This window comes from Lutjanus erythropterus, chromosome 12, assembly GCF_056507025.1.
Source record: "Lutjanus erythropterus isolate fLutEry1 chromosome 12, fLutEry1.hap2, whole genome shotgun sequence".
NCBI classification, from domain to species: Eukaryota; Metazoa; Chordata; class Actinopteri; order Lutjaniformes; family Lutjanidae; genus Lutjanus; species Lutjanus erythropterus.
In genome coordinates, this window is record NC_139328.1 from 19,890,658 (window position 1) to 20,034,836 (window position 144,179).

At 37.7% G+C, this 144,179-nt stretch overlaps 8 protein-coding genes across 12 annotated transcripts; 4 read left to right on the forward strand and 4 right to left on the reverse strand.

Annotated features, from left to right (window-relative positions):
• Positions 1 to 14,589: 14,589 nt before the first annotated feature.
• Positions 14,590 to 21,469, reverse strand: LOC146317895 (serine/threonine-protein kinase NIM1-like). 2 transcript variants are annotated; one of them, XM_084733132.1, is made up of 4 exons: positions 21,293 to 21,469; positions 18,434 to 18,709; positions 16,545 to 16,813; positions 14,590 to 15,646 (listed from the first exon to the last, which is right to left on the reverse strand). In XM_084733132.1, exons 1-4 carry the CDS (start codon positions 21,309 to 21,311, stop codon positions 14,891 to 14,893), a joined length of 1,320 nt encoding a protein of 439 aa, XP_084589258.1. In that variant the 5' UTR covers positions 21,312 to 21,469; the 3' UTR covers positions 14,590 to 14,890. The 2 variants fall into 2 exon arrangements, with proteins under 2 accessions (XP_084589258.1, XP_084589257.1); XM_084733131.1 differs by lacking the exon at positions 21,293 to 21,469 and adding an exon at positions 19,414 to 19,965.
• Positions 21,470 to 23,105: 1,636 nt separating this feature from the next.
• Positions 23,106 to 30,484, forward strand: pnhd (pinhead). The gene is made up of 7 exons (XM_084732169.1): positions 23,106 to 23,431; positions 24,999 to 25,094; positions 25,432 to 25,574; positions 25,875 to 26,151; positions 27,498 to 27,679; positions 28,817 to 28,875; positions 30,296 to 30,484. Exons 1-7 carry the CDS (start codon positions 23,380 to 23,382, stop codon positions 30,444 to 30,446), a joined length of 960 nt encoding a protein of 319 aa, XP_084588295.1. The 5' UTR covers positions 23,106 to 23,379; the 3' UTR covers positions 30,447 to 30,484.
• Positions 30,485 to 33,015: 2,531 nt separating this feature from the next.
• Positions 33,016 to 36,361, forward strand: admp (anti-dorsalizing morphogenic protein). Its single transcript, XM_084732217.1, has 5 exons — positions 33,016 to 33,404; positions 33,502 to 33,638; positions 34,696 to 34,818; positions 34,916 to 35,105; positions 35,683 to 36,361. Exons 1-5 carry the CDS (start codon positions 33,080 to 33,082, stop codon positions 36,105 to 36,107), a joined length of 1,200 nt encoding a protein of 399 aa, XP_084588343.1. The 5' UTR covers positions 33,016 to 33,079; the 3' UTR covers positions 36,108 to 36,361.
• Positions 36,362 to 38,894: 2,533 nt separating this feature from the next.
• LOC146317898 (excitatory amino acid transporter 1-like) lies at positions 38,895 to 45,645 on the reverse strand. Its single transcript, XM_084731544.1, has 10 exons — positions 45,429 to 45,645; positions 44,446 to 44,583; positions 43,296 to 43,506; positions 43,162 to 43,204; positions 43,002 to 43,059; positions 41,349 to 41,523; positions 41,002 to 41,235; positions 40,489 to 40,683; positions 39,903 to 40,037; positions 38,895 to 39,636 (listed from the first exon to the last, which is right to left on the reverse strand). Exons 1-10 carry the CDS (start codon positions 45,622 to 45,624, stop codon positions 39,492 to 39,494), a joined length of 1,530 nt encoding a protein of 509 aa, XP_084587670.1. The 5' UTR covers positions 45,625 to 45,645; the 3' UTR covers positions 38,895 to 39,491.
• A 1,807-nt stretch (positions 45,646 to 47,452) lies between these two features.
• On the forward strand, positions 47,453 to 53,434 carry cib3 (calcium and integrin binding family member 3). Its single transcript, XM_084731771.1, has 6 exons — positions 47,453 to 47,503; positions 49,130 to 49,164; positions 49,528 to 49,639; positions 50,148 to 50,295; positions 51,649 to 51,844; positions 52,249 to 53,434. Exons 1-6 carry the CDS (start codon positions 47,453 to 47,455, stop codon positions 52,268 to 52,270), a joined length of 564 nt encoding a protein of 187 aa, XP_084587897.1. The 3' UTR covers positions 52,271 to 53,434.
• On the reverse strand, positions 52,902 to 60,003 carry LOC146317900 (ras-related protein Rab-8A). Its single transcript, XM_084731769.1, has 8 exons — positions 59,838 to 60,003; positions 59,176 to 59,236; positions 57,790 to 57,850; positions 57,598 to 57,675; positions 57,399 to 57,488; positions 57,202 to 57,267; positions 57,062 to 57,112; positions 52,902 to 56,145 (listed from the first exon to the last, which is right to left on the reverse strand). Exons 1-8 carry the CDS (start codon positions 59,959 to 59,961, stop codon positions 56,056 to 56,058), a joined length of 621 nt encoding a protein of 206 aa, XP_084587895.1. The 5' UTR covers positions 59,962 to 60,003; the 3' UTR covers positions 52,902 to 56,055.
• A 1,094-nt stretch (positions 60,004 to 61,097) lies between these two features.
• Positions 61,098 to 74,431, reverse strand: LOC146317901 (tropomyosin alpha-1 chain-like). Of its 3 annotated transcripts, none has more exons than XM_084731766.1 (9): positions 74,085 to 74,423; positions 70,056 to 70,181; positions 65,170 to 65,303; positions 64,215 to 64,332; positions 64,037 to 64,107; positions 63,838 to 63,913; positions 62,124 to 62,186; positions 61,971 to 62,040; positions 61,098 to 61,356 (listed from the first exon to the last, which is right to left on the reverse strand). In XM_084731766.1, the coding sequence occupies exons 1-9, from the start codon at positions 74,196 to 74,198 to the stop codon at positions 61,274 to 61,276; spliced, it is 855 nt and encodes a 284-aa protein (XP_084587892.1). In that variant the 5' UTR covers positions 74,199 to 74,423; the 3' UTR covers positions 61,098 to 61,273. The 3 variants fall into 3 exon arrangements, with proteins under 3 accessions (XP_084587892.1, XP_084587894.1, XP_084587893.1); XM_084731767.1 differs by lacking the exon at positions 61,098 to 61,356 and adding an exon at positions 61,559 to 61,799 and having other exon boundaries at positions 74,085 to 74,431; XM_084731768.1 differs by lacking the exons at positions 70,056 to 70,181; positions 74,085 to 74,423 and adding an exon at positions 66,710 to 67,005.
• A 9,028-nt stretch (positions 74,432 to 83,459) lies between these two features.
• ap1m1 (adaptor related protein complex 1 subunit mu 1) lies at positions 83,460 to 102,246 on the forward strand. 2 transcript variants are annotated; one of them, XM_084732475.1, is made up of 12 exons: positions 83,460 to 83,663; positions 84,960 to 85,116; positions 85,248 to 85,315; positions 85,438 to 85,568; positions 87,350 to 87,497; positions 87,684 to 87,810; positions 88,041 to 88,183; positions 90,103 to 90,174; positions 90,720 to 90,878; positions 91,132 to 91,257; positions 100,922 to 100,997; positions 101,408 to 102,246. In XM_084732475.1, exons 1-12 carry the CDS (start codon positions 83,622 to 83,624, stop codon positions 101,428 to 101,430), a joined length of 1,272 nt encoding a protein of 423 aa, XP_084588601.1. In that variant the 5' UTR covers positions 83,460 to 83,621; the 3' UTR covers positions 101,431 to 102,246. The 2 variants fall into 2 exon arrangements, with proteins under 2 accessions (XP_084588601.1, XP_084588602.1); XM_084732476.1 differs by lacking the exons at positions 83,460 to 83,663; positions 84,960 to 85,116 and having other exon boundaries at positions 85,248 to 85,317; positions 85,439 to 85,568.
• Positions 102,247 to 144,179: the final 41,933 nt, after the last annotated feature.

A 144,179-nucleotide genomic window follows, 5' to 3' on the forward strand; every position in this document is an offset into this window, starting at 1 on the left:
TGTTTGTTGATTAAAGGAAGGGTGTGAACACATCTTCTCAGCTAACGCTCAAGTGACTGAGAGGTGTGAGTGGCATGAATGTTGTTATTAGATGGTTTTAAAGTAGGGCAATCAACATTCAAAAACACAGAATCCTTCATGCACACAGGTGAAGTATGTGTTTGAAAAGGCTGCCAACTTTGCCCAAAGGCGAAGGTGATACATAACTTGACAAATACATAATAATTACCAAGACATTAATGGCCTAATATATAATTGATGGACATCTAATATGGCACTGAGTATAACTAATGGATTCACCACCTTGAGAGGTCAAAGAATTAGGTTGCAGTTTAAAAAGGATTTTGGTGCTGAGGTCTCGTTTCCTTTTGTTTATATCACAACAACGCTGACAAATGTGCTGCACTCTTTGCTTTTGCGTGCTGAGGCAGAAAGAAATAGCTGACTGGCATCGTGAGCAGAAATTTTAGCCTTCTATTATCAAGGGGAAAAACCATGAAAGGAAAGAATGCAACACTATGTGGTAAAATGACTTATACTGAAACAAATGTGATGAATTACAGGAAATTGGATGATTGAACATATGCAGTGCATAGATAGAGAAAGTGAGGTTCTCAAGTGTTGCAGGTGCCCTCAAAAAACAAAAATGAAAGCAGCACAGACTTGTTTGAAATTGTTGTATCTCTGCCACCTTCATAATTTAAAAAAAATGAAATCATGTTCACAGAAGTCTGTGCAAGTTTGGTGCGAACAGTTGACACACAGATTGATGTGTTGGAAATAATAAATCATGACTTCAATGAAAGAAAGGCAGAAAGTGCTACAAACAAAAAGGAGTCATAAAACATTGCACACCACAAAGTTATGTGAAAATGACATTATATTTATGAACATAATATTTTGTACTGTTTAATCTAACCCCCAAAAATTTCCTAACAGCTTTTTTTCGCCATGAACAGCGAGCTAAAGTTGCAGGATCGTAAATCACTCAACCCTTTTATCCTGATATGTGACAGGAATATTTTAGTAGTTTGTTATTCTAAAAGGTCAGTAAAGATCGAGGTTTAATTAAATTTACTACATTTAAGTTTCAGGAAATCTCTTGAGATCAAAATTTAAATTTTTATATTCACATAAAGTACATACATATCTTTTGACTATTCTAATAAAATTTAAAAATATGAACACAGGAAATATACAAGTTGGTCCTGACCAATACAAGATTTTTGGATCTGATACTGATATTAAGGGGTTAAAAATTCTTTACAGGATATACAGAATATAGAATATGCACAGAAACACACATTTTTGCTATGATGAAAGTGGTCTCAAACCTAATTTAATCACTTTCAGATATAAACTCCTGTGAGACTCCTTTTCATATGTTTGTGGAACGATGCATTATGTCTGCAATAAATATATAAATGAATAAATAAAGATTAATGTCAATCTCCTCAGTTTCCCGACAGACATATGAAGAAGTATATGGTTACACTGTGGGTGAATGAATATAAGTTAGAATGAGGTCAATTCACTTTCTGTGATGCTTCTATGAGCAGAACCTGAAAAAGATAGGTTGATGTGATGCTTACATTTGTTATACAATTTATGTATCATGTTTATATGTTCATTTTAACATGATTGCATGATAATTCAGTAGAATTTACTCAATTCTATAAAAACATAATAGCTAACATAAAAATAAACAACCTCTTGCCGTGCAAATGTAATTTATTTGTTTCCTGAAAGGTTTTTGTATTATTAAGTGTTTTTCACATTTCTTCTCGAGGTGTTTGACACACTAAACAGTATCAAAACATTCCCAGCTCCCTATTTGTCAGTGCTACTGCTTACTTTTCTTTAACTGACATTTCATGCATGTATAAAAACTACCCTCATATGGTTTCCATATTTCTCCATACCTGTTGCCTTACTGTAAGAGGGATACCAGGGTCATTGTGATCCGTCTTGTGAAATGTCTTTCATGCTCAGTTGGTCATTGTGTTCACGCTGTAAAAATTTGTTATCTTAGTGGACAAAACAGTGCCAAGTATGGTCGCGGAATATGTCAAAGGGTCCACTCTCATAGACAGTGACTTGCAATAGCGTGATGTGGAAGTAAATTTTTCATTGTCAGTGCACTTCCATTGCATGAGGACCTCTATTCAAAATCAGACACAAATCTGAAACCGCTTCCTGCCCTTTTAACTTTGCTCAAACCACAGGGCAGCTATTAAAGGAATAGTTCAACATTTTTGGGAAACAGGCTTATTCGCCCTCTTAACATGAAATGAATCGTATCTATCTCATGTCTGAGTGTTACATATGAAGCCGCAGCCAGGAGCTGATTAGATTAGCTTAGCGTAAAGACTGAGAGAAGGGGGAAAGCTTAAACATACACCCACCAGCAGATGTGTCATGTCCATTCAAGCATGAGTTTGCATGTGTTCCACCAGATTTGTTGTGTGTGGATTTCTTATCTGTACTTCATTTCAATCAGGAGAGAAAATATAGTTTATTGACACATGCACAACAGAATGAAGAATGAATAGTATTTGGCAGTTAGACCCTACTGTGGTGAATATACATATGCAGATATATATTAATAGGGGGTGATGAAGCTGTAGTAGAAAAGTGAACCCCCCAGGGTGTTGGTGATGGCATGAGACGACGCTTAAGACTGGGTACGTAGGGGAGTGGACTTCGAGCTTCTGGCTTGTCTGGATCTGATGAACTGGAGGTGGATGGGGTGGAGGAGGGTTGCAAGCTGACAGTTCAGAGAAAGAACCGATTTGAAGTCTGACAGTGGAAAAATGATTAGCAGAGAACATGGCAAAATCTGATTGGATTAGTAGAGAGGAAAGTGAATTCTCACAATCAGCTGATTAAGTGGGAGAAGGAGAGTGAGATGGAAGATTGTGAATGAATGAAGCATAAAGGTGGTCACCCTGATTGAATTTAGGCTGAGCTTCATTTTTATCTTATTTTATTACTATTATTCTTTATAATATGTTGTTAGGATTATTTTAGCAATTTTTTTATTATTATGTGTCAAATGGATTCTTCTGATTATGTCATAGATTATACCTCAAAAAAGTCCGAGTCACCCTGTCCTTGCTTGCTTATAGCATTTCTTCCAGAAGTTGCAGGATGAAATTTGTTTGCAATGACAGGAGTGCACACATACAGCAGGGTGTGCTGCTGAAGTGGTTGGTACAGCATCAGTCCCCTTTTTAATGTCTGATAATGAAATGCAATTACATTGCTTAGCTTCTGTGCTGGTACTCCTGCTGCTTCTCCAAACTGGGGGCATATACATACACTGACTACTGATAAGTACCTCAAACAACCCCACATCAAAAAATCTGAACTATCCCTTTAACATAGTTGGCTGCTATTTGTCTCTTTTACAATGTTTTTTTTAGATTAAGCAAACAAGATATAAGGTGTTAATTAGTGAACTTCAGAGATGCTGGATTTTGTTATATTTGGACAGAGTGACGCTACTTGTTTACCTGTTTCCAGTCTTCATGCTAAGCTAACTGTAGCTACATATTCAGCCTACAGACCTGAGAGTGGTATCAATCTTCTCATCTAACTGTCAGCAGGAAAGTGATTCAGTGTATTTTCCAGGATGTTGAACTTTTCCTTTAATATGCAGCTTGCTTACTTAGTAACTTAGTGCACAGGAAACCACTGCTCTCCAGTCAGTCGTCCTTCTCGTCCTGTCAGGAAGAAACATTTCTTCTTTGTTGTCAAGGAAACACGGGATGTACTGCAGGAGTCTCTGTAAAAATATGAAGTATGTAAATAAGACAAATAATTACTTTTGTAGTCAGAAGCTCCTTCCTGATTTTCATCCAGTAAACAGCAGCAGCTCTGGTGGTAGAATAAAAAAGATAAATAGTTGTTTTTAAGTTTTTTTTTTTTTTTTTTTTTAATATTTGTTGAATACTGTAAATTGTGATATTTACATAAAAAGAGGAAGCATACAACAAGTAGCTTTTCGACACAATCACAGCTGTTACATTCTTTATGAAACCGCTTGTTGGTAACTTTCTGTGTAAGTCAGAATCTCACACTCAGCTTCTACATCTCCAGTGAACAGCAGCAGCTCAGGTGGTGGAGGAACAGAGGAGGAGAGAAAGATATAAAAGGGTTAGTAAAACATGTCATCTTTGAAGTACAACATATGTAATGTTATATGGATTAGCAGGCGCAGCTCACAGCATGTACGTCTGTGAGCGTCTTTATATTGTACAGTAGTGTATTCAAAGTCAGTTTTGGTCTAAGAAATGTATAATAATTCATATTAAAGCATGTTCTCTGCCACTTTGTGAGTCAGAATCTTACACTCACCTTCTTCACCCTTAGTGAACAGCAGCAGCTCTGATGATGGAGGAAGAGAGGAGGAGAGAAATAGAAACAATGGTTAGTAAGACATACAGTATGTGGCTAAGTGACACAATGACAGATGTTACTTTTTCTTGTTTTAATGTCATAGTCTGTTCTAAGTCACTTTCTTCACAAGTCAGAAAATCATACTTTTTTCGTCCTCAGTGAACAGCAGCAGCTCAGGTGGTGGAGGAATAAAAGAAGAGAGAAAGAAATAACAGTAAGACGAGTCATCTTGGAATTATATAAATGGAAATTATATGGTGCTGCATCAAGTATGTAGGTAGCTTATACAATGACAGAATATTTTTTATATGACAGTCTATTCTAAGTCAATTATTTTACAAGTCAGAAACTCATACTTACTTTTTTCATCCTTAGGGAACAGCAGCAGCTCAGGTGATGGAGGGAGAGGAGAGAAGGATAAAAAGTTTAGTAAAACATGTCATCTTTCAATTATTGTCTACGTGATATTTTATGGATAAAAAGACACTTGTACTTACTTTTTTTGTCCTTTGTCAACAGCAGCAGCTCCGGTGATGGAGGGAGAGAAGAGGAGAGAAGGATAAAAAAGTTAGTAAAACATGTCATCTTTCAATTATTGTCTACGTGATATTTTATGGATAAAAAGATACTTGTATTTATTGTTTTTTGTCCTCAGGGAACAGCAGCAGCTCCGGTGATGGAGGGAGAGAAGAGGAGAGAAGGATAAAAAAGTTAGTAAAACATGTCATCTTTCAATTCTTGGTTATGTGATATTTTATGGATAAAAAGACACTTGTACTTACTTTTTTCGTTTGTAAAGAGAGAGAAAAGGTTAGTAAAACAAGTCATCTTTCAATTATTGTCTAAGTGATATTTTATGGATAAAAAGATACTTGTATTTATTGTTTTTTGTCCTCAGGGAACAGCAGCAGCTCCGGTGATGGAGGGAGAGAAGAGGAGAGAAGGATAAAAAAGTTAGTAAAACATATCATCTTTCAATTATTGTCTAAGTGATATTTTATGGATAAAAAGATACTTGTATTTATTTATTTTTTGTCCTCAGGGAACAGCAGCAGCTCCGGTGATGGAGGGAGAGAAGAGCAGAGAAGGATAAAAAAGTTAGTAAAACATGTCATCTTTCAATTATTGTCTAAGTGATATTTGATTGATTAAAAGATACTTGTATTTATTTTTTTGTCCTCAGGGAACAGCAGCAGCTCCGGTGATGGAGGGAGAGAAGAGGAGAGAAGGATAAAAAAGTTAGTAAAACATGTCATCTCTCAATTCTTGGTTATGTGATATTTTATGGATAAAAAGACACTTGTACTTACTTTTTTCGTCTGTAAAGACAGAGAAAAGGTTAGTAAAACAAGTCATCTTTCAATTCTTGGTTATGTGATATTTTATGGGTAAAAAGACACTTGTACTTACTTTTTTCGTCTGTAAAGAGAGAGAAAAGGTTAGTAAAACAAGTCATCTTTCAATTATTGTCTACGTGATATTTTATGGATAAAAAGATACTTGTATTTATGTTTTTTGTCCTCAGGGAACAGCAGCAGCTCCGGTGACGGAGGGAGAGAAGAGGAGAGAAGGATAAAAAAGTTAGTAAAACATGTCATCTTTCAATTATTGTCTACGTGATATTTTATGGATAAAAAGATACTTGTATTGATTTTTTTTGTCCTCAGGGAACAGCAGCAGCTCCGGTGATGGAGGAAGAGAAGAGCAGAGAAGGATAAAAAAGTTAGTAAAACATGTCATCTTTCAATTATTGTCTAGGTGATATTTTATGGATAAAAAGATACTTGTATTTATTGTTTTTTGTCCTCAGGGAACAGCAGCAGCTCCGGTGATGGAGGGAGAGAAGAGCAGAGAAGGATAAAAAAGTTAGTAAAACATGTCATCTTTCAATTATTGTCTACGTGATATTTTATGGATAAAAAGATACTTGTATTTATTGTTTTTTGTCCTCAGGGAACAGCAGCAGCTCCGGTGATGGAGGGAGAGAAGAGGAGAGACGGATAAAAAAGTTAGTAAAACATGTCATCTTTCAATTATTGTCTAAGTGATATTTTATGGATAAAAAGATACTTGTATTGATTTTTTTTTGTCCTTAGGGAACAGCAGCAGCTCCGGTGATGGAGGGAGAGAAGAGCAGAGAAGGATAAAAAAAGTTAGTAAAACATGTCATCTTTCAATTATTGTCTAAGTGATATTTTATGGATAAAAAGATACTTGTATTTATTGTTTTTTGTCCTCAGGGAACAGCAGCAGCTCCGGTGATGGAGGGAGAGAAGAGCAGAGAAGGATAAAAAAGTTAGTAAAACATGTCATCTTTCAATTCTTGGTTATGTGATATTTTATGGATAAAAAGACACTTGTACTTACTTTTTTCATCTGTAAAGACAGAGAAAAGGTTAGTAAAACAAGTCATCTTTCAATTCTTGATTATGTGATATTTTATGGATAAAAAGACACTTGTACTTACTTTTTTCATCTGTAAAGACAGAGAAAAGGTTAGTAAAACAAGTCATCTTTCAATTCTTGGTTATGTGATATTTTATGGATAAAAAGACACTTGTACTTACTTTTTTCATCTGTAAAGACAGAGAAAAGGTTAGTAAAACAAGTCATCTTTCAATTCTTGGTTATGTGATATTTTATGGGTAAAAAGACACTTGTACTTACTTTTTTCGTCTGTAAAGAGAGAGAAAAAGTTAGTAAAACAAGTCATCTTTCAATTATTGTCTACGTGATATTTTATGGATAAAAAGATACTTGTATTTATGTTTTTTGTCCTCAGGGAACAGCAGCAGCTCCGGTGATGGAGGGAGAGAAGAGGAGAGAAGGATAAAAAAGTTAGTAAAACATGTCATCTTTCAATTATTGTCTAAGTGATATTTTATGGATAAAAAGATACTTGTATTTATTTTTTTTTTGTCCTCAGGGAACAGCAGCAGCTCCGGTGATGGAGGGAGAGAAGAGGAGAGAAGGATAAAAAAGTTAGTAAAACATGTCATCTTTCAATTATTGTCTACGTGATATTTTATGGATAAAAAGATACTTGTATTTATTGTTTTTTGTCCTCAGGGAACAGCAGCAGCTCCGGTGATGGAGGGAGAGAAGAGGAGAGAAGGATAAAAAAGTTAGTAAAACATGTCATCTTTCAATTATTGTCTAAGTGATATTTTATGGATAAAAAGATACTTGTATTTATTGTTTTTTGTCCTTAGGGAACAGCAGCAGCTCCGGTGATGGAGGGAGAGAAGAGCAGAGAAGGATAAAAAAAGTTAGTAAAACATGTCATCTTTCAATTATTGTCTAAGTGATATTTTATGGATTAAAAGATACTTGTATTTATTGTTTTTTGTCCTCAGGGAACAGCAGCAGCTCCGGTGATGGAGGGAGAGAAGAGCAGAGAAGGATAAAAAAGTTAGTAAAACATGTCATCTTTCAATTCTTGGTTATGTGATATTTTATGGATAAAAAGACACTTGTACTTACTTTTTTCATCTGTAAAGACAGAGAAAAGGTTAGTAAAACAAGTCATCTTTCAATTCTTGGTTATGTGATATTTTATGGGTAAAAAGACACTCGTACTTACTTTTTTCGTCTGTAAAGAGAGAGAAAAGGTTAGTAAAACAAGTCATCTTTCAATTATTGTCTACGTGATATTTTATGGATAAAAAGATACTTGTATTTATTTATTTTTTGTCCTCAGGGAACAGCAGCAGCTCCGGTGATGGAGGGAGAGAAGAGCAGAGAAGGATAAAAAAAGTTAGTAAAACATGTCATCTTTCAATTATTGTCTAAGTGATATTTTATGGATAAAAAGATACTTGTATTTATTGTTTTTTGTCCTCAGGGAACAGCAGCAGCTCCGGTGATGGAGGGAGAGAAGAGGAGAGAAGGATAAAAAAGTTAGTAAAACATGTCATCTTTCAATTATTGTCTAAGTGATATTTTATGGATTAAAAGATACTTGTATTTATTTTTTTGTCCTCAGGGAACAGCAGCAGCTCCGGTGATGGAGGGAGAGAAGAGGAGAGAAGGATAAAAAAGTTAGTAAAACATGTCATCTTTCAATTATTGTCTACGTGATATTTTATGGATTAAAAGATACTTGTATGTATTGTTTTTTGTCCTCAGGGAACAGCAGCAGCTCCGGTGATGGAGGGAGAGAAGAGCAGAGAAGGATAAAAAAGTTAGTAAAACATGTCATCTTTCAATTATTGTCTAAGTGATATTTTATGGATTAAAAGATACTTGTATTTATTGTTTTTTGTCCTCAGGGAACAGCAGCAGCTCCGGTGATGGAGGGAGAGAAGAGCAGAGAAGGATAAAAAAGTTAGTAAAACATGTCATCTTTCAATTATTGTCTACGTGATATTTTATGGATTAAAAGATACTTGTATGTATTGTTTTTTGTCCTCAGGGAACAGCAGCAGCTCCGGTGATGGAGGGAGAGAAGAGGAGAGAAGGATAAAAAAGTTAGTAAAACATGTCATCTTTCAATTATTGTCTACGTGATATTTTATGGATAAAAAGATACTTGTATTTATTGTTTTTGTCCTCAGGGAACAGCAGCAGCTCCGGTGATGGAGGGAGAGAAGAGGAGAGAAGGATAAAAAAAAGTTAGTAAAACATGTCATCTTTCAATTTTTGTCTAAGTGATATTTTATGGATTAAAAGATACTTGTATTGATTTTTTTTTTGTCCTCAGGGAACAGCAGCAGCTCCGGTGATGGAGGGAGAGAAGAGCAGAGAAGGATAAAAACAACCAACAACGTCCTCGTAATCAGGGAGGAGTGGAGAATCGTTGATGATCCGGTTGTCTTCAGGACTTTCAGCAACACGGCGAGCAATGCTGCTGTTTAAAAGCTGGAGGAAGGCACCTGAGGGGGGAGAAAGTATAAAAAACTCACATTCTGGACATTTTTAGGCAAAATTAAGCTTAAAAGTTTAATTAATAATATTTTAATATAATATACTTTCTGAAAATTAATCCTCAGTCATCTCTTAAACGTTGACTTTAAACGACCTATAAGAGTTTCTGATACATCTGAAGCAAAACTTAAACATTCACAACAAGCAAACTCAACTGTGCACACAGAAGAACAGGTCCTCTGTTCTGTTTACACCTGCTAACGTTCTAACATCATGATGTCATAATGTTAGAACGTTCTAACGTTCTAACATTATGACGTTAACTCCTCAAAGTTCCATCGTTTCCATGGTGCCATCATTCGAAAAATGGGCCAGTCGCCATCTTTTTTCTCAAATAGTCGACGACAAATTAGTAAAAAACAATGCCCTTAAACCAAAATAAAAGTGTTTTCATATTACTATTCCATTGTTTACACAGTCTAAACTTTTCGCGGGACATTCCGATCGTCAAAACCGAGAAAACGATGAGTCTTTTTCCATTAAATAATGTACTTTTTCCACACATTACCACTAAATATCCATATTTTAAAAACAGTAAACAGTCAATTTGTACTGAAATAATATTTTAACCATTTCAGGCAGGTGAATGAATAAATGAGGTGTGATATTAAAAGCTGTCTTACCTGCATAGTAGTTAAACCAGCGGCTGACTCTGCCCAGCAGGTGCTCCTCCACAGGGGGTCCATTAACAGCCATTTATCCAGCAGCGGAAGTCACTTTTTAAAAACATAAAAGTTTTCTTCTCGCTTTTCCTTTCGTGTTTTTTCTCGACGGATATTATTCCAACAGATTTCACTCTCCAGTAGACAAGCTCTGCATCGGGTCAACTCCTGTCAAGTCCAAGTTCAAATGAGAATTTTAAGGCCTTCAGCTTCTTATATAGCATCTGCTGAACACGTCACCATTCTGTTGCCATGGACGCACGTACACGTACACGTACGTGTGCGTGAGATGATTTACAGTAATTGATGACTTACAGATTTTAGAATAATTAAAAATTAATTATTGGTTTTCTGTCTGATTATGATCTCTGTCAGCACCTGAATGTGTCTATAGAATAATAAACACGCTTTTACAACTTGTTTATTAATTCTTGACAAACGCAAATAAACATGCTTCATATTGTCAATAGATGGTCATCTTTTATGTATATTACAATGGATACCATATCCTTTTTATATGTATACCAGTCTCTCTTATTTAAATGCTTATTTTACATAAACATACAATAAATCATTCATGTCTCTAACGTGCAATTATTCAGTGCAATATACTGTATATTTATATTTACACAGTGCAATCATACCATTCAATAATATCTATTCATACTCTGAAACCATCATGTGAATTTGTTGCTTGTATCTCTGAAATGATCCATTTCACAAGGCAAGTTATTTTTCTTAGCATTATACTACACACTATTCGTGTATGACAACATGTGCAAATATCCTGTACAATTATCCATATATATGTAAAACTGAAAGGTGTATATAGTTTTTGTATAGAGCCCAACCTATACATCAGTATTTTCTTTTAAATAGAACATAGTGCAGATTGTTTTCATTTGTTAGCTTTATATGCAGCTTTCTGTGCATATTTAATCATTTTCTTTATTCAGTATTAATGTATAGATATAATTTACTCTATTTGTGTTTTTTAATGTATAGTTATTTGTAATTATTAAAAATACCAGTGAAAGTTTACTGTTTCAGTGCCATGACAACATTTTGGACAATAAATCTTTGCAGGAAGTGTTGCAAAAAATGTGTGTTTATGTACATATTCTTTATTCAGTAGGCTATATCATGTTGCGCATAAAGAATTAGTTGGTAGAAATTGGTAGAATTTTTTCTGCCTGTACTTTTGAATCCTTGAGCTGCTGCAGCAAGTGACTTTCCTCAGCGTGGGATCAATAAACTGTCTAACTAACTGTTTTTTTGAAGATACGGTACTAATGTTTAAAATTACCTTGTGCGCATCATGTTCACGCACCAACAGAAGTTTCAGTCTCAACATTATTCCAAGTAATTTCATTAATTGTAATATAAATGCTGAGCTACTGTATATTCTTTCTCCCAGAATAGAAAAAATTCTCCTGCCGGATTCGTTGTAATTTTAAACTGTCAGCTGCTTTTAAAGGAGAGAGGAGCTGATGTCATATGGTGGTAATGATGATGATATTGCCGTTAGTCACTCCAACTCCAACTGCTAGTGGAAACAAACTAAACATGCAACGTAGATTCAGAAGAAACTTTTTCTTTCATGATGTAAATACACATCTTTCTTTACATTAATTTTGTGTACAGCAACCACTAGCACACAGTGACATAACTAACAATCAGGAAAAAAACATGACTGGACTGAGCAAAGATCAAGTGCAAGACTCCTTACTGAGAGAAGCTGATCAAGGAAGCAAAAGAGCGCTGAGCAGAGCAAATAAAGGTAATTAATGTGCTCGCCAGTGGTCAGAAAGGTTAAATTATAGTAGTTGATAATACAGTAAGCGTTCACCATTTCACTGTGCTGGATAAGACAGTGGTTCTCATGTCACTGTCACTGTCCAAATTGCATCCGAATTACATGCATATAGTCAAAAAGACAGCAATATATGGATTCATAGTTAAATACATCTAATAGCTGTCAAGACAGTTAAATAAAAAGAAAATATGTCAACCTGTTGGTGGCACTTGAAGAAAAGCCAAATCACCAGAGTTGTTCAGGTGTTTCAGTACAGACCAAAGTGGTGGACTGGCATCCATTATTTGTTATTCGTGACATCTGTCATTTTCAAACGTCCTGAAGAAAGAAGAAATTAGAGGATCAGGACTTCAAATGTAAATTTATTGACACATGGGACACACACTGTATACATGCATCGACAACCCCAGTCATTCCTGAAATTTAAAATCAGTGACAGTTACAAATGACACCCAGACAGTAGGTGGTGGCTGGAGTTGTAACACTGTCATAAAGGATTAATTCATGAAATTGGACAGAGATTAATAATAACTATCTCTGTGTGATGTCTGCACACATTTTATCAGTTGCCAGTCTGTCTTCATGTAATCCCTTGTTTCACATTGCACTTATAGATATCTTGTGAGTCATGTTTTTTCAGCTGTATTTGGAAATTGGCCAGTGAACAACTCCACCCATTTTCTGAGTGCATTGGCCTTCAGATTAAAGTATTTTCTTTGAGCAACAATTATTGATAGATCAACAAATCCAGCTGCACGTGAGAGGTGGAACATGGCATTTACCCATTCTACTTTTGCAACCTACCAGGGACAGGGCCACTACCCCCACACCACCAAGAGGGACTCTGCCCTCCCTGTCAAAAGCAGCCCTTAGTCCTATTATATTGGAGAGAAGGCAGACATCTCTGCTGTTGATATTTCCAAAACTCACACCAAAAACTCTAGATGGATAAATAGTGTAAGATGAGATTTATTTTGTGAGGATATATTCAGCAGATTGTCTTATTTTACACTGTTCATTATTTTGTGTCCACATAATTTGATTAAGGGTAATACAGTTGTATTCTGCTGTTAAAGTTTAATCTGGACCTATATCATGTGGCGCACCTTATGTGTTAATTCTGCAGAACTGTGAGAGATAATTAGACTGGAAATAGTTTGTTGATTTATCAGTTTGGTGATCAAGAGAGAATTATTGTATTGTCCTCGTACCACTTTCACACTTGAGAGTGTTTTCTTATTTTGAACACGTCACCTTGGGCACTGGGAAATTTAACTTGGAAAGTAATGGTGAAGAATAAGTACTAATGGATGAGTTTCCATGAGATCAGTTATTGTATATTTACAAGTTCCTGAATAAAAGCAAGAGCTACTGATTATTTTGGTTAGTGGACACTAGGATTCTGGGTGACATGTGATAATACCTAAATGTGATCCCACTGTCTGAGTAACAGTATCTTATTTAATATCATTTCCCACATGTACTTTTGTTAGCTTTTATTTGGATTGTTCTATCTATTTCCCTTCATCTTGCTTCGTGTTTATACCTTTATGACAATTTAAAAGAAACAGTCTTCTTTGTGCTAATGGACAGTCAGAGTACAGAGGAAGCAGAAGTACACAGTATGTATACATACATACTTATATATACATACATATATACATATGTAATAAAATATATAATATAGAGTGTTTTAACAAGATAGTTGCCTAGTACCAACTAAAGTTAGCAATGAGGTTATTTAAGGCTGTTTTTAAGGTTGGCTAATCTGATCGTCACTGGAGTTGAGGCAGAGTGGACCCAGGAAAACTCTTTTGATGTCTTGCAAATACACATCTGTCTCTCTCTTTGTGCGGAGGCGTGACAGGATACATGTACTTAGGATGGTGGTGATGATGGATCTTTGAAGGAAGCTGAGCAGTTTGGAAAATAGGTTATTGCTCAGTCTAAGCTTTCATTGGCAGTTGAACAATATGGTGTCAGCACAGTCTCATCTGTACTCATGCGGCTTCTGTCATGTTTGATAATACAGCTTTTGCCATGTTGGCAAGTTCCTTTGGCTTTGGCTTTATTATCTGTGTTCTCTAGAATAGCCTAGTCATTTTCTGTGAATCTATGCTTCTTAAAATATTTGTGTGAAGCAGACAAGATTTTGCTGATTTTCAAAAAGAGGAGCAGTGTAGAGGTGCGTGAATAAGTGAGTGTTATTTTCTATAACAGTACAAGTAACTGACATGAAAATCTCTAAATAAATATGTAGCATTTAGACTAATTTAATGTGGGAGATTTCTGAACTACAAAAAACGATTTAGTGAAGTTTTAAAATTATTCCCCCAAATTCTTTGAATATATGTGTCAAATTGCAGAAACTGGTGTCATTAGTTTCTTTTTTTCTGGGGAAAGATCTCCACTCTAAATGTGCTCCTCATAATTTTAGTTTGCATGATTCCCCTGCAACCAATGCATTGTATTTGGACTTAATGAACAACAGTTCATGCATCCGACCAGTACTTCCATACAGTGTCAAGTCATTGCACCTACCTGTTGTTCGTCAACAACCTGTTACAGAGAGGAACTTCCCCTTAAAACAACACATTTTGTTTTAATATTAACTGTTTGTGTATGTATCAAACATTACTGAGCCTTAAAAGTGCTGGTGGACATATATTTGTTTGGACTAATGCACATAAGGCATAAAGATAGTGTAAACATCATCATAAAACCAATTAGATAGCTAAAAAATGTAAAATAGATTTTAAAAAATTAAGAAAAGATAAAAGAATATGATAACTGAGTTCATTTATTTATTTGAAAAGGGACAATGTACATTAATCATCATCATTCAAACAAATGTAAATGCACCCAAGCTAAAGGCTAGTTTTCATCAGCATTGCCTTTGCCAGATGTTATTAGGCACCCTAATAAAACCATTAAGAGAAAATATTTTAAAGCATGAATACAATAAGCTCACTTTATACTTAGCACACTGACATGAGAGTGATATCAATCTTCTCATCAAACTTTTAGAAAGAAAGAAAATAAGCAGATTTCCTGAATTTTTACACTATTCCTTTTAGAAACTAAATTACATGACGCTGCAGACCACAGAGTGGCGCTTGTATAGCAGGTCTTCTGATCCTGCTCTCCATGTCAGTCTGTTCTGGGACTCTCTGGTGCACATGTGGCTGTAGCCCACAGCCTCCACAGACCTCCTCTTCTGGATGCGATGCAGTAAAATCCGGTAAGCTCCGGTTATGGGACTTCTCATGTCCAGACTGTTGTTGAAGAGCTGGAGCTTAGTGATGCCGAGATCCTCCAACGCCGCCTTCACACTCAGTTCATCTGAGCTAAGGATAGAGGAAGGGTCAACCAGGTGCTGGGGTGTCGGGCTACAGGCTGGGTAGGCCTGGGGGAATTCAACACCTCTCATCCAGTCACTGCCCATGATCTGAGCCATAGTGAGACGATCCACAGGGACTGGCCTCAGGAGGCCCTTAATAATCTCCTGACATGATCTGGATACATACGGGGGGATGGTGTAGGAACCCTGCAGGATACAACACTTGAGCCTGCCCGTGCTGGTAGCTTTGAATGGCATTGTGGCAGTCACCATGAAGTAAAGCAAGATACCCAGCGCCCAGAGATCTGCATACTGACCGATGTAACATTTGTCTTTGAAGAGCTCCGGGGCTGCATATGGTGGAGAGCCACAGAACGTGTGGAGGACGTCGATCGGGCAGCAGGATGTGCTGAAACCAAAGTCTCCCACTTTGATGCAGTAGGTGTTGGTGTAGAAGATGTTCTCAGCCTTCAGGTCTCTGTGCACGATATTATTATCATGCTAGGAAAAGAGGAAAATGTGAGATTTGGTTTTCTTTCAGCAGCACCAAATAGTTGAACAGCTCTCCTGCAAAGTTGAATGAAAGGGATAGTTCTGATTATTTGATTGTGTCTGTTATTGTGTGACTTTGGTGAATCTGAACTAGTCACCCAATAAAACAAACTGACTAGCAGATCCAGGCAGCAGTAGATCAATGACTACCATTTTCTGCATGGTACAATCACTATTTTTTCCTATGGAGTTTGGTTGGTTTAGAGAGAGCAATATTTGGCTTAACAGACTGACTGACAAAATAAAAAAGTGAAAGTTTTCTAAATATAACACACATTTAAAGTGATATTGATTTTTAAGGTGGAGCTTTTTTAGGTGGCTAAAATTGCTTTTGTTACTGACCCTGTCCACAGCAGTACATTGCTTAGCTTCCAGCTGAGACTCTTCTCTGCTTCTCCACACTGGGGGCATTTTGAACGATAAATACCTCACACAAGCACTTTTCAATAATCCAAACTATGCCTTAAAGCTAGCCTAGGAGAACCTTTAAATGCAAACTCTCAGCAATAAACTGCATTTTTGAGTGTCATCGTTGCCTTTTATTCATCAACAGCTCAATGGTGTAATAGATGCCATCATTAAAAACAAGCCTCCTCCACACTCAGCTCTGTATTGTGGAGACATTATATGGGCACACCCAGTTTTTCTGATGCGTACCTACAGATGTTTTTTCAGTTGACACCAGTGCTCTAAGATAGTAGATATCTTCTATACTGGTACTTTAAAATGATGTGCTGGTCTTTAAAAACATGCTGTTGTTTTAATATTCTTCACTGAGTATCTTTTCTCTCTTTTACAACAATATTTCCTGCTCACAATGTTCATTTCAAGGCTGCTGGTGACTCACCATGTATTTGACTGCAGACAGGATCTGAGAAAACACAAGCTTGCTCTCCAGGTCTGACAGACGCCCCCTGGTGCTGATACGGGAGAACAGCTCTCCTCCATTGGCATACTCCATCACCAGGTAGAGCTGCTTGAACGTCTCCACCACCTCATAAAGGCGCACTATGTTGGGGTGAGCCAGCTTCTCCATGCAGGAGATTTCAGAAGCAAAAAGTGCTTGAGATCGCTTGTCCAGGCGCACCTTGTCCAGGACTTTTACTGCTACTCTTTCTATCAGTGGAAGATAAGCATGAGAAAAGGCAGTGAGGCAACATGGAATAAACCAATAACAAATTCACTGCATTTAAGTGCACACCTGAGGCCTTCTCATGCCTCTTTCTGCTTCTACTCCACTGCAGTTCAGGGGAAATTATAGTACTTTTTACCCCACTGCATTTATCTAGCCATTGTTACTAGTTAATTTTCAAATTAAGATTTTTGCACACAAAACATATGAAAATGTCCAGGTACAGCTGAAAAACAACAGCTGATTAATCTAGTAACAGAAAATCAGTTTGCAACTATTTTGATAATTGGATAAAGAACGTGAGGATTTGCTGCTTTTCCTTTTAATTTTTTTTAGTAATTTTTATTTATTTTTCCTAAATTTGAAGTTTGGACTATTGCTGGACAAACAAAGCATTGTGAAGGTCTGAGTAAAGGGCTCTGGGTAATTGTGATGACATTTGTTACTATTTCCAAAATTTTTACAAACCCAACAATCAATCAATTAATGGAGAAGCTGATCAGCACATTAATCCATAATGAAGATAGTCATAAATTATAGTCCAGCATATTCAAACTGCACATTTAATTGAAATACTGATAATAATTAATATGATGTATCAAAATCTCAATATGGCCAAGTGCAATATCCAAATAACAGAAGATGCAATTTCATGATGAAGACTGTTACAGTCTTTGTTAGCATCACCTCTATGTAGCATACAGAAGCTGCTGTCTGTGAAGTCTGAAGACAGTGCAGATTAGTGGATGGCTGGTTGATGAGATTAGTTATGTCTTCTGACATCTGGACTGACCCTGACTGGATTTACATTGTGTACATTGTGTTGAGCTGACTGAAGCGTCTTCCATGATATTAATCTGGATGTCTGGTCATTTTGAAACAATTCATTGTGTATCAGGTAGCAAGTCATTTGCTTTCAGAAAGAAGCCTCTGAGTCTACTACAGTATGAGCTACAGGGGGATATGCAGAAGAAAGTCAGAGAAAAATGTGTTTCAGGTTTGTAAAAAGATTATTCATATTTAAAAAAGGTAAATTAAAAAGAACATCCACTGTCAAGACTGCATACAAAATGCTTACAAAACACAGAAATGCAATATAGTCTAAATGTCTCACAACATAACACTTAATGAAAAAAGTATTTAAACTTGAACTGATAGATTAGAGCAACATCAATCTCAAATATATGACAGTTATATTCAGTGAGACGAGTTAACACGACCCACTTTTATTGGCTCTGTTTGTAGTGGTGATTCAAATGTTTTCGCTGGAGGACATATGAGAGGTGTGGCTTTTTCTGACCTATTTATCATTACTGACAGATTTATTGCAATAACTCTGGTACATGTGCAGGTTAAATGCATCAGCAACAGATAAAGGCCTTTAAACCAACTGAACTCATATAGTACATTCATGTTAGTTAATATGCATCATTTATCTTGAAGTATCAACAGAAAATACGACAATGTGAAAAGCTTGAACACTGTTCTTGTGGCTAAAACAGATCGTGTTAAGGTGTCAGTCTACCACCACATATCCCACCTGATGATCACTGAAGCTGTGAAAAAAAGGGGGTTTAAAAAGGGCAAAGTATCCATCATCTCACCTCTGGTTAGGTCATGTATACCCAGTCTAACCTGGGAAAAGTTTCCGGAGCCGATCTCTCCCCTGAGCTCGTAAAACCCCACCCGCCGTCCAAACGTCAGATCATTCATCACCCTCTCTGAGTGGGTTAGATCATAAAAGGCCTTCCCAAACACAGTGCGCTGCATCACCTCCTGCTCCTCCATCACATTCGCCTTTGTCTCCTCCTTTTTCCCCATCTTTGGGGAAGTCAGGGTGAAGATGTCCTCCTTAGGTGTAGCTGACTTCAAGTGAACCCCTGAAAAAGAGTAAGGGTAGGTGTTCAACATGCTGTATTTTGCATATTTGTGAGTGATGGTCCTTATGTTGAATGTCCTAAAAGGGATAGTTCCCCTCAAAATGAAAATTGAGCCATTATCTACTTAGCCTCATGCTGATTGAAGGTCAGGTTTACGTTTTTCAATACACAAAACACTGCTCTCATTATTTGGGTTAATTATACATTAAGTACGTTAGTTAATTATCTGTTCATCATTTATGCTGTATTATTGTACTCAGACAATTTTAATTCAGTGATGTGCAGGGCCGTAAGCCTCGGTGGGGTTGGGGTTGGTCAATGAAGTTGCATAAAATTGTTAAAATATCTTTAATTAAATAGTACATAATATGCCCTTTAAAATAAGAAATAAAATACTGGAAATAATTATTTTTGCCACTCTTGTCAATCTAAAATGTTTAATCAGATCTATAGACCCAGAAGAGACTGACATCATACATGCAAGCTTACTTATTTTAGGATATTAGCAACTTTACTTTCACTTAACATTTTATAATTTTCTAAATAGATAGATAGATAGATAGATAGATAGATAGATAGATAGATAGATAGATAGATAGATAGATAGATAGATAGATAGATAGATAGATAGATAGAGATAGTGTCCTCCGTGTCCTCAGTGGTAGCTACAGGCCTGGTGATGGTGATATGGTCTGTATACTCACATGCTTTTCCTTTTATATTCTTCTTACTCCTCTCTGTGTTGATGGCATTACTTCTGTTGTTCAAATACATGATTTCTGTCCCAGACACCAGAAGGTGCACTGTTCTCCTATGTAATCTGACTTCTTGAAGATTTTAGAAAACAGCAAGGTGGTAAATTACCAAGAAAACAAACATCCACAAACCAAGAACTGCAGGAAAAAAGTGGTTGGAGATGATGTGAGCTGCATGGTGTGAATCCAAAACTAACTGCATGCATCAGGAAAAATGCTCCAAGATGATGCTTCTTTGGTAACGGACTGCCTGGTCCAGATGCTGACTGCTCTTTTTCACCTGCTGTCTCCCCACAGTATGCTGCAGGATTGTCTCCTGCTGTATAATCCAGTGCGACTGCATGACACTCTGTAATCTCAGTGCTGGACTCCTCCCACGCAGACAGACAATAGACAGGCTTTACAGAGGCTTCTTTAACCCCTAGACATGAACCTATTGTACTGTAATGCAGGTGCTTGAACAGGACAGTGATAGGATTATGTCTACAGTATATAACCATTGTTACTGTTAGGGGTCAAGCAGCTGAGCGGAGGCTATAACTGCAGTGAAAGTGACTGAAACATTTAATTAAGAACAAACTGAGACTGCATTTATAAATGTTTATAATTAGGTTATTAATCAGGTTATAAATTGTTATAAAATATTAATAAACAAATATTACTCCCTCCAGAAAATTCAACCAATGTGAATTCTGCACGACCTTGCAATTTTGTCCACTCACTGCAACTTTTATGCAAATTTGACCAATCATCGTAGCATCCCGTGAGTTCCACCAATCACAGCAGTCATGGCAAACATCATACATGTACATCTCAATGAATTGACTCAGTGTTTTATTATTTACTGTTTTTTGTATTTTTATTTTTTCATTTTGTCACAGGTGCTGAAAAGAACCCAAGGGTTGTCATCATTATTGACCTTTATCAATGCTCTGTGCAGTTTTATATTTTAGAATTTTGTGCTTGCAATTTTGAGTATCCCCAGATGCACTACTGTATTTAGAAAAAAAAAAAGCATATTTTGTCAGAATTTTTGCAGTTGTGAGCCTTTTTGGTAAGGTTACTCAGAACACTCAGAACAGAGTGTGATTTTATTCTTAATGTAATTACTTGCCTTTGATTTTTCAAGAATTATACAAAAAAAGAAAACTGCAACTTTTTTTTTTGCAATTTTCAATTTGGCATTTTATGCTGCAACAATCCGCCCAAAAAAGCATGCAAAATCCTGGAGGGAAAACAAGAATTGCTACTTTACCCTCGCAACTTCAACCAAAAGCTAAAGAAAGTGAACACAGAGAGTGTGTAGTGTGGCCTCCTGACCGAGCTTCACAGTCACACAGTGACCCAGACACTGACCATGACACCAAACAGACACGAGGCCAGAACGTCTGCACAGACACACCGATGGACAGTCTGTTACTCATCAACCTCTGCTGCCCAGACTGGACGCGACGCAGGGATTGTCTGACAGTCATCACACATAAGCTTCATGGTTATGTCGGGGGTGACTCACTGTAATCCAATCATCACCGCGTGTGATCATCTCAGCACGTGCAGTGTTGAATTAATGTTGGGAAGTGTGGCTGCATTCAAACAGGTGTGTTTGATGAAAGAGGGTGTACTTTCAGTACTTTCAAGACAAAAAATATGAAATTCGCTGCTCAGTTGTGAAACGAATTGGGGATGATGGGGGGCGTGGCCTTGGGGTGGGGGGGTGGCATCCAAATTATTTCTTGAATGAAAAGAAAAAAGGGCAGAGCACCCACATTCACATTAAGTGCTCCAGAAAATATTCTGCTGATAGTTTAATTATTCAATTTTCACTTACTAGTTGATGTCTGGCCCATCTGATCAGCGATGACAGATTTCAGGATCGTTACCACACATCTTTATAATACAGAGTTAAATCATCAGACTCATGTCCCATCAGTGTTGTTTCCATTTGTGGTTCAGTCTGATGAGCTGACTGCTTTCCATGACTTTCATAGCTCATTTGGCTCACAGTCATCCTGTTCTGATCTGCAGGGAGAGAAAAGAAAATAGAAAACTGCTCCAGGTCACTCTGTGTGGTTTTAGAGTGCTAATTACACATTTGTGTGGTAAATTTGTCATAATTAGTGTATGAATTCTTGAGTTAAGGCCAAAAACATGTTTTGTGTGGCACAGTCACTCAGACAGGTTACAGTTTGCGTCTATGAATATATCAATGAATAGATCTATATGTGTGTATATACACATATACATACATATATATATATACATATATGAAACTGCTGTGTTTTTTCGGTTACGTTACATGTCAGGGAATTGTAGATATTTAATAACAGTCATATTGTACATATTGTTTCTATAATATATATTGTTTTCATATTACTATTGACTTTCTATTTTCCATTTATGCATCTTGACTTACAGTACTTACTTTCATCTTTCCTATATTTTCTCCTTGTTGTTGTAATGCATCAATATACCAAAGCAAATTCTTTATGTGAATAACTTTTAAGCCAACATGAGGCGTGTTTATGACACAATCTTGTGACAACTGGGCAAAATTATCTACTGAGGAACATCATGTGATCAACCAAAACCTCCAGAACAGCTACCAATGCAGCCTATTGTGAGATTTTTTTTAAACAGCACAGAATTTAATTTAATTTGAGTTATGAAATCAAACTCACTAAGTCTGTTTCTGATTGTGAGAGTCAAATTTAATAGCCTCTGACCCCTGATGAAATTAGTAAATTCTTAGGATTCAACAGAAATAAATCTATTTCACAATTTACAAAACAAAAAACAACACAGTTGAAGTAATACAGTCATTATAACCCCCCCTCCCTCCAACAAATTGGTCTTTATAGAAATTTACAGAGTTTTTTAACAACATATCTCATGATCCACATAATTAAATCAAGGAATTAACAACTAATCTGTGTTTTACCAGGATTATGACAGAGTTTCAATAAGATTTGTTGCATCTTCATGAAAGGAATCAACAATTGAAACTGTTGTAGGCGTCACCTTAATCAAGGTGTCTGGGTGCTGACGGCTCTCTGAACGATGATCCGTTGATCCCAGAGAAAATGAGGGGATCACATCAACACTTCAAAGAAGGACTAATACCTGATTAATATACCAGTAAAATACCAGCTTTGTAAAATAGATTAATCTTATTTTTTCCTGTGATTAAAATGAGGATGCTTAGGCTGAGAGAAGGACCAAAAGTATTAAGATTTCACCTGTACATGAGGTGTATTCTGGGCCTTTTGCCTGTAAATCTTTGTAAATCCATTAAGTTTCAACTTTACCTCAGAAATATTATATATAAACAGGGTTTGACATGTTCGAAAACATAATAAAGTTTTTATTATTCTTGTCCTCTCTCCTCTGTAAAGAAGCTGAGGTTTGAAGGGCAGTTCTGAGGGGTCTGACCATTTGGCATCATGTTGAATAAACACAAAGGTGCTGGAGTTTTCTGGAGGGGAGGCTCTCAGGCCCCCACGCTGATCCTGTTTATGTGTTTGGGCCGGGTTTTGTTTTAAGTTGGAGGTGCTAAACACCTTCCCCCTGAGATAAAAGATGATTAATGCCTTTGAATGAGCGACGCTTTAATGGCTCAAGGCTACTTAAGCACTTCATTAGGGTGAGCTCGGGCCTGTCGATACACTCGAGCCAGCGGGCCCCTCGCAGCAGAAACAGAAAAGCTGCAGTGATTCCCTTTGAAGTGGCCCCTGATTGTAAGAACTCATGGAAATTAGATTAGCTCTCACTTTTTTTTTTTGACTCCACACCACTCTGAGAGCTGGTTTTCAAGTCACATTTGGGGCTGAAGCTTGATCTCGTATAAATATCAGAGGGATCGGTGAGCAGAGGGACACTCAGGATCTGGCAGCTGAGGAGCAGATTGGGAGTAAAGCCATGGATGTACCCCGACCATTCCTTCTCCTCTTGTGTGCCCTCCACCTGACCTGTAAGTACTGTTTGCTCTGTTATATTCTACTGTATAGACACAGCTTTTCACTCACTGGACTGACATCAATCTGCTCAGATATCCTTTGCGGTTTGCCTGGAAGCATGAGTTGTAGAAGGTGTGATACTGGGAACTGTGTGTATGAGTTATATTTACATGCATTATTTTAACTGTGCAGAAAGTTTTTTTTTTTCCATGCCGATCTAAAAGTAATATTTACAGATGAACATAGTGGAGCATGAGACAAATATTCTCTTAAAACAAGGTAACTGAAACTGATTTGTTTTCACAGACAGCTATTTCTAAATGTTCATATACCTGCCTGTGCCTAAATAACTGCTAACTAATGCCTTTCATGAACAAATGACATTGAATACACTCGACTCCTGCACTATTGTGTCTTATGTTTGACTTGTATGTAGACAGAGATTGGCAGTATTTCAATTAAATCTATATACAATATGTGTTTCATTAGAGTATTCTGTAAGTTTGCAGGGCAGAAAAAGCTGTTAGTTTGTATCAAATTACTTACAAGCTCATTTTTCACATTTTACACTATTTCATGTGCCACTTTATTCTAATACTGAGCACAGCCTCCTAAACTAATGGAGGCCAGTTTGATGACAAAAACATCATTGACATGATGTCAAAATTATTATTTTTCACATATTATTGATGATTTTAGTTAAGTTGAATGTTTTAAACTAAAATTCTTACCTAGGCCTATTTGTCCTTTCAAGTCAGACCCGTATTTAGACATGTTTTTTTTTTTTTTTTATAGAATTTACTTTTGTATTTTCAAATGACAAATTACTAATATTTTCATTAAATATTTTCCATACCAGTATTTTGCTTTAATTTTGATGTTTGATGAGAAAGTATTTGTTTTTTGTAACAAGATACTTTTTATGTGTTTGAGCCCACCTCTGTATGTGGATAAATAGATCTGAATCTGCTCATTTTAGAAAATACAATGGTTCTCAAAGAATCATTCTCAAAGAAAATATAAGCTTACTAGAGTATGTTCTCCATGGGGGTGAGGAGGTTGTGTGGCTCAGGGTCCTCCTGGATTCATATTCTCCATCTGCATTTTATAATCTGCATGAATCAGAAATGTTCTCATCAAAATTTATTCTTGATGTGATTTTGTTGCTCTGCACATGCGACCACTGTTGCATGTCTGTCCACCCTGGGAGAGAACTCCCTCCTCTGTGGCTCTTCATGAAGTTTCTTCCAATTTTTTTATGTTTTGGGGAAGTTTTTCCTTACATGAATCAAGGGTGGACAGAGGGTGTTGTACTTGGCTGCTAGAGATGATCTTAGACTATTGTTGTTTTTGTCTGATGTGCTTTTAAATATGTCTATTTGTTCTGTGCTGTACTACAAATTGCCTCTCAGAGGACATTATAAGTCTTAGTCTAAAGTTCACTGTACTCATTATAAAGGCACCTGCATGGGACAAATTGTGATTTTAGGCTATATCAAAAATTGACTTGACTTAACTCCCCTTTCATCAAGAAAAATTCTAACAGTGTTAACTGACTGATGTTTGTTGTTGTTTTTCTAGTGACCGGAGTGCTGAGCAAACACATAGATCACAGAAACCTGTTCACACAGAGAGTGTGCTGCAAGAGACAGAGCCACTTTGTCTACATTGGACAAGGTAAAGCACCACATTTACATCACATGTTCAGTGAAGCCGTTCCTCCACCAATAAAAGTATGTTTAGTATTAAAATAGCGAATAGTATGAAGAAAACATGACGAGTGCTGAGTTGAAAAGTCGGCTAGTGTTGAAAAACCAGGTGCACTTCAAGGATAGAGCCAGTAGTTAAATAAAATTTTAAAAATAAATCAAAAATGTGATTTGTCAAAACGGGTTGAGTAATTTAAAAGCAACTGAGATGAATAAAAACAAAAATAATAATCACTGTAGTAATAATTCCCTGACTGTCTGGCATCAAATTGATTTTGTTTGTATGTCTCTCTGTCTGTCCACAGACATATCTGGCAGTCCTGTCAGTGTGGACGTGGGGATGTGCAGGTCTCACTGTGGGGGGACATCTAGACCTTCATCACAAGAAGCAGGACAGCAGGAATACTCCAAACATTCCTCAATGCTGGAATTTCTCAGGAGCAAAAAAGTAAGAGAAGCTTCCACATCTGGCCACACGGGGGCGCTGTGACTGTATGATTATTTGTAAAGTTGGGCAATTACTCCTATAGTTGGAAATAAAGATATATAATTAAGTAGTTTTGTGTCATTAGTCACATTTTTTGCAAGATTAACACGTTTTAGGTGGCAACTCTGCCTAAACTAAACAGTAAAACTTAATTATATTTTACAAGAAAAACACCTGTGTCCAAATAATTTGCACCACTCACAGTGAAGCCCGGAGAAACATGTTTGGACATGTCTATAATGTCTCTTGCCTTTATAATAGATGAGGAGCCGCGGACCTGCAGCAGCAGAGAGCCCGGAGCCGCTGAACCAGCTGCCCTCCTGCGGGATGAACCAGGTGTGTGAGCCGACAGGGATGCGCGTGGAGCGGGTGCTGCTGTTCGAGGGGCCCCGGGAGGTGGAGGTGATCGAGGAGTGTCACTGTGAGGTCAAACTGACCCAGTGCATCCGAGTCCCCGCACTGAGGACTTACTACTCTGAGACACCGTATGAGACGGTCATCGACGTGGGAGGATGCTCCAGGTCCAAGGGTTCACCAGGTGTGTGTGTACCTGTAGTAAAAAAAAACAGGAAGAGGGGCTCAACTGAACAGCGATCAATTACAAAAAAAACAAAACTCAGATTGCAAAAATATGCAGTTAATGAACAGAGAGATGGAAATCAAAAAGTACCTCAAAGTGTTTCAAATTACAAATACTTGCTCAACAAATGTATCCAGATAAAATACAAACCAGTGGTATGGAAAATGTATTTAATACAAGAAGGCTAATTTGTAATTTGAAATTACAAAAATACATAAACAAATATGATCACATTTTAGGCATTTAGCAGCCCCAGTATGGGTCCAATAAAGTACCAACATGTAAGAATTTTAGTTTGAAACATTAAAAACTGAAAAAACAAAAGAAAAACTGAAAAAAACAAAACATTGTGATATTATGTCAAAGACATCAATGTCTTCAAACTGGCCTCCAAAATGACACATTAAATAGTGTATTTTTAATATTTCAAGTACACAAATACAAGCTCTTAAAGCATTTTGGTACAAATTATATCTTATTTTTTCTCCCCATCAAAATACAAGTGAAAAAAATAATCAAAAGCATTTAAATTTGTATTTTAAATACATTTAAATGGAGCACTGCTCATCTCTAGGTGAATTAAATGGTTAGTCAACTCTGTTGTATTTGGACAGTTTCAACAATGCAAGAAGCCTTTAAATCTACCCTTTTAAAAAGGCTACAGTCCCACAGTGTTACTTTATTTAGTAAAACATTATGAGAACATAAACTTTGGTTATGTTGATATCTACTGGAGGCACTGCATTGTTAGCACTGGATTCACCTACATTCTCTGTATTGATAAATATAAAGCCCTAATCCTTACTTTTCTACAATTTCAAGATTCTAGCTAAATGTACATATAACTGAAGCATTTGATGTAGTGCACAATTCTCACACAATTATTTAACAGCAGCATAAAAACCTATGAAGTTGTTGTCTGTTTTTTCATGTCAAGGACCACCACAATTTGTGGGGATTGTGTCTGAAGGAATCCCTCCCTGAGCATTTTTCAGGTTTGAAGATGATAAAGTCTTCATAGTCAATCAATAATTAAATTAGGATGACTTTTTACAATCCATCAGAACAGCCAGTCTTACTTATTTCCTTGTTCCAACTTCCAAAACATGGATCATAATACATCTTAAAATAGTTTATTCTTCCTGTTGCTCCCAGACCCCTGTTTGGAAACCACTGATCTAGTGTACTAAAATACACGTCAGTGAATTTGAGAGTAATCCCAAAGCTAATCCTGTGTTTTAAAGTTCAGTTTGTTTACATTTGGATCACGGATTATAATCCTCTTTTCTTTCAATCCTTCGCAGAGGGGTTCTCCTGCGTTCCCACTAAGTTTGACTCAGCCTTGGTGGAAACCCCCAACAAAGCTGACCTCATCCAGACGGTGACGGCCTGTGAGCTGAAGGAGAGCTGCTATCGGGTCCCGTATGTGGAGTATTACTATGAAATAGTCCACCACGAAGATGGAGTCAAAGAGGAGAAACTTAAAGTAGGTGTAATCTCCAAACTATCAATAAAAACTGGAATCCAAACTCTTGAATCTAACTTTGTCTTTGAATCGGGCCTTTCAAAATAGGCTTCATTTCTTCTTAGCATGGCAAACTTAACACTTGAACAGTGATTCATTTGTGATGCCAGTTTCACACTCTCTTTTGTGATGAAGTTGAGAGGAAATGGGAGTGGGTGCCAGACAGTAATGAAGTATCTTTATTCATCAGACACATGTGTGGAAGACGGCACTTAATCAAGCTAATCCACTGACTGGCCACCGGCTGGCACCGCACGTCCTGGTGTGAAGGACTCCAGAGTTGCATGCTCATTCATGTGCAGCCTGGAGCAATACACATTATAGACTGGCAGATCTGAGTGTCCCAGCTCATTTTTTATTCAGGAAAACACAATTAAAACCTGATTTAAACTGTTTTATTGGCCAGAACATGAGGATTTAGACTCATTATTCTCACTGAAACTTTATGTCTCTCAACAAGGTTCAAAGTTCATCCACAACCATCCTAAATATCAATGTAATTATCTGTGATTTTAACATCAAACTTTATGTGAAAAATAATGTATTAGATTTGAGTTGTGAAAGCTACTACAAGGAGTTTTTGACTGGTTAAGTACGAGAACTATCAGCAAGAAGCTTGGCTATTTCTATATAGTGATACTTAATGGCTGCCACTGGGTTGGATTCTCCATGAAATCAGATAAAACAAGCCTGTGTTTACATTTTCTCAGCCAAAGTTATAGTGAATCATACATTAGCCAGTTAAAAAGGAGAGCAGAAGGAGAATTTCATGTGGATAATTTTATTTTTGGTGTTGTATTTTATGGTCTGTAGAGCGGAAGCGCTACCACTTTGGTCCACAGGGGCCTTGAAAGTTCCTTGTAGTAGCTTTGAGATACGATTTAAGCTGAATTCTTGGACACAGCTGGTCGTCTGCTGAGTCTTAACTCAGCACCAAAGGTGCGAGCACAGCTCAAACACAAATGGCCCCCACAGGTGTCGAATCAAAGCAGTTAAGATGCTAAACAGCAGCTGCCCCCGACTCAAGCGGGTCAATATTTGCGAGCAGCTGTGAGCTGATTGCCCTCTCTTTCTCTCTGTGTTGCTAATTCTTGACAGGAAATAGATGTGGGCAGATGTTTGGGAGGCTGCACAACAGGAAACCGATGCCTTCTCAGGTACGTATGAACACAGCTGCCACACACACACACACACACCTCCTCTGCCCCACTCATAACAATTGCCTGTGAGCTCTAACACTTTCTGCACTCAGCATGTGTCCCTCTGATACCTTCTGCTTTAATTTGACTGTGACAGACTTCTAACACTAATTTCAGTTTCTATTAAATAAATGACAAGAATGTGAGGTTCACCCTCTTAAATTTGCCTTATAGTTCCTTCATCATATTGTTAAACTTTTTTTGGCTGAAGGAGGAAATTGCTGCACAAACAAATACCAAAATAGTGATTTTTGAATTCAGTGAATCCATTGCCATACAGTTCCCCCTTTTTATTTGCCCTGGAGTGGCTTAAAATCATTAAAATAGTATTTTTCCACACTGTTTGACAGTAAAACATAAATATTCTACATCAACCTTTCCCCACACTTCACTGAGGCTGTGGTGTTAACATTAAGTGAAATTGATTTTATGGTTGCACCATTCTGTCAAATGCAAATATTGTACATGTATGGTGCCTTATTTTAGACACTCAAATCAGCTTATTCATGTAGCACCTTTCTTACACACATGCAGCCAAAAGTCCTTCATGTAGCAAAATTGAAACAACACAGACAAGGCTGAAAAGTAAACAAAAATAAAAAACATTTTGTATTTTACTTGCCTTCATAATGCAAAAGCCTGATGTGTTGCACAGTTGTAATACCCTTAAATCAGTATATTCTTAATCAGAATCATAGTACCATCATCATTCATCATAAATACTTCTAAAAAGAAAAAAAGAAGAAAAAAAAATCATTTTCATTTTCTTGTGTACTTGCATATGTAAAAAACTACGCTGTTCCTCCCACCTCATGGCAGTGTTAACACCAGATGGTACGAGGTTTGAATTAGTCGACCTTGTGGTATTAGAGCAACAGTTTCAACAGTGCAAGAAAATCTTAAACCAAGTTTCATTCAGGACTCAATTTAGATCTTCTGCCCAAATAAATTCTACTTTTATGTTTTAGTACAAATTCACCCTTGAAACTACCACAATATAAAGGGTGCAGTGACACTGTTAATTGTGAGTGGAGATTAAATTGGTTAAAGCTTGCATAGTTGCAAAACATTTTTATCAGCAGATCTTTATTAGAAACATGTTACCTTTATCAAAAAGTTTATGCAGGAGTTATCCTGGTTGAAATTGACAATTAAAAAAGTTCCAAAACTGGACAGACAGCTAATTGATACAATGTAAAACAACATTACATAATAAAGTGTAGCAGTAGGTTAGATACTGTAATCTAAATTTAATTGAAATTTTTCTGTGTAAGTGTACATTTTGGGTGAAACACACAGCATATTAAATGGGTATTTGATGTAGGGCACACATTTAATTTAATGGGGTTTTTTTTTTCGTTCATTTTTTCCATCGCAGGAGTCCATCTGATCCAGAAATCTGCCACTTATGGTCTGAAAAACAGTCAAGCTCTTGCGTTCCTCAGGGCTATGAGAGCCACAGCTTCCTTAACCAGCATGGACAGATGCGCACTGTCCTCTCCATCACTTCCTGCCTCTGCCAGAACTGAAGACTGCGCCCCCTACTGGAAAACTACTTCCAATCCCCTCTCAGGAGCATTGACTGACACTGACACATTGTTGACCCATCAAAACTGTTTATGAATTTGCTACCCTAAAGTATTATTGTATTATATGTAATATATGTAAAAATGATAATTTTGTAAATAAATTTAATACAGCAAACTCTGAAGACTTGTCATTGGAGCACGGTATAATACATTTTTCCCAAACTGCAAGTAAAACCTAAGTCTTTTGGAAAGGTATCACAGGTACACGACCATGAAACTAAACTTTAAATGACACGACAGACATTCTAATACAGAGCAAAAAGTGTGTGTTGCCCTCTTTTAAATTATTCTATAAATCTCATTAAAATAATAAGGGGAGAGTGGGGCATGTTGTCACAGAAAAAGATCAATTATTTTATATAATTTGGACTCAAATACACAGGGGAGTACATGATAAGCCTTTAATTGTTAAGAAGGTTTTTAATAATAAAATATATTTTTGTAGGGATATGCAAACAGAAAGAAGGAAGCACAAATGGGAAGCTGTGAAAATGGTTTGAAATTAAAAAAATGAAAGACCAACAATGGCAGCACACCATCTGACATAATGAAAAGAGCAGTGAGACAGGTAAATCTGGATAATATTGATAATATACAAAACATCTGCCTAAATAATAAGCCTGTTTTTATACATGCTCTTATTTGTTGACAAAATATATAGCAATTTACCCTGTGTAAGACTACATTAACATGAAAACTAAAAATCTAAAGATTACACATTTGTGCACAATGATGTATTACTTAATTTAAAGCTACTGCAAGAAATGTTCATCTTTTGCAGATTTTGGAGGCACCTTTGGACAAATGTGGTAGTGTAATAAACACAAAGCATAATATCAAAAACAAACGTAACTAAATAAAAATCTCCTGCTTCTTTTTAACTTGCCAACAAACTACCTATTATAACTTTGCCTGGGACAATGTAAACACAGGCTTGTTTCATTTGATTTCAAAGAGAATCTGAGTCGGTAACAGCATTAAGAATGACTTTGTAGAAATACTCGGTATTCTAGCTGATGTTCTTGTTTACTCATATAGATCATACAGAGGATCAGTAATAAACGGAGACTGTTTTTTATTAACAGTTAAAAACTTCTTGTAGTAGCTTTAAAGTAAAAATCAAAAGATTATACATTTGTGCACAATCTTTTATTAATTTAGTTTAGGAAATGAGTGACTGTGATGTTCTGAGATCAAGAAATTAAAGTGGAAGCAAAAAGTGTGACAAGATGACCTGGTCTCCCCTACATGAAGAGAAAAGAAGAAATAAGAGACAGTATTTGCAGACATGACTAATTGTCTTTTAGACTTTGTCTTTACAAACTGCAGATCAATAAATTGTGAAGTAAATTTGAATCAGTCTCAGTCAAAATGAAGCTTTGAAGGAGCACATGAAAAGAAAAAAAAAAAACAATTTTTCAAATGTCCCTTTGAAAAAACACACGTGCAGTTAATAGCTCCTTATTTTGATATGAACGTGTGAAACAACACTGTTGTGTTTTTTTCTGTCATCCGAAGAGTGGAGAAAAGGTTTTATGGCTTGCTTTCAAGGTGTCATGTAGAAAAAACTTTGATCTCTTAAGTGTTTATTACAGTGGGGGAAACAAACTTTTTTCAGGGCCAATCTGCGTTTTCGCCTGCGCGTAAAGATAAAAGTAACCAAATGGCACAGGGAGTCATTTCTAAGTTTTCAAGGAATAAAGTGAGTTTGCTTTGAGAAATAAATGAAAAATAAAGTTTCAAGATTGAGTTATGTTGGTGTTTTTGTGCTCAGAATGAATTACAATTATCTAATTTGTGGGTATTTCTTAATGCAAAGTGGTGAATGGAACGAGAAACCCAAAATTGATACCATTGCTTGATACCAAACTGCTGTAAAATATATGAAGAAATGCCGAGAAAATGATGGCACGGTAATCTTTTTAGCACCACATCAGCTTTGCAGGAGGTCCTGTTGGAGCTCTTCTAAAAAAATCCAACAGCAAATTTGCTGATTATCCAGCTGTAACTGGATAAGCAGTTATGTAAATCTGGCGACGTGTAGACGCCGACACCCGTCTTTTTATCGAAGTAATTGGTTTCCACCTAAGACACTGTCCCCATTATTCTAATTTAATGGATTCATTTAGGCGCAGTTAACCTCCTGCGGTGAGTGCACTTCCTCGGGAGATCAGCTCCAAGTCTATTCTGCTTATATTATTCACATTTTTTCTCATATAAAATGATAAATGAGATGAAAAACATATTCAACAGCAGCGCAATCACTCGTGGATGAGTACAAAGCTGTTTCAAAGGCTGGATTTAGTTTATTTGAGGCTTTATTGCCAGACGTGGGGACAATGGGGATGAATCAAATCTTCACACCTTGTTAACACCGCCATTAGTCTCCCTTTACATTCGCTGATTGGTGATTTACATTTGCGACCAAATAGCATCTTTACTGCTGTTTACTGAGGCTTCGGGGGCCCTGAAGAGTGAACGGCAGCGTTTGATATAAAAAGTGGAGCTTCCAGGACTCTGCAGTCACTTCACCTCCAAGCTGAAGACAGGTTGTGTGGATCGAGGACACACATATGAAGCAGGAATCTACTCAAGCTTCAGACATGTTGATATTTGTGCTCAGCCTCGCCACGTTGGTGTGCGCAACAGCCGCACGGCCTTCACTCAACTACCTGGAGAACCACTTCACCGCCGAGAACGAGTCAGAGGAGGTCCGTTCAGCTGCCATCAAGAGGCTTCTGGAGGTTTTTGGGATGGAGGACCCCCCTGCTATCCATGGACACAAGCAGCCGCCACAGTACATGCTCGACTTGTACAACACGGTGGCTGATGTGGACGGTGTGACCAAAGACCCCAATCTGCTGGAGGGGAATACTGTGCGCAGCTTCTTTGACAAATGTAAGAGCAGATTTGGTGCTTTTGGTTTGTGCAGGGAACGGATTATAGTTAAAATATAGCTATTTTCTGATGTCTAATGATGTGGTTTCCGTTGCAGTGCGCAGTGAGCAGGTGGAGTACAGGTTCAATCTGTCCACGGTGGCCAGAACTGAGAAGATTCTCACCGCAGAGCTCCATCTCTTCAAGCTGAGACCTCAGGCATCACTGACATTCCACAGACACCATTTCTGCCAGGTGTGTAGCATTAAATACTATATTCTAGATGTACTATTATATTAGAAATATTTTCCACAAATTCAGCCTGACATACTTGCTTTTATGAAAACTGGCTCTCAACGACAATTTTAAGTCAAGAAATCAAGTTTTGTGCTCTTGTTTTTGGCTGTACAGCATGAATTGCCGAGTTGTCCCTGGCGGTGCTTTAACCTCATAGGTTTAACCTCATAGGTTAAAGCACGGGGTTCAATTTACTTGTCTTTAATAATGAAAAAAGCTGATGTATTGCACAGTTGTAATACAATGATATCAGCAGATTCTTGATCAGAAAACCTTCATAAAAATTCATCCAAAATCCAAAATTCCAGCTATCCCAGAGTTAAATTCAAATAACTGAATAGTTTAATTCCAGGTGAAAAAAAGTGGAATGCTTTAGTGTATTAAGTAAACTTGTACTTTTTTGACTTTTTGAATGTAGCTTTAAAAGTGTATTTCAAAATAGATGTTGCCAACTTCAGTTTCAATGTACTGAAAATAAATAGTCGTTTCCTTTTGAAAAGTATATTTTCAAGTCATTTGTAATACACTATTAGTGTGCTTTATTAAAGTGTACTATAATTTCACCTCATAGAAGTGTATTTAAGTATGCTTACAGAAATTGCACTCCAAATATGTTTATTTCAAGCTGTACTTCAATGTACTTTGAAAACGTAGCACAAACAAGGTGAACTTAAATTTCTGTGATAAAGTATATACTCAGTCTTGTACTTTAAGTGTATTATATATATATGAGTTGTTCCACTTTAGCACATAAAAGTATAAGATACACTTAAAATTGTGCTTTTCTACAATTGCAACTTAAATGTAAGTTATTAGTTGTTCCAAAACAGCAAAACTCAACATAACTAATCATCAACATACTTGAAGTATACTGATGATTAGTCTAACTGCAAGTATACTCAAGTATGCTAAAATTTAATATTCTCAGCATATTTATGTTTCACTAGTTATGAAATGCAGCAAATCCAAACAACAAAACTCCTTCCTGATCCTTCATCTCTTCTGTTTCACTCAGGTTAGTGTTTATCAGCTGCTGGACACCAGCAGAAACAACAACACACAGGGGAAGAAGCTGCTGTCTTCTCGACTCATCCCAGTCCACTCCACTGGCTGGGAGGTGTTCACCATCACACAAGCAGTACGTGTCTTCCTCTCTTTATGGCCTGTAGTTGGATTCTGAACATATCTGCCAAAATTATGTGTTCTAATCATTTAATGTGAACCTCTTCCTGAAGGTCCGCTCCTGGATGGTAGATGAAGGAAGTAACTTGGGGCTCCACGTGGTGGTTCAGACTCTGGGAGGAAGTCAGATGGACATGAAGATGATCCGCTTTGCTTCAGGACGCCACCATCACCAGAGCAAACAGCCCATGTTGGTGCTCTTTACTGATGACGGACGCCGCTCTACTACTATTGAAAGTACAGGTGAGACTTAAGCTTCAGTGTCATTTGATTGAGACAGTGATAGTAAAAATACAAGTAAATGTAAATTTTAAAAAATGGTGCTTATTGTAATAACAATAGAAGTAGGATAATTCAGTAAAAAAGTAAAGTATAAATTTAAAAAAAGTAGTACTGGTAGTGAAACAAAGTAAAAGAAAGGTGTATTGCACCAAATAATAAAATATAAAATTGCATGATTTAAACAGAATATTGTACATGATAATGATTATGAATACACAAAACATATGAAGGGTTTATAAAATCTGATCTAATCTGCAGATGAATCCATGATGAAAATAAAGATCATTGAATCTCATTCCCAGGTTGTCAAGCACTGATGTTTTAAAGGTTAATACAAAACGTTTGCCCAGCAATGTCAAAAATAAACTGTCTGCCACAGCTTTAAGGACCCCAAATGGTTCTTTCACTTTAGTGGACGTGCGTACACCATTTAACACACAACATAGCTTAACTTTGCATTCTGGGAACCTGCTATGACTCATACAACATACTGTATAAATTCCTGTGTGTAACAAAATCCTCTTCTTTCCTTCACCAGACCCAAACGACACTGCTGCCATTTCCAGCCTGCCGCAGGCCCCCATGTCCGGCCCACCCTCCCGCAGTGCCCGCTCTCTGGACTACAGTGAGGAGGAAGGCACGTCCTCGTCCTGTCAGCGTCTGCCCCTCTACGTCGACTTCGAGGAGATCGGCTGGTCTGGCTGGATCGTGTCTCCCCGGGGCTACAACGCGTACCACTGCAAAGGCTCCTGCCCCTTCCCTCTGGGTCAGAACATGAGGCCGACCAACCACGCCACTGTCCAGTCCATCATCAACGCCCTTAAGCTCATGAAAGGCATCGAGACGCCGTGCTGCGTGCCTGATAAGCTCTTTTCCATCAACCTACTCTACTTTGATGATGACGAGAATGTGGTGCTGAAGCAGTATAATGACATGGTGGCTGGAAGCTGCGGCTGCCACTGACATCAACTAGTCACTGGTGTTGGACTGCACAGATATTCATGAAAATAAAATGTAAATCAGGGTTTTGGTACTTTAAAAGCCCTTTAAAACCCAAATAATGTGCAGAGCCCCATATGTGGCATTGTAATATTTGTAAATATCCATAAATTATAATATATGGCAGTGATGGAAGTGATATCCTGTGAGAGATGTAAATGTGTATATTTTATGTTGCTGTTGTGAATTCCTAGACAGAATAAATTGTCTAAACGAAAGATTATTGAGTGACTTTATTTTATTTTTTTTAACAATATTTTAAGAAGATCTAAATTGGAGTGTTATTGATAATGACAGAACAACAAAATAGTTAGCTATTGAAATGGTCAGTATTTGGGTGAAATTGTCTTTCTTCTGTTTACAACCCTGTAATGGCAAAAATGAACCAACCCTGTCTACCCTGTGTTTCCCAGACATAAATGAGCTCAACTTTGACCATTTTCTCATACCGCTTAAATTCAGCTCCTGACAGCTTAAAGAAGATCTTAAAATGCTCTCTCTCTTTTTTTTTTTTTTTTGTCTCTCTGCACTAGATCTTAAATTTGTCTTAAATAATCAGTGGGAACAGTGAGATCTAAAAGAAAACTCAGTTAACTTAAATGAGAACTTAAAATTGTCTCAGTGGTCAAACTAAAGTCTTATTGTTCTATATGGTTGTCAAGCAGAAACAAATGAGACTCCATTAAGCTCAAAAAATGAGTTTAATGGAAAACATTTCTACAAAAAATGGTTAACTTGGAAGAATGCTTGCAATCCTCTTTAATTACTATGGATAATAATAATAAGGATATGTTCTCAAATATTTTGGTGATGTTTAATGAAATATTGAGCGATAAAATGTGCATACATTACAAATTGCAGCAAGATATTAAATATCACTGCAGTTTCACCATTCGACCGATCTGAACACAATTTGAAACACTTGATATCTGCAAAATGACTGCTGATTTTAATCGCATTTCAATTAAGACTTGTGGAGATACAGAAGTTTATGAAGTTAAACGATTTTTCATATTTCTAAAAAATATGGAGTGATGGACTTCTGAATTGACCACCAGTTGCAGTGAGACAACTTTAGTCCCAGTTCAGCAGATGTGCTGAAGAAATTTCAGCTCTGCTGGATGTATGGCTGATTGTTAGAAGTTTGGATTGTGATATGTGAAACTTTTTGAATTAATTCATGCAGCCAATTAGGAGATATAAACTTTTCACATCCACTGGAATTGAAATTCAATGCACATTTAATAAGTTAACTTCGTAAATACTCTTGAACACAGTTTTTAGGTTGATATATCAATGCATCCATTTGTAACTTTAGCTCAGCAAAGTCTGTAGATGATGCCGACTCATTTTCAGGATAATTGGCCCAACAGGGAGGAGTTTTCAAAAACAGAATTTTGATAAAATTGAGAAAAAGTTAGAAAAGTTTACATTTTGAAAGTAGAAGACTAACCGAGAAAATATGCAGATGAATTGAGCAATTAAAAAGGTGAAAGAATTTTTAGTATATAAGAAGCTGTTGTGAAGATAACTGGCACCACCTTGAGGTCAGTGAGTGCTTGTTTGTTGCCTAAGTAGTGGATGGAATTTGCAGCCCTCCTGCCAATTTTGGTGAGTTTTTGTCTTACAGTTTTTGCTGCACAAACACTTCTAGCAGAGGAAAATAAAAAGAAAAAAAGAAGAAAAGAAAGAGAATAATCAGAACAAAAACAATAGGGGTCTGCAGCGAGCAATGCTGCTTGGACCCCTAACAATAATAATTAAGTGTTTTCAAAACACAAAATGCTGTACAATAAAAACAGAACTCATTTAAAACAAAATAAAAGGATCTGAAAGATCAAGATAAAAATTAAAGACATTATCAACACAAGGAGAGTAAAATCAATAAAAATAAACATTTACAAAAATGGGTTTTTAAAAGTGATTTAAAATATGTGACAGAGTTTGCAGCCCTGGTCTTCTCAGACAACTCATTCATCTGTCTCGGAGCTCTAATAATAAAGGTTCCATCACCCCTAGGTACAAATCTGGATCTTGGAAGAAGCAGCAACAACGCATTTGAGGATGTCAGGGAGCAGGAAGGAACACAGGGAATGGAAAGCTCGGCTTAGTAACTTGGAATTAGGCCTCTCAGAGCTTTGTGAGCAATATCTTGAAATCATAAGCAACAGGTAACCAGCGAAGGGAAGCCTGGGTGGGTGAGATGTAGTCATTTGCAGATGGTTCAGTTCCACTTTATCATGTCCGCGACTGATTCTGCAGTGCAGCCCCTTACCATTCTCAGCTTGTCAAATACTGACATTCTGTCTCTGCTGCTCAGCCAGTCACACAGATGTGTACGGTGCCCATTAGCAGCTGTATGAGACAAACCAGGCTTTCAGCTTAGTATAAAGAGCAAGAAAGTCTGTGTGTGGAGGAACACAGGTGGATGAATGGCTCAAACATGACTTGTGTCATGTGACTTTCAGCTTGGAAGTCGCTTCAGTGACATCATGAGACAGATAGTTGTTTGGACCCCAAACATGGTCTTATCCCAAAGTCGCCCAAGTAGTTCTTGTGCCTAAAATTAACCAAACTGACAATTTCACAACGTTAAAAAGGCTTTCTGGCAGTGTCTAATGCAGCCACTGAAAGGTACCTTGTGCATCAGTATGAGATGCTGAGGGTCGGTGACAAAACAACAGTATGTGACGAGTAGGAATGAGAGCAAATATCATCCTTTTCTAAGCTCTTAATAATACATTTTAAAAAACATCCTGTTGTCTGAAACACATATGAACATTGTTTATTACCAACAATAATTTCAATCTGAAGAAATGTTACCAGCCCATTTCAAACAAAATCAACCCTCAATCTAAAAAATCTATCTTCCTTGAGGTTATTTTATCACTTATACTTCATGTTGTTACAGGGATACACAGAGTATCTTTTCCCGATTAAAAAAAAAAATCAGCTAAACAATTAAATTGGTCCCTGAGGTCCCACAAAACTCAGACTCAGATCAAACCGTGAAACTAGGCAGTGCTGATCAAATATGGATCAAGATCCTGTTACTGCATAGCCCATACCTCACTTAAAATGTTTTCAGAAACCTATTTTAGTGATGGATTAGCTGGAATATTAGAAAGTTGAAGGAGTAAGAGGGAGTGTGACTTCATTCTCTGCTCACGACGCCATTACTCCACTATATCTTTATGTAGCGAATGTCTAGTGAGGCTGAATGTTGTACATTGCACTTTTGGGATTAATATGGCCACACCTTTCCTCATCATTAATTGTGCTTGAAAAGAAAAAAGAAACTCTATAATGGCTGAAGAATATTAAGCAATGGAGCACTGTTGCCTCTCATCAGTCAGAGGATGTGGCTCTGTTTTCTTCAACTAAACATTCATCTGCAGGACTGGAGCTCTGCAGCTCATGTCTGGACAGATGATGCACTACGCCCACACCGATACAGTCACCCAGCACGTTGGTGGTCGTCCTCAAACGATCTCTGTCAACAAATGTACAGGAAGTTGCGAAGTTAGGAACTAAAGTTAAGAAGTAAGTGTGACTTGGCCACAACTACTCACAAGTTTAGTTAGTCTGATGTGTTGCAGAATATCTGGAACTATAAATAGTAAATAATATGCAAATATCTGTAACATATACACAATAGTGGCGGCACATTTTCAGTTTGCTATAATCACATAAATATGACTGGTTACTCCTCAAATTGTGGCTGCACATATGCACACAAACAAGCAGACACACACTTACAGCATCCAATCAACTGCAATGATAAATGAAAGGCCTTCAACGGGAAGTCCAACTGATGTCAATACTATCGTCATGGATACCATGCCGCCCTGTGGGATACCTGTGGCGCCAATCGCTGCGGCAGTGGCAGTGATACTGGAATGACATCATTTTTAAATTATGAACAAGTCCCTGCAAGAGGACCCACATATTTTGTAGATGTAAACAGCTTGTTCTAAGGCAACAAAAACAATAATTCTCACTCTCTCTCTCAAAGTATTTTTGGACCCCAGACAAAGAATCTCCAAAATTTGGGATGATAATGCACTAATGAAAACATACTTGTGAATATTATATACTATTTCTGCCACATTCTGCCAATAAATCTACTCTATAATAAAAAATCTAGCCTATACGACATATTTAAATACCTTTAACAATATTCATATTTTTTCAAACTAATTGTATTAAACTTACATTTACATATTAACATTTTTAATCACACACTAACTTGATTTGATTAATGCTGAACAATGTATTCAGAAATAATTTCAAAAGTAAATGTTAGATTTATTAGAACATGTTTACAGTCTGCATTGACTCGTACCTGATGATGATGATGTGACCCATATCGAGTTCCATATCATGAACTTGGGCGATGAATATGGTGGCTACGGCCTCATAAAGTGCTGTGCCATCCATGGTCAATGAGGCTGCTATAGGCAGCATGAAGCGTGTCACTCGTTTGTCCATGCTGAGATTGTCCTCCAGACAGCGGATGGTGATGGGCAGGGTCACAGAACTGGAGAAAAAAAATCTTATTTCTAAAATATACGGTATGTTCAGTATGCTCAAGCCAGATCAATCTTTACTTAAATGGAAGTGCTGTAGCCCATGGGTTCCCAAACGTTTGCCCACGTCTGATGAAAAATCTATCCAATTTGTGTTTGAGGGAATGTTGGCTAGTTAACAGTCTTGTCTATCCCTATGATGCACCAGTAACAGTGCCTTCAAGGCCCACTGGATGGCGCTCTGAGGACCACCAGTGGGCTGTGGCCTTGTGGTTGAGAAAAACTGCTGCAGCCAGCAAACAGCAAGGCAGACTGGAAATCCAACTCACCTGGATGAAGTCCCAAAGGCGGTGGTGAGAGCCTGGAGCAGACCGACCATAAACCTGAAGGGATTCTTACGTGTGATGACAACATAGATGAAGGGCAGGGTGAAGAAGCTGTGGATTAGCAGGCCTGTGATCACTGTGAGAGTGTACATGGTGAGCTGCAGACCTATTACTGCAATGTCTGTCAGTTTCAAAACCTCCCCTGCAACCAAGAAAAGGATTCCCACTGGTGAGTACCTGTGGGAGAAAGGTGGGGAAGTCACTGCGGGGTGCAAAAGAAAGCATATATTTCAAAGGATGATGCCTTTTGAGACTGTGCTGTCTTCATTTTAGCAGTTTCTCATTCTTACCAGATGACTATGCTGATCAAATGCATGGTGGCTTTATTCAGGCAGTCAAAAAAGTCCTTCATGGGTTTTGCCTCATTCTCCATATTGCCCAAGATGAGGCCAAAGGCAATACAGAGGACCAGTATACCCAAAATATTGACCCCGTCTGCAGTGCCTGGCATCGGCACTGTGTTATCTACAGGAGTCCCAGAAATACATTTACAAGTCATGATAATAATAATTCATATTAAAGGTCCAGTGTGTACAATTTACTGGGATCTATGGGCAGAAGATGGCAGAAATGATATTTCACAAGTATGTTTTCATGAGTGTATAATGATCTGATAATAAGAGTAGCTGTGTTTTTATTACCTTAGAGTCAGGCATTTATATCTACAGAAGATCACCAAGTTGAACCACCATGTTTTTATAGTAGTCCAGAACAGACAAACCAAACACAGGGTCTAGATTTGGTCCTTAGGGGTTAAGTTTGACAGCAAATTTTTGATTTACTTTTAGTGATAGTTTGTTGACTAAAATGCCATTTCATTTAAGTCATATTTGTTGTTTAGGTTTGTTTTAGTTTAGGCCTAGTTTCAGGCAATTGCATTTGAGCAGGTTTAGTTAGTGTTAAGTGTAATGTGTTATTTAAATGCGTCTCTTGAATTTCCAAACTCATTACACTGTACACTCCTGAGGGAAACATTTATTAACCTTCTGTTAATTATTAAGTATTTCTTTAAGTATATAACACTTCCTTTCTCCAATAATATGTCTGACATTAAGAAAACTTTACCCAGTGTTGGGAAAGTTACTGAAATTTAGTAATTAGTCACAGCTACTGTCTAAAAGGTTATTGAATTACTTTACCCATGTCTGTATCTTTTTGATACATGCATAGCTATATTATTATTATTATTTTGGTGACAGCTGTCAAGTTTTTATTTATCTACTACTTATGGTTTAGACAGTAGGATTTAACAGAAGCACACAGACAATGTTAATATGCATATTAACAAAGCATTTCTACAGAGTTAACAAATAATTACATGATAAACATTTTATATTATACTATGATGAAAAACAAGCTCATACTGCCTGAACTGTCTTGTGCCACCATAACGTCGGGTGATTTTAGATCATAGATCAGGCGCTGCATTTGTCTGCCATGTCTGCTGTCTTCTGCAGTTTTCCACTTTTATCAGGTAAGACAAAAGTAAGTAGTAGAAAGTAAGCAGTGAGTGCATGCTAGTTGACTTCCCGGGTAGATCAGTGCGCACCTAACCTCTCTACCACACAAAGGGACTGTATGTCACTCCAGCTCATCCCTCCCTAATATTTCTTATTTGTTTTTATTTGCTGAAGAAAGTGTCAATAGATTTAATCATAAATTACTTTTTATTTAGTTATTGCCTTGTTTTTGTCACTGAAAAAATGTTGATGAAAATGATAAAAATTATTAGTCAATGAAATTAACACTGCTTTTGTGTTTTTCATGAGTTTTGCAGCCACTGTAGGCTCTCTTAGATGTTTGGAAAGCAGAGAGAGAGAGGGAGGTGACATTTTTGCCATCTGCACGATCACCACTAGATGCCACTAAATCCTACACACTAGTCCTTTAAATAAAATCATTTGCTCACAGTTACATGAAGGAAACACTCTTACTCTACTCACTTGTTTGAGTCAGATTGGCAACCCCAAGACTTTTGCTTTTTGAATAAACTGTTTTATACTGAAGAAAAGAAGAAGAAAATAATGAACCATAATGAAAATTGACCAATAAATAAATAAATAAATAAATAAATAAATAAATCATGACAGCATTAGATCTTACCTTTCTGAAAAAAGCAGCCACCACATTCGAGGGAAACATGTTTCTGCAAAGAAAAAAAAAAACAGAATATCAGTTAGTTTCGACTGAATTCTGTTACCTGATTGACTAGATTGATCCTTTTTTTTTACAGACACCTGATCAGATCAAGAAAAGCATCTACAGTCTGCACAGCCTCTGTTTCACCACCAGAGGGTGATGTGTATGTGATGCTGGGTGATTTCCCGGGCTGGATGAGAACAACCAGGATGATGCCTGTGAACACAGCCATGACAGTGGTCGTAGCGTAATAGCAGAGAACCTGGAGCCCAATTTTTCCATAAGCCTTCCTGTCCACAGACGACATGCCTGAAATGAATGAATATTGAATTATTTTGAAAATCCATTATTTTCATAATTTAAAATAGTCATTTCAGACATATTTTGATTTATTAACACATCCATACAATCTAATTAATCTAATACGCCTGGCAATAAATCCAATCTCTGTGAAGTTTATAAGGTTATGTTTAGACTGTAATTAGTGGTGGCATTGCAGTTTTGGATTGAAGATATTTCTAATATTCAGTCACCAGTCAGCAAACAGGGTGAAAGAAAGGGCAGAAATTATGTCAAACTGAGCATCTGCAGATATAGAAGCCCCCGAGAGGCAAGTGAGAAAAAAACATTCTGGTGATCCCTTTTTCAAGTCTGATACAAATAGTTTTCTCTGCTGTGTTTATGATGAATGAATGAGTGAAAAAATTGGGATAAACTTTTTCCAAGATCAAAAAAGTTTTCATTCATCAGTCATTTTGTTGATTTTGGAGGTCCCTGTGGACAAAAGTGGTAGTGTTTCTACAGCCATAATTATAGTCAAAAATAAAATTATCTAAACAAAAATCTCCTCTTGCCTCCTTTAACTGGCTGCTGTACTACTCACTGTAATTTTGCCTGGAACTCAGTGATAGATATCAAGAATAACTATATGGAAACAGCCAATCTTCAGATGGTCTTGTTCACACACAGGCATCAGCATTAAAATGAAACTGCTTCACAGCCAGAGAAAATGTTCTTATAGTAGATTTAAGTCATAGATACAGGAGTGTAATTTACTATGTGTAGTGTGATTAGAAAAATACTAAAAAATAGGTTAAAAGTACAGTGATTTGGGGCCTCCTTGCAAACACAGCAAACCATGCAGAGAATATTTTCACTCACACTTGTGTATGACACATTACAATAAATAAACATAGCCACTCTGTAAGACATGTGAGGCATTGTGGATACAACATCTGACGATCTAACCTGTGATCACACTGGAGGTGATGAGAGGAAGCACCAACATCTGCAGCATTCGCATCATCAGCTCTCCGGGAAAGGTGAAGTATTTTATATCTCTGGCTGACATGTTGATGGGCTGCAGAGCAATGCCCAAGCCAATCCCTCAGAAAAACACACACAAAGTCACAAATGATTGGTTCATTCAGAGAAAAGAGATGAATATAATAGTCAGTAATGTTAAAAACAACATTATTCTAGGTGAAATCTCTCATCATTACTGTGTCTGCAATGTAAGGCAGTATGCAGAATTATATATCCACCAGTGTATGTTGGAAAAATATTTCTGTCATCTTGATTGTTGGCATGGCAATTAAAGTTGTAAGGGGACTGTTCAATGACAAAGACTTGAATATAATGGAAGTAGATGGTGGCTTGTGGTGCTTAATGTGGTAAAAAAGAAACATTTGAAAAATCCAACACCAATGTCTCATTTGAGAAACCATGACTCATTTGTTCAAGATAATCCACAGAGCTTCCTGTGGTAAGTTTCATGTAGAAACTATTTTCTCTCTTAGCTAAAATCTACTGGAAATAGTTTCTCTCTACAAGAAATATGTATGAAACAGCTCACAAGGTCTGTGGATTATCTTGAGTAAACCATTTGCTCAGAAATAAACAGAAAGACAACAGCATAAACATTTGTCCTGATGGATTTATGTGACCAGTAAACTCTTCAAACATTTTTTTCCAGATTTGCATGAGTGCAAAGTATGACCACTCAAACTGACTGAAAGTTATGAGTCAGTGCTAAAGTTAGAACTCATCTTAAGATGTTTGATCATATAAAGTCATTTGAAGAAATATACTTGCTGATTACATACAGATAAGCTTAAAAAGCTCCTAATCATTGATTTTGTAATACTTCCTTTTAACACTGACATTAAACAAATGTATTACTTCACAGCTATGTTGAACTTCAGCTGACAATATTTCATGAAGAAACTTACCTATTATAATAGCAGCTGTAGTGAGAAGAACATAAGCATGTCTCCTGAGAAAACCGTTAATATTACATTTATTCCGAGGTGAAGAATCCAAACTGCAGGTCTTCGAAGTCTCCTGGCATGTCTCGACATCGTGGACATGTATGTCCACTGCGCTCAACTTAGATAGACCAGTAGAGCTGGGCGGCATCTCTATCATACTCTGCCCTTACACCCAATATAAACTACAGAAAAAAACAGGAAATTTAACATTTCAACATGTCATTATAATATATGCATACCTGTATATGACAGCTATCCTATGTAGTGTAAAAAATAAAAAGGGAGGAAAAGAATAGAATTGACTGTATTTTAAACAAAGAAGATACAAACACAACATAGTTAGAAAGTCACAAAATAAAAACAAGTAATTTCATTTTCTATCAGCTTCAGTAAAAAAAATAATTGAGTCAAACCTTTAGGAGCTCAAGATAAAGTTCCAGATACTTCCCTATTGCCATATGAACTAGTTTGGGTGTAAGTTCAAAAGGTGTATTCTTTGTTTAACTGGTTTTCTACTCCTCCCATCGCCTCAAACCATCTTCATTGCCTTCAGTTATCTCATAGTTTACCTTTCTATGCAACTTTGACTGACATGAATACAAGGTGTCAGAGAACAATGAAACATTTTTTTTGTTTAAACCATCAAATGGACAAGTTTCACTTGTCAGTTTCTAAACTCGGCCAAGCAGCAACATTTCAGGACGTGCTGCAAGTCACATCCTTGTAAGAAAATGAAGTCAGGAATATAAACCCTCCAGACAGGGAGCAAACAAACAGAACTGCCTCTGAAAGGTGGAGGTTGGTGGAGGAGAAGCATCTTCCAAAACAGCAGCAAAGTACATATCAATTAACTGACTGAATATATTTTAAATATAAAAGCCTTTAAATTTACTGTCTTATCAGTGAGATGTGACTGTTATTACATCACAGTTTTTGTCAGTACTTCCAAGCAGGTTATAAATGTAATTTTACAATTAATTAATTATTAACTTGGACCTGGATAAGATGGGGAAAGATTGTGGATATATCAAATAAAATGTAGTTAGGGTTTTGTCATGGTGAGGCAACTAAAACATTTTTGTTAAGCCAGGGGAACGATTGACATTGTGGTCAATATAAATGCGAACATTTGTTGCAGATCATTAACCAGGCATTAATGCTGGACATAATTTGTGCCCCATATATGGATGTAATTCTCAGGGACACTGGGAAAAAAGCAAAATCTGAATATTATTTCTTGTCACAGGAGTATTTGGTGACATAGATCCATAATCTATGTTGGATTGTACATAAGAATCTTTCTTTGTGTCACCTAAACCACTTGTTCTACCTAATGTTCTCCTTATTATTCATGCTAAGTGCAATATAGCAAGGCGCAGGTGGAAAATATGCATTAGTCAAAGTGTGCATCTGTTTTTCTGTAGTAAATTTGCAGAATAAAGGGTAAAAGATTTCAGTGCCTCAAGTCATGCTTTCCACTCAAATATTCTTGCACATAGTGAACACATTTTCAGGTTTAGTGTTGCTCGGCTTTGTAATACCTGACCTATATAATACTTGACCTAAAACTGAAAGTGAAAATGTCCTCAATAATTGGATAAATATCCAATAATCAAGTTCTCATCTGAAACAAAACTTGTCTCACATCAAAAAGTCTATTTGCCCACAACAAAACCCTGTCTCTACAGAGTGTAACCTGAGCGGTGACCGAGGCGTTGGCCATAGAGTGGCACTAAAGGGGGTTGATACCACTTGGCATGATGCTGGACGACAGCCCTTATTCATTGTCAAAGGGGCTGCTATTCACAATGGAGAAAACGATGAAATGCTGCCATTATAATGGGGACCAAAGGGCCCTGTGGCAGCCCGACACCTGATCTCCTCGTTGGCTCTGGCTTCCTTTTGTCCCAGTATTTCATATCTGACATATCCACACACTGTAAAACAGCCCTTGATGCTGGAGCAGCAATGGACCTGAGGCAGACATGGGGAATAAACAGACCATCTTCACAGCACAGCAGCTAGATGCATATCAGGTTGGTGTCAGTCCTGTTTCCATTCGCCTCATTCACACTCATGGTGCTTCTCTCTATATATACTACTGTTGTAGCTACCGGCATCTGTAAACAACATTAACACACTTGTCAGACTTATTTGTACTTTTTTTTGTTTGTTTACAAATAAGAGAAGGTCCAGAGTCATGTAGTCCATTCCTTCAGGGCAGTGTTGAACTAAGGCAAAGCTCTCCTGATGGTGTTTGTTGATTTACTGTTTTGTTTGTACCAACCTGCAACTTCGGTGCTCAAAAAGTTTGTCTTTGAACATTTTAGAGTCAAGACTTCAGAGGTAATTTGTCATCCAAAGTCAGTGACAGGGTGCATAGAGTTAATAGCATATTGTTAATCAAGTGTTAAAAAAAACAACAACAAACAGAACAAGCTAAATTGTATATTGTTATAACAAGTTCTAACATGAAAAGTTTCTTGTTACAATGTGATAATTTTATATGCTGTAATTAACATGTTAATAACATGAAATATCTTGTCATAATGTGAAAGACACTGTCACAACAATAAACTTTTCATATTATAACATTATACTAATCAATTTTTCTTTTTCTGGCATGGCAGCAATCTGCTTCTGTAGATTGCTATTGTTTCTAATTTCTTTTTAGATTAAGATTTTACACAAAAAACATACTTATCTTAGAATATATGAAGCATTGTTATAGATCAAGTATATAAAGAAGTTAGCGAACTGCTTACATGTTGATGTACCTATAACATAACTCTGACACGGGCCATTCTCATAATCACTTTTATTTATATAAGCAGTTTATTTCTCATGGACAGTGTATATTAATAAAAATGTACTCCAAATATGCCAGAATTATCCAAGACGCTATTTTCTTCATGGGTTGTTTTCATCCGTATCCCCGAAATTGTACATTTTATTGCCAATACTTTTGTGCTTTTACTTGATTAAAATTTGAAATGCATGACTTTTACGTGAAAATTATTGGAATGAAAATCTCCCTCTGCTTCTTTTTAACTGGCTAACCTATGACTCACTGTAACTTTGTCTGGGAAAATGTAAACAGACTCATCTCATTTGAATTTCATGGAGAATCCAACGTGGTGGCAGGCATTAAGAATAACTATGCTATTCTATACTGTAACAATACACTTTTTTTTTTTCTTATGTAGGTCATATAGAGGCATTGGTATTAAACTGAGACTGTTTCATAGCCAGTTAAAATCTCCTTGTGGTAGCTTTAACTAACCGCTTGCTTGTGAATGCACCTATATGTAGCATCACAATGACACAGTGCCAATATTTCAGCACTTTTATTTAGGTAAAATGTTAAATGCATGACTTTTACGTGAAAATTATTGGAATGAAAATCTCCCTCTGCTTCTTTTTAACTGGCTAACCTATGACTCACTGACTCAGTGCCAATATTTCAGCACTTTTATTTAGGTAAAATGTTAAATGCATGACTTTTACTTGTGCTGGAGCATTTTTATAGGTTGATATTGCTACTATCACTGAAGTAAATATCTGAATAACATCCTCCACCACTGTACAAAACAAGTAATTTAGTACAGCTGCCTCCTTTGTAATAACTTCACTTTCTTGAAATGATCTGATTGTATTTGCAGGACTGTACATATTTTACAAGAAAAGAAATTCTCAGGTGAGCAAATTATTTCACTAATATAAAAAACCTTAATATATTTGAGTTAACTGCAGGTGTAACACAGCTGAATTATTGTTCTGTTGTGCACAATACTACACTGTAACTCTAAACTATTGTACAGTATCAGGAGACCTGTCCTACTGTGGGGTGGGCTGGAGATCATGGTGTTTAAAATCTTGCTTGCAGAACATAATTGTCCTGAAACTTTATTTTTCAGTGTTTTCAGTGTTCAGTATGAGAAAAATAGACTCACGCTCGCTTTTCTTAACCACCATGTGCCCCTCTATAATACACAACTACATAACATAGAAGATATCTTGCAATTTAATATTGAAAGTAAATTTTTTAAACCTTTCCTAGACTGTTCTACCGCTATCGGGATTTGGCACCGCAGCTCGTTCCTCTTGACTACACCAACCAGCCAGATGTGAAGTTACCATATGAGCTGATTGGCAGCATGCCAGAGCTGAAGGTAGACCCGCCACTCCACACACCCACACACACTCCGCAGACCCGCTCTCTCCCTCTGTTTCCAATCCATAATTAATGGCCAACTAATCGACAGAATTCTTTGAAAGGTTATATGTTACCCGACTCCTTTAAACTTGAAGAATGCCGGTAGGTCCCTCAGGGCATACTTGTTGGAAATGGGTCAATTATATGCCCCTTTACACAATGGCAGCGAGGTAAACAGGTGTGTGAACACGCTGGTCACTGACATGTCCGGAGAAAGGGAGAGTAAGACTGTCAAGATTTGACCTTCCCTTATTTATTAGTCCAAATTCTGACATTTTTGCAGTATACTTAAATTCTAATTATATATATTTAAAAAATCAGACAAGAAAATGAGTTATAAAGCACAGGAAAGCCATCAAAACCAACAAGCACCAGTTTATAGCTGTGGATGATTCGCTGCACTGATCTGTTTAGAGAAGCTTTTATGAGACTGTCACAGAAGGACTGGTGTCCCCTCTGTCCAGGACAACCCGTTTCGTCAGAGGATCGCTGAGGTTTTCTCTGAGGACGGAGAGGGGAACATGACACTGGACGACTTCTTGGACATGTTTTCAGTCCTGAGTGAGATGGCTCCACGTGACCTCAAGGCCTACTACGCCTTCAAAATATACGGTAAAAACACTCAGAGATATCAAGCAGTTCCAGTTTTCATTGTGTTTTGTAGATATTGGTTTCATTTCTTTACAGTTTGAGGTCCCACAGATCCTACTGCTGCATGTGTTAAAATATTAGCACTTTTATTGAAATGAATCGCATTTTCCCTTTAAAAACCCTCTTGCTTTCATTTGATCTTATTAAAACCCAACATGTAGAAAAGAAAAAGTAAGTGGTAACCCTCCTCTACTCTCCTTGAACTCTCCTTGAAATCAGATTAAACTAGTATGTGTTTCCTTGTAGTAGTTTTAAGCACATCCTGCTAATAATACTTACATACTTTTACTTAAGTAAGGATCTGAACCAGGCAGAACTTTTACTTGTAGTTGAGTATTTTCAGTATGGTGTTACAGTTCTAGTACTTTTACTTCAGTAAAGGATCCAAGCACTTCTTCCACCACTGAACACCCTTCACAGACACAGAGCATATGGATTTCCACTGTATGTAACTAGGTGGCATCAAACAGTAAAAACGAATCATTTTTAAATCATTTTTTAAATAAAGGAATCAGATCAATATCATGTTTATGAGTAAATCTCAAGCTCAAGAAGTATTATGGTGATGGAAAAATGTTAAGTGTTGTTTTTAGGACCCCAAGCAGAGGAATGGGGTAATTAACATGTAACTACAGAGCACACAAACATCAAAATAGGCCACATGCTTGTGCAACACAATCATTCAATCCCTAAAAGATGAAACATCTTATGGTATAAGCATAAAAAAGGAGGCCATAGTGAAGGTCTTTGGAGCTGTAAGCATGGTGGATGGTGCGTGGGATGTTATAAATGATTAACCAGTCCATTATAGAGGCAAAGAGCTTGTCAAAGCGCAGTTTGTGCTCAGCATGAGGGTCCCCCCTAATTAACAAACGCTGACAGATGAAGAAGTTACATACACATGGCCCGGTCATGGGTCAAGGAATCCTTTCATTCATTATTCAGGCAGAATAGAGGAGAAGAAGGTGACGTACTGTAAAAACATAGCTGTGTTATGATGAGCAAGACTGATGAGGAGGAAAAGGCTCATATACCTGAAGTGACCTCTTAGTGATAGACTGGTTGTACTGGGTGAGTATCAAATGATCAGTGCAATAAGTTATATCAAAAAATTAGTTTAACATGATACTAACATAACAATAACACTAACAATTTCAGAAAAAAACAGCAAACATTCACATTTAAAAAGCTGGAAGCAAGGAATTTTATGCATTTTTGCTTTAAAAGTGACTTTAACGATAAATTGGTTATCAAAGTAATTGCTTGACAGATCAATTAATCGATCATTTCTCCATCTTTTCCATTTTCTGTAAGATTTTAACAATGATGACTTCATCTGCAAGTCAGACCTGGAGAAGACGCTGAACAAACTGACCCGTAACGAGCTGACAGAAGACGAGGTGAGGATGGTGTGTGAGAAGGTGATAGACGAGGCTGACCTGGACAATGATGGACGTCTGTCACTGGAGGACTTCCAGCACATGATTGTTCGAGCTCCAGACTTCCTCAGGTGGGTCAATGGTTACCAGAGGTGTGGACGCAAGTCACCTGACTTGGACTTGTGTCTGATTTGAGTCACTAATATGATGACTTTAGATTCGACTTGACAAAATCTAAAAAGATTTGCAACTCGACTTGAACTTCAACACCAATGACTTGTGACTTCACTTGGACTTGAGCCTTTTGAGTTGAAAATACTTGATACCTTCACCCTGAACGCAAAGATTTAAAATTAAGTTGTTGAAAAAGTGTGAATCCCAAACTCAGGTTACATTACTGAGTGCCTGTGTTCTGTTGTGTCCGGATTGTAATCTCATGTGCATTTACCTACTTAGCCTATCCTTGACTATTTGTTTTTAACTCTGACTTCTAATGAGGAAATCAAACCTAAACTATTCTTGTTTCTGTTCACAGCACCTTCCACATAAGGATATAAGAAGATGCAATTAAGTGGATTTCTAACTTTGAATAGCACATAAGGATGGACTGAAAACACTGCAGTGAGGAAATCCTGACATCTCAACTAAAAACTGCAGATCATCTTGTCACTGCCTACATTTTTGCTTTTTGTTTTATTTTGTAAAAAAAAAAAAAAAAAAATACTCCAAAAACATCTTGAACTTCATCAGATATCAGACTGACTTTAACATCCAAATATGAGTAACTGAATTGTCTGTCATGGGAACATTACTGTAAATAGGGTAGATTTGTTTGACTTGCACCAACATACCGAATCCACATCCGATTTTTATTTTATCATTGCAAATGCAGAAATAACACCAGTCATGGTGTGACTGCAGGTCTGTCATCAGGTGGTGCCATCAACCCATCCATCAAGACAAGGCTCATTAGTTATGACCATCAACAGTAGATTTGTGTTTTGTATCTGAGGGGATCAGTTACACCCGACTATAAAAGAAACACATGCCAGAATATTCCAGTGGGTCACAGTGGGCCAATAAAAGGAGAGCCATTTGTCATGAAAGCAGTCAAGCTCTATTGTAGGAGTACGGGGTCAACTGACAGTGTAATTTCCTCTGACGATGAGCCAATAAAGACAGTCAATGTGAAGTTTTATAATCTTATTTTATTAAATCAAAAGTACACATATCTACAAATTGTAGATACATTTTCATACGGGTTTAGAAAGTACAGTACAATTTAAGTAGATCTCTTTTTTTCAATGTGATATTTACAATGTTTTCACTTGTTTTTTTTTTCTTCAAAATGTATTTTTATTATTCTCCCTGTGTACTTCACAATCGATGGAATGAAAATATGGCTGTAAAAAGGGATGTACAGTATACTATGACATGTGATAGGAGTCTTTAAGAAAAAAAGATATGATTTAAAAACAAAAATCAAACAGGGAGTATCATTTTAGCTGAAAATGATACAGCTCGAGTCCCACAAACATCTTGTTCCCTATGTTTCTGTTTACGACTTAAAGCTACAGTATCACTCGAATGAGACAACAGCGTCCAGACTCTTCCTACATAATCCCTCTCATCGGTGTAGCAAACGCCATTTCTACAAAACAGAGCGTATCCTGTTTTTGGCTCAGTGAATGACGCAAAACAAAAAACAAAAAAAACAAAAATGCCCATACATTCAACTGTACAGGCCTACAAGTATGTCTGAAAATTACATTACACACATATGCACAGGTCCAAGATTCACAATGCATAGCTCACCTATAACAGAACTGAGTATTCGCGGTTAAGACAAATGGCCATGGTAGTCATGAGGTCCCAAATTATTTGATATTAAGAACAAAAAAAAAAAAAAAAAAAAAGGTGCAGGCAAGCAAAAGCAAATCCTCCCTTGATATTGTGCATATAGGAGTTTTTGATTTTCAGACTAGTAACAAATGTAGGAGGGGAAACATGAGGAACAGTGGAAAGAGACTTAACATCAATGTTAAACAGTGGATCGCACAAGTCTAATTTACTGTGGCTCGCATTCTTATTAAAATACTGGTTAGAATTTGAGTTATAATGTATACTGTGCCTCTGGTACCACCTAGCTGTCAGGCTAAAGGGCCACAATCAAACACAAATGAGAAAATGTACAATAATACTAATGAGACCACCTTTCAGCTGAGGTTAAGCCAGCATTCATGTACTAAGCCAAGAAAACATCACTTTGGAACTACAGTTTGGCAGGGCAGTAGCATAGAAACAGGCTTGCAAATTCTTTTTTCTTTTTATAAATATATATATGTAGCTGTAGGGCGATTATTTCAGTGAACTTAAACCAGGACAGTGGATCACTAGCAGTGAAATAGCAAAGAGGAGATCAAGTCATTTATAAGTAGGTGTAGTAAAATTTAGGAATTATTATGCCCATAATACTACCAAGACTCAATAGTTCAAAACGTTTTAACTAAGTAACCGTATTGCAAAACTATCACTTGGCACAGACTACACACAAAACACGAGTTACTGGTAAAGTGCAAGGAGAGCTGTGTGGATAGCAGGAGGAGAGGGGGCTCATTACAGTGCGAAACTTTCAGGAAAGTGATTCAAATTGGTCAAATAACCGGAGACGTCATTTAGCTTCACTGTGAATCAGAGCTGCTACAAAACCTTCAAGTCAAATTAAAAGGCAACACTTTAAAGCAGTGGTATTAAAACTGGGGTCCAGGGACTAAAAGGTATCCTTGATAGGTTGTAAGGGGTCCCCAGCAAAAGGAATCACATGTAGAGTTGCAAATATTAATTTATTATGAATTAATTATTAAATTAATTGCCAAAAATAACAAACAACTATTCAATTAATCAAGAACATATTCAACAGATTAATCGACAATTAGAATAATTATCAGTTGCATTGCATCTATTGTGGGGGTCCTTGATATAAAAAGGTTTGGGAACTCCGGTTTTAAAGACATTTCATTTAGATCTGAATCAAATAGTCAACTGAGAAAATCAATGGCCAACTATTTAGATAATCGATGAATAATTTTAAGTCACTTTTAAAGCTAAAGTGCCAAACATCTGCTGGTTCACAGCTTCTCAAATGTGAAGATTTACTTTTCTGATTTTCGGGTTTTGGTCTGTTGATCAGACAAAACAAGATGTCACCTTTTAACAGACATTTTTTTCCTAAATTAATCAAGAAAATAAGAATAATCAAGAAGATCAATCAAGAAGAACCATTACTGCAGCCCTAATCTTATTACACTGTACTTAACTGTGGTGGATTATTTAAATTACACAGCGTGCACATCTGTATATTTTCCTAAATGGTGTACTTACAATGCAGTGTTAGCACATTTTCACTTTTGCATCACAATGCACTCAAACATTCTGTATGTACAATACTTTCTTGCAGGTTACTACACCAGAGAAAGCCTAAGCAGAAACATGTCAGCTCACAAATATTGTGCTGAAATTAGACAGCAGAACTTTATCTTCCGAGGCAGAAATCTGGATTCCATTCTTAGATTTTGTGTTGCCAAACTGCTTTACAGCACCTGAAAGCTATTTGCAGAGAGGTTAAAAAGATTTGGAGCCAGTGTGTAATGATCTGGGCGAGATGAAACGCTCATTTTTAGTCACATGAAATGATTGTCAAGGACTACACGCAAACCAAAGAGCAGAACAGAACGGAAAACCTTTCAATCCAGTTCCTCTCCTTGACTGCCTCATGCTTGAGATGATTCTCAAAAGCTGAAATGAAAATGAGAGCATGTGCAACTCTGTTTCAAGAGAGTTTAAGCCTTTCAGTCTCTGGTTGACAGTTATAACTTAAAAGGGGAAAGAGCACTAATAAAAATAGATCTAAATATCACATTTGTATTTGCAATCCCAAAACCTTGACATTAATTTAATGATTTCTCATCCTCGGTTGTGCTACCAGCTGTGTGAAGTATATAAGTGCGTTGTACAAAGAGACTAACATCAGAAGTAAGAGCCTGTCTTTTGTGTGATAAGGAACATCTGGACAATGCTCCTGGTTGAGTCCTCGACCAGTCAAGCACTCTGACCCATGAAAACAACAGATTTCCTTAAAATGGAAGAGATGCACCACTGGAAGCTTTCAGAAGAGGAAGAGAGGAGGAGAAGTCCTCCGCTTACTGGGAATATAATGGTTTGTATTGACTGGGAGGACAGGCCATGGATGGGTAGAAAGAAGGAAGGGGGAAGGAAGTGCTAAGAGCGAGCACAGTCCATTTATGTCCAGCCAGCTGGCAGCCAGAGTCGAAGGCCTCGGTCCTCAGAGGAGGCTACAGCGGAAGAAGCTGGTCTTTTTCTGAGGCTCGGAGATCTTCACTCCGTGACTGCTCCCCTGCGGCGTGTTGCCCTCCTGCAAATGTGACAATAAAACAGATCACTGCTCTGTCATATACAACTGTTGATTCAGTGGCTGCTATCGTATGGTTCAGCAACAACCGAAATCCTCATGTACTCAAGCTTTTAGCACTTTTTTTGCTCAGTCAACAACATGTTAATTAACATTCAGAAAATACATTTTTGACATTTCATCAAATCAATTCAGAATCTTCCACATCCACATCATGATGCACTAAAGAGTCTCCTCTGACATTGAGTATTAACAGTCTGAACTAATTTAAGGCTCCCTGTACTCTCCAGGGCAAATATTATTATATTATATAATATATAGGTCAGCAAAGAGCATACACAAGAAAAAGGCATCATATGTCAACAGTCAAGAGAGAGCACCCAGAAAAACTGCCCTTCGTCTGATTTTTTCATGTCTGTGACATATTGCACAGATGTACACACTGAAACTACATTGAGAGGGGTCACGTTGCAGGCATGATGTGGATATGGCTATCAACAGATCATTTTCACTGTCTATTTTTTACTGAGAACTAAGCGTGTTACGTAGTAGGTGAGACTCTGAATCTCTAAATGAAGCACTGCTGCAGCCGTGCCTGAGCCACGCTGCTCACATGAGCTGTGTGGTTGTTCTAACCTGATAATATGGGTGAGAGGTGATGCGATGCACATGTGCTGCACAGTTAGGCAGTGCATCCTGGGGGCGACAAAATCTGCTTCTTTCTTTTAAGGGCACAACAGCCAGTTCAAAACAGGGCATGCAAAACTGGTTGTGTGGGTGTGTGAGTAGGAGCAGCATTACTGCCACACTCTGGGGTGTCCATGGCACTGGCCATGTGGCTGCTATCGATGGAAATAAGTTTGAAACCATTTCTCATAAACCAAAATACTAAGTTGTAATATCACACAGTTCTTCTTACCAATTTTGTGTCCATTTTTGATTTGATGTCTCTGGCAAGTGTCAAAAATGCCTGTGAACCAGAGCAAAAACACATGTTGTAATATGGATGACATGTGATCTATTAAGCATATTCTAATTCAAAGAAGAATGGCTACATACATTTTCCACATTGATGTTGGCCTTTGCACTGGTCTCCATGAACTTTATCCCATACTCTAACGCAAGCTGAGGGAAAATAGGAGAAAATTACTGACACATTTTCTTCATTATATACCAGTATAATCATGAACCAATGTTATTATCAGATAAAACCCCTATGGCAAATTATTATTTTTAGCTTCAGCAAAATGTCTCACCTTCTCCCCCCTGTCTTTGGACACCTGCCGCTTGTCGTTGATGTCACACTTGTTGCCAAGGACCATCTTTTCAACATCGGCCGATGCATGCTGGGTCAAGAGAAAAGACAGTTAACAAAAATGTGCAACATGGTGGCATTTGGATATTTTAAGAGGCAGCAGGCATATAGAGGAAGGTCTGTTTGGGGCCTGTGAATACCTCCTCTATGTTCCTTATCCAGTTCTTGATATTTTCAAAAGACTTCTCATTGGTGATGTCATAGACAAGCATGATGCCCTGTAAAGAAAAGTAAATTAAATGTGGTAACAGTATAAACTGAGCCACAAAGCTGTGGCTTACTGGGAATTGGATTTATATTACATTTATTTGTAAAGATGTAAAGACACACACCATTGCTCCTCTGTAGTAGGCTGTTGTGATTGTTCGGAAGCGCTCCTGGCCAGCCGTATCCCTGAAAAACACCAGAACCGCGACATCGTAAACACAGTTCAACATTAATGTTTTCTTTCACTTGCCCAGTCAAGCAAATGGGTAAGAAATCTACCTGCTTGAAGTTGGTGTTTTCTTGCCCCAATAAAATTACTGCCATGTTGTCATGCTTTAATTAAGTGAACGAATCAGAACGAAGACACAGTATGTCATAAATGCAAAGAAACAAATGTTCTTGTATATCCAAGATGTTACGAATATCCCCCCTTCTTCCTATCAGGGCCCCGGATTACAGAATCAGTATTGTCTTTAAATCACTTCTTTAAACCACGTTTTTATGAGATGTTGTCTTTTTGTTATTTTTAATCTTTGATTCTATTTATATCTACTGACATTATGCAATGTTGTCATTTTATCCTATTTCTTTTGTATTTTGAAATAAAAGAATAGTTTTAAAGCTCTTATCTCTTATATTGTTCTGTGTTTTCAATTCTGTGTAGTACTACTAGTGTTACAATTTTACCTCATTTTTAGCTTAATTCTGTTCTGCTTTTGTTTGGCCTTATTGTTAAGGTTCTCTGTTTTTATAGGTATACTGCTCTTGCTTTGTAAACTCTGTTTTTAAAGTGTGCTACATAAATAAAAGTATTACTATTATTATTCTCCCAAGAACTGGACACATTAAATGTAAAATAATATGTTTAATTTTTTTTTTTAAACCCCCTGCTAGATTTACTAGCCTGATGTGGCATTGTACTTGCCCTGGGCAAGTGTGCAATCCATAAGCCCTGTAAGGTGTTTTAAGTACTGATCAAGTACTCAAGTACTGATATTTTGGGTTGGTAGAGATTCCAGAGCACAGCAAAAATAAGAACAAAATAAGAAAGTACAGGTGGGGGCAGCCACACACTTCTGATGGGTCATGGGTGAAAAAGGGATTTTTTATGAGCCATTGTTTGCCTTTAAAGAGGTAGGAGAGGATAATATATCATTGACTTTTTCCAAACAAGCTAGAGAAACAGGGAGGTAATGCAGCTTTGGTATATTAGAGGCAAGCATTACATTGATAAATTTTATAAGCTGCAAAACCTGTGATTCTGTTGCTAAAGACATAAACTATAACTGTGAAACCAAATCTGCAATTGATGCATGCAATTTTACAACGATTATAACTTGTAGACTGAGAATTCATAGTAGGACCTGTAGTCACCCTACATTTGTAAGGAACCTGAACCTTACCTTCAGTCAAGTCTGTGCCATCCCCTGCGTTACTTTATTAGCAAGATATTGATAAAACATTTCCATCATATCACAAGTCCTTCATGGAAGGCACTGAGAAAAACTCACCATATCTGTAACTTTATCTTCTTGCCGTCGAGCTCTATTGTCCTAATCTTGAAATCAATGCCTGGAGGATAAAGAAGGATCATACATGTCAATCATAACGTTAGCTTGTTAGCTTACTTTAACTACCTGTCAAAACTAGCTGACACTGCTCTAACAGACTTAGACTAATGACACTAGAAGACTGTAAATAAGAAGCAACTCGGCTTCTAGTCACAACAAACTGTAATACTATGTGTATGAAAAAACGACAGAGCTGCCAAAATTAATAAGTTGTAGCATGTTATATTTCACGTTTTCCGGTGTCTTACCAGGATGTAGACGGGGCCCTATGTCTAACAGTCGAGCTATTTAGCTAACCGCTAACGTTAGCTACCAGAACCACCCGGCATGACTTCATTATAGACACAAACAGTTCTATTCATACATTAGCATCATGATAAACACAGGAGTAACAGTGTCCACCCTTACCATCTATTATTAACGACTTAATTATATTGGTGCCATCTGAATGAATTTCTGTTTAACAATGACAAAGAGAAACTAGCGGTACTTCCATCCGTCAACGCAGAATACATTCCCAGCAAGTAGCCGGAGCCTGCACACAAACCATTGGCGTATTGTAAACAGACAGAAAAGCACCGTTTAAATAATTAAAAACGTACCTATGGTAGAGATAAAGGTTGAGTTGAAGGCGTCTTCTGAAAACCTGAACAGAACACAGGTCTTCCCGACACCAGAGTCTCCGATTAACAGTAATTTAAACAAATAGTCGTATGTCTTCGCCATACTGAATATTATTGCGGAAATCCCGCCCGGCGAAGCAGTGATGTGAAAGCACAGAAATGACGCCCCCTGCTGGCCCGGAATTTACCTACAGTTTATATTATGTGACCAGGACCAGTGGGCGTTTTCACACTCGACTGTCTGCAGTCTGCGGTGTTGGGAGGTTAAGTATCCAAGTACATTTACTCAAGTGTCCAAGTCTGATTAACCTTAAGTTGTTTTTTTTTGCTGGTATGTTACTTTTTTGTATTATACTTTGTTACAATTTCGTATCACATGTACATTGACAATTTGATCTCCCTCTCTCTCTTTTTTTAAAAAACAAAATAGTTTGAACTATGTTTTCTAAGTGGCTTTAGTTAACCAAACTACAGTTATCCCTTGGATAGCTTTGCTGTAGTTCATCTTCCGGTTTAAAGTCACTGGTAGTTTGCAAAGTTATGCTTTAAAACTACCTTCCCACACTGGCTTTCAACCACATCACATGGCTTTCCTCAACAGATGGATTTACTCAGTTGTCATGGAGATGGTTTAGAAATTAATACTCCTTGATGCCTTTTCATGTTGATTAATATTATAATGTCACATTTAGCTAACTTACACTAAGAGCCCATTAAAAGTCTCAACTGATGGCCAAGCGGACAATATAATCTTTACATTAACTTTATGTGGTAATATGTTTGACTGCAGCAGTTAATACTGAAATCAAAATGTTAGTCACATGCAGTATATGTTTACTGGAATAAAGAAAGTGAGATCCCTGTTGATGGAGCAAAGGGCCAGCAGCTAGGCAACATCTCTACTTTTATGTTGGAGGAATTCAGAGTCTTAGCAGAGCAGAACGAAAACACTGAGCATGTTGGCACATGTAAATTGAAGGGTGGGCTCTTTCTGCTTCTTCTCCTGTTAGTTTATGACTGTGTTGAAATACCCTTAAGCACATACACACACAAACACATATGCAGAACTGTGCATACTTACATAGAGAAGAAAAAAAAAATCCCACACACACTCAACGTAACACAGAACCCACAAAATCATCAGCATCATTGTCAGTTTTATTTGTGCTCAGAGTTTGGTCAATGCAACGCAATTTCCAGCACCAAAACATATCATATCATATCATATGGACCCAAAACCATTTTTTTTTTTTAAAAAAAGGAAATGAAACAAAAGAACCATAAATATATAAAAAGGGGTACATTTGTTCTAACAACCAGAAATAAGAATGGAATTATAGAAAATGGATGGCATGTAGAAAATATCTTTTACAAAAACTGCTTGTTTTTTATTGTTTGATGTTCTTCTTGGCATTTTACAAGCTACTGAGCTCCTGCAGTGTTTGGTCGAGGACTTGGTGCATCCCTAGGTTTTCCTCTTTCGCGGTCGATAGGTTCTCTGCAATAAAAAGTAGCAGTAGATAAAAAATGCATTGATCACGAGTGCAATGGGTAAGATAATAAAATATGGGTCACTCCAGAGCAGACAGAGTGAAACAAACAAGTGTATACCTACAAATCTGGACTCTACATAGTGGCCAATAAATATGTAAACTGTTACATCTTCAGAGCAGTGAAAAGTGAAATGATAGAAGACAAGGTAAAAGAGAAAAATATCTTTATTGAGATTTAATTGAAATGCAAAAGGAGCAGGGAGCAGTGAGAGCAAAAAGAAGGGAGAAAAGAAGAGACAAAGTGCTTCTAATCAGGTGAGACAAAGATAAAGAGAAAGTGAAAACATCCTGAGTCAAATGCGGGTTTACAAGGTGTTCATATCATTGAGGGCATGATCCAGCTCCTCACTGATAGCCTTGTATTTCAGCTTCTGAGTGTACAGTTCGTCTGCAGGTCAGAGGGCAGAGAGAGAGCAGGTGGAGGAAAATGCAGATTTGCAGGAGGAAGAAAGAGAGAAGTCAGGTCAAAAGTTAAGAAAAGGAAAATTAAGACTCATAAAGAACTGAACAAAGTAAAGAAAAATGTAGGATTGAAAAGAAGGATTAGAATGAAGCATACCTTCTAAGTCATCTATGGTCTTTTCCAGCTTAGCCACTGTCCTTTCTGCGAATTCTGCACGGGTCTCCGCCTTTGAAAAGATAATAAACATATTAATCATCTAGACACAAAAACTTCTCTCAGAGAATATAGCTGAAGCAGACATGAACTTACCTCCTTAAGTCTGTCATTCAGGACTTTAATCTCCTCCTCATATTTGTCCTCTTTCTCAGAGTACTATAGAGACAGAGAAATAGAAGAAGAAAATGTTTTAATTGCCAAAACTACAGATATAACAATGTTTTTATTCCACATTTTAATGCTTAATATCTATGTTGTAAACGTTACTGACAGACATGTTACTTTTTTTTGTTCTAGTTAGATCAGGGAGCTTGTTTCCACACGTCTTGAGTCATCAGATCACAAGTGGACAGCTCTAAGTACAGGTGTGACTGCACCCACAACACGCTGAGGACATATTGAGATCAAAGTCGGAGGTGGTTTCAGTGTGTACATTAACATGTCCTGGGCCACATACTCAGCTGGCGCCCTGAAAGGACATCATTTGGTTCATCGTAATGCAAATCACGTGTTTGGGCTCTCTTATCTGCCAAGATGAGCAGCAGATGATTCGAAACACTGGGGCTTCTCCCCGACTCAAGATTTTCCTGGTCAACCGACAATCGCCAGTTTAAGTCATTAGTCACCTAGTCATTGCACATTTATGATAATTATCTAAATATGTATGTTAGGGGCACAAAGTGAGTCACCTGTTAAGGGACAGTTCACACCAAAATTAAAAATACACATGTCCCCCAGCTTGTAGTGATATTTATCCATCTAGATTGTTTTGGTGTGATTTGCAGAGTTTTGGACATATCAGCCATACAGATGTTTGTCTTCTCTCCAGTATAATGGGACTAAATGGACCAAGTCCTGTGTTGCTCCAACCACCAAAAAAATACATCTGAATCATGACCCAGTTGCTCAAAATAATCCAAATTCTGTTTTTTGTTGCGAGTAGTTTCATTTAGGAACTGGTAGATTCTACTGCAGAAAGAAAGTAGTTCCTACATGAAACTTCTCTCACTAAGGTGTGTTGATTATTAAGAGACACTGGTTTAGAATTTATCAAATGTACTTTTTTGGTACTTTGAACACCACAAGTCGAGTGCCATTTAGTCCATTATACTGGACTGATGGCAGTCATCTCTATGGCAAATAAAACTCTACAACTCACCCCAAAAAAGTCTAGATGGATAAATAACACTACAGGCCAGAGGGGAAATATGGATTTTTGATTTGAGGATGATCTGTCTCTTTAAATGCTAACGGCAATAGGGGTAATTATTCCGAACGTGTTGGAACAAACAGCAAGGAGACTGAATATTTTTGTTAATGTATTTCAACACAGCATAACACCCAGTCGGAGCCACTGTAACGTTGAATCTCCGCAGGTTCTGTATGCCCCGTCAATCAGCCTCCACTGACTGCAGAGGATATATCTGACAGACTGCTAACCAAGCTCACTAGCTGACGGCAGCTACAGCAGAGTAAGCAGCGGTGCACTGGCGACTACAGTGTTACAAGAGAATAAACAAACACTCACAAAACAGTCACTGCATTGCTGTACTAGTGGTTACTCCTGTCTAAAGTGCGTCTTACCTGCTAACATTTAGCAGCTGTTTGAATACACCTTTTAAACTGTACTGTAAATGTACTAAGCCGTCCACTTCTGATCAGATCACCCACGTCATGTCAAAACAAGATGTAAGCAGGGTCAGAGTTTTACAGTTCCAGAGCTCATTCTGGGCAGAATATGGATGCACAGGCAGGTGAACTGAAGGTGTAACACTTCAAATCTCCAGGACAAATTCACAGCACTTACCTTATCAGACTGAGCCTCTAGTGACTTGAGGTTGTTGGTGACGTTCTTCAGCTCTTCTTCCAGGTCACCACACTTACTGTGTTAATAGAGAAATACATTTAAATTATCTGAATGTGTCTGACACTGACCTGTTATCTGAGTAACACCTGAACGATGACTGCAAGCATGCAGAAAACTGATTCAACGTAGTTGTGCTTACAGCTCTGCGATCTCTGCCCTCTCTTCTGCTCTCTCCAGCTCACCCTCAAGGATTACCAGTTTACGGGCAACCTGAGACGAAAAAGAGATAAAATCACGGTTCAGCAAAAACAGAAATGAGTCATTCGGATTCACATGAAAACCGAAAGTCAGCTGAAATGTGATCTCCGTGCGCACACCTCCTCGTATTTGCGGTCCGCCTCCTCAGCGATGTGTTTGGCCTCTTTGAGCTGCATCTCCTGGATCTCCATCTTCTCTTCATCTTTCATGGCTCTGTTCTCAATCACCTTCATGCCTCTGATGATCAGAAACACACAGTTCAACAAGACCACAAAGACACCACACATTTGGGTGGCATTTCCATTTCAAGGATTCACTTCTGACTGTTTATCTGTATTTGTTTAAAATTTAGACTAATAGTTGTAGATCAGACATGACCTGTGTTGGACATAGTGCACTGTTCAGTGTTTTTGACTATTAGTACCTGTATTGTCAGTGATTTCTTTGTATATTTCAGTAATAGGCTTTGTATATTTAAAGCTACTACAAGGAGTTTTTAACTGGTTAAGAGGCAGTCTCACTTTAATACTGATCTCTATAGGACCTACATAAGCAAACAAGACCATCCATTTGACCACAGTTATTCTTCATGCCTCCCACCGGGTTGGACTCTCCTTGAAATCAGATGATGAGATTTTATTTAGATAATTTTATTTTTGACACTATATTTTGTTGTTATTACAATGGAAAAAAATGTCACTTTTGTCCACAGGGGCCTCAAAAGTCGACTCAATATGAAACTTCATTGAAGCAGCTTTAAGTTATTTTTTAGGTCACATCTCTCCAGAGCAATTTTTGTTAACAAAGCCTACAAGCCAAACAGAAATGTATTAGGCCTATATTTTTGTTGTGGTATAAAATGGGCAGAAAAAGACAATGAAAATGTTATTCTCAATCATTTGTTTGACAATTACTAGTGAACTAAAATTTCATGACTGTAACAGCCTGAGCTGCACACGGATACTAACTCACATTATCTCATAAGGTTATCATTTGTTCATTTTGTAGCTGATGGCATGTCTACCATATGTGGTTGACACATTCTGACTTCGGTCCGTCCATGTTTATTCTCACCTTTCACTCTCATCTGCAGCCTTCTCAGCCTCCTCCAGTTTCTGCAGGGCTGTGGCCAGTCTCTCCTGAGCGCGGTCCAACTCCTCCTCCACCAGCTGGATCCTGCGGTTCAAAGATGCCACATCGCCTTCAGCCTACAGCAACACAAAGTGGAAGAGGAGAGAGGTCAAAGGTCAGAGGTCAGACAGGAAACACACTGCTGCCACAAGAGGATGGATACAGTTTCAGACTGGCTAAAGTTGCCCATTGGAAACCAGCCATATAATATCAAATCAGTGATTTTTAAATGTGCATTTTGGCTCTTGCTTTTGACGGTGCTTCTAAAAGTCATATATCTATTTAGTCTCTGGGAACCATTGCAATACTGTCTGATAGACCTGGAATGATTAATCACTCCAAAGAAAATTAGTTTAGTTCATTTCCTTAATTTTTCAAGCAAAGATATCAAACATTTCCTGGGTCCATCTCCTAAAATTTAACAATGAAAGAGAAGAGAACGCGAAGTCTTTGAGTTTGGGACTGCTGGCTGGACAAAAGAAGCAATGTGATGATGTCACTTTGGGCTCTGGGAAAGCATTTTCACATTTTTTTTTATATTTTATAGACGAAACAATTAACCATTAAAATAGTCAGCGAGGAAAATATTCGTTAGTCGCAGCCCTAGTCTTTGGGCATACACATATTCCTGTTTTCTTTTTTTCTCCCATCTAATATGTAGTCAGTTTCACGACCATGATGAGTCCTGGACTTTGAATCCTGACAAGACACTTTGAAAACTGCTGATGCAGGACAGCAGATTTAACCCCGACATATCTGAAGTAGTACAGCTGGTGCTTGGCCTGACTTCAATAATTTAAACCCATGTATGTTTGGGGGACAACAGATTGCTTCTCCTCGGCCTGTTTCCTGTGAGACTGATATGACAGATAACCAGTCTACTCTCGTCTTCCTGTGTGGAGGGAGGATGAGGAGGAAGAGGAAGGATTAAAGCTCCGAATTTGAGATAATGTGCCAAATGTTATTCATTCAAAGGGCGAGCATAGACAAAGCCCACTGGATGCTTGACATAACAGGAAGAAGAAACAATTTTCCAAGTGCTGTAAACTGGGAAAATCCAAGCTTTCAAACTCTTAAAAAGCCTGCCAACACTTAATGCTTAAGTAGCCGTGATGACAGTTAACGTTTAACTGGGGGCGTCCGGTGCATTTCTAGGTGTTAGAGAAGATCTAGGGCGGATTTCAGTTAGATAACACAGCCGAACAAAAGTATACCAAGGAGTGCCGCTATAAATGATGACCTGTTTTTCCATTAGACACTAAATCCACTATTTACACGGATTACAATATAAAAATAACAATTTTTTAAATGGGATTCGCAGCAAAAGTTTTAAATTCTTATAGAAGCGTAATGGGAGGGCCATTATCGCTACCTGTCGTATCAATCCCTTTCAGCCCACAGTAACAGTGATCGACAGGTATGTGAGCATAACATAAATTAAAAAAATACAACTTAAGGTTGATGAATTATTAAGTCATCTCACTTTTTCGCGCAGTTCTCGTTCAGTGTCCAACTCCCTTTGTACTGCCAGTTCACGCTCCTCTGCCTCATCAACTTGTTGCTGCAGGGTCTGGATTTTCTTCTTAACCACCTCCATGATTTCGGTTACTTTGTGTCCTCAAAAAGCAAAGAAAAATGTAGCTGTCTAGATCGACCGGTTGTATCCGTAAAAAAGTTACCGATTTGCGTCAAAGTTTCAGCTCCGAGGACGACTTTTTTTCTCGGGCAGGCAGGAAGTCAGCGTTGGGATGGGAAGGGGGAAAAAAGGGCTGGGAGTTTTCAGGAAATTTATGGCGAGATCCTCCAATCCTGTGGAGAAGCCTGGCCTCAGATGACATCACAGGATTTAGGAGGGGAAGGCACTGCTCTTTTCCTCCACAAAAGAGGTGTGTGAAGTCAGTTTCTATTGTGGACTTATAAGGCAAATGTAAGGTGTTGCTTAGGCTGCATTTTTCTCCTGTGATTAGATCACAGGGAGCAGGAAGGAGAGGAAGAGTACAGTTACCTCATCTGATTCACCGAACTGATTCATATAAATTCATGTGAATCATAAATGGATGTGTTTCCAAAGAAAAGACGAGTAGAAATACGACTGGGAAGGAAAGAAAGGAAGTTGAATAGCAATCAAAGGTCCAAAGATTTACTCCTATTAAGAGGAGGAGTGAGGCTCAGTGGTGGGGTGGGGCGGTAATAATCCTCTTCAGCAGGGGTTGATGACCTGCAGCGGCCTCTGGAATGTAAATTGATTTGGTTGCAGACGTGACCCGCAGCCATCGGGTGGCGACACATTCCTACAGCGCCCTTCTCTGCCTCCTGCTCCTCTTTTTCTTTTCAGAGCATTCATTTTCTGTCCCTGAATCACAGTAATATTTATCAGCGTCCTGCACAAGTAGTGTTAAACACAGTGGAAGAAGTAGTGGTGGACAGACCAGCAAAAAGCACATCTGTGGGCATCTGGCAGGTCATCTGAGACAGACATGTGTAATCTGACCTTTGAACTTTAGGGGGGGTTATCTCATTTGCTTTCACTGTTTTTCTTTTCTTTCTTTCTTTCTTTTCTTTCTTTCTTTCTTTCTTTCTTTCTTTCTTTTTTTTCTTTCTTTCTTTTCTTTTTCTTTTTTTTTGTTTTTTAGAAATAAGTTGTACTTTGATTCAAAAAAACAAAAAGAAATAATCTGCTCCTATTTTGATTATTGTGGGAATTTGCCTTTTTTGTAAATTGTGACTGCAATATATGGATTTTTTTCAGCTGACATCATAACCAATGATTACCTGCTTGTTGTGGCTTCTATCAATGAGATTACCAATAATATCACATTATTGCATTTTAAAAATTAGGTTAATATAACCTGACGCTAACTTTACGCACACCTGAAGGTAAGAAAGGCTAAAGTTGTGATTATTCAAATGTTCCCTTGTTTTGTTTGTTTGTTTGTTTTTGTTTTTCTAGTGCATCAAAAAACTTTCACTTTTATAGAGCTTTTTGCCTAAATATTCAAATGAAATGCTTTGGTTTAATCTGTCAAATCATATATTTTTAAAGCTGATATTTATTGGCTCTGATTTTGTTTTATCAGTTCCTAATTATCAACTGATAATTTGTCAGCCCATATGCATATTTATTTTTAATTTTACACAATAGTAACCAGAATGCTTTGAGGTTTTGGACTGCTGGTCAGACTGAAGATGTCACGCTGTTAATCAAGAAATCAATCAGTACATTGGTTGATAATGAAAATAATTGTAATTAATATAATTAGTAATCACCCAAAATACCCAAATACCCAAGATCTTCCTCTTTGTCTTTGTTTTGGTTTATTTTGTAAAAAGGAAAAAAGATAAGTTTAATGATATCTCAAGTAAAACATTAGAAAAGTACTCCTGATGTCATAAAAATAATATTGTTCATGCTGCTAACAAAACAAACTAAGTCAGGTCTTATTACCCATTTTTCTTATTACTGCAGCAGTAGACAATATTATTTAATTATATCTTTGGTTGAAATAGCTAATTGTGACATTTGTATGTCTCTAACAATATTTAATTGAAGGGCAAAATAAGGTACAAATATTAAATTTTTACCCATATCTAGTGTACCTTAACCTTGACATTCAAATGCAATATTTGGTGGGTGGGACTTAGCAGAGTGAGATGTGGAGGGTTTTCATTGTGAATGTTCAAATTACCTACTGCAGCTTTAACATTTTCCCTTAGATAAAAGATAAAACTTAATCAGTTATCATCTTTTCCAGGTAACTGAGATATTACTGTGAGAGAAAGAACTAAAATGACACAGATGCTCTTAAAAATGAACGGTCATTCATTCGGTCATGCTGTTTCCGATGTACTGTAAGTCCAGACAGAGCAGAGAATAATATCTCCGCCCCAAAAAAGGTCAGAGCATTGATTTCATTAGACACTGCAGTATGGGGTTCTCTGTTTGCTTAAGCTGCATTCCTGGGATTCCTGGTCGGCTACAGGCTGGCCAAGTTTTGTCTGTGCTTGAGAAATAGCTCAGTTACAGGCCTCACAAAGACACTAATAAGAGTTTGAAGATACAAGTCATTTCAGGATTCATTTCAGGATTCATTTCAGGATTCATTTCAGGATTCATTTCAAGGTCGTAATTTTTACATTGTGGTTGATCCGCAGGTGCTGCACAGCAGATTGGAAGTAGAAGTTTGGTGTAATTAGTTTCTGAAATATATGCACAGTACCAGTTTGTGTTTAATACACAAAATGGGATTTTCAAATTTAGTCTCATGGCAAAACTTTGGAATGAATGTCCTCTTGAGGCCTTATTTTATTACTTTGTTTTGTTAAAATCATAGAAACCAAGAGACTTTTAAAGTTTGTGGCCTTAGTTTCCATGATTACAACTGGGCAAATAACTTTCAAAACTGTTTTTAGTGATTATTCTGAATGTCAGCGTTCTCTTTTATTATTCAGTATTTTCACTCTGCTGTTATGTTCAATCACTGTAGAAACAACCAAACACTACCGTTAACTCTTAAGGCGAGTCCAGACATGGCTTTTTTTTTGGGAGTGTAAAAAGGAGAAGCAACACTCAGTCTGAGTGTTATAAGCTCTCAATAGTCAATAAAAAAAGTAAAAAAAAAAAAACAAAAACTAATACTGATAGAAAATAACTTCCTGAATGTGTCTCTTTAACTGGTCTTTTTTAAATCATGGACTGATATGTAGGTCAGTCCATCTGAAAGAGTGGTCATCATCAGAACTTTACAAAACTGAAACTTAGAAGTTGTGGTGTTCCACTGTATAATGTGGATAATGTGTTTCAGATGGTGTCTTTTTTGTGGTTGACTCACATCTGCGGCCTTCTTCTCTGACAGTTCCAGTTTCTCCTGAGCATCCTTCAGGGCCTCCGAGTACTTGTCAAGCTCATCCTCTGTTCCCTTCAGTTTCTTCTGCAGAGCAAGCAGCTCGTCCTCCAGCTGAAAGACGCCCAATATGACAGAGAGTCAGGGATGAAAACCAAACCAAGCTTCTGCTTTTTCAAAGTACGTATGACTGAAAAGCTGCATGGAACATTTTAGTATTATTTTTGTACACAATATGATATCTAAAGGTTTAAAATACATACATACATATATATATGTATATATATATATATATATATATATATATATATATATATATATATATATATATATATATATATATATATATATATATATACACCAGTGGTACAGCAACGCTTTGAGCTAAATGCCCAGGTCAGCATGCTAACCTACTCATAAGGATGATATTAAAACCTAGGCATTTTCCAAGTTTGACTCTTGATCTTTCCCCATGTTTTTGTTTCTAAGTGACGAAAGGAAGCAACAATTTTAAATGGGTCTGGTATTGAGGGAGAGAGCTACAGCCAGCAAAAGTGAAACTGAGCTGCCAGGCAACTGTGCCGTTATAGTAAGTCCACTTGAAGTGCTTATTTTTGCCACTGACAGGCTCAAATTGTTATTCTAAGTGACTTACCACATTATGGAGAGGATTGTGACAGAGACGGATCTATTTTAAGAGTAAAATCCTTTTTTATTTAACCAGAAACAGTCACTATATGCCTCTGTTGAAAGCGACCAGACTCCATTGAGAAAAACAGCCATTTTACCTCTCTGTTCTACTGATGCCTTGATCAGTTTTTGACCCTTGAAAACACCAAAAGTCACACAATGACACAAAATTACTGTTTTTGTCAGTGGAGACTGATCATTTATGGAGTCTAGTCGCTTTGAACAAAGTAATACAGTGGCTGCTTCTGGTTACACAAAACAATCCTATTCTTTAAGGAAGGTAGCAATCCTTTCCATAATGTCAGACACTTATAATAACTATCTAAGCCTGTCAGTAGGGAAAACAAGAACTTTTAGTGGATGTACTTGGATGACACCCATTGCAGCTCAGTTGTGCTTCTGCTGACCGCAGCACAAAACTGGACCAATTTGCAACAATGATGTCCTAATACTCAATGCAGAGATATGCTTTATACTTTTTCTTAAAGCTACAGCAAGGAGTTATGGCAGAGTCTCAATTTAATTCTGAGGCCTCCATATGGCCTACATAAGCACACAAGACCATCAGTGAGAGTATCTGCTATTTTGTTTATTCTTCATGCATGCCACTGGATTCTCTCTGAAATCAGATGAAACGAGCCTGTGTTTACATTTTCCCTGGCAAAGTCACAATGATTAGTATGTTAGCCAGTTAAAAAGAATCAGGAAGCGATTTTTATTTACCACATTTTATTTCTGATGTGATATTTTGGGTTTATTACGATGGAAACACTACTGCGCTGTGCAGGAACCCCTAAAATCAACATAATATGAAAGTTTATTGGAGTAGCTTTAAAGATTACGGTCCTTGTTGTTTAACCAAAAATAGTCACTATATCTTTCTGTTCAAAGAAACTGGACTACATTGACAAAAACAGTAATTTTGTCTGTCTGACAGACTGCTGCCTTGATTGGTTAGTTTGTTTGTCTGTTGTGTAGTTTTGGTGTTTTTGTTTATTTGTGTTATTGTGTGACTTTTGATATTTTAAAGGATTAAAAATGGCAGATATGTCATCATTAGTCACTTAGACACAAAAACAATGTGTCCAGGTTAAAAAAAATACCAAAGTTACCCTTACCCTAGACATAGTGATGTCAAGCAGGTATGATGCTTACTGTGTTCACCATTTTATTTCAGCATGTTAGCATGCTATAATTTGCTTATTAGCACTAAACACTAAGTACTGCTGAGGCTGAAGGGAATGTCACTTTTAGTTCAAAGAAACCAAAGAATTTGACAAATTGAAATTTGGTGTCTGAATTTTGTGTTTTCCTTTACATAAATAAAAACATTCCAACTCTAATTTGATGCAGAAAAGGCACAAATTGGTATATAAAGATTCACCAGAATGCAAAAAATGAAATGTTTGATGCTCAAAATTTTCTAGAAGAGTACCCCCATCCAGAAACAAATTTATGCCCCTGCATGGTAATAATCGATCATAAATTTCACCCTGGACCAAAGTGGTGGAACGACTGACAATGCCATCCCTTGAACCATTCTGTTACCATGGCTAAAAATTCAAATTGCTCTTGATTATCCACAGAACTTGCTGTTAAAAGTTTTCATCATTTCGTCAGTAGAAAGTAGTTCCAATGTAAACCCTTTATGATGACGTCTGTGGATCATCAAGAAGAACTAGGACATTGTTTCTGAAAGGAGACGTTGCTGCTGAATTTTTAAAATTCCTTTTTAATTTGGGTGAACGGATCCTTTAATTGCTGTTGGAATCTGTTGTGTGTAATGTATGTTAATACTGAGCATTAGTTTTGTGTATTTTCAGTGCCCTCCATAAGCCTAACTGCACGCTGATGTTCATCCCATCGTGCCAAGAATAGCAAAGAAAGCATCTCTCAGCGCTGCGTGTATCACTACCATCCAAACAAACTGAAGAGCTCTGTGTAATCTTCTAGGATTTCATGCTGACTGCTCCTTGATGTGCATGGTAGACAAACTTGGGGTCCATATGTGCGGTGCGAGTGACAACTGTCACTCCTTGTGCCCTCTGAGGGTTTGATTAGGGCATCAGCCAACAGACCGAGGATTCTTTCCACTTGCTTTACTCCCGTAGCTCCTGGCTTTGTCCAACTCCCTGCTCTCTAGCATTCCTCTCGTACCACCATGATGACGAGACCACCTCCCACTGAGCAATAATTGCCTCTATTTTGAAACCTCAAATATCCTGTTACATCTCCAGATTCTACTTTGCTTGTATCAAGTGGTACAAGTGTGCTATCATTAAGCTACTCCTTGAAATATCAAGCTGTCTGCAGCACCAAATATGGACGTGCAGATGTTTGGAATTTGTGAGGTTTTGTTTGATATGGAGCAGGATTAGAGTTCAGATAAGGATGCTGGGTAACGTAGTACTCTCCAGCTCAAGGGTCAGAGCAGCAGCTGCTATAGATGGGCTGTTTTAACTGCTGCACCACCACTTCTGGTAGCTTGAAGTAATCCCTCTGCTTCCCTGTGGACAGTAATATGTCCAGCAGTCATCACTCTGCTGTTCTGTCTCTATGTCCCTGTGGATGTCCTCACCGTTCTCCTGCTCACCAAAAGACATGGCCCAGGGGCTCAGCATCAGCTGCTCTCTGTAATTCAGCATTTGGTGCTTTGGGAAATACCTGGCAATTTGTGTTCAGCCCTTCTGCAATCTGCACAAGTGGTTGGTATTAATTAATTTTTTTTAAATTATTTTATATATAAAAATGCTGTCTATAAAGCTGACAAATAAAATCAACCTGCATTATGTTTACCAGGGCCTGTTCTCTACCCAACATATTGTTGGAAAGCCTGTCCTCTCTGTGCCCCCCCAAACCTTGGGCCCCAGTTTAGCAGGACTACTGCACTGTCTAGAGTTACACCCCTGCTAAGTGCCAAATAAATGTAGTGGAGTGAAAAGTGCAAAATTTCCCTTTGAAATATATAGGAGTATAAGTATAAAGTAGCATAGAATAGAACTATGTAAGTAAAGTATGTCAAAATTGTACTAAAGTACAGAACTTGAGTAATTAATTAATTAACTGATAATTTATTTATTGGTATATAGTGTCAGTGCTTCATTTGTATATTGTGCACACTCAAATCTTTTTTAAGCTTATCTACACTATATGTCTTGTACCTTTTATCTGCTGTGACACTCAATTTTTCAAGTGTGGGATCAAATTTTCTTATATGGACAGTATATGAAATCCTTTATATGATAATATTCAATCATTACCCAGCTGACTCTACATTCTGTGAAATTAGCGTCTCTCAGTCCATCACATCCATCAATCTTGTCTCACCTGCTTGCATTTATCCTCCGCTGCCTTCTTGTCGGACTCAGCTTGCTCTGCCCTGTCGATGGCATTCTCCTTGTCCAACTTCAGCATCTGCATCTTCTTCTTGATGGCCTCCATGGTGACAGTTGTGCCTCAGTGTTTCACAGGCGTCGGAAAAATAAAGTTTTAGTTGCAGAGGTTTGGAGGAAGATGCCTTAAAAGAGCGTTCGCGAGGTTGACGAGGAGATCAACCAGCAGATGCAGGCACAGAGAGGAGAGGAGGAGGAGAGACAGAGCGAGTGAGCAGAGGAGAGGAGAGGAGGATGCAAACTGAGAGTCGGTGGAGCTCTATGTGATTTAAACTTGACTGGAGGTTTGGAGACAGCCCCAGTCTCTAGTGACAGCCCTTTCCCACCGTTTACCCCTTCCGCCACTCCCCGTCTTGGCTACTCTGGAACTTACTGTGCCCCCCTCCCTAATCCAAACTTCACCTCTTGAAGCCTCTTTGGGGGAACAGAGTGGTGTGGATGTGTTGGCAGTATCCAGCCTATGTCCTTATTTGGATCACAGCCTTTTTGTTTTGAACAGACCAGGAGTGAAAAAGCAGATAAGACGAAGCAAACTCAGACATCAAAAGGACATTGTTCACATTAGTAATATGAGTTACTGGAGCTTCATTTCTCCCCCCGTTGGGCTGCATATCTATATGCCTGTGTTCTTACTTAGGAATGCTCAAATTGATGTTAATACCAGAGTTGGTTAGACAAGGACATAGTTTTCATTCTACCGCTGAATGAAAAAGGGCTGTATGGAAAATGATCCAGCCAAAGAAAATTTGGGGAAAGAGCCGTCTGCATGTGATCTACACCAGGCAGCTGGAGCGTTACAGTTGAGCTGCACAGACATAAACCATAAGTCTACTGCAATTAAGATCCTTTTAATTACTATTGGTCTGACAGGCCTTTATTTAGATCTGTTTTCTGTAATTTGTAGGGCACACAATATGAAAAGCATTGTTGACTGCAGCATACAACTGAGATACTGAGATAGTTTCCAGGAATATGAATTTATGCACTCATGAGATGTTTTGAAAATGGGTCATACATGGTATTAACTAATATTATTTATTTGCAGATTGATTTTTGTATTATTAATCAAATTAAAACGTAAGCTAATATAAGATAGAATAGATTTTGATGTTGGTGTTCTTGGTGCAAACAGTAGTAAATCTGAAACTGTTGTAGTGTGTACTGTGTGTGTGTGTGTGTGTGTGTGTGTGTGTGTGTGTGTGCACTGATGACATCAGCACTAATGGACCTGTCTGCTTGCTTTCAACTGTCGTGTGCCAGCTGCCTAGGCTAAAAATAAAGATTACAAGGAAAGTCAAAGAACAGTGAAGTGCACAGTGGACATTTCAGTTATGTCTGAAGATGAACTTGGATAAATGCATCTCCTCTTTTGCATGTTGCATCGCTACTGTTGCAGGGTGCATCTTCTTGTTTGTTGTCATTTCTGATAGACATTTTCCTCAGTGTGCTTTGGCATAGAGGAAACTGTCCAAGAAGACTGAACTGAAACCAAACCTGAGAATCTGTTTTCTGCAGGCACTTTGAGTTTTCAGTAACATATTGTTGCTGTCCAGTGAAAACCTTCAGGACTGTCAAAATGACATGGAAAATTTATGTCCACTTGACACAAACACTCATACCTTGTGACATTGACATCAACAAGGTTTGATTTCAAGTTCATTTGACTAAAATTTGTAAAGCTGATAAAATCTTAATTCCTCACAGACCAATTAACTACAAATATACTGTGCACTTAGTATATATTTTGACAGTTGAATTAACTAAAAATGGTTTGTACTCAATATTTGTGACTTCATATGACATGTAGTCCATTTCTTGTTCAATAAAATGAATCATTTGTGTTAATTTAACATAAAAACATTTTTACAACAAGAGTTGCAATATTAGCAGGTAATTTCCTATGTTTATATGGACATTTTATTTTCTTGTACATACAATTTAGTGAAAATGAGTCAAAACAACTTTTATCTTTAGAGTGCAGGTGCAGTATAGCGCAGTATTAGCAGATTTCCCAGCATGCATTGTGTGAGTCAAAGCTCTCTTAAGACCCTTTATTTTAAGAGTTTTAAGAAAGCATATGAGGGAAACTTGCTGGGTGTCTCTTATATATTTTAAGACGTGTCATTGTCCTTTGTTTTCACAGTCATGAAAACATGGTGGAGAATGATGAAGGTCAGTCCCTACCCCCTGCACCTAAAATGAATAACTTCACCTTCACTTTCATAAAATAGCTTTAACAGCAGCTCCAAAAGATCTTTGTGTGAAATGAAGAACTGACTCTTCTAATCAAGAAAATGTCAACAGAAATAATATTTGTATGTAATGTTTGTCAGTGTGACTGAAGAGTAGTTGACTCAACTTAATATCTTAAACTTGTTGAATATGTTTTCTCTTAACTCATAACTCTCTTAACACAGTTGGTTTTACAAATAAGACTTAAATCTCATTTTTGACCTCGTTTCAGTGAACTTACATTTTAAATTGTACCAGCAAAAAATTATCTACTGTGTACATTAAAGGTTTGGTGTGCAAGGTGAACAGTATGGTGAGAGAGAAATAATTTTTTGTTCTTGTTTGAATTGTGCCATGAATTACACTTGTGATGTTTGTTAATTTAAAAAGATAATTTTACAGGACAAGAATGTCATAGTTTGTGGTAGTTTAGTTTTATGTGTGTAAGCATTTTAACAGTCTTATACTTAAATACTTTTATGACAAATGGCGATTTTCTTGAGTTGAAAATTAAATGTTTAAATTGACAACCATCTTGTGTGTAATTCATGACACAGCTCAAATGATTTGTCTCTTGCCGTTGACTACCATTCATATTTTTTCATGGTCCAAAAGAAGGGCTGTGACTTCACCTCTCTGTAAACTTTTAAATTGAATGAGTGAAATGGCATTCACAGTGGTGGATACTTTTCATTTTTCCATGTAAACTCTTGTCAGATTGGTTAAGATAATTTCAGTCATGTAATTTTTATGGCATGAGGTTAATGCCAGATCTGCCTCATAACACACACTGGTATGTAAAAAAAAAAACAAAAAAAAAAACTGTTACACAATGTGTAACTTAGTCTTTTCAGAAGTCAGATCATTGCCAAATTAACAGCCAGCTGATACATAGATCCACATAATCCTCTCTTTAAGAGTTAAAGACCAATAGTTTCATAAAAAAAAAAAGTGGATTTATAGAATTCTTTTTATGATTGGAGGGGAACTGCAGCCTTTTTTGGCACAAGTTTGTGAAACTGGTGGTAGTTTGATATCTTCAAAATCCTGAGGTTAACACAAACTGACATCATGACCTGCAATAATAAAGAGTGGTGACTGTGCGCCTTATTTGGCTGGTCAGAATGCTGGTGGCTGCACACAGTGTTATATTAATGGATTGCTTTAATACAAATATTGATTTTGGAAGTGTTTTGGTGATGTTTTCTTTTAATAAAATTCTTTGACTTGTTTTCGGGTTGTGTGGTGAGCAGACAGGTCTGGAGCAGAACCAGGACAGGGAGGAAGATAGAGGAGGTAAGGGAGAGAGAAATAGAGACAGAGTGAATCAGATGCAGAGTGAGAGAAATTAGAACCCTCCCACAGGAAACCGAGCTAAACTCCTCTTCTCCTTGTATGGTAAAAACTCCCCCAAAAGCCACAGGATCGCCTTGGGAGTAGAGTCAAAGTCCTGCTAAGTATAAATCACAAAGCCATGGGAATGGTGGAACAGATTAGAGTGTGTATGAATGCTACCATGAAGAACACAAACTAGTTTTAGTCTTAAGTACAAGATGTCATGCAAGCAAAATGTGGACACTGGTGTTAAAGTTCTGTTCTAAATATTTCTTCTTTATGATCAATGTTGCACACAGAAAACACAATATTTAATCAGTCTGCACTCTTAGAAATATGGGTGCTAACCTGAACCATAAAGGGTTCTTTGGCTTATCCTCATAGGAGAACCCTTGTAGAAACTTTTAGAAAGGTTCCACCTGGAATCATTTCATTCATCTGTGTTCATTCATATTCTCTTATATCTGTTTTAGAAATAAAGATGCTAAATAGAACCATAAAGGGTTCTTCAGCTTGTCCCCATAAGAGAACCCCTTTTGGTTCCTGGTAGAGCCTTGGAGCCCTTTCTGAAAGTTCTATCAAGAACCCAATGTAAAGGGCTATACCTAGAACCAACTGAGAAAGGTTCCACCCAGAACCCCCCTACAGGTAGTTCTACAGAGAACCCTCCTATGGTGCAGTGGTGCCAACCAGAATCCTCTCTGGGGGTTCTATCCAGAACCTTTCCACTTTCTAATAATGCTAACAAGAACCCAGGGGGTTATATTAAGAACCATTTTATACTCCAAGGGTTTTATCTAGAATCCACCCAGGAGGTTCTATCTATAACCCCTCTTATATTACAACAGTTTCATCTAGAACTCACCCAGGGGGTTCAACCGAGAACCCTATAATACTCCAGGGTTATTATCTAGGATTTCAACAATCCTCTTTCTTCCAAAAAAGTTTCTTTGAATGAAAAGGGTTCTTACTGGAACCCATAGTCTTACAAAGAACGTTTGATGAACCCTTTCTTCAAAGATGTGTCCTTCAAAAGCAAATGCTTCTGAGTAGAACCCCAGCCCTTCAGGAGGATCCCACTTGGAACCCTTCTTATAATAATAAAGATCTAATATTCCAACAGTGTGCTGTTGCGACACCTGCTCGTCTGACTAATCCAGTATGTAACACCGATGTGATGCACTGACTCACAGTGAACTCAGACAAGCCCGATCTGCAATGAAAGTCCACACACGTCACATCAGTCCTGTTCAGCTCTGAGGCTCCTGTACAAACATGTCCGTTAAATACGCAACTACATCTCCATCTACAGCCCCAGACACACAGACACACACTTACGCATACACACACACTTACACACACTTAGACACACACACACACACACACACACACATGCGCACACACACTGTGTATAGGGTATGGAAGTGGCTGAGGGAAGTGGCAGCCTGTTATATTTGGCTCTGTAATTCAGTCCACTTGTATCCGTGACTTCTGACAATGTCTAGACTTCATCTTACCAGCCAAAGGGATCAGAGATCTGTCACTGTGATGAGATACAGTTGTCTTGCAGAAGCCCAGTGTTGAAAGGTTGCTCATGCCAAAAGGAGGGGTGATGTTCTGGGAGAAAAAAAAAACCTCACATGGTAGTCAGTTTTCATTCATAAACCACAATTCTTCTGTTCCTGCTTCATTTAGCTCAATGTACAACTTTATCAAATGTAAATGCAGAATTTTCACACTGTACCCCCAAACTACCAGCTGTTTATTCACGTTATCTTATATCTGTTTTCTGTGCTCATAGAAACGAGGATAATGGATTCGTCAGCTTGTGCCGATTGGAGAGCCCTTTTTGGTTCCTGGTACAGCCATGGAACTTGTTATACCTAGGACCATCTGTAAAATGTTTCACCCAGAACCCCCTATGAGGTTCCACAGTAAATCCTTCTATGGTGTAATGTTTCAACCCACAACCCTCTCTAGGGGTTCTATCCAGAACCTTTCCAACTTCTGGGTGCTAACCAGAACACCCTGAAAACCCCTGAAGAGGTCCTTCTTCCGAAGAGTGTTCTTTGGATGAAAATGGTTCTTTACTGAACCCTTAGTCTGAAAAAGAACCCTTGACAAGCCCTTTATTCAAAAATGTTTTTTCAGAAGCAAATGGTCATTGGTAGAACCTCATCCCGCCAGGAAAAACCCTTATGGAACCCTTATTGCTAAGAGTATGTCCTTCATCACTTCACATGATGGTGTTGTCCACAATGCACAGAAGTGAACAGTACCAGCTGTTTCAGTGTTAGTGTACTTGAGCATTAAGTTATTTTAATGATAAGCCTGTAAAACCTCAATAATTACTCCAGTAGCTCTATGGAATATAATACACTGACATCTTAATAACTGGTATATTTTTAGATATATGAAGCTACGAAGCTTCTGCTTATGTTTCAGGAGTCTTTTCACCTCTGATGGAGTCAGTATCTGTTGCTTGGCTGCCATTTAAGATTTGCACATCAACAGTTGTAATCAGTGAGATGATCAAGTCAATGAAGTTTGAACACGTATGTGACAGGGGTCACACCTGCACTTATGACAGTGAAGATTTAATAACAGTAATAAATAAAAGAATAAGAAACTTTACACTTTACAGCATATTTCACACACAAAATGCAGCTCAAAGTACTTTACAGGAGAGGAAAAAAATAAAAAAATAGACAGTAATAAATCAAATAATAGACAGTAATAAAAAATAAAGTTGGTGATGATAAAAACAACTGGAAAGTGTCAAATAGAAACCCGAAATCTGCAAAAATTTGGTGCAGATGAATGAAAATATGACGTTAGACACATATTACAATGGAAATACACAATCATAACCGTTTACACGTGATATTAAAATGTGATCTGTATTTGGTTACGTTATCCACATAAGGAAAAATACTTGTTAATATAAGGTGTAAATGCTTCATAACAGGAATGTGATCAGATCCACCTGACCACATCTGGAGGTAGTCTGGCTTGCATTGTGCTCAGATCTTAGGTCTTAGATCTTAGTTCTTGTTGAATATATTTATTGGTTTATGTCGATTCTACAATAAATGACACAGAAAGCAAAACAAAACATATATAAAGACACACAAATAGAAAACATTAAGGAAAAACAAAACTAAGCAAACAACAACAACAAAACATGATAAATAGTTAGGTACCTCTGTATTTATCTAGAAACTAGATAGGACTAGAAAATAGATAATAAATAAGACATGGTTAGGTAATGCAACAGAGAAATAATAACAGTACAAATATGAGATCTGTGTGCACCAATAAAATATGACATATATAAAGCAGTGCCATCAGTGTCCACATGTATAAGTGGTACAGTTTAGTACAGTCTATGAGCGATGACCATTCTGCTGTCGGCCCTCAGAAATCACCATGTCGGCTGAGACTGGAGTCATTACAGCAGACAGCACTTAGCAGTTGGATGGACTTCAGTACAAAAAAAGCACTTGAAGCTCTCCTTTGAACAACTTGTTGGGATGACACTGAGGGTACTTATTACATACATTCATCTCCTCATGGCTTCTACAGTATGTCACCTCCCCAGTCTGTCAAGATGCACTCCTACAGCAGAGCTCACCCTCCTGACCAGTTTATTGAGTCTATTTGCAACACCACCAATAATGAAATATTAATAAGATGCATAATGATAATAATAAGCTACATTTCTTCATCAGAAAATACAGAGATGATTGGGTAACTTGGTTTCCACATAGTGCATAGTGTTCCCATTTTATTTGGACTGTCTGTTTGTGATCTTTAGTAGAATACGTCAGTTTTTCCATTGCCAGGCAGCTTGAGCGTCGATTCAGGCATTGATTAATAGTTGGTGCTTCAAATTTTTTCCATTCAAGAGTAATACAATATTTTGTCTGTAAGAGACAAAAACTGACAAGTTAGGTGGTTTCAAATCATCAGGAAAGAGAGCCGAGAATAACAGTCTGTATTATTTTTACCCAGAAAACTTTCATCTCCAGACACTACCACATACAGTGTGCTAACATCCCCTCCTCTGAGCCACATTTTACACAAGTGTCTGGATTATTGTCAATAAAAAGAAAAGACTTGTGTTACTGTGGTATGAGGCAGTTTTTCGTGGCCTGGGTTGTAATTTTGTTGCAATTAATAGAAATTTTAATGCTACAGCATACAAAATTTGGCACAATAATGTGCCTCCAGTTCTTGTGACAAGTATGCTCTTGTGCTCTGTGCAAGCGAAATCCATAAAGAAATGTTTTCTGAATTTGGTGTGGAAGAACTGCACAACAAACTGGAATATGGACTGCAGACAAGACCTTACTGCCCATCATCAGTGGCTGACCTCACTGAAGCTCACAAATTCCTGCACACAGATTCCAAAATCTTGTAGACAACCTCGAGTTTTGTTGTAACTTTATTCTTTAGCAGCTGACCGTGTTTAGAGTATGTGAATGACTGAGGGGCAGGAAGACTTATGTTGGTGAAGTGGCATTAAGGTCCACAGAGAAAAAAATACCTGTAGTACCTGTATTATTAGAGTTTAAAGAGTTAAAGTAGTTTATAGAGTGATGAGTTATTTCATAATTAATTGTTATATATATGTATATATATTTAATGGGGCCCTGGCCCAGCAACAGACTGATGGCAGCCCCCTCAAATAAAAATCCCTGATGGTAAGGCCTGGTTGACCACCAGGCTTGCAGTGCCCTGGGGGAAACTGACCATATTTATTTTTGGCTCACACGATATTCCATCTGAAACTTAGGAGGCTGCAATACAGTTTAAGCCCAACAGTTTTAACAAGAAAATGAAAATTGTAGAAGTTTTCTAGTGCATGTCAACGCTTCATCCAGTAGGGGGAGCTACAAGATTAAAAACAGGGTTGATGACCTGTAGGAGTAGGTTATTATAACACAACTCATCTTGATCTATTTGAATCTCTCTCTGATCTGTGCAGTGTGTTCCACTACTGTCATAAGAAATTATGCAGATCGTCCATACCTCAAAATATATTAACCATCAAAATTTTCTGTCACTTTAGTATTACACAAGATTGAATTTGGACAAATTAAAAGAAACAATACCATTGTTTATTTCAATTACAGCAGTATACATGTGAAACTTAATAAAGGAATTAAGAATCTTATTCCATGTCTACAGAAACTGAGTGAGACAAAAACATGTTAAAAACATGACAAGACAACAATGACAACAGGTAACGTGTTGCATCCATCAGTCACCAATTTGCACATGTTTACACTCAGCCAGACAGATGAGAGAAAGTACTGTAAGGCAGCAAGGTGAACAACACATCTGATAATATTACATGTCATTCAGCATACTGGTATAAATGTCATTTTAAAAGACTGTAACACTTAGCATCTTTTTGTCTGCTGCTTTGTTTGCATAGCAAAACATAAGCCATTTACTATGAAGGACTGAAACACCTAAAATAATGAATAAATAAATAAATTCATTCATTCATGCATTCATTAATATGCCCCATTTATTTATTTTGCCCATTTATTTCCCCATTTTATATTTTATTTTTTTATTTATGTAAATCCCCCCCCCCACACACACACACACTGAAATCGTGGTCAAATTTGCCTTTATTGTGAGGGCCCCTTCCATCAGAAAGTTTGAGACCCCTGATGTCATACTTCTCTTTGCAGTACACCCTCCCGGTCGATAGAGGGGGCGCTGGTTAGATGTCCGGATGGTGTCACAAATAGGGAAGGGTGGCTTTCCTCTTTTCGGTATTATGAATGAAAGTCTGTTGTTTGATTTTATCCCTGAACTGGTTGTTATCAAACATTATCAATAAGGTGCTGATCAAACGCTTAACTAAGCTCGCATTAATCAGTTCAAGATGTCTGCCAGTGCGGTGTATGTCTTGGATTTAAAAGGAAAGGTAAGATAACGGAACTGTTGCTACGATGCTAAGCTAACGTTAGCCTAGCTAACACATTCCTCACTGACAGATTATGATGTGGCTCAATCTGCAGTGGGGTAGCTAACGTATCGGCATGGGTTTATATGTTGTGTTAAGATTTTGACTTGTAACTTAAGCCAGTATTTAACCCACCTAATCAAGCAGGTCGGTTTCATATGATGAGTAAAACCGAAAAATGTTAGGCCACGTAATGATGTGAAGAATAACGACAGATACGCTGACTAACAAGCAGGTGACCAGCTGTTAGCATCAGTAGGGGATGTAAAGAGGTGACCAAAACTCCCCTTTAAATTAATCAGTTTCACTTCGCTTTGCGTCTATGCAAAGCATTACAAACATATAATATGATATGACTACAACCTATTTTCAACCATAAGCATCTTCTTGTAAATTCGGTGTAAACGTTATTCACTGATATACATGATATTAAAGATGTATTAAGTTTAATATTTGGTTGTTGGTACTGGCTACTCTGTCTCAGTGGTGTGAAATAGTTTAAGTAACATCTGCATCATGGACTAGAAAACTACTTGTGTACTAGTAATGCACGATATGTATTTTTTCAGCTGATACAGATAACCAATAATTACCTGCTTTCACGACCAGTATCAATAAAATGATCAATAATTTCACCTTTTTGGATTTTAAAAAGAAGTTCATATAGTTTTGACCTAACTAAATCTGACTGACATCATTGTTGCAACAAAATCCAAGAACATCTCTCACTCTTCATATATTATTTTGTATTTTTGTAGTATGTTTCAAAACTGCACAAACACACTGTAGGTTTTATGGAGTATTTTGCCTGAGAATCCAGATTAAATGCTCTGACATAAACTGTAAAATCAGATGTGATTGTATATATTTTATCCATAATGTCATTATTGAATTAATAAATAATAATATAAGTTTCCCATTATGAGACCCAATATTTATTGTGCTGAAGCGATGTATAAAGGTGTTCAGAATTTAAATGTCAGATTTTTTCATCCAGTCCATTTTGTTTGTGCACAAAATGTCAGCCCAAAACTTATCTGATGATGGATTTTTTAAAGATTGTATAGATAAATGAACACATGTGATGTACACACATACAATTGATTTTTGCTATATTGACAACTTTACCACTATTTAATAATTAACAACAGTTTCATTATTATATAATCGTGACAGTTTTTACACTACCACCAGCACTATGCCTGCTTCATAACACTGAGATTGCAAGTTGCACAAATACTTTTCTGTTCCTTTCAGGTCCTGGTGTGCCGAAATTACCGGGGAGATGTGGACATGTCAGAGATTGAGCACTTCATGACACTCCTGATGGACAAAGAGGAGGAGGGGACACTCTCTCCAATCCTAGCTCATGGAGGAGTCCGTTTCATGTGGATCAAACACAACAACCTCTACTGTATCCTTATTTTTCCCTGCATGATATTATTTGAACCTAAAGCAACTCGTCAAAACTTGGTATTATATTTGTCTATGCTGTTTGGATTTTCAACTCTTGTGTGCAGAAATTCTTAACACACATCACATCAGTGGTTGCGACATCCAAGAAAAATGCTAGTGTCTCGCTGGTCTTCTCCTTTTTGTACAAAATTGTGCAGGTAGGACTGTATTCTTTTACCTGCTTTTATCTAGAGCAGGTTTAGATAATTAACAAAGCCATATGCTCTATATTTACAGTGAGGGACCAGCATCATTTTAAAACAGCATTTGTGTTCTTTAGGTTTTTTCAGAGTACTTCAAAGAATTGGAGGAAGAGAGCATCAGAGATAACTTTGTCATCATATATGAGCTGATGGATGAGCTGATGGACTTTGGCTACCCTCAGACCACAGACAGCAAAATTCTGCAAGAGTGAGTATCCTCTTAGCCACAGTCTCACTGTTATTAACTTTCTGTGCATTCATTAGAGATGCAACTAATGAATACTGCCGTTACTGGTTAATCTATGGGTATTATCTGATTGTTATTCAGTCTATAAAATGCCAAAATGAAAACATGACCAATTTTTCTCTTTCCTAGAGTCCAAGTTTATTTTAAACAAGCAATCAAAAACTCAAATTTACTGTATTAACATTGCATTATATACATGTAGCTGACTGCTTTTATCCAAACTGACTTACAGTAAGTGCATTTAACGATGTGGATATGAATAAGGGTGAGCTATCTGGCTAGAAAATAATATCACAGTCTATTTAATTGCAATCACAATCCACAATCTAAATTGCAGTCTTTTATCTCTATTTGGGAAAGCCCTGTCGATTATAGCCAGACTTGAAATAGCCTATGGCTGTCTCAGTTTCCAAGATTAAAACACAATGTTACATTAAAGGTACTACACTGGTTTCAAAATGTTGATTAAAACCTGGATTTAATTTGAAGTTGTGAATAGAAGCCAAAAGATAATCATAAAATAACATATTCGAAGTACTCCAGGGCTTCATCTGGCAATTTTATTTACAGGGGATGTATTTTGGAATATTTTCACATCCCCAGTTAGCCTTTACCACTACTTAGTGTAGGGCCATATGAAAACTGCATTGTGGCTTTTTTAAATTCTCGATTCTGCAATTGTGGCCATGATTACACTATCACAGATGCCAAAGGACCCTAACTTACTGTATTGCTGCCATTAGTCTGTTGCTAGCCCACACAGGCACTGAGCCCCTGTCAAAAGTTACATGTCAACTGGCCAAACAACTTCGCTGGGGGAAACCCTGTGTTCACAGCTCTGTTGCATCGATTTCAGAACATCACCGAAGGAAGTAACTTGTGCAATCAGCGTAGCCATTTAGTTGGCAACATCACTCTGTTTATTTGTTCACATAGAGTGGATCTGCTCGTCAATGAGAATATGTTTGGAAACAGAAATAAGAGGCCATTAAATGCAGCCATTTCTATGATTCACCTGAAAAGTTGATTCTGGAAGCCTTAGACTAGGATCTAAATCTAAACTCGTCATATCGTCAAACCATTTAAACAAACCGTAATAAAACAATAAGACTCTTGCTGGAAATAGCTGCTCTTGTCCGCCTTTTCTTATTCAACAAATGTCTTCACCAAAAACAATGTCAGATGGGGTGCAGGTACTGCCATTTCTAGACTAACAAGGCAGAGCAAACCAAACCATGTGAGAAAACCTGTGAGTTCCAGAGAAATGGTCCCAAATACATAAATTATCAGTTAATACGTTTTAGTCTGTTAAATTCTGAATGATGATTAGTCCTTAACATCCTTATTACAAGTGCTACTTTTTAAAAAGTAGCAAATCACCGTAACTATAATATTAGTTACAGAGTAGCACACAGTGTTTAACTATCATTTTGACTGGTGTAAAGGTTTTGTTTTGATTGATTGATGTGTGGCCGTTAAATCAGGGTTGCTGATTCCTTTTTTCAGCATTGTGATACTAATTGACCGTTTCAACTTGGAGTATTGTGGTTGACACAGACATGTAGTAAACTAACTCTGGATTTCCCCCAGTGTTCTGACTACAGCAATAAGTCAGACAATCCTCCCTGAGTAACCATGAGACTCTCTGTTCTCCTTTGATGCTTTCTGGGAACTCATGGCTGCAGACAGTTGATTTCCTCTTTTCTGTGTTTTGCTTCAATGTTTACATTTTTGTCTCTTAGATACATAACCCAGGAGGGGCACAAGCTGGACACTGGTGCCCCACGACCCCCTGCCACAGTCACCAACGCCGTCTCCTGGAGGTCAGAGGGCATCAAGTACAGGAAGAATGAGGTCTTCCTGGACGTCATTGAGTCAGTCAACCTCCTGGTAGGAACTCCTTCTTTTAGAAGCACTGTGTTGCTTAAGGAATGCTAGTCAGAGTGTATGTAAACTTCCTCCCTGTGTGCGTCACAACATTAGCAGCTGATCTTGCTGTAGTTTCTCTGGATTGCTGTGAGTGATTTCTCTATCCCTCTGTGACCCGCTGACACTTGTAACACCTCTGTTTTTCAGGTCAGTGCAAACGGTAACGTTCTACGTAGTGAGATCGTTGGCTCCATTAAGATGCGCGTCTTCCTGTCCGGAATGCCTGAGTTACGTTTGGGCCTTAATGACAAGGTTCTGTTTGAAAACACTGGACGTGAGTTCTCTCCCATAACAGACTTTGGTCATATTGGGGTAACAAATAATTTGAGTTGGGTGAGGAGCACACAAAGTATTTAAAACAAGGACAGCAGAACGTAAAACATAATACAAAGCATGCTTCAGGCCAATGATTGTAAGTTATAGTGTTTAGACACACTTGATTGTCTTTTAACCATGATTTTAGAATAGATTTTTTTAAATCTCCTCTTGTCTTTTTTCATGTAGGGGGGAAGAGTAAATCAGTTGAGTTGGAGGATGTCAAGTTTCACCAGTGTGTCCGTCTGTCTCGTTTTGAGAATGACCGCACCATCTCCTTCATTCCTCCTGATGGAGAGTTTGAGCTCATGTCCTACCGCCTCAACACTCATGTGAGTACTGTGGTTCGGATACCTGTGTATTCTACCAACAGAGTCTGATAGTTCAATAGGTTGACCCCAGAAAAAGGTGTAAAATGAACAAATTCTGCCACACTTGCTGGTTATTTTCTGAGCTGATACCAGTTTAGTTCCTTGGGTGCTAGCCTTTTTAGATGCCGATTTAGATTTAGGCTTTAGAGGCCATGATATCAACCAGCGACTCAGCTGTGGGAAAACCAGGCTTTAGTGTGTTTGGAATCAAAATCAAAGTACCCAAAGTTCAGCAGAGTACCTCCTATTAGAACCAAATCCTACAGCCCTTCTTAATGCCATATTCTAATAACTCCTGTAAATATCTTAATGGCTCTCCAGTTGGGTATTTTTATTCCTGTGGACCCCAGGAAGTAGCTAATGGGGATCCAAATAAACAAAAGAAATCTGGCAGGGCTAGTGGGATGTGAATGAAAAATAGCAATATGAAGAACTTCATGTAACTTTTTTTCTAAAACAGCAAGTGATTTATAATAAATAATGACACTGAACACTTGACTCAGAACAGCAAATAACACAAATACTGTTGCAACATGGAAAGTTCCCTCTACTGATAGAAGAAGATCTCTGTGCAGTCATAAGGGTGCTACTTTCTGTTTGTTTTTCGGTGAGATAATACCTTTCCCTGATATATTTTACCTGTGAGTGCTTGTTTCCCCAAATCTCTACAACAGCAGTGGCGAGTGAGAGTTGGCTCAGCCCATTAGAGTCAAAAAGGCCACATTAATGGGAAACACACAAGATTGAAACATACCCGAATGTTCCTTTTAAATTCAGTGTGGTAAAAGCAGGTGAATCATGACCCTACACTATAGTAGATTAACTACCTACTGACTTGAACATCTGTAGGATTCCATGTGTCATTTCTTTTCTCTTCAATGTCTCGATGTTGGGGATATCAATTTTGACATGGCAAAATGACATGAAATACAAGAGGCACCTGTTGTCCCCACATGTCCACCGTGCTAGGCAGCGTCTCATAGAGGTTGTCTGATATGTGGCAGACGGAGAGGCTCTGAGTGAGGAGCCCACTGAACTGCATCTCTCAGTCAGCACTGATTTTGTTCCTCAACCTGCTGGCTAGTGAAGCTGTTAGAAGCTGAATGTGTGTGTATATACAAATTAACCTCAAGGCCGACATGCGTAACTGGCCAACAACATTCTCAGTGGTTAACCGATTAACGGTTATAGTTTACACCCCTGTTCAAAATGTAAAGCAGCCCACCAGAACCAAACAGCTAGTTTCACTCTGATTTGTGGTAAATATTTGCAAAAATATTGAGAAAAGATGTTTACAGCAACTTTTTTTGGAAGGCAAAGTCAGTACGCCAGGTAAATATCTATACAGAAAACTGCTGTAAATAATGGAAGAGATGGCTCTCAGCCAAACCAGCCTTTGCTTGAATGAGGATAAACTTTTTCATCATCAAACATCCCACAAGCATTTCAGATACTAAAAGCATGGTCATGAGATGAAATGGAAAATCAAGTGTAATGAGTAATACAGGAGGCCATAGACAAGCAAGCTAGGCATCACATTCTCAATAAAAGTTTCCTAATAGTTTCCAGTCAGCTTGTGGAAAGGGAAGTAGTACAGTAGAGCAGAGGTCTTTTCAGTTATAGCTACGACTTCTTTACAACACTGATAGCACACAACCTGCAAATTTGAGTCTATGACTGTTGGTTGTTTTTGTTGGTAGCTGTAGAAATGCAGCAAATTTATTAATTTAGGCTTTTGTTGCAGTAATACGCGCTTTCCACTAGGTGGTGACTGTGTCATGTGTTGTTTAAACCGTCCTGCATGTTAAATGTAATAGAGCCTGTTGTTTAAAATGAATTAGAGTGTGGGTAAAATATGTGTGTGTTTCTGAATATCTTAGGTGAAGCCCTTGATCTGGATTGAATCTGTAATTGAGAAGCACTCCCACAGTCGGATCGAGTACATGATCAAGGTTTGTCACTTTTTTCCAGTTGATGCATCATTTGTATTGCATGGCTTTGTTAAATACCCGAGTCTGATTGGTCAATCACAGCAAGTTAAGGGCTATGATTTTTGCATGGCAGACTGGTTGCTATGTAAACAGACCATTGCTATGAAGTACAGACTGTTGCTTTAGTCACAGTTCTAACCATAGACTCTGGAGGAGCAATACAATAATTGTTAAATCACTAAAATCATTTATATTTACATAACTGTGTAACAAGCAAGATAATGTACAATGAGCAGGTTATTATTGTGAAATCCCTTTGCCTTGGGACCCTGCATTATCAATTATCCAATAACGAACTGCCCAGACATGATCCCTTACATAACAGCATTGTTGTTATCAAACTTCCACTTATTCAAACTTATTCAGAAAAGAAGATGCAAAACAGAGTTCATCAAAGTGTATTGTAATAATTTTCTAGGCCTTTAAAACTGTAATGAAGCTCTGGTTTATTACCTTGTTTAGGTGTGACATCGTGTTAAACTTGACCTGCTTGTTTCTCATCTCAGGCGAAGAGTCAGTTCAAGAGGCGTTCCACGGCCAACAACGTGGAGATCCACATTCCTGTGCCTACGGATGCTGACTCACCCAAATTCAAGACCACAGTGGGCAGCGTGAAGTGGGTGCCAGAGAACAGCGAGATCGTCTGGTCAATCAAGTCCTTCCCTGTGAGCAGAAAGCATGACTCACGAGTATCATACAGATGGTTATAAAATGACTATGCTTGTGTTGTTAAGTAATGCCAGAATTAGACTTTGGGTTTCATTTTGCTTGTTTTCACCTTCATCTCTTGTCATTGTGGTAAAATGTCAGTTTCTGCATTTGTCCTGTTGGTTTAAGCTCATGATAACTTGATTTATCTTGATTGTACACCGGATGTCTCTAGAGTTTTATAGAGATTTTTGTTGTGACGTGACGCAGGGTGGAAAGGAGTACTTGATGCGAGCCCATTTCGGCCTGCCGAGTGTAGAGGCTGAAGACAAGGAGGGGAAACCACCAATCAGTGTCAAGTTTGAGATTCCATACTTCACCACCTCAGGCATCCAGGTATGTCCAGCACACATGCACACACACATGACCTTTGTCAGCCAATAACTTCTCAAGCATTTCTTTAACCTACGTGCAGAAGCATGTGGTGGTAGAGCTAAAATAAGATGAAATGTAATGGAGAGAGAGAGAGAGAGAGATAATAGCAAGATTCTTCCAGCTGCTGAAAATTCTTAAACATGTGACTTTTAATGTAATTTGTAAAAATTGATTGATTTATTATTTAATATCAGCTCAGCCAGGTTATGTAAGGTGTTAAGTCTACTTACAGACAGATGACACATTTTGAAACACGAAACTTTGTTTTGTTTTCCTTTAATTTGTCATCCTTTCCTAGAATGCTATCACAAACATACATTTGGTGGTTTATAGCATGATAACATCTGATTTAATGTGATGAAAAATGAAATAGGGCCCAATGATTTTGGGAATACCAAAAGTGCATATGAATATGTCATTACCACAGCTGTAAATGGCTTGAAAAGTTTGAAAATATATCTTGAAAATGGTTGAAAAGTGCTTGAATTTGAATTTGGAAAAGGTGCAAGAATCCAACGTATGAATTAGGACAAAACGTCATTTTACTAAATCTGTTTACAGTCTGTCAAACTGTATTTATCATTCCTATACGGTAAACCATCTGGGAGCAGATTCAAGCAAATGGTGCACCTGCTTGCGCAGTCCAAATATCTTGTGGTTTTCTGTTGTTTCTCTGTCATCCTGTATTTAGAATTTATGGCACGTAGCAGCGTCTCTCAGATGTACTCCCTCTGCAGAACAGGAATTCAAACAATTCATATTTGTCCTGTTTTTGACCAGAGAGGGCAGTAAGGGAGCACTGTTGAGCTGTGAGTTTGTGGTAGAGAAAATTTCTACTGTTGAACAAACCAGAAAGCAGCTGCTCATCAACATGGCCTTGGCCCTCTGAGATTACTTTAATCACAGTGATATAAAATGTCTTTTTTAGTTACAGGTAAGTAGATTCATTGGGTTTTGATTGTGATTCCCATGAGACTGGGAGGAGAAAATAATGTTTTTCCTTCATGTTTGAATGAAAACTCATGCTGACCACAGACTTACACAGATGTGCTGCACTTACTGTATAATCACAGTTGTCCTGTGATTATATGTGCAGCACCACAGTAACACAAAATTAAGTTTTCCCATGTCTTGATGTGAGGAAACAGTGGCAACTTGACAAACTTCATTTGAAAATATCATATGACGGCCTGAAAAGAAAAAATAGTGTCCTGTACAGGTACATTTACATAATTACAGCTCAGCACTACATTAAAACTATCTAATTTGACTTTGTGCTTTATTATATAAACTAGAATATTCCCAAGTGATGTTTAAACTAGAAGTTTTAAAATTCTGGCTCATTCATTTAAATGTTAGTTTTCTATGAACATCAGACAGATCATCAATGCCACTGCTTTAAATAACGAGGACAGTTTAAATGAAAAGACGTTGAAATTATGGCTTATGGAGTTTAATGCATAGAGCAGAGTTAAAATGAAAATCACAGGAAAAATATTTTTTTTTTATTCCTTCCCTGTAGATTTTATGTATACACTTGAACATAAACTTTATTTAAACTTTTTTTTTTGATTCTCAGTTCACAAATCTGTAGAGCTGCAATGATTAGTTGATTAATTGGGTCCTTGTCAGTAATCTGCAGTTATTTTGATTATTGATCGGTTTGAGTCATATTTTAAGAAACTGTTCAGATTTTGTGATTTCTGCTTCTCACATGTGAATACTTTCTGGTTTCTTTAGTCATCTTAGACACTAAACTGAATATCTTTGAGTTGTGGATAAGACATTTGAGAACAGTGATAGACATTTTTCACTATTTATAGATCAAACAACTAGTTAATGAATTGAAAAAATAATCGACAGATTAATGAATAATGGGAATAATTGTTAGTTGCAGTCCTACTCCACATACAGTCAACCTCTCCACCGACAGTGCTCTTATATTTTCAATCTAGTTATTGCAGATAATGAGTTTTTATGAGTATGTGGTGAACTGTAATCACACTGTAATTACAAAACGTGCCTTAAAAAGCAGGTGCGTACATCTTTGTCTTTTGTAAACAATAGTTCATTCCTAAAACCAAACATTCAAGATGGATTATGAATCATTGCTCAAGCACTGTTTATAAGTCTGCTTGTTAAAGAATATAGGCAGTAGATCCCTACAACAGCTGAACTGAGCACTAATGAATAAAGGGGTATGAGCATTCATATTGTGTACAGACTTTGTATTTCACTACCTACTTTAAAAAAAAACAGCACATTTTTAACAATGAGCTCATCTTCTCCACCGATGAGGGCCCAAATCTCTCCTTCTAAGACTCTTTTATTTACTTCTTAAGTTCTAATACTGCTTTCTGCATAACTGTCATTAAAAGAGCTACAAGGTCATATTTTCCAGCTTCTCCACATTTCCTATGATAGTCAATAAAACATTATTAAGTTGTTCAGACATTATGCAGCCCACTCGGAAACAAGACGCTCAAACCCACGTTAATTGAAATATATAATATTTTTAATTGGGGCGGTTTTGGCAGCATAAGAATGCTTGTCATTTTCCAAAGGTAATTTGGCAGCTGAAACAAATAATCTGCTTTTCCTTCCTTCCTTTCAAATCTTTACCAATCCATAAATGAACAGATGCTCAAATAAAAGCAAAGTGCATTAACTCATATGTCTTTCAAACACATATAAACAAGTCCAGTTGCCCTCGATTTAATTTTTTCTTGAGATTGACCTGGTCGAATGAGAACATTCACAGATATTAAGTCAAAGTTCAGCAACAAAGTCAGGTGTGCAGGCGCTTTGCATTTCCATGAGCTACACTCCTATCTTATGTTATGTTAGAGGTAGAAAAATGGTTTTAACTTTTAATACTATTTCTAAAAATGTTTTCATGGGTATTTCTAACTCTTTTATGGTCACACCCAGAAAAACAATCCTTTCCATTAAAGTAATTTTCTTTTACACATTCTCTTCTTACGGAGCAGAGCAGTGTATAAAATCTGAGAAATAAAACATTCTACATACAAGATAAACATTTTTTAAGATGATAATTAATTTAAGGTCATATAAAAACAACACAAAGTCATGTGATACATAGTGCACTCTTACACTAGAACTAGATCAGACTTGCTCATCTGTTTGGTTAATGGTTCCTCTTTTTGTGGTTTTCTACAAACCATTGCTGACTTGTGTTTAAACACAAGAAAAACTTTAGTATGTTCCCTTCACTTCAATCTGGACACACCCTTTGGGCAAAAGTGTCCAGTGATCACAGTGAAGTGGTCAAATGCTACAACTGTTACTGTGCTTAAATATGACTTTTAGTCCAAAAAAAAAAAAAGTTAATTAATTAAAAAAATTAAAAAAATGTTCAACAACAAATTATTTCAACAAGTATACAATGGAATAACTTTTAATTCACCATATTGATAACAGTTTCTGATCAGAAAATGTTGTATTCCAAGGCAATATTAAGTGTTTGAAAAGAAGTCTTAACCATACTACCATTACCATTAATGGAGATCTCAACTGATGGGCAAGTTTAAAAAAAAAAATTTGCACAGTCATCCAACCTTTTGAAGTATTCATTTACACTATTCTGTTCAGTTGGCCGTTGGAGCTGAAGTAAATTTTGAAATTATAGAATGAAACCTATGAAACCGTAAACAGACTAAATGTCGTTAAATCTGTAACTTCCTGGAAGGAAGCCACCTGAAAAGGTCTGGTTCTGAAAACCGCAGTGCACCTTGGGGACTTTTTTTTTTTTTTCTTTTTTACTTATACTTAAAGAGATGGTGTGACATGTGTCAGTCAGGTTGAAGTAACTGCAACAAAAAAGATGTGACATCTCAAAATATTGTCTATGCAACATTTTTCTAATAAACAATGTGTAGACTCATAAAAATACTTAGCCTATTAATTACTTATGACCCACTAAAAGTGTGTGGCGGTGTCTGTTTCAGCAGAGACCCTGCCTTCTCTGCCTGTATTTTCTCATTTTCACGTTTTGCTGTAGTCGGTACACCTTTGTGTTTCAGCCTCTTTGGCAGTGGTGTAAAGCCCCCAGCCAATACAACTTGCAGGTTTTGAGGTTGGACTCCTTGTATACGCACAAAATCCAGTGTTATACAGAGGTGTGTTTATTTGTGCTTCAGGCAGTAATCACTGTAAAACAACAAAAAAGAAAATGACGTTTTATTTCTCTGATTCACTATTTTATTCTATTCTATTCTAGTTCTCAGTCTTTGTCCCTCGCCCTCTTGTCGCGTTTGTTGAGCTGGTGAGGAGGGGCTAACCTTAAATGGTGTGTAGCAGATTCTACCTTTAACCACACAGCTTGATTTGTAGTTTTGACTGTTAGTATTTGAAAGAAAACAACTTATAGTCGTGTTTTAGAACTTAAACAGTTCGTCCTAAAATGAGAAATACATATTTTTCTAACCTGTGGTGCTATTTATTCATCTAGGTTGATTTGGTGTGACTTGCAGACTTTTGGAGATATCAGTTGTCGAGATGTCAGCATTCTGTCAGATGTACAGAACTAGATGGCACTCAGCTTGTGGTGCTCAAACCGCCAAAAAATACACCAAAAAACTCAACAGCAATGTTTCTCTTTCCAGAAATCATGACTTGGTTACGCAAGATAATCCACAGACCTTGTTGTGAGCAGTTCCATGTAGATGGACTGTGAGATAATGGGTGTAGTTCAATAGAGAGAAAATAGTTCCTATATGAAACTGCTCACAACAAGGTCTGTGGAGTAACTGGGTCATGACTTCTGGAAAAATGATTTTAAACTTAGAAACAATACCAGCATACTCAGTACTTCTTTTAATACCACAAAAAAAGGAAAAAAACAGTCACAGAACAGTGATTTGTGATGCTCAAGCCAAATTTCAGTAGGACAGTAATAAGGTCTTGGGGTCTTGAAAAAGCAAATTTTTTTAAAGTTTCTGTACTGTAATTTGATACTATAATTAATGCATATTGTATTGTTTTAAACACATGGTATTGAAAAAGTATCGATACTTTTAACAAGCTTACTGTTGAGTTTTTAAATTTTTTTTCACCACAAGCCAAGTTTTTCTTTTACATTGGAGAGAAGGCAGGCATCTCTACAGCAAACTCAGCCGCTCAAGCAAATCTAAATGGATAAACAGCTACAGGTACGATTTCTGGGTGAACTACCCTTTAAGCAATTACTGGAAATAATGTTGCCCATTGGTATTTAGTATCTACAAGTATGGCCTTAAAATATCAGAATTAGTGCTTTAGTTGTAGCAATTCACTAATTCCCAAGATGTTGTATTTTTCACAGTACCTCTACTTTCTGTCCGACCCAAAAGCTTTAAAAACTCTTTGCTCAGCAGTGACGCTGTGGTGCACCCATCTTCTCAGAGGCAACCTATTAAGAGCCGTATTCCCATCGAACCCTTGTGTCAGGCCAGTAACCTTCCCCTTATTACAGGGCAACAGCAGACTGGCTCTCAGACTCTAATGTAGCCAGTAACACCACTCTGTACGTGTGAGAAGAGGCTGTGAAGTTTAATTAGACACATGTAAATATCAAAGCATGAGAAAGTTCCTCTTAACTCCACCACTAAGTGTAGGGGAGAGCACATGTGAAGTGTGTATGATGCACGTAACTGCACCTTATAAATCTGACTAGAAATGGAGTAACCCCACACTTTGGCCGAGTGGCAATAAGAGTAGAACTGTAGTTACATTTTCAAATCTCACGTCTTGGTGATGTCGAGGGAATCCAAACAAGTTGGCAGATGCATTCTGGGTTCTAGCATCTACCGAAAGCCTGATAAATCCAGACCACACATGTAGTCTGTACTTACCAAACGAGATACAGCAAACATCCTCCGTTCCTCTTCTCATCTTACAAGCCATAATGATATTTTGTGGAGGATGGCTTTTGATGCCGTTTTGCTGACTGCGTACCCACGGTCAGGACGACTGCATGTTTGGCTGCTGGCTTCAGGGAGAAGTGCTGCGCAGGCAAACTCGGTGATCCCGTGTCTGTGTGTTTGTCGTCATGTGTCTGCTGGCCACAGTGCTGTCCTGCTCTCTCTGACCTCACTATGTAGTGGAAGGTAATAACAAGGCGGCCACTGCACAGGCCTTACCAGAAGCCCGCCGCACAAATTCCTGCCCTGTCTGTCCTGCTTTCAGCTGGGAACCGGCCTGATGGAGACATGGCACGGTAAAATCTCCCAGAGAGGGGTCGCATCAGCCTTAAAATGGCTACGCTCTCATGCCCGCTAATTGTGAGAGCACAGATCTGACTTTTTTTTCTTCTATTAGAGAGGTTTGTGTGAGTTGTTACTGCAAAAGCACACTAAAGCATGAGAGACGTCTGTAATTATTTTTGTCCTGCACAGTGACATATTTATTTCGAAGTAGAGCAAGTCCTCAGTGTCGTAGAATTTAAGTTAATCGAGTACAGCCACAATTCCTAAAAATTGGGTTGCTGAGTAAAACTAAAAACCTAATTCGATGATTTACAAACACTTTTTGACTTGTATTCAGTTGAATACAGTGCAAGGACGAGATATTTTAATGTTCAAACTGATAAACCTTATTGTTTCTGTAAATATTCACTCATGCTGAATTTGATGCTTGAAACATCTCAAAAAACAAGTACAGGGACAACAAAACACCGAGAAAGTTATGAAATGCTCAAAAAATACCTGTTTACACATACATTTCGCAGGTTATTAAACAGGTTATTGGTAACAGGTGACTGCCAGTTGCTCAGGCTCAGAGATGGATTGACCTCTGTGACGGTACAGGGGTATGCTAGTGTTAGATAACTTCTAATATCTGTGATGGCTCCATTAATGCTAAAAGGTACATACAGGTTTTGGAGCAACATATGACGCCATCCAAACAATGTCTTTTTCAGGGACGTCCCTGCTTATTTCAGCAAGACAATGCCAAGCCACAGTCTGCATGTGTTACAAACAGCCTGGCTTCACAATGATTTTGGATACTAGACTGGCCTGCTTGCAGTCCAGATCTGTCTCCCATTGAAAATTTGTGGTGCATTATGAAGCACAAAATACAACAACAAAGACCCCTGAAGTCACACATCAAGCAAGAATAAGAACGAATTTCACTTTCAGAACTTTAACAATTGGTGTCCTCAGTTCCCAAACATTTACTGAGTGTGGTTAAATGTGGTGTATCACGGTGGTAAACATGCTCTGGTCCCAACCTTTTTGGAGCATGTTGCAGACCTCAAATTCAGACAGTGTATATTATATATTAAATATCTTGTATTTGTACCATTTTCAATTGAATGTAGGTCAAAGGTTGTGCAAATCATTGCACTCTGTTTTTATTTGTTTTACTCAATGTTCCAACTTTTTTTGAATTTGGGTTGTAATATTTTATCTTTTATAAAGAAGACACCATAAATCTAACTAACGTGGGTAGATTGTTACAGTGACTGTGTTTTTTTTTCTCCACCTGACTGGGAAGAACGATGTGCAATCATGTTCATTCGTGGTCAGAATGGCAGGGTATTTTTAGAGTCTCTTCTCGAAATTCAGCTCTGTGGTAACACTGCTCTGGTGAAATATCGGTTAATGGCTTGTGAAAGTTGTATCTTGATTATGCTGATGTGCATATTTTTTCCTTGCAGTCGTCGAAAAACAGTATGTTACAGTTATGTAAATTCACTGTGTGTCCCTTGAAAGCTGTTCTGTATCTGTTTCCCCCTTCTCAGTGTGACTCATACTACTACTTCCTCATCAACAACACTTCTCTTACTACAACCTACAACTTTCTAAAAGTTTAAAAGAGTATGCCACTCAAAATGTATCTTTAGAGCATCGAATACTTACTGACTGTAGTCTTGAAAGATGGCTCTGAAAAGTTTTGTAGCTTACGCTTCATACATCCACTGCAAAGAAGCAACAGATCACAACGGTGACAGTCAAAATGTTTTTATCAAAATATTAATAGAAAGTTCTCAAACCACTTCTGCAGCATAATACACTTAAACATTATTGCTCTTTATGTTTAATATGGGACAAGGAATACAAATTACAAATGATCAAAATACTTCTTCTAGCAGAACTATTGAGCTATGAGGAGGTGATAATGGACACAGAAGTTGTTTAGTTGCGGTACATCATTTTATTCACTATATGCAACATTCTATACTGTATTCTACGGCTGCACAATTAATCAAAACATTCTATATAATATACTATATATATAAATATTATGCAGCATGGCCATATGTAACATTCAAATTGCAGAAGCTGGCATTTTTTGATAAAGGAAAAATGGCACTATATTGAAGTGCTGTAGTGCTGCAGAGATGTCCTGATCTACAAATCTTGTTCAACAGATGTAAGAAATTATTTGTTTTTGGTACAGACAAAAGTCACATGATTTTAATAGATTTTTTTTTAAATGAAAATGAAAATTGTGATGCAAAAATGATCATTGCCACTCATTGTGAGTCATATCGTAATCGCAATATCTCTCCAAATAATCACAACATGATTTTTCTTTTACTATATTGTGAAGCATCATTATTGAAGAAGTCAACATACTTTTACTATAATTAAATTCATTTTAAATATTTATTTACATATAGTTCATTAAAACTGCAACTTAACAGCATTAGTGACAAACTTCGCAAACAAAATCAAAATGCTTTTCAAAATCTTATTTATTTTTTTTTTTGTTGCTGTGATCTTTTTTTGAGCTGTCACACCACTGCCTACAATTTATTTTATTTTTTTTTTGTAGCTGTGAAATCCATCTCCTTGTCCCTTTGTGCAGAGCTTTGTGGAAGAAGAGTGTACAGCAGCAGTACATTCAAAAATCAAGTGTTTTTTGCGTGTGCATACTGACAGTTACTGACAGAAACTATACTTAGTTTAGCTATGGAGTGCTTGTTTAGAAGTAGTGGCTTCAAACCTGTCATCCTTTTAATGGGTAGTAATTGCATTTTCTCTTTTTGTCTGCAAGAGCTGCAAGGATTAGTGATTTAATCAAATAGGTGTCAATGATTTCAATAATCAAAACACTGTTTTGAGTCTTTTTTTCAAGAAAAAACATCTGAATTTTATGATTTCATCTTCTCAAAAGTTAATATCTTCTGGTTTGTTTAGCCTTCTATGACCGTAAGCTAAACGTCTTTGGATTATTCAACATTTTTCTGACATTTTATGGACCAAATAACTTATCGATTCATCAAGGAAATGACCGACGGATTAATCAATCATGAAAATAATCTTTAGTTGCAGCCATAGTGTCTGCATGTCGAAACTTTGCAGTCCAAAGACATGCAAGTCACAGTAGGTGAATTTTCAGCTCTAAATTTCCCATAGGTGGGTGTATTTTTATATTTTGGTTTGTTTGCATGTGTTAGGCTGTCAAATCTGTCCTTGGTATATCATGGCTCTCTCCTAGTGCATGCTGGGATGGGCTTTAGCAAGACTATGGATGAGAAATTTTTAGGATTAGATAGTTTTATCTATCCCTTCCCTGCAAAATTAAGCTGATATCATCAAATGACTTTTTGCATATTCTGTTGATTATTAAAGAAATTTGCCAGTCATTAAGCTTTTCCTTTTTTTTTCTTCAAAAGGTGCGTTATCTGAAGATCATTGAGAAGAGTGGATATCAGGCCCTTCCATGGGTGCGCTACATCACCCAAAATGGAGGTAGGTTAAGAGTTCAGTCATGCTTGTGCACTGCACTGTGCCCATATGTGCAGTTATTAGGCAACAGTTGGGCAATACAGTGCAATGTGGTGGGAACCAGCCGTGTACTGATGCAGTTCTATGAAAAGGGGATACAGTCCAGAACATGAGGCAATGTGGCAACGTCCTGCGAAATGTGAGAAAGTGAAGGTTTTTTTTGTTGAGCTTCCCTGAACTTCATAGTGAGATTACCAAGGTTGCACATGTTGGTCTTTTTGCTAATGTTGCCACTAATTGCCAAACATCCTCATCTCATTTCCTTTGTATTCCATTCATTCTGGGTGGAAAGCATCAGCTGCCTCCACGTGATTTCTCTCTGATTCCTTCTTTTCTTTGTCCATTTGATTAAGTCTTATCCATTTCCTCCTCAGATTACCAGCTCCGGACTCAGTAGGCAGCAGGCAGGTGGAGATGCGAGGGGGCGGAGTCGAGCCCAGCCGCTAATGTGCTATCAATGGCAGGTGTCAAGTCACGAGACCAGAGGACTGTCAGTATCTACTTTTTGTTTTTTTTTTTTGTTTTTTTTTTTGTATTTGTTGAAGTTTTATTAATTTCTGATCAATGCAAATATTAGATGGAGCCTCGGTTTAGATGAGGTTTAAAAAACAGCGTAATTATGTTTTACTACTGTGTGGCTCCGAATGTGAGCAAACGCCAAGGAGAGCAGGAGTAATGTTTACATCCAGCCCATAAAGTGCAAAGACACACAATCTATCACAGTGCGTCTAAAAAGAGTATTGTTACAATTCACACTTTAAGTTACTGTAATCACCTCCACACAGGTTAATAAGGCACTCTCCGGTCAGTCTGAGTATGATGTATTTTATATGAAGCTGCTTTGTTCTGCCACAATTCCCGTTTGTTGATTATCTGTATATATCTGTTACATGTTGATGAACTTCAGTGTTATTTGTTTGATAACTGTAAATTAAAAAGCAAAGTTCTCTCTTTGTATTATCGCCTCCATGTGATGCCATTGATACGTGCCAGAGCCCCGCCTTCCTGCACGGCTGTAGTGCTTTTTATTTGTCATTTCGACTCCTTTGACATTCAGCTTTGCAGTAAATAATGAAATGCGGTCAGTTTTGAGTTGCACAGTAAATAGAATTCCAGTTGTAAATCCCTCTTTTCCACCCCGACACCTGTTTCCCTTCTGCCCGTCTGTAGCCACATTATTTTAAATCATTAAATGTCTATTTAGAGAAAACTGTTCCATCGTCTCCTTGCGTCATTTCATGTGTGACGTCACAGTGTCATCTGCAGGCATCTGTCACACAAACCAATGAGAAATGCTGAATTGAGGGGAAAACTCTGAGGAGGGGGGTTTCCTGTATCAGGCCTGTGGTTGAAGCAGAACCCTGGATGGTTCTTTCCACCCCATCCTGGAGGTCTTTTCAAACAGTGCGACTCTTAATACCCAGGGTGCCGTGATATCATAGGCAATTGAGTGCCAGCACTCCGTAAACATGCAGGAGAGCTGGGAAGGATGTGACTCAAGCTGTGGTCAGCGGTCGTAGACGTGCGAGTGAGAAATGCGGGATGGACCAGCACAGACCGTCTATTGTTTGTGCCAAGCCAGACTGCAGTGGTCCTGCATGAGGTCATTCCTTAAGTTAGTCTTGTAAGGGGACTGTGATATTCTCAATACATGTGAGTCACTCAGAGCAGGTGCTGAAGGTTCATTTCACTGCAACCTGAAATGCCAGATTTGCTCTTATTACTTGTCATGTGATTGACATGGGATGTGAGTCTGTGAGTGGTGTTGCAGTGAGATTATTCAGGGTTCAGCGTTAATGTTGTAGGTCAGTATTAGGGATGCCTCCAAATCTTAATATTTTATTTGGGTATGCACAAATATTGTGATGGAAACAGATATTTGTTCTCCCCAAAGTTGCTCATTATTATTCTGGAAAAGAAATTCCAAAATGCAATGCAGTAGCATAAAGAAAAATACTTTATTTTTATCGAAGTACATTTAAGACACAAGTACTTTGTTTTAATATTATAATATTAAAGTAGATGTATAATATTCCAGTGCTATAAACTGCAGTCAGATTAACATATCAAGAAACAAATACAGCGTCATTGCAATTTAAGATTTTCCCCCTTCATTGAAGGATAGTTTTTATATTGCTACTGTAGAAGTTCCTATTTCCAAAGCAAAATACCATCTTTTAACTTATAAAACTTTTTCTTTTCACTTTCTTATTGCTCAGTATCCTACAATTTGTCAGATTCAAGGTGACTTCTGGTATAATCCACTCCCACTTCTTCTGTCTGAATCCAGATACAGAAACAGATACTTTTATTGGTTAAACAGATACAAATAATGACTGTGCACGTCTAGTCACAACTCGTCCAAAGTCGGTGTTTACTTGCCTCTATACAAATTGTTTATTTGTTTACAGTTATCAAATGATTTCAATAAGCCACCAGAGTGGCACTGTGTATCCAGGGCAATCCTGTTCTTCCATTGAGGAACAATCGCCCTGGAGAGAGCATTTTATCCGTCTTGCTTTCAAAGTAGGGCCAAAATGCACAATACATTAATGCCACCCAACAAAACTGCTGCTGTGCATGTGCACCTTTCAACAAAGATGAGAAGGATTTAGAAATCACAAGAAACTCCAAGGCAAATTCATTTAGAACAATTAAAATGTGTTTAATAAACTCTGACACATTTTCGGTATGCTGGCAAGCATACGTTTTGTGCACAAAGCTTGGAGGTTTTCGTAATTTTACTTACACATGTATCCCTATCCGAACAGCCCCTCAAACAAACGTTACAATTTGAGTCGAGGAAGCAGTCCCACAAAACATTTTTTGATCGATGATGGCTCACTCCTTAGCTACTTCTGTCATCAGCTTTGGAAAAAAAATATCTCTTTCACCACCTGCCTAATCCAAGTGCCTTGCTAGATTTACTAGCCCAACGTGGCATTTTCCTTTCCCAGAGTAATCGGGCAGTCTTTATTGTTGAGCCCTGTTCTTCAGGTTCTTCTTGCGAGCACCTGTTTTTAGCAGGTGTTCCATGTCTGGGAACAAAATATGATTCACTTTCGAGAGAATGCTGTGTTATTCAACATTCGTGATAGTCATCAAGATCAAGTGTAGAGTTAACCTGCCTGTAACCTAAACAGCCTTCTTATCTTCATCTTATCTTACCTTTGTATCTCCAGACATTTTGTTTTGGACCACGTGAACATTTCTGAGATAACATCTTAAATGTTCCAGTAATATGTGATTTCAAGCAGAATTTTCCTGCCATAACAGTGTGACTCAGAAAACAAAGCGGTTACGTCGGCTGCATTTGGAGAAAAGCACAGTGATCCATAAATAATATCATAATGGAATAATAGACAGTTATTTTGTCTGTTTTTGGACTTTCTGCTGATTTGCAGACCTAATCTCTGAGTGAGTGCCTGTATTAGAGCACAGTTCAGCATGCAAATACTCATCCAGCAGTGATCTGACTGTTGGGTATGAGACTTATAATAACACCCACTCAGACTAGATTAAACTCACCTCAACCTCTCTAACAGTCTAGTGTTAGGAGCACAGTCATCTTCACGGGATTGTCGATTCATACCGGCACTTTCAGAACTTTTACTTACACAATAATTTAAGCATCTCTGACTCAAAGTCATGAAATCCCCACAGCACATTTACTGAATATGGACGTGTGCTCTCTCCCACCAGGGATCAGGCTCTGTGATGCTTGGCAGAGCATGTGAATATAGTGTTTGGCACATGATGAGAAGGTTGCATTCATGAAGCCTCCGAGGAGTCCGAGGGGAGGCCTGACATACCTCATGTTGCAAGATTGCTTACAGAGGGTTTGATCGCAGCAAAACATGAGTATCCTCTCTTATGTTCACAAATATTTGACATAAGCATATACTTTCTCATCTAAGATTAACCACAGTGTTATCATAACATGTTTCTCAAAGACACAGCTTCCTCTTTTAGGTTAAGAACATGTCATGTTTAAAGAATTATGAAAAACCTGTTTATCATATAAAGCAGAAGTATTGAGATTCTTACACGCCCAAATGAATATTCACCATTACAAGTCCAACATTCAAACTGTTACATAAGTAAAAGTGCAGGAGTTTTATCAGTAAAATGTACTAAACATAAAAGCATGTATTATGATATTAAATTATTATATGTTAAATTACTGAGGTATCATTACTGATGCCCTAATGTGTCAGCAGTTTTATTTTATGTACAGTAATTTAACCTATAGTTTTGCATGCCTGCATTCAAAACCTGACTTGGAAGTACAGTATTTAGTAAATGCACTCAGTTACATTCTGCCACTGTTAAACTATATTTTAATGTTACTGGTCAAAAACTCAAGTATTGTGATTGTGAACTGTTTGATAATACTCTAAAATTAGGAAGTGTGCACAAAGAATAAATACACATATATAGGGTTCATACAGTCTTTATGTATTTATATTTTAACTTTATATATTTATTTAGCTATTATATTTTCAAGTGTAAGATTATGCTTGGATTTGAATTTTCCTCATGAAAAATCAGAATCACAGCATCACAGCAAATGTGAAAGCCTACATGGCAATAAAACCTGATTCTCAAGGTTAAGAATATGTTTGAATCTGAATATACTAATTTAAGTATAAGTCCTCTGTTGCTAAGTGACTCAGCAAGCAGCAAGAATTAAATAATCATGATCAAAACATGCAATCAAAGTTAATAGAAACTGCTGGTAAAGTAAAGTGACAATATACATTGATTGCTGTGGGTGTAAACAAATTTTATAGACTTTATGAACTTTTTTTATACTGGTATTTTCTCATTTTATGTTTTTAAAAATGACACTTTTATTGTTTGCATAAGAGCAAAACTTTTGCACACCTGTACATGGGCAGGTGTGTAGGACATGAATCGACAATACAAAGCAAAAAGACACTGAAATTTACACATTAGCCTACATAACCAGGCTAATGGGGAAATAAAATAGAAGCTTCACCTTTAATTTTCAAAATAATTTGATGTTTGATCTACACAATCACTCATAACTCACATTCAAAAATCTTTGAATATTAGAAATGAAACCATCCCATCACCATGCTTGTCATTCATAGCTACACGATTCCTCTGTTGATTCATCAGTCTGGAAATTCATTCATTCATTCATTTTCTGTAACCGCTTATTCCCAAAGGGTCATGGGGGGCTGGAGCCTATCCCAGCTGACATTGGGCAAGAGGTGGGGTTCACCCTGGACAAGTCGCCAGTTCATCTCAGGGCTGACACATAGAGACAGACAACCCTTCACACTCACATTCACACTTACGGGGAATTTAGAGTCACCAATTAACCTAGCTTGTCTTTGGACTGTGCCAAAGCTAATATGAACAGCTGGTAAAATAAACAAAGTGACAATATACACATGATTTATGTGGGTATAAATAAACTCTGCAAACTATTTTTCACAGTATTTATAGTAACAATTTAGATCTGACGTTAAAGCTTCAAGATAAACCATGTAATATAAAGTTTCTCTTCATATTACTATTTTGTTGTTTCTTTTAACTTTATTGTCTTATATATTCTAATTGTTCTTGTTTTAGTATATCATTATTTTAGTATTTTTATGTACACATTCATATACTTTGCACTTTTAGCAGTAAATGTTATTGTATTGACATTTTATTTGCCATGTATGAAATTATTTCTTATATTTTAATTTTATCTGTTTATATACTATATATGGTATATATATCTTTTTAACTCAAATTTTACATGTTTTTTAATGAACTTATTTCTTTTATCCAAATTTTACGTGTTGCATTTGCACTATGCACAGGCTCAGTGCTGCTTGATTATGTGCTCTGAAGTACTTTGTGCTTAAGCTTGAAAGTACCATATAAATAAAATTATTATTATTAAAAGCATTACAGTAACGTCAAGGAAATAAATGTAACCCAGTGACATTTGCCTTAATCACAGGGTTAAATAACTGCATAGTTTTATGGCTTTGCTCAGGTGGTAGTCAAAAGAATCCACTGACACCCATAGCATAACTAGTCTAACAGGTGAATGAAATAAAGTTTCACCTTTCCCCTCGGGGAGTTATTTGGTTGCCATGCCAAAGTCACACTATTGTCACCGATTTTATAGCCGTTGTTACCGTCAGTGGAAAATAACTATGGTTACTCAACAGTGTGATGAAGCAACAGGTAGAGAGGTCTGACAGCGTGGCAAACAGTGTCGACTTCAAACACAGGTGTGCCACGAGGAAGCCCGTGTTTATCCACACACGGAACCCCGGCGCCTAGCAACGAGGGAAACCCTCTCGTGTCACATCAGGACTCTGATCCTCGTGTGACGTCAAAGACAGGTCATTCCCCTCTCAGGCATGCAGGGTGCCCCTATAATCATGCGTGCGAAGTCTCTCGCCCTCAGTTGTGAAATACAAATAGTTGATGAGTCACTTTGAGACAGCAAATGCAGAAAAGGTATTTCACTGTAGGTGAAGCTGCGGTATGTGAGGGACTTCCTCCCACCAAAACCTGAAACGCTGGTTGAAAAACACCAGAAGCTCAGTGTGTGGTCCGTCATGCAGGGTATTCCTCAAGTGCAGGGAAATTTCCATCTCGCTGTGTAGCCGTTGGAACAATATTAGTTTAAAGAGCATATAGCTGAGTGTGTTAAACCTGTCTGGCCTTGAGGCACAGTTGTAACGTCTCCAGCAGCAGCCCACACATCACTGACAGATAATGTGCTGCCCAGTGCGCTACGTGACAGTAGCTCATACAGCCTCATCAGACCATTCACACTGGGTCAGTCACTTGTAGAGTCATGGGGTCAAAGTGCACTACAGGGTAAACATTTGGCACCGTTGCTATATTTACTTCCCATTCAGAGATCTCATGTAAAAAGTGTTTTGTTATGTCTTTGCCTTGGAAACTGACTCATCAGCAGTGGAGTTCAAAGTCTGAAAGATCAGCAAGTACAGTAGAGCACGCACAACCTTATTATCAACCACATTTCATCATACACACACTATATTATCATGCACTCCTGTACCAGAGCAGTGGATGCCAGCGTGTGGGTTGGACCCCACAAGAGGGCCCAAGATGAATCAGAGGGGTCAAAAGATGATTAAAGGTCCAGTGTGTAAGATTTACAGGGATTCATAGGCAGAATATGGCAGAAAGTCTGTTTTCATTTATGTGTAATCACCTGAAAATACCATACCATGTTGCACCGCCATACAGAAGCCCAGAATGGACAATTCAAACTGACTCTCGATATGACATTTTGCGTTTTGATTAATTTTCATGGTTAATGTAGGTTCTCCTACACTTGGAATAAAACCTCCTTTGTCACACTAAGACCACAAAACTGTGACAAGAGCTCATGAGAAGACATTTAAAGGGTGAAACAAATTAATTATTTTCATTATTGATGAGTCTCAATTAATTGTCAATTTCAGAATATAGTATAATTTCAGAGTATCTATTTGCTCTTGGTTGTGTATAGCTTTGATTCTTGACCCAGGAAACTGGGGTTTGAGTTGTGGATGAAAATAGCATTGTGATCTACAGACACCTTGGTACTTGTCACCTATTTACACCTGGGTGTAAATAGCCTTGTAATATTTACTAATTGTAACTGTGTAAAAAACATCTATCAGTACTCATATTCTCATTCTCATATTGCTTGTTTTGTCCTAAAAATATTCGGTTTACTGTCACATAGGACAGATACAGTCCTTACTACGGAGAGGCTCGAACTACAAAAGGATACATGGCATTTTTGCTTGAAAAAACGCATAAAGGTGACGGTTAGAGATCACAAAAAAAAAATGAGGGAACAATCGTACTCCAGAGCCCATGTTCACACATACAGTATTTCATCTCATCCTTTGCTGCTTGGTGGGAAAATCTAGCTCAGCTAGCTCAACAATATCATGAATCACTCATAAATGTGCTGAAACTGTAACATAAGACATTACTAATATACAGTATGTATTACGAAGCTGTTTTACGTATAATAACTGGAAGTCTGATTTCATTATTTTTTCAGCTTATCCCTCAGAGTTCTGCTGTTTATATTTCTGGAAAACTACCTTGGATACTGTCATGGCATCCAAAACAAAAAATAAACGCACTTCCTCCTTTTACACTTATCCTAACAGAAAGTCAATAGAAGAGGTATAGCTTTCTAAATACGCCCCCCCCCCCCCCCCCCCATTGTTCCTTAGCTCTCTATATTTACATGTTTGTCTTTCCTCTGTGCTGTGCAGTTACAGTGCCACGACATGCCCTGCTCTGCTGGAGGATTATGTGAAAATAACATATCTATAATGACGGTTCTGTCTGCGATGGCACTGGTCTTGAAAAGCAAACCAACCCCTGCTAAACAAACATCAATGTGTCCGGCTTGTGCGAAAAGGAAGGAAAAAGATCCTTTATCAAATACATAAAAAGAGTAGAAGCACTGGGCATAGTTTATGTTTTTTACACAGAAGGAAGTCTTTCAATCTTCTCTGTTACCGAACAAAACCATCAAAATAAAAGTTGCTTGAGGCAATGTGATAATTGAGAAGTCTTTTCTTGTAGCACAATAGAGGGTAAAATCCTCATCTGTCCTCTTTGAGAAAGCGCAGGACACCTGGCTGTTAGATGTAAGTTCAAAGGATTGTGGGAGCTTTCAGTAGCCTTCTGTTCTTGTTTTATATTTGGATAAAGACAGACAAGTGCACATAAGACACCTTGCACGCCGGATAATGACAATTGCAGATCTTCAGAATTACCACAGAGGACAACCCTCTACTTCTCCTTGTCCTTCAAAATGCTTTTCTAACCAGCTACAAATCTACATCTGGATATTATCTGGACAGTAACAGATGTAATAAACATTGACACACTCATGAGAAACCCCCTAATTCACTGTGATTGTCCACCAGAGCGCCTTTTGGTTTCGCTCCCTGCTACTGAAAATATTTGTGTTTTCCCCTCTCGCGCTCCTCTGGACATTTGATAGTCCTTGGACGGCGTCCGACATACTTTCTGCTGTCTTAATGCCGGCCTGTTGCACCAAATGATATTTTAGCACAAGTGCATGGCAACAGCAAAACAAAGAGGCACAAGATGAATTCTTTGGCCGACCACTTTTTGAATTACTGATCATGTAAAAACCCGCTGTGGCTCCCAGATTGCAAACATCAGTCCTTGGAGCCTGCATGCAAACCAGCCCTCTAAATAGGCTTGTCTATTTCTGTTGGGCTGCGGGGGGAAACATGTGTTTGACATCAGTGTCACTCGCTGCTAGACGTTCTGCAGCGGGGCTTCATTGTCCCCTCGCAGCAGCTCCACTTAAATGAACGGGTGACAATGGCTGATTTCAAAGAGCACCGGTAATTACAGTCCAATCAATGAGCTCATGTCTGACGACAGCCTTGCTCGCTGAGGTTAAATGGTTTTTGGATCCTTCATTGTGTCTCATTTTTTTAAATCTGTTTGGGCTGCTGTTTATACTAGCTCTTTGAAAAGTGCTCTGGACAGACAGCAGCAAAGTAAACACACGCTTAAAGTACAGCGTGTCCCATGCCACAACAAACTCTCCAAGACTATCAAGCCATGTACAACATGCTCGACATCAAAGGACACAGTCAGAAGCAACCTTAAATCACCGGAGTGCTCTGAAACCTGATGTGCTGTGACACTTCGGGCAGGCGAAAGTGAATGCCATAACAACTACTGGTGAGGAGCTCATAATCAAAACACTCAACAGGCAAATTGCTCCAGCTGTGCTGCTGATGATGCAGTGGAAAAAAAACGCTTAGTGGCTCCCAGGTGTGGATTTGTACCAGCTGAGAGACTGTGTTTTCAGCTAATAAATAATATTAGGTCACACAAAACTTTGTCTTATGAAAGTTTTTGAAATGACATTAAAATTCAGTCTGTGTAGGAAAAAGTCTGAGAGATACTTTTTTCCCAACATAAAAGGATTACATGAAGGAGACATAAAAAGAGGAATCAAAACAGTGGAGTTCAAGAGGATTTGCCTTCAAATCTGTCAGTGAAGCTTTCATTTTCAGTTTGTCTTTTTTATATTCTCACCAAACCCCATTGGAATTGTTCTTACTTTCAGTTACCTATATATAAAACCATAAAATCCACTGTTTAAACTTGTAGTACTTGTTTGACACACAACATGCACAGGGACATTTGTGGTGCTGCCTGTCACACAATCCTATTGCGGTAAAGGAGCAGAATCTCCACGTTATTCAAGTCCACAACATGGAATCTGCTATTTGGAGTTTCATACAATTTTATGACTCTGAAATAAATGCCAGTGGCTATGGTTTTTTTTGTCTGTTTGTTTTTTGGTGCATTCATTTGGTTTGAATGATCAGAAAAACTGATTCCCAACTGGGAAAATTCACTGAAAGTCTGTGAAAATGTCAGTACGTGATTCGCAATGTTGTTGATTTCATATAGACAGAAACATGGCAAATGAAGATAAATAAAATATTTGGTTGATAACTTTTTATTAATTCATCTATTGGATATCAGTTTTGTTTTGTTGTAACTGTTGCTGTCCACATAAAGTGACTTGGATTAGTTAGAAAAGTTAGTTTTTAGCATTAACCCAGATAATAAGTCAGGTTAAGGAATATTTTAGTGATTTTAGGGAATGTGGCAGTTGTCCGAGACAAAGCCACTCTGTAATATAAAGCTTCAAACTGTTTGAGCTGACTTGGATCTTGTAATATCCAAAGAATATTCTGAATATGAAGTTGAATATGAATAAAACTCATAGTGTATGAAAGATGTGGAACATTGTAAGGTTTGAATGAAGTTTCTGACTTCTGGTTTCTGGCAAATAATATCTGAAGCTTAAAAACACAGTGTGCTGTTGATGTGACCTATATCAAATTTGTGATATTGTCATATTTGGAATAATAGTGGAAAAATTAGGGAAGAAATTGTGGTTGTGAATGCTGGCTGTTGAAAAGCTGATGCTAAACAGCACTGCAGGCTTTAAAAGTTGAATAATACGAAAAATGTGGAATACTTTAATGTTTGTTGAAAAGCTGGTGCTAAACTTCATTGTGTGCTTTAATTTATATGAAGAAACAGGTAAAGGAGCATGAATAGTCTAGTTGGAAAAGTGGCACAGGGTCTAATCCTAGTATGAATGGGATTTAAAAGTTGAATAAAAGTCATAGTGTATGAAAGATGTGAAAGATTGTAAGGTTTGAATGAAGTTTCTGATTTCTGGTTTCTGGCAAATAATATTGCCAAATCCCACATATTGGGAAAATGATACATTTGGAATAAGGCCCAATGCATAATATCCAAACAGCATATTTTGTTTACATGACCCGTATCAAATTTCTAATAGTTTCATATTCTGTATAAAAGTGTGAAATTAGTGTGCATGTAAATGTAGTCAGTGTGAAGTAAGATACATCTGAAAAAGAGCGACATCACAACTCTCTGAATGAAGCGTTCAAATAAAAACTGTCCTGATGTAAAGTCAGGTGACGCCTATAACCAGTATCCTCACAAACCCAACCAGTTTACTGTTTCCCAGTCCCAGAGAAACCTTGTGTATTTACCCAATCAGCTCATGGAGAAGAGGAGGAATGAGAGGCCTGTGTGACACCAGCTCTCCCTCTATAATTTCCGTCCCCATTTTCCACCAAGACCACTCAATCTTACAGCCATATGGTGGTTTGCTGCCATAACCATTCACAGCTGAGTAAAAATAAACCTTTGGGACGCATCCTTGGGACAGGGGTTTGAAGACGCACAGTACCACTTGTGCTTGACTTTGTGCTGGTCATGATAACCTACTGTGATTCATCCTATCTGCAGATGATTCCTCTCATATAATTTGCAATTGGAGTACGGTCAGGGTATACAATATCATTCAGTTAAAATTCAAGGGTGAGGCAAAAATAGAAATTCAACCACATGAAGAGGTTCAGACCAGAAATAGCTCGTTTGATGGGTATATATTTCGGTGGTGCAATGATGGGGTCTCTCCAGAAAGCTTTAAAAGCTCCCCCCTCATTTATGATTTGGGGTAGGGTGGTTGCACACGTGGTTAACTTACTGTGTGCTTCTGCATAAGACACAGAAGGTTTAAGAATTCAAATGTCCCACAGCATTTAGATTTAAAAAAGTAATGTCTTTAAAGGGACAATTCACCGAAAAAAATCAAAAATCCATATTTTTCTCTTGGCCTGTAGTGTTGTTTGTCCATCTAGAATTTTCTGGTGTGAGTGGCAGGGTTTTATAGAGATTAGCCATAGAGTTGTCTGCCTTCTCTCCAATATAATGAGACTAAATGGCACTCTTTCATGTAATAACTATTTTTTCTGCAGTAGAACCTACAAGACCTACTTTAGAATCAACTGGAACTACTTTCTTTTCTGCTAAAACTGCTCACAACTAAATCTGTGGATTATCTTGAGTAACCGGGTCATGGTTTTCGGAAAGAGACATTGGTTTTCAATTTTTCCAAGGTATATTTTTGGTGCTTTGAGCACCACAAGCAGAGTGCAGTTTAGTCCCATTATACTGGAGAGAAGGCAGACATCTCTATAGTCGATATCTCCAGACCTCTGCAACTCACACCAAAACTATTTAGATGGATAACTAGCACCACAGACTGGGGGGGAAATATGTATTTTTGATTTTGGGATATCTATCCCGTTAAGAAATTCAAACATCCTGCAGCATTTGGATTTAAATAAAAATGTCTTTGATTATAAATTACACACATCTGCTCTTCCAAAGTAAACACACATGTTGAGAACCTCTTATAGTTAATGCTAGACGAGATTAATGAGATTAACTGATTATCTTTCTTCAGTCTTCAGCAAACACAGCATGTCTTCATATCAGTCTGATGTAGAAACTACTGTATATTAGGAGGTGTGGCAGCCGCCTACAGCCTCCTACACTGACGAACCTGTAAATGCGGTATGTGGTATGCAGACAGGGAGACACAATCCTTCGCCCACCTCAGAGCAATTAAAGAGATTACTGTCCCTGTAATTATTTTGCCTGATTTATGGCCTAGTATGTATTGTAACACAGTATTTCACAATCGAAAAACACTATTGGTACATATGCTCATTAACAGCTCAAATGCTTCTGTGCAGACAGCCTGAGGTACACAGACAGAAAGTTTATTTACTGAAGCTCTTTAAACTCTGGTATGACGACTGTACAAAGATCCCTTTTGAAATGGCATGGTGACTTCTCATTGAGATTAAGAAAATCCCTATGTTGGCTTTCAGACAGTTCATATATCCACCACTTTGGTCCAGACTGATATACCTTAACTGCTGTGCTCAAGTAGCCTACAGCTTCACAGGCCTTTCGGTCTTGTTTTTTCACAATAAGGACATCTGCCATCCTAAATTTTCAAAAGCAAGACAATCACCGACAATGGAAGTACAGGATTTTCACTTGATATGCTCTCAGTAAACTTTTGAAAAGGTGTCAAAGGACGCTACTGTGGCCATGAGGCTCATAAAAAATGCAAAAGACTATAGAATAGAATAGAATTCGTTCTGAGATACTGTGGAAACATGGGGGTGCAAGCTGGAGGACCTGGACCCTCTGTAGATGTAAAGTCTAAGGTAATGAAAACACAACGATTTTTGTTGTCAGGTGACTATATATTGACATACATTCTTATGAATATTATCACCCATTTCTCCAACATTGTGCCAATAAATCCCCCTAAAATCATATACACTGGCCCTTTAAAGACAGGGAAACTCCTTATAAAATGTATCTGAGAGACCTGAAAATTTAAGAGTGAAAAGGTCCTCTTAAATTGACCTTTTCACCCCAGGTTAATTGACCACTACCCTCTCAGCACTCACAAGTGTCTAAGAAGCTTCATCTGCCATCTGTCACCACACCAAAGCTGAAGTTGTAGTGCTGTGATCATTATCTCAACATCTACACAGAGGGCCAATTTACTCTCGTGCCCACAGGAGATCATAAGGCACTGAAGCGATAAATTACAAGCTTGACTCAAAGGCTGCGGCTCCAAGTGTGTGAACAGGAAATATTTGCAAAATCATGTTGCATTTCAGCAGTGGGGAATTTTTTCAAAGCTACTGTATTTCTGTTTCATGTGTCACTGTCACAATAGGATGTGCTTCCTCATAACTCCATGCTCAACTTTCAAGAAGAATCCACAGAGGGCTTTATCAGCACAGACATGCTATTGTCTTTAAGATATAGACAGGAAATAATCCAAAAAAGTAAAGCAAATCTCCTGACTGCTGCTGCTGTACCTAACAGGACATGTTGTTGAGTCACAGCTTAGGACAGCATACCGATTTCGTCTGTCAACTACACAGGAAATCCTACGAAAGTTTCACAAGACACAACACACATGCTTAACTGAGTTTAAGTGCGAATACAATAAAGCACCATGTCTGTGGTTTTGAATCTATTAACATCAGATCGCATCTACTTTACATTCCTGCCAACCACTTTTCAAAGCATGTCAGAAGTGTTGAGATTGATTTTCTAACCTCGAGCCCAAGCACGGGTTTCTGCTTATTATACTAAGGTATGAAAATGCACTTGAAAAACCAACAAATTTGGTTAGATCATTCATCAAACAGAACATATCAGCCCCTAGTTTGAGCTCTTTCATTGTCACGTTGGTATGTAGTTGTGAAAAGATTTTTAATTTTTTTTTTTTTATTGCTGGTGCTCTCAAAAAAGCTGCAACAACAATGGCCAGAAACATGTATGTTGTGAAAAGGATCATGTAAATTTAGTCCTCTCTTGCATAAAAAGTTTGCTCAATGCACCAACAAGAGTTTTCCAAAACATGAGTTCTTGCTCACAGCTGTACCATGCAATGATAACATAACTTTATTAAAGCTACTAGAAAGAGCTTATAAGCTGTTACAAAACAGTCTCAGTTTATTACTGATATCTGAAACATCCACAGGAAGATCAGTGTTTTCTGTGTAGCTATTTTTAATGCCAGGTTACCGGGTTGGACTGTCCTGGAAATCAGATGAAATGAACCTGTCTTTTACATTTTCCCTGCAAAAGTTACAGTGAGAAGTACATTAGCCAGTTAAAAAGCAGGATAAATAATTTTATTTTTGATGTAATAGTTTGTGGTTATTACGGAGCTTTCTGAGTCTGCAAAGATGCTTATTAACATTATTATGTGTTAAAAAGATTATATACATGTTAACAATAGCAACATAAACATGTTAATTGTTAGATTAAAACACCACTTCCTAACATACAGTGAGCAACAAAAACAATTGGATGGAGGGCAAAAAATTGTCAAGATAAACTATGAGTAATGCCATAGTAGTGCCACTCATATTTACTCCCTCTGCAGATGAGTAAGTTAAGTGTCTAAGTTATTCATTCATAACTAACATAAATTTATTAAATCAGCCCTGTTTCTATATAGTTGGGGGAGTTTACTTACTTGTAAAATCCAACAGCTCCCAGATTTTGAGGATATTCTCATAAAAAGCGTATGTGAATCATATCAGATGAGCTTAGTCTCTTGTCTTCCCTGTTGACTGGTGCTTGTTGCTGTTTCCAGTTAGCAAGCAGTGTAAGCTCTTATAAGCACTTATAATATATAGACTTTATAGACTGCTTATGAATGTTAATAGTCTGTTAGCATTGTTTATAATAGCATTACAAACACATTTATTGAGTTTACCTAACTTGCCCATTATGCCTTTGTTAAACCTTTACTAAGTTTTTACTGCAGTTTTATTAAGATCAGTACATATTTTCTTATGCATAGATTAACAGATATCTATTATTTTTGCATCTACCTGATCTAAAGCGGAAACAACACCTTATTAAGATTAATATATTTTTTTTTTATTATGCACTTAATAAGAATGTCTTATTAAGGTTAATTAATTCTTTATTAACCTTTATTCTTTATCTAAAACAAGAATAAAGCATAATGGTTATTACCCATGCACTTTTGGGGGTCTTTGCCTTTGCAACAGATAATAAGGGGAAAAAAAGTAGGTGTCAGAGATGTCAGATGGGAATATAGTAAAAACCTGTTTTTCTGGTGCATTCAAGAAATAAAACAATAGGCAAACATCAACAATTCGAAAAGAATAAGCTAGTTTTAGTCCTTTTTGACATTAAAGGACTGTTGTTTGGTTGCCAAGTAACAAATTTTGGAGGGTCCTTGAATAAACATGAGTTTGCAAACAAACTCAAACACAACAAACAAAGAGTCCCTGCTTACATCCATGTTATGATGCAGTGAAGGTAATGAAGGAAATCAGTCTAAAAATGTGTGTTGTTATTTGGAAAACATCACCAAAGTTTATAACCTCACTTAACCTTTACCACAGGTATGTCTTTTAGGTGTGTATTTGTTGGTGGAAGTGGGAAATCAGAATCTATAAATGGCATGTAAAATTCAAGGCATTCCCAGAAATACCACACAGGGAACAGAGTTGTTTGAGCAACAGCCACTTAATTTAGATGATGGATCCAGATCTGCCTGCAGGACACGTTTCATTACCTTAACCCTGTGTTAAAGGTTTGAAGATTGAAGGGAATTCTTGGTCTGCCTCCTTCTTCCTTTCTCTCCTCATCTGTCATATATAATAGCTTGAATATCCCCTCCTCTTTCTCTCTTTCTTTTCCTCTCCTGTCCTGTGCTAACACACCTGACAGGACAGGTGAAGCGAGGTGAGGAGCAACAAGAGGCAATAGCAGCATCCCTCAGGGCTGAGAGGCTCCTCTCCTTTGATCCTCCACAACAGATATGATCACTGACGGTACCTCACTACCCCCCAAAAGACCTTCTGACTCATCTCTCTGAATTCAAACTGTGCTAATCTTGGTGATCTCTATCTCTACACTTCAAAAAAGGGACCAAAGACCCCAAAAAAAACCTGTTTGTGTCTCAAAGTTCAGCAAAATCTCCTCACCTAAATCCTAATGAGGAGTTTCACTACCAAAGGATGAAACAGCTCAGCTCTGCCACCTGTTTGTGTGCAATCCAGCCTGTGCTTTCCAAAGGAGGCAGAGGGTGAGCCAGAGTTCCCCATTTGTGTCAAGCCCATAGCTTTTAAACAGATGCTGGATCCGTTGCAGCCAAACCAGCCTCACTTTTAGTGTTGACCCATGTGGTAATTCTATTTAGCTTCTTACAGACCCCATTAAATTTACCCGAATGACTCAAGCCAAATATATCAAGCAATTTCAGTTTATATGGAGTCGACTTTAGTGAGTCACTTTTAGTTTTACCAGCGTGCACAGGTTGGTTTGAAGGAATCCTCCAGGAGATATATTTTGAGGATGATTTAAAACTCAGGGGAGTTTAACTTGCTCTACTCCCGCAGGAGCTGTGTTAAAGTGTTTGAGTTATATTGTTAGAAGCTTTGTGTGGGAAAGTCTTGAAACATGTGTTCCCTCAGAGTGAAAACTGTGTATGCTGTTCATTGACTCACACTGCCATTCAATGTACAACATCCACTCTCTCTGCATCTGACAAAAATTGGGTGACAGATACATTTAAGCTTGCAAAAGTAAGAGATTAACACATTACTAGCTAAAAGTGACAGATAAACAACTGAAATAGCCAGCTAATGGAAACAGTTAAAATAGTTTTCTAAAAGGTAGCTAAAAGTAACGATTATAGTTGAAATAGTTGGCCAAATGGACAAACAATATAAATAGTTTGCTAAAAGTAAGTAGTTAAAATAGTTAGTTAAAAGTAATGGATACACAGTTGTAATAGTCAGCAAAATGCAATGGATAAACAGGTTAAATAGTTAGCTAAAAGTAATGGATTATAATTGAAATAGCTGAACAGGTAGGTAGCTAAATAGGTAGCTAAAAGGAACTGATAAATAAGCCTGACTTGCTGAAAACATTGTGGCTGAAATGTCCAGTTTTCTGTGGTGGTGGTAGTAGTAGGCTACTAATGCAAATGTGATCAAAGCAACCTTAACAGCAACATTTAAACTGTAAATCTTTTTTACAATCAATAGCATAATTGCAGTATAGTAACATCCAATTTATAAATCCAGCTATAAGAATGCATTTCTCTCAGAATGAATACTGTGTGTGCCATTTGTTAACTCACACAGCCATACAATGTACACGGTCCACTCCCTCTCATCTGACAGAAATTGAGTGACAGATACATTTCAGTCATGGCAGAGAATTAGTGGAGTTGTAATGTAGGCGGGTTACAGAGGAAGAAATTAGTCAAATGTGTTGATTGTCCTTGTCTAATTTAGCAGAACATCCCCATAAACTCATCTGCACTCCCTCTTAATCATCTATTACCCTCCTACATGGACAACAACAACAGAAAAGCCCATTTCCCTCTGCGGATGGTTTGCAGCAATGGTTTTATAATGGCTTACACGTTGAAATGTCCTCTTCTATTTTATAGGAAGAAGGAAAAATAATAACAGCAACATTCCTGAGGGGCTGTAATTTTCTTCCGGCGGGTAAAAGTTGTCCATTATGGTCAGGGTCAAGGAACACATGCAACCCCGTCATCAGGGCCGCGTGGTCGGCCACATCAGAACCGCCCGTCACGACCAGTGGAAAGGCCCTGTCTGTTAGCACAACACACAGCCAATCACCAGCCAGAGGCCCCAGCGCCTCGGTACATTTGCCCCCCCTAACCACGCCGCGCTCTAATTTAAGCACACATATTCCATTGAAATTACAGCATACATACCCACCCTTCCCTGCAATTTACATGATTTGCACGCTGATGGGGTGAACTTAGACAATGCTGATGCAGTGGATACTGAGGAAGTTTCTTTTCCTTTGTTTTGTGCATGTCAGTAGAGCAATCGAAAGGTCAGAGACAAGTTAAACCAGTTTTCAGAAAAACAAAAACACAAACAGCATACAGTATGCAGATCAAGACAAGTTTTATGAGGGATTACCTTTGATTCGTTCAGTGATAAAACAGCATTGCTACCATGCAGTTATGGGTCACTAGAAAACAAAAGTCACTCATTCACAGAATTAGTTTTCCCTTATCAGGTGCCAGGTGAGATTAGCTGCCAGAAAGTTTCTTGAACGAGCAAGAAGAAGTGAGAGTTGTCAAAGCATTGCTGCTACAAAAACTTAATCTATCTGTGAAAGTGTGATAAAAACAAGAGCAATGATTTTAACACCTGCAAAACCAAGTCTTTCATTTTTAGGTGTGAGTCAGTGATAGTTTGAGTTGAGTTTCAGAACAATAGTCTGTGAAGATTCATCTTAAATTGAACCTAATGAATGTTCCTTGTTCGTGACTTTCATGATGTCAAACATAATAAAATGTTGCGGAAACAACAGGTAACCAATCCTTGATTGGTTTATTTAAAAATAAAAATAAAGAGAGAGAGAGAGATAAAAAGTACATGAACAGTATAGGGATGTGGGAAATTTATTTCACAATTAGTTATATGCCAATAATAAATCAGTTTGATGCTTTGAAGGCACAACAATGCTGTGCCAATGAATATTAGGTTAGAAAATGTAAATAAATGCAAAGTGCAAGAAAATACAATTTAATGTGACTTATGGTATAAATCCTGCTCACTACCAAATTTGTCTGAATACAGATGCAGACAGATAATTTTGTTAGGTTAGGTTGTTAGTTTCTGTTACCTTAGAATGAGCCGTTTATATCTACAGATGGCACAGGTCATCTTCCAGTCATCTTCCATAAGTATTTTTATGTTAACAATGATTTAAATGACTGTGTAATGTGAAAAGTGTCACTCATAATAATGAACCTGAAGAGAATTATCCTCAACCCTGCAGCTGCACGGAGCATTTTAGCATCTTTCAGTTAATTGTTTTGGTCTTTCCATTAATTGTTTGGTTAGTTGCTGAACATTGTGGAGCTTGTAACTGCTAAAGAGCCAGATATTTATCTCAGGATGTGGTGGAAACCAGACAAGAGCTAAAAGGAGAGTGAATATTATTTGTAAAGAGATATACTTGCTGTTAACTATGTGTTTGAGTGTGCATGAAGATACCTCGTATACCCTTTGCAATTTGGAGCATTGGTTGTGACCGTCCGCAAAAATGCAGTACATATAAGTACGCAGTACGGGGATGAGACAGGGTCTCTAGTCACATCACCAGTTGGTTTTGAAGACAGGCTGAACGGAAACAAGTCCAAGACTATTATGTCCATGCAGGACTCCTTAAAAACATGATATGGTGTGGGCATGGTTTGCAGTGCACACTATGTGAGCTCATGAGCAAGCTCCATGTTATCCTCAGCCTGCTCAAGTACACAAATAAAAAGTTGGACTGAGTCGCAAAGTATAGGCAAATTTTCATCAGGTACACAACTGTCTGTGTGATGTAAAGCACTGCTCCCAGGTGACATTACCAAGTTCTTAGGGGGTTCCATGTCAATACATATTCTTTATTAAAGAACAATCCACTCAGACCAGTTTACAAAAATAATAAGTGTTTAACATTTAGATTATATGGTCTGAGTTTTCTGGTGTGCCCTCTAGTAGAATCCTCCAGTATGTCAACAATTACGTTCACGATGCAGCTGGTTGATAGACTCATTATGAAAGAAAAAGTGTTTTGACAATTCAAGCTTTAACAAATGCATGTCAAACTATATCGTTGTTTTTTTTATTGATGGTGACGCTATCTTGAACACAGCAGCTTGAGTAACATAAAAACACAACACACCCTTGCAAAATGTTTGAATATGGGCTGCTGGAACAAACTGTCAATCAGAGTTTAAATGTTGTTCATTGTGGGTTTTGGTCACGCAAGACTACACCTCTTTTATCTAAAGTATGAGTGTGGGATGTCGCTTGGCTGCATCAACACGACAATCTTGAGTGGAATTTTACAGGTGTTGTGGGAACGTGAGGCTCCTCTCCACAAAAGGAACCCATCTTCACACCTACACAGTCTCCAACTTTCATAGTTGTTGTTGGACCTAAAGTTGTTCTGCATATCTCCCTTTGAGGTGCTGACAGAGAGATCTCACAAGGCTGTCTGTGTGTAATAGGTGCAATGAAAGACATGACAGCAATTTAACACACACACCTCACCTGGGAATGCCTCGAAAAACACACCGCTGCACTGTGCGGTGCATCCTGGGATAGACGGTGGCAGTGATGAGTCATTGTGGCATGGGAACCTGCAGGGTAAAATGTCTTGTGGTGTCTTGGTATTTTGACTATCAGATCCAGACATTGTCAATGGGATTTGACTTTATTTTTAGGATTGTTTGTTGTACCTTTCATTTGTTATCTTTTTGTGTTTCATTCTGAGAAGCAGATTCCATAAGTGTATTCACAATGTTTTTACTTTTGACGCCAATAAAGACGTCAGTGGTTGTACACAAGCAGTTGTAGGTGATATAGGTGCTTTATTTAACTTCTGGTCACCAAGCAGTCAAAGATGTAAATGTTAGATTTTAGATAATAACCCACACCAGTGGTTCTCAACGAACGTTTGCACAAGGACATATATGTGAAAAGAACTGTTAACTCAACTAAACACAACACACTACAATAAAATGTAGAAGTTATGATGTAAAAGAAGGGATCCATATATTTGTGTTAGGGAGTCAAATAAACAGCCAAACAAAATTACATAAATCAACGGTAAGCTAACCATCCCGAGTCAGTTGTCATTTGTTTGAGAGTGTGTGAAATACAGTCAGCAAGTGCATGAGCAGAGAAGTCAAAATAGTTAGCTCAGTATAATGGATAAATGGTGGAAATAGTATAAATAATTGAAATAGATAAACAGTTGAAATGGTCTGCTAAAAGTAATGAATAAATGATTCAATTGTTAGCTTAAAGTAGCAGTTGAAATAGCTGGGAAAATGTAATGGATTAACAGTAGCCTAACAGATACACAGTTGCAATAGTTAAATGTAATGGGTAAACAGTTGAAATAGCTATCTGACAGTTGTCTAATAGCCTAAACAATTGTAATAGTTTGCTAAAAGTAATGATAAACAGTTAAATTGTTTGCTAAAAGTAATAAAAACAATATAAATAACCAGCTAAATGAAATGGATAAACAGTTGAAATGGTTTTCTAAAAGCAATAAACTGCTAAAATGGTTAGCTAAAAGTAGCAGAGAAAATAATAGATAAATGGTGGAAGCATCCTGCTTTGCACTAGTTCACCAACCCAAGTTGGTATTTGGAAGATGAAGGGTGCAGTGCTGATGACGGGCTACTTAGCTCATCTAGACTGTGGGGGTACAGACAAAATAGGCTGGGAACCATCGACATAGACAATACTTCATGACTTCATGACATAGTCATTTTAATCCCCAGTGAAACCTCTTTAGTTTGGACTGATTTCAATGTGTTAAACAGGTTTTCGAGTAATGGAACTTGGCATTCATCCAACGTGCGTGCATCATATGCACATGTCACGTTTACAACTCAGGTAAACTGTTGGTGCTTTGTTCAACAGTGATGTGGCTCATTCATTTACTCAGGTGTGCTGAAGGCACCACAATGCTACGCTATCGCACAGTAAGTGCTTTTGAATAGGAATTTGTTCATTGTCACATAAGATGGAGAGCTGAGGGGGCCTTGGCATTTGAAAAGGCCATATTTGAGGGCCTCCTCCGTGAGTGTTTACCTTCAAGGACAAATGAAGCCATTGAGTCCCTGCGAGCTGTGAATGAGCTCCTTCTGCACACACGGGCTTTTTGAATGCACATCAAAACAACCTCAGCAAACCCAGGGACACATTCCTCAGGCGTTTAATGTGAGGGCAAATAGGCAACCACTTCAATAAAATACCTCTCGGATGGAATTGCATAAGTCAGAAAGCCAAGTGCTGGCCAGAGTGGGGTGAAACTCAGGGAACACCAACGGTTGAAGGTTTACCTGAAGTTTTTAAGGACTATTTAAAGAGAGGGGATTTATTGTGTTGACAGGTTTACAGCGGACATACATGCAACTGGTATGTGCAGGTACAAAAAACCTGATTGAGTGATTGCTGAGGTTGTCATTTCAGAAGATCATCAAGAAGATCAGTGTCAAAGGCTAATTCATTCACCGAATTTGTAAAGCATATAGAGGAAGAGGTACACACATTCTTTACTTCAGTAGAACGACAGATACTTGTGTAAAAAAAGACTTCTTCTTCTGCTGCTTCTAAAAGTAGAAGTACTGCTTCAACTTTACTCAAGTAAAAGTTACAGGCTCAATGTGCTAGCAGAACCTCACCTTTTCTCCATGGTCAAGTCTCCCTCTCTGTTTACAACTTTTATGTTGTTTTTGTCTTGTTATGTCATGTTATGTTGTTTTCCTTTTCATCTTTTTTGTCCTCTTTTTGTCCCGTTTTTATCGTGGTATGTCTGTTAAGTTCTTATTTTCATGTTAGGTCTTTTTCATCTTATAATGTCTTTTTTTTTTACCTTATGTCTTGGTTGGTTGGTTGGCTTGGTTTTTGTCTTGTCATGTCTTTTTTTGTCTTGTTGTGGCTTTTATGTCATTTTTGTCTTGTTATGTGTTTTGTCACTTTCAGTTATTGTGTCGTTTCTGTTTTGTCACATCTTTTTTGACCTGTGTCTTTTTCATCTTGTTGCATCATTTTTTCTTGTTCATCTGTTACGTTGTTTTTGTTTTGTTACATCTTTTTCATCTTGCTACGTCTTTTTTGTCTTGTTACGTCTTTTATGTTATTTTTGTCTTGTCACATCTGTTTCATCTCTGCATCTGTTGTGTAATATGTACTGATGGATACACCGAGGAATCATCTTTTCGATGCGTGATTGTCCCATTTATTTAGGGCGAAATCATTCTTGATGTGCAGTAGGCAACGCTCAATGATGCAAAATGAAAATAACCAATGATTCCCCTCATATGCATTAAGACTAGAAAGTACAGATATTTATGTTAAAATCTAAGGAAGTAAAAGTAAAAAGCAAAAAAAACTTGTTTGAGCGTTTGCTGAGGCTGTTGTTTCAGTAGATGTCAAGAAGACCAGCGCCAAAGCCGAATTCATTCATCAAATTTATAAAATATATAGAGGAAGAAGAAGAAAAACCTCTGCCACATGTCTATTTTTACATGCCGTCTTTTTGAGGTTGAAAAGACAATAACAAGTTGAGCCCTGCGAAGGCCATCCTATTTTAATTATATTGTACCAAAGCTCCCCCGCCCCAATCTCCCTCCCCTTTCCGCAAACCCCTTCCCTTCACAAACACACACAAAACGGCATCACATTACACGCTAACATCCCCGCTCCCCGCGCCATGTAATTATACAATCGGCAGAAAACATTTATTTTTAGGGTCAGTAAATGTTTGACTTCTGCTTGTGTGTACGAGGCTGTGAGAGAACAGGCAAGCAGGGGTATTTCACTATAAAATTTTTAACAACTCAAGCTTCATTGTCCAGTTTGGGGATTTTATGATCTGGAGGCGGTTTACTTGAGTTGAAAGCGTTTCCAGTTCCAGCATCATCCAAGAAAAGACTTGGAGAACACAGTGTTCTTAGTATAACAGGTGTAACTACTTAAAGACACTTTTTACTGTACTATACTGTACAATGGGTGGATTTTCAACGCAGTAACACTGAAATTCTTTGCATTAATTAGGGATTAAAGAGATTTAATGCATGTGTGCATCCATTTTACTGGTCTTTAGAGGATTGCCAATAGAGATGGGAAAAGTACACATTCTGTACTGATTCACCTACTTTATTCAAGTAAAAGTAAAATCAGCACATCTACATCTTTATAATCTCTTTAGATGTTTGATCTTAGATCTTCACATAATTTTATGTCTTGTTATGTCTGTTGTGCTTGATACGCACTGTTGGATACACCAATAAATCATCTTTTCTTTGAGTTATTGTCCAGTCTATTAAGAAGGTGGCATGCAATTATGCAAAAAATAACTAAATAAATAAACAAATAAAAATCAATAATTTATTAAAACTGAAGTAACAAGCCTGTTTTGAAAACATAAGGAGAAGAAAGAGCAGATATTTCTGTTTAAATGATGAGAGCAAAAGTAAAAAGCTGTCAGAAAAATAAATAATCGAGTAAAGTTGAACTCGATTATTCAACAATATTCAACAGTACAATAAGTGTCAGATTATAGTGGCCTATATGTTAAAGTCAGATTTTCATTAAAAGAAACAAGTGATAATGTATCACGGTGCGAAGTCAGATTTCTTCAACTTTTACTTTTTTGAGCCAGAAATATATTGCAACTGTTGCCTCCTCTCATCTGGCTTCCACTGTTGGAAGAAAATGCTAATAAGTGTTTCACTGTGTCATGAAATGATAAATTACGACCCAGAACAGCACTACCATTATTTTAATTTCATTGCATTTATTTAAATAGCAATTTCTTACAATGCTTATCGCCGGGGAGCATTTTTCTTGCATTTTAATGGAGTGCTGGCTAGAAAGTGAATTTTGAAAGCCAGAGCTCTCTGAGGCTGGCAAATTCATCTGTGAGTCATTGGGATTGGTTGACAGCTCTATCAAAGCCTTGAATATAAAATGTATTATGGCTATTTTGTGCTCTGGGAAAGTAAAATGTTAGTCACAGGATCTCAAACCTCCATATGAGTAATTCTCAAATGTTTAAGACATGAGTGTTGCGTGTATAATAAGAATGTTTTGGGTTGTCTCTGTTATAACAGATTCATGTTCTGATCAGTGCCATGACAATGAAAGAGGGCACGGACATTGTTAATTTTGATGTAATGACAACAGAACTCACACGGGGCACTTCTCTTTTTTCCAGTGACTAATGTAAAAACACAACTGGAGGCCTCTTCCTGTTCCTGGTGATATTCTATGTTTTCCTCATTGTCAACAAATTCCATGGAAATACTGAGACCAAATAATACAAAAGAATAAATTAACCCTTCTTATTCATCTCTGCCATAGAGCTCCATTGTTGTCTAAGAACTATTTAAAAAAACACATCCATGAGCCACACTGTTACTCTGCCTAACATATTCCTTCACTGAACGTGACCACAGTAATTTATATTGAGGCAATCCCACATTCACCATCCTGCTGCCGGAAAGCCTCATTTGACCACTGAATGTGTATTAATCCGCCACTGAAAATAGTTCCCAACAATTGCACCATTTACTCATATTTAGTCTAAAATAAAAAATACAGTGCTCACTGTTTTTTTGGTCTTTTCAAGGGATTTGTTAACATTTATTTTAAAAAAAGAAGTAGAAGAATGCCAGACTTTGTGTGTGTGTAATAAATTTGCATGTTAATAATATTTCTCAAACCCGATGCAGGCTTTCACGTCAACAATATTGTGGCTTTTATTTTTTTGGACCGAGGTACATAGCTTTGCTTACAACATGAACATATCTGACCAATCAAACTGCATGTTGCTGATGACATCACATCCACAGCATCCAACATGGTGGATCACTTGTTTCACACGTTTCACTGAACTTGTTTTTATATAATAAATGCGGAGAAAAAATACAGAGACAATGATACCAAAGACAACATGTGGAGAAGAACAGCAAATGAGTATTGGTGTCAATCTTCAACAGTGTAAACATCTTTGTTTGTTTGTGAATGAACAAAATGTACACTGTGCACAACTGGAATTGATAGCTGCTGTTATGGGTCAGTCAGACTCTATGAAATGACCAGAGGTGGACAAAGTACTCAAACCCTGTACTTGAGTCAAAGTATAGATACTCCTGGTCAAATATTACTCAACTACAAAAGAAAGTTCCTCAGTCAAAATTTAACTTGAGTTAGAGTACTAGAGTATTTGCTTTTAAAAATACTTAAGTGTTCAAAAGTACAAATTACAAATTACATTTTCTAATATCAGTACATGGCTGTATTGTTTTCACGATGCATTTACAGAACCTTGTAACTTTCTGAAACCACCTAATGATGCACTGACCTGCTTGTAGAACCACTCTGCTACACAAAGCCTATAGAAACACCTATAAAAACTTCAGTATAGAAATGCAATCAAAAACAAAGGACAAGGGCAGCTATTGTCATTTTCTGATGTAACTGTATTAAAATCACAACATGAAATTAGATTGAAGCCAACTGTAAGGAGTCTGTTAAATAATTTAGATTTTTTTTCTGGCTTCAGGGGCATATACTATATTGTTGCCGTCACTATTACCGCATTTTGTTTGAATGAAAGGCGGAGAGTTTGCTTGTGCTTGTTACAGAGCGTGCCTGGGTGATGTCTTTCTGCTTTTACATCAGTCCCAGTTGAGAGCAGGTACTGTGATTGATTTCCTTCTGTGAAAAACGGGATGCTCCCGTGGCTCAGCTGGTAGAACGTTTGCCCCATGTGCTGAGGCTGTTGGTCCTCTGCAGTGGTTGCTGGTTCGGTTGCCGCCTGTGGCCCATTTGCTGCATGTCATTCCCCCTCTCTCTACCCCCTTTCCTGTCATATCTTCTGTTGTCCCTATCCAAATAAAGACAAATGCCCACAAAAATAATCTTTAGAAAAGAAGAAACAGCAACAGCTGCCTTCAAAGCTATGTTTTGCCTAAAAGTAATGGGTAATGACAACCTTTCTAAAAATGTAGTGGAGTCAAAGTCAGAAGTTCTAAAACAACAAATACTCAAATAAAGTACAGTATAAGTACAGTACTCAAGTAAATGTACTTTGTTACAGTCCACCACTGGTGGTGACTCCTTGCTTCTTTAAAATTGGTGTCATCTTATGTGGTGAAGCGGCTGTGGTTCAGATGCAGCTCCTGAATTAAGCAGTAAAGGTCAACAAATTATCTAATAGTAACTGGGATAACTAATAGTTCAAGACTAGTTTTGACTTTTTGAGTGTGAACTGAAGAGTTACGTAACAAAGGAGGTAAAGGGTTCATTAACCATTTTATTATGGGGCCTGTGCATAAAAATGGGTGTATTCGTTAAAACATTTCACAGTTTTTACTTCTGCTAAGTGAATGACAGAGAATGTATCAGATATTATGTATGCAGCACGTCTGCAGCGGCTACCTCTCAGAACTTTCTATGAACAGTGCGTCATTAGAGAGGGTGAAAATCATTCTTGCTCATCAGTATCGCTGGTAGCAAAATGAACAAGACTGCACATGGTTCACGCTATTATTTATTACTCATCATGTAACTGAAAGGTATTTTAATGTAAAAACAGAACAAAGAATATGAGGGATAATAACTGCTGCTCCTATTTGCTGTGACTTGTCTGTCTAACATCTTGCCGTCCATCACATCTTCTGAAGGCAGATATTTGCGGCTCTGCTCACTCTGCAGCTCACTGTTGGAGTTTGGATCATGATGTCCGCAGCGCCAGTGTTGGGTAATTAGCACATGTTTCATCTGTGAAGTTCATGTGACTTGCAGCGCTGCAGTCGGTCTGTGCCTCACGCTTTTGTTTTCCAAGCCGCACGATCGCCCAAAGCATATTGTTTGCAGAAGTCGAGGCCTTATCTCAGGTTTAGAATAAATAAAACATTAGCTGTAGAAGTTATTGAATCTGGTGACGTGCCAGTTTTAATCTAATCTGCAGCAGAAGGAGATTAAATCCATGCCAAGAAGTTAGAGAAGAGATTAGCCGCAGGTCTCCTCGCGTGGTTTATCTTATCTAACTGTGCTTATAGGTATCAAATTGTCAGAGAAATTTGCTGGAGCAGTTCTGTTTTCTTTCTTTATCTCCACCAAATTCATTTTTTTAGTATGCTGACTGATTGGACAACTTTTCGTTCAAAAATTATTTATATTCATTATGAAGAAAGGAAAAATCCAGGCGTTCGTTGCTTAATGTTTGTAAAAGAGCCAAGGTAATGAGAAATAGAGTCAAAAGTAATATTATTCTGTCAGCCAGGTCGCATAAGTGACCTTTTAAAAAATACAAAATGGAAAGGAGAAAGAAACAAGCTTGATATGTTGAACAGATATCGCTTGGTCAAGATCCAAAAATCCCATCTTGGCCAAATTCTGTTATCTCGGGTTGATGAGGGGGACAATAAACGACACACCCAGGGTTGCGGTTATGGTGACTCATACTCAAAAATCAAGCTGTCGGCACTACAGCCAGACATATTCACACTCACATCTTCTCACACAGTTAATTATGCTCAAGCATCCAGAATATTCCAGTCATACAAAGGAGTTTCAAAATGATTTGCTGCCTGTTGTCTTTACAGCTCCATTGCCTTGTTTGTCTGTACGAAGCAGAAAACCTCAAACATGTTCGCAGCAATTTCCCTAACAGACAATATGTACTGTTTTTACTTCAAAGCGTCTAAGTGGTATCCAGCTATACGGATCTTTTTTTATTTATTTGTTTGTTTGTTTGTTTTTTGGCCAGGCTCTTCTGAAGAAATTGCTGTAAGTCTTGTCAGCGTCATCTATGTTTTTTTTTAACCAATAAATTGTTCCTGAGAAGACGCGTTGCTGTCAGCATTTTTTGCACCTCCATTGTACTATAGTGGCGGCAAGCATGAAAGCAGATAGCTTAAAACCTCAGCACTTACAACCTGTCACTCAGGAATTACATTTAAACTTCATGCACAACTAATTTTCAACCACGAATATGTTTTGTGCGTAAACATTAATTATTGCATCTGCCAAGTCACAAAATATTAATACTGAATAACTGACAACTTATTACATATCCACTCACTGAAACTAAAGAATGATAAAATTATTTTTACGGTCATGTTACAACTTGCAGCACTTGGTCAACATTGGGGAAAGATCTTAGTTGAATCACGAGACACACTGTGTACTTAATTAAAGATCATTGGCATTGTTATTAGAGAGCTCTTTTCAAATTCCTCTGCTGAAGGGAGAGATGTCTGTGCACTTCACTAAAATCTGAGATTAAAACAGACCGTGGTTTGTTTTAAATGTTTGTTTTTTTTTGCTTATTATGGAGGAATACCATGCTGAATTAAATATAAACTATAGCAGAGTATGTTTATATAATTTAAATGGTTAGTTCACGCAAAAATGAAAATTCAGTTATTATCTACTCACCCTCATGCCGATTGAAGGTCAGGTTTAGTTTTTAGTTTCACAGGAAAAGACCGTTGCAGAATCTCAATATAAGTGAATGGTGACTAATTTTCAAATGGAAAAAACAACCCCTTTAAAATGTGCCTTGAAGGGAACTACATGCATAAAATGTAAACTGCACCACTAGAGGTCTCTGACATTAAAACAATAACAAAAGACGTAGTTTGATGATGTCATGAAGCAGCGTGGGATCATGGGAGCTGTTTTCTTGATTGTGAAACCAGCCACCATTGCTGATGAAACATATCCTGATAGATGCGGTAATATCAAAGTTTTGTTGATGTTACAATTGTGCCAACTTCATTCGTCAGTCTTTGGTGTACCAACATATCTGGATGTGTCCCGGAAGTTTGAACATTAATTGAAACAGCTCGGATAAGTAAGTACACAACTCCTAATGACATATGTCTAGTTGTTTTTAGGCATTTCAATGCAGAAATATTACATATTACAGCTTTAACCAGAACCACTAAACTTGATCACATGTCTGACTCAGGACGTGAACTTTCTGGAGACATAGCACTCCATACGTTCACAACCAAAACCTCATTGGCACAATTCAAACATATGAATTCTAGACAGGGTTAGCACATAAAACCAAAATTAATAAAAAGAATATTTTAGAAAACATCTGTGGGAAATGACCATTTAACATCTCTTCACTGGTGCGTACCTGTCTTAAATTTAATGAGGAAGGTTTCGTTGATTTGCCAACTATTGAGTCTTTGCTGCTTCGTGTGACACCACTTTTCTTTCCGGACTGTTGATTCCTTCATGCAACCTGAGATCTTCAGGCAGAAATGTCCTGACTTTTCATCTTTCAAGGTTAAAGACCAAAGGTGACCTGCCTTTTGGAAAGACCTGCCTGAGGAGCTCCAGCTGGAGAACACTAATCTTACTCTCTTTATCTTTAACTCATTTAAATGTTTTTAGAATTTTTTTTTTTTTTACATCCTGTTGAGTATTGCAGGTTGAGTATAAAAAAACCCACCTTGAATGTTAAATTTAGCCACAGTTAACCAGAGGAAGCTGCTGCTGGATGAGTCAGGTTAATGCGAGTTCAGTTTAGCAGGATGTTAATCAACCTCAGATGAGAAATCATTTTGGAAAACCCATGGAAGAAGACAATCACACACTGTGCTGTTCCCAGTTGTGCAGTAGTCACAGTAATTTACCCAAATAAATTGTGCAAACTGTGCTGGCATTTGTTAAATCAAACTTCTTACTTGAGAAACAGCTCTGTTTCATATTGCTTCAATGTTTTTCTAGCAATGCAAATTCGATTTAGTTCTATTGTTATTCTTGATGAGTGTGAAGACCGAGGGACCTCAGGGCTACAGCTTCATTACCTGCACTTAGTGTTTGGTGTTGATGGGAGAAGGGGGGGTGACTTTAACCAAGATGCTATCAGATGACGAAGCATTTACCTCCATTGGTGTTTTCTGTAATTAAAGAGTTTGCCTTTACTAAATGCTGTGACCACTAATCACTTCAACAACTGTTGTCCTCCGGTGGCCTTTCATGGTCTCTTGGATCTCCTTTATCTCAGAAAATACACACAAAATACCCAGTAACTCTTACAGTCATTTTAATACGAAACTTTCCTCGCAGATCATTTCTCTACCACTAATTACAAGATGGATCTGTCATCTTACTCTTTTGTGTTTTTGAATAACATTGCATCTTTGAAATATGACACCTCTGCACACAATCTGCAGCCTACGGGAACGCCGTGCCTAAAGGAAATCACTGAGAAGTCTTGACTGTGTTAAGCTGGACAGCTTATCTTCAACACATCTCCAGGGCTGCTTAAAAAGTCTGCAATTATAGGTTGTCACAAAGAAAGAGTCGGTGAGTTAAGCTGGGCTGCTGCGACAGGCAGCACAGGCTTATTTTAAAAGTTACAATTTACATCAAACGCTGTTCTAGTGATTCATCCCCCCATCACATCAGTAATTTAAGAATTGTTTGGATTTTTATTTTTCTCTGTGAGGTTTGATTCACAGTTTTAAAGAAAAGTATTAGGGCCAGGCATAAGACAAAATAAATTAAAAGAGGATGATATAGTATTTTTTTTTTTTTCTTTTGCATTATGAGAATAAAGTAGAAATGTAGAAAATAAACTGGAAATACCTTTTCAACTTTACTTTTAACATGCTATTTCAAGTTTATGTTTGACATTTTATTCTCATAATGCGAAAGAAAAAATCTTCTGCCTCTCTTTTTTTCTTTAATGTGACCCTAATTGTCCATCATACAATTTAGTGCATGTCAATAGTGCAGAACAACAGGGCTTTACCCCCCCTTGCTTCTAAGTTGTTTTGTAGTAGGGTATTTTAATGGTATTTCAGAGTTTGTCTTTTTCTAGAGAATGATTAAAAACTGTTGATGACTTATCCTGCACTTGCATGTAATGAAATGCTTTCATTCTTATAATGCAACAAAGCATGGATGAAAAATATATTCATTTACCAGAGTGGAAGGGAGTGTTTCTGGTGGCTGGGCTTCACTGTATAAAGGACAATTTTATAACTTTATTCACTGATTTGAGTGAAAAATGAAACAAAAGTGGCTTAACTACAGACTTTCTTGATGGATAGATAGCTTTAGCTCACTTGTTGCTAAAGTAGCTAACCACAGCTGTTAGCTGCCATTAGCGGGCAACAGAACCAGGCTCAGCAGCCTTCCAGTGAACACAGAGTTTCATGATGGAAAGGTTTTACTTGTTGCTAAAATAAGTAAGCTAACCGCTAACTGCCATTAGCTTAGTTAGCCGTGACTCAGCCCCGGGGTGCTTGAAGCCAAACCCACAAGTAAACCACCTCAGAACGGAGGCTGTTTTGGTCCGTGTTCACTGAGCTCCCAGTCAAGGACAAGTCAGCTAACAGGACTGTAAATGCCAATCAATGTCAGTCCTTAGCCTGCTTACACAAAACATATAACCAATAAGCACTTCGCTAGCCATTTCTTCATGCAGAGATTTTTGTCCTCAACATGGCTCACACAGAAGAAAACTTAGCCTACACATAAAATTAAAAACAAAAAAATACACATAGTTAATCACAAAAAATTATTTCACATTATTAAAATTGTATCCTTGCTTTGCAATTTTAGGATACTTTCCTTCTTCATTTATTCAAATGCACAAATACAGTATATGGATGCCTATATATAACTATATAACTATATGTAAAAACAGATGTCGCACACTTCCACTAGACATGAGACAACACCTGTTTTTAGACAAACTTATTTTCAATTACTTTTTTAAACTTTCAAACAATAACTACTTAAACAAAACTCATGGAACCTTGTTACGAATTTTTGATGGACAATATCATCAATATCATTGTTGGACTACTTTTTTTTCATTGTCAGCTTGGATTAGCGACATAATAACTCCAAGAAGCTGCTCATTGAGAAGCTTATAATATCAAGAAACATGACCTCTCGTGCTGAGGATAATAATATCTGGGACAGCAATGAATTTTGTATTTTGCAATGTGATATCGCCACAGCAAGCCATGTGATGTCATTTCCTCGGGGTGTTCAATTTGGCAGAGTTGTGGGAGATTAAAGGTCCTTCCGATGTGCTTCCTCTCCCTCTGAAGAAGCACCCATGTTCTCCTTCTAATTTGCCTCCTCCTGCCATTTGCTTTGTGCACAGATTGAAGCCTTTGAAGTGGCGAAGCGCTCTTGCATATAATGTAAACATGTGTGTTAGTGTGTGTGTGTGTGTGTGTGTGTGTGTGTGTGTGTGTGTGTGTGTGTGTGTGCGCGCTCCAGTGTTGTGCCCCAGCACTGGTGTGATAATACAAAATATAAGAGATCAACAAAAGGTAGGTTTCCTGCCGTCCTCATTCCCATGCAACACAATGCGGTTGAACAATAGCAGCAGGTTCAGTCACCATCATTATCCTCCGAGATTCACTGTGAGCTTCAGTTACATGAGTCCAGCACACAACCCTCCAGTGACTCCACTGAAGAGGTAACCTCAGGTTTATCTGCATGACCGTCAGTATAAGGTTGCATGCAGGGTTGAGTTTCCAAATGCTGCTGTATATATGTTTGGGAATACAATTTGTCATGTTGAACACAACAAATGACAACCTATATTTGAACTAGAGGAGGTTAGACAGTGGAGAGCAGATCTCTGCCAGGAAAAGAAGGTCACAATCACAATCACCTTGACCTTTGACCTCCAAATCATCATCAGTTCATGCTTGAGTCCAAGTGGACATTTGAGCTAAGTTTTAAGAAATTCCCTCAATGTGTTAATAAGAATGGAATGGCCCAAAAACATAATGCCTCCAGCCATGACTGTCACCAGCATGTCGGCACAATAAAAGAGTTTTTTTTAAAGGTTATTTTATAAAAGTTAGCATAGCATACAGTCATGAATATGCACCAAAGGTTAGACTGATTGGTCCATAAGTATGCTGGATTAGCTATGGACAAGCTCCAGGTCCAATGGTCACACACTGACATGTGCAAGGGATCGCATAGTAAAAAATACCAGGTTACTTTAAGGAATTAAATATAGTGGAGCCATTTTTAACCAATAACTAATAATAAATAAATAGTGAAACTGAGTGACTTTCATGTTCAGCATAGTCTGAGATTAGTAGCTCCAGTAACATAAACTGTAAATATCACTGTCAGACTTTTCAATAAAAAGTCACACATTTCCAAAATTAACTCCACAGTTTCTTCTCTTCCTCCGTAATGTTGTTGTTTTAGCATTATCTTGCGTGCTGAGACAGAGGCTGTTAGGAGCCCTTGGCTGGTTCAGTCTGCTGACAGACGTTAAAACGTTGCCTGATCTGATAGCAGCCGAGTCTTTGATTAGTTACGGGAAACAATGGCTCTGCAAAGACAAATCATAACACGGAGCCACAGAGAGAAAGAGAACACATTTTGATATGATGATTTAATTACAGCATCCTGCAGGAACAACGTGGAGTCCAAACACAAGTACGGCACATTCCTTTGTACTGCACGTGCAGCAGAGTGTGTGTAGTGTTTCTGTATGTTTTACAGTGTGTTTACATGTATGCATTTAGGAGTGCTGAATTTGGTATACTTCCTTGTACAGGCACGAAAGTAGACTGGGGTACAGTTGTTGCCCCATCACCATACTTATTTCTTTACATATTGCCTTCCTGAATAATTAAATTTTTGCACTCCCAGAGACAATGTAGTCTTGTTCCTGTATTTATTTTGCATTTGGGACAACATGGAGAGGCTCTTGTTGTGTGCTTAATATAGAAATAAGCTTTAGACACCATGTAAAATATTAACATTAGTAAAGCTTTAACCCCACACAATTGTAAATATACAATACACAATACACAATATGTGTTCATGGGAGAAGCTTATTTAAAGTTAATTGTTCCCAAATACTATACTTAAACAAACATTTGAGGGTATTCTTATATCGATTTCCAGCTACAATTATAGTATTTTATAAACTGTTTATTAAATGTTTGTATAGTGATTGCATGTCACTTTAGGATTTTAAGGATTAAATCTAAAATAGATTTGGAGTTTACAGTAACTTGCAGAATTAATACAATTCACATACACTAGTAGAAATGTTGATGATGTTCCTGGCAGAGGCTTCAAACATTGCCAAAGAGCAGCAGGTCGCTACAGTACTGGACATGGAAACACTGCAAAAACTTTCCCCCTTTTGAAGCCAGTTTTGTCGGTAATTGAGTCCTTACAACCTTAAAACGACTAAACGCTTGCTTCGAGTATTTTTAAAATGAGTTTCATCTTGAGCCTGGTAGAGATCTGTAAACACTCATCCCATATGACTCAATAATCTACTTTGACTCAACGATTATCTCATAATAGTGGAGAAACAGCAGAAAAAAACTGAGGTTTTGTACAGATTTAAAGTTAAATAGAGGTTATTTTAGCACTCAAATGACGGTTGAGCTACAGTAACCTATATTAGGTAAACTGTTATTAAGGCAATTTTCTTTCTGTTTTTTTCTGTTTTTATTTTGTTGTTGAAGTTCTGCTGACACATTCACATTGCATCTGGTGGCTATTTGTCGTTAATCCATTAGCAGTTCCTCCACATTCCTCTGCCCTGTTGGGGTGTTTTGGTGCCCTGATTGACTCTCAGGTGGCTGCATTCAGCAGGTCAACAGGACCTCACAGGAGCCGGTGGCAGCCCGGTGCCCACACAGCCAATTCTCCAGCACTCAGCAAGACAATATTACAAGAGGCCCCTCACAATGTAAGTGGCCCCTCACAATGCAGGGCTCCCATTAACAATGAGGGGAGACTAAAGCAGCAATCAATGCAGGACTCCCAATGAGACAGACTAGGGCTGTGCAGACGTCTGGGCTGGGGATTTAACCGGAGGCCTCAGGCCATCATACCTGACTGCAGGCAACCTGAGACACTGAGTGGGAGGAGGGGGGAGGGGCAGAGACATGAATGAAGTGAAGAAAATCTGTCTGAATAAACCATTTAAAATAGGTATTAGTGATTTTAACTCCTGTTTCTGTTGTTTGGTGCATTTTTTCATGTTAAATATCTAATCAAACAGACAAATGGTGCCATCACATCCAGATGTTTCCAGCAGCTACAACAGGCAGTAAAATCTTAATGTTTAATGTCAGATCTTGAGACTTCTTTCAGGGTGAAGGGGAAGTGGAGGGGCATGATTTTTAACAGGGCCCTGTACCAACTTTTTAAATCATCAGTGTTCATCCCCACCTCAACACAATGCTCCATCCCACAAGCATACTTGTGTCCTTCTAGCTTGTAACACAACTTTAGGCATGGATGGACTCCTGGGCACAGACCAATGGACCCAGCAAGTCAGGAGGACACACCTGAGACAGTTTCTGTTTGTTATTGTTTCTGCTGTGAAAACTAGGGATGCCCTAGTCCCAGTCCATCCCTTTAATATTGACTATATCTCAGTAGTCTTTTCAGATATGTATTTCTAAGCACACAAGGTGGGGCTTGTGGGACTTGACATCTCTGATTGGTCTGTCTGGTCAAATACATGCAGGATGGTATTTCACCATTTTTAAAAATCTGCATGGAATTACAGAAGAAAGCTCAAGGTGTAAGTGAAAAGCGAGCTGAACATTCACACATGTTAAAACAGTCGTTGCTTTTTCATACATCAATGAACTAATTTGCTAAATCTTTGCAGTGGAAAAGCAGACAACAACAGGCTAAAGGAACCTTTTAGGTTCCTCAGTGGTAACTCCTGGTACTTTGGGGGCAAACTGGTCTTATGTCTGAAATGCAGCACTCAAAACATTGTTAAACTAAACTTGTTATGTGGATAAGGAAAGAGTAAAAGTGTTTTCTCTCAGCACAAGCTGAGCATCAATTAGAAAACCCATTGCAGACTGGGCCAGACTGAGAACAGAAATCTTTGAGGAAAGAAAAGCTGAAAGACTTTGTTTAGTACTATGACTCAACTGAAGTGAACGGAACACATTCACAACTCATTTCTAAACTGAAGCAGATGAGGTCAGCATGCACACAACAAGTAAATTTAGCACAAAATAGCTCACAAACATGCAGTAACTGCAATATCTAAGAGTGTAATTCCGGACTTAGGACTTTTGTCTTTATGATACAAGCATTTCACTTCAGCATATTCATATTCAGAGCTTAACTGACCAATAACAATACTTAGATAGTGTGAAGTACAAAAAATACAGTACATCATATTTGATAAAACAAATGGTACCCAGCAGCGAAATTACTTAAACAGAAGTACAAGATGTATAGTTGCACAATGCTACTGTTTATCTGTAGACTATGAGTGAAAAGTCCATATATTGTATATAGTTCTTTTAAATTCTTGCTCTATTTTAATTTCTTTTGTGTTTCCCTTTATTGCCCAAACGTCCCGCATGTGAGATCAATAAAGTTTATCTTTAAAAAAAACACAAGAAATATGCTAATTATCCTGTTGACATAAATGGGAAATTTTAATAGTACTTTGGTTCCTCTCTATTATTCATTATGCTACCATTCCTGCATTCAAACAAAGTGTGATAAACATCTCTCAATAAAGTTTATAAATAGTAGTTGAGTGTCTGTGACATTTATTTAGAAATTCAGTGGTTAGCTCTAATAGCCAACGTACAACCATTCAACCCAGAAAAGCACTATTTATTCATATACACATTTATTAGTCAATTTAGAATGACTTTGCATGTGAAAACAAAGAACTAAGCAACAAAAAGAAACAATCAGGCAAAACAACACACTCTGACCTCCATTATTACAATAAGATCTCACAAATTGAGCCAAAAGAAGCAATGAAACGGTTCCAGCTCAAGTTGAAACTAAAAGAAGGAAATCTGAACAAATGGGAGGGTAAACATGTGCTTGCAAGTGTGTGTCTGTTTGCCCGTTGTGTGTGTGTGCACGTGTGTGTGTTTTCTGTGACACGCCGCATAAATATTTACCATCTCTAACCAAATGAGTGTGCTGATGTGGATTTAAAAGCTAACATTACGCAGGATGAAATAATGAGCTTGTGGTTTCAGGGAGCTGGAGGGAAACACGCTTGGACAAATAAGGATGGCGAGTAAATGGGGCCTTTGTTGAGCTCTGTGATACTTCTCACTCTACACAAACAGAAAGGAGGTGTCGGAGGTGATTAGGAAAACAAATGTCAAGTTCTTTCACTCTGCTATCAGCTCTTTTCAGCGCAGTCCTGCACAGGTGCATGGTGTGTGTGTGTGTGTGTGTGTGTGTGTGTGTGTGTGTGTGTGTGTGTGTGTGTGTGTGTGTGTGTGTGTGTGTGTGTGTGTGTGTGTTAGGTGAGTGTGTGTGGAAGCCCATCCCACTGAAGCGTTTTTTCTGCTAATAGTTGGAGTTTGACTTCATCCACCAAATCTTACACAACTCTTGCATCTGAAAATAAAGTCTGGCAAAATCACACTACAGTTAAAGGGATAGTTTGGAATTTTTATAGTGGGGTTGTGTGAGGTACTTTTCCATAGTCAGTGTGTTATTTACAGCAGATGGTAAGCATGATCCTAGTTTGGAGCAGACACACTGTAGTCAGCTAAGCAATGTATTGCTGTAGGCAGGGTCAGCAACAAAATGTATGTTAGACATAAAAAAAAGGCCCTCCTCAAAGAAATCAAGATTAGTTTTAGTGTACTTAGACTTTTAATCTGCATCATAATAATTGTTTTGTCTTTGATCTTGTGTTCCATATTAATTGGATATTGTGGCTTTACTCATTTTGTTGAGTGTGACAGTTGCATACGTCTGTTTTTAACATTACAAATTAAAATAGAAAAGAGAAGGAAAGATGAAAAGTACATTAAGAGGATAGGGAAGTATACAACATTTGCATGACTTAATGTGACCTCTGGTATGAACCACGCCCACTTCTGGTCTTCTATCCAAATACCACAGATACAGTTAAAAATAATGATGTCTCTGATGTTTCAGAACAATCCCTTTAAGCACTTATAGTTTCTTCTTTTTAGTCTTTTATTAGAGAAAAGGTGTGGATAAAGGGCTTTTTGGAGACAAGTTGATACACTGTGTCTTTGTGCAAAGCCAACAAGCTTAACAAACAACTAAAGGATCCTGAGTTTCCTCCACAAACAGGTTGAGTCAGGACTTGCATAAAACTAAACATAAAAATCACATGCACCCTAAGGAGTTAGTGGACTGTAAGGAATTTTATGTGGTTGCCTTGTGTGTGAAAATCAAGCCCATAACTGGCCTTACCTGCACAACCTGATGCTCTTCATAAATGGTAAATAATTACAAAGACCAATGCAGCACAGAAAGTGCTTTGTGACAGGACAGGCAAAATGCAGTCAGTTATTTCTCTTTCTCTGTCGACAGAAGTGCATGTTTAGTTTATGATGTTCTCATTAAAATATTTGCAGAGTCTTAGGTAGCATTTTACAGGGAGGTCACGCTCGAGGAGCTCCTCTGTAGATCATTTTATTGCAGTTTTATTGCTCTAACATGTAAACAAAGCAGGAAAAAACACTCGCTCAAATGGTTTGCAGGAGTTTTCTCACTTTGGACTTTTTTTTTCTGTGTTGTGTGTATCTCCAGGAGGCAAAGCTGTAATCCTGCTGCCGATTTTACATGATACTTCAAAAGTTACCACATGAAACTCTGTTTTTCAGTTTAAGTCCAGCTTTTTAATGCATTTAGGTTTGCAGATGTACCAGCTGTGATATCTAAAAATGTATATTGGCAACAACATATATTACACTGTTTTTTTTTTTTTAAATGTACTTGTAAAACCCCAGTGCCAAAGAAGCTGGGACAGTGGGGCATAAATAAAAACATAATGAAATCATTTGCGAATATGTTCATAGTACAGTACAAAGACAAGATATTTAATGTTCAAACCCATAAACTTTATTGTTGTTTGTAATTATGCACTTATTCTGATTTTCAAAAAAGGTGGGACAGGGGCACATTGTCAAATGCTCAAAAACATCTGTTTGGAAGATTTGACAGGTGACAGTATCATGATTGGGTATTAAAAACGCATCCCTGACAGGTTCACGTGTTGGATGGGATGATAGCCACATAATGCTGCAGACTACTCTTGAGTCTGAGGACATCTGAGATGGATAAACATCAAATGGAAAAGTGTGCAGTGGTAAAGGACCATCCGTTTAGCCCAGTTAATGCTGAAAGGTAGATACAGGTTTTTGCAAATCATTGCATTCTGTTTTATTTACATTTTACACAACATCTAAACTAAAATCGGGATTATAGATATAAATAGGAAGGTGTTCTGAGATTCCCTCAAATACTTCCATGTCTGTGCTTTGAAAGAGTCATTCAGTTACAACATGAACCTATAGCTCTTATTATAAAAACACAGTGAGGGTGTGGTTGAAGATGAGACCTGAGCGGACAGGTAAACACACACATGGAATGTAGTAATAGTTTTATAATCCTGTTCAACACAAAACACACCTACACTGTGACTACAAAAACATGTTCAAGGTTGATTTATAGCCATTACCCAAACCCCAGTCTGAAATAGAAACCGCGCTATCGTCCAGCAGCTATGCACATAATGTATGGTTTTAACATTAGTCACTGTGAAAAATTAAAACTGACAGGATCAAGTTCAAGCCCTTGACACTGATGAATCAGCTTCACCTTATCAATAGAAATAAAGATAAGTCCGAAATGAAAAAACAAATTGCTGCAAAGCTAATGTCAACGCCCAATGCTTTGCAAACAGTTCTGACATCCTTTGAACTCTGCATTTACCTTGAACGATAGCAGGGATATTATCAGTTGCAAAAGAAGCGTGAAGAAAAGCTTGCTGATTTCCTTGAAAACAAGGGGTTGATAAATAACAGGTTGAATTTCGTTCTGGTTTTCTCTCCAACTCTTGCTCTTAATCTCCTTCTTTCTCTTATTTTACCCCTTAACCTTATCTCTCTTTATAACCCTCTATCTTCATCTATCTTCTTTTCCTTATTCTTTCCTTTTCACATTCAGTTGTTTTTTTTTTTTTGTTTTTTTTTTTTGCCATTCCGCTTTGGACTGTTAGCTTTAGTGACAACAAATCAGATCCAAACCTGTGCAAAACATGTCATCTGGAATTTGTCACCATTTCTATGAGAAAAGTCATAGTTTCATCCGAGAATCTGGCGTAATTTGACTTGTCTGAGCCAACGCTGCATGAGGCAACATGTGACACAACAATAGAAGGAAAGTAAAGCAGTCAAGGTGACTAATATTTGAAGAGACACTGTTAAAACCCAAGGGACAGTGTGTAGATAAGATGAGTTTGAAGCTATATTGGATGAAATAAAAATCAGACCTTCTTACTGGTTCACATCCAGCATATTTGCTGCAGAAATTGGTTGCACCATCTTTTTGTGTCACTCTCTAAGTATCTTTTTAAATCTCAGTGCAGCATCCATACTTACTGTAAGACGTAGTCATATTTCCATAACATCAAATCAAAAGGGCTCAAGTGTGAATAAAAGCAGTCACATTCTATTATTTGTACGTCTATGGCTGGTTACATGTCATGTAGCAATGAGAACCAGGTTTGTAGGTATGTTTGAACCAAGAATTAAGCTTTTTCCAGGATGAAAAACCCAAAAAGACCTTACTTTAACAGCAAAACAAGCACAGCAATTTTACAGATTCACTGTCTGAAAGCAGCTTATCTTTATGGCTTTTTCTGCTCCTCTTTACATCTCTGTCTGTCTCCCACAGTAGAGTTGTCATGTCAGGTCTGTCGTCACCTGTTGGGTCAGGCCTGGGGCGCAGGGGCGCTGCTTTGTCACCAGGTGAGAGGAGAATCCTCCTCGTACTCATGTTTATCACTCCAGTGCCGAGGAGCTGCTGAGTGAGGTCAGTGTAAACTGGGATTAACCCTTCCCACTTTCTGGTTGACCAGAGGGTCAGGGGGAACTCTCCTGCCTCTCACTCAGCTCTCTTGTTTTTACTTCTTTTGTCTGTGGGAGCATCTGAAATATTTCAATCATTTAAAGAGCTTTTCTTTGCCCGTGTAGTTGTGGAGCAGAGCTCATCGGTTAACCCGAGCAGGAGCAGGTGAAACAGGAGATGTTCGGGGGCCAACAATGGAGGAATTCTTCAGGGACTTTTTATTGGAAATGTCTTTTTTAAAATTATGATGATGTGGAAAAAAAATAATTTCAAAAGTCTCCAAAAGTGTCATCATTACATCAGTGTTTTCATTTTATGGCAACAAGCAAATATTCTCAAATATTATGTTTGGAAAACACTAAATGCAGCTGCAAAATGAGTTATTTGACAATATCTTCTCTCTTTGCTCTGATTACTTAAACAGCACATTCTTTGATTTAACAGTCGCACCACCAGTTATTTACCAACCCACTCATATGGTTTTAGCACAAGGCAAACTGCTAAATGTCTAATAATATACAAATGTTTTTCAGCAAATATCTAAAGTAAGGTTTAGATGGCTGACAGCCTACATATATCCTCCATTAATGCCTAACAACATGAGAGATATCTGACTGATTGGAAAGTTAACTTCAGTTTACCTATTTATAGTCTGCTACCCCCCCTATTTTTGTGGTTTGTTTTGTTT

Bases quoted from the DNA above. Each gene is read 5' to 3' on its own strand.
- LOC146317901 (XM_084731766.1), bottom strand. From the start codon at position 74,198: ATGGAGGCCATCAAGAAGAAGATGCAGATGCTGAAGTTGGACAAGGAG. The intron at 64,333-65,169 runs GTGAGAATAAAC...TCTGATCATCAG, and splicing joins GCTGCAGATGAGAGTGAAAG to AGGCATGAAGGTGATTGAGA. The intron at 64,108-64,214 runs GTGTGCGCACGG...TTTTCGTCTCAG, and splicing joins CGGACCGCAAATACGAGGAG to GTTGCCCGTAAACTGGTAAT.
- cib3 (XM_084731771.1), top strand. From the start codon at position 47,453: ATGGGGAATAAACAGACCATCTTCACAGCACAGCAGCTAGATGCATAT. The intron at 49,165-49,527 runs GTGAGCAAATTA...AACCTTTCCTAG, and splicing joins ACAAGAAAAGAAATTCTCAG to ACTGTTCTACCGCTATCGGG. The intron at 49,640-50,147 runs GTAGACCCGCCA...CCCTCTGTCCAG, and splicing joins GCAGCATGCCAGAGCTGAAG to GACAACCCGTTTCGTCAGAG.
- LOC146317900 (XM_084731769.1), bottom strand. From the start codon at position 59,961: ATGGCGAAGACATACGACTATTTGTTTAAATTACTGTTAATCGGAGAC. The intron at 59,237-59,837 runs GTACGTTTTTAA...TTTATCCTCCAG, and splicing joins AACCTTTATCTCTACCATAG to GCATTGATTTCAAGATTAGG. The intron at 57,489-57,597 runs GTATTCACAGGC...CTCTTGACCCAG, and splicing joins GGATAAGGAACATAGAGGAG to CATGCATCGGCCGATGTTGA.
- admp (XM_084732217.1), top strand. From the start codon at position 33,080: ATGAAGCAGGAATCTACTCAAGCTTCAGACATGTTGATATTTGTGCTC. The intron at 33,405-33,501 runs GTAAGAGCAGAT...TTTCCGTTGCAG, and splicing joins GCGCAGCTTCTTTGACAAAT to TGCGCAGTGAGCAGGTGGAG. The intron at 34,819-34,915 runs GTACGTGTCTTC...CTCTTCCTGAAG, and splicing joins TGTTCACCATCACACAAGCA to GTCCGCTCCTGGATGGTAGA.
- LOC146317898 (XM_084731544.1), bottom strand. From the start codon at position 45,624: ATGATAGAGATGCCGCCCAGCTCTACTGGTCTATCTAAGTTGAGCGCA. The intron at 41,236-41,348 runs GTAAGAATGAGA...TTTCTCCCACAG, and splicing joins TTGATCAGCATAGTCATCTG to GTACTCACCAGTGGGAATCC. The intron at 39,637-39,902 runs GTAAGTGTGTGT...ATTTGTTGACAG, and splicing joins ATTGCAGTTGATTGGATGCT to AGATCGTTTGAGGACGACCA.
- ap1m1 (XM_084732475.1), top strand. From the start codon at position 83,622: ATGTCTGCCAGTGCGGTGTATGTCTTGGATTTAAAAGGAAAG. The intron at 87,811-88,040 runs GTGAGTTCTCTC...TTTTTCATGTAG, and splicing joins TCTGTTTGAAAACACTGGAC to GGGGGAAGAGTAAATCAGTT. The intron at 90,879-91,131 runs GTGAGCAGAAAG...GACGTGACGCAG, and splicing joins GGTCAATCAAGTCCTTCCCT to GGTGGAAAGGAGTACTTGAT.
- LOC146317895 (XM_084733131.1), bottom strand. From the start codon at position 19,483: ATGTATTTGAACAACAGAAGTAATGCCATCAACACAGAGAGGAGTAAG. The intron at 18,710-19,413 runs GTGAGTATACAG...ACTCTTTTTCAG, and splicing joins GAATATAAAAGGAAAAGCAT to GGGTTCACTTGAAGTCAGCT. The intron at 16,814-18,433 runs GTGAGATGATGG...TTCCACTGATAG, and splicing joins TATACATGACCTAACCAGAG to AAAGAGTAGCAGTAAAAGTC.
- pnhd (XM_084732169.1), top strand. From the start codon at position 23,380: ATGGATGTACCCCGACCATTCCTTCTCCTCTTGTGTGCCCTCCACCTG. The intron at 23,432-24,998 runs GTAAGTACTGTT...TTGTTTTTCTAG, and splicing joins GTGTGCCCTCCACCTGACCT to TGACCGGAGTGCTGAGCAAA. The intron at 25,095-25,431 runs GTAAAGCACCAC...GTCTGTCCACAG, and splicing joins CTTTGTCTACATTGGACAAG to ACATATCTGGCAGTCCTGTC.